Source organism: Paramisgurnus dabryanus, chromosome 1, assembly GCF_030506205.2.
Source record: "Paramisgurnus dabryanus chromosome 1, PD_genome_1.1, whole genome shotgun sequence".
Classification (NCBI taxonomy): Eukaryota; Metazoa; Chordata; class Actinopteri; order Cypriniformes; family Cobitidae; genus Paramisgurnus; species Paramisgurnus dabryanus.
Genome location: NC_133337.1, coordinates 23,588,809 through 23,732,987, shown reverse-complemented (window position 1 = coordinate 23,732,987; position 144,179 = coordinate 23,588,809). Strand labels below are relative to the sequence as shown.

Genomic DNA, 144,179 nt, shown 5'->3' with positions numbered 1-144,179 from the left:
GAATATCAGGAATATCTTTATTTTTAAAGAAAGACAAGATATCAACATTCAAGTCAGGAAGACATCAAGGCATGTCTGAATTTAATGTTTGGTCTTCTGAGATACCTTCATCATCATGTCCCAGAATTCAGTGTGTTTGTGGTCATGCTGGGCAAGTAAAAAAAGCGTGGCTGAATCACAAATGTAGTGTAAATAAAGTAATGTTTTCACTTTACACATTTTTATTCAATTTCTAGCAAGAAATTAGTATTGCCATTTTCAATCAGCTGCCTTTAGTTTCGGATGCAGCCATGCATCGAGTACACATTTTGCCAACGGAGCTCATTTCTCATGTTTTTATCACACATCACATCAAAAAGGCTTTTATTTTCGATAACATATTCGATAAGTGCCTAAAGAGTGATTATTAAAATGTATTTTTTGGGTAGGACTTTAATTTAAGACAAAATAAGTTATGTGACCATGTTCACTTCCTTATAAATGTATTTATTTATTTATTTATATATTACTTTAACTTTACAAACAATCAAGGCATATATGATTACGTCAATGAATATATAAGTATCCATCAGCCTTTGCTTTAGCATACCCATAATTACAAAAATACAAAAAAAAACAGCATAAATTCAAATGTTAAACACATTATAGTTAAAAAGAAACACAAAACAAATTAAAATTAACATCACAAAACACTATAAAAGAGGTTTAAACAAATTAGTTTGTATTCATCAAAAAGTAAACTCAATTTTAACGGGCAGTGAATCAAAAAATCTATTTTAACTTAATATTTTGTTATGTTAGAGGTCATCATACTTAAAAACTAAAAACGTCCTCATACTGTATAACAGTTTTGACACCAAGCCATGAAAACAATCCGTTCAAGGTTGTGCCAATGTGTGACGTCAATGAGAATTTTTTCCCCACCTTAAAATTCAAATTTCAAGGATTGCTTTTGTAGCCTCGCCCATAGGTTTGTGTGACACACGTGGGAGGCAAACCATATGCCTCATCTCAACAATCAGTAAACATGTCTTTAAAGATGTACGAGGTTGAATCTAGCTTCTTATAGAGAGTATGCACGTGACATCACCTTCTGTGAAAGTGACAGCGGTTATACGCCTACTGAGCGGCAAACGACTGAATGTGTGTACAGTGTTCTGTTTCAACAAACAAAAAGTTTATTATGCTCAGTAAATTCTCTTATTTAAAAAAAAAATTCTGTAAACAATCTCATATGCAAAGAGTGCAATCCTGCTGTGCATATACTGTACAGAAGAACTGATCTCTGACCTGTGGGACTCTCATGTCTGCTTGTATTTTTAGTTTGCGACTGCCTTTACATAACTTAAAGAGTAAAAATAGATTGCATTGATCACATCTCCACCATGACAGAAAGGTCTGGGAGCGCTGTTGTGTTTAGGTTTTGCAATGAAGTTTTCAGAAATGTCTCTAATGCATAAATACTGCATCGTCTCAGATGAAGGAGTTTTGCTAATACAGATATCACGGCTAATGCTAACATGGTTAATGCAATGTAAAAAAAAGAGAAATGCAGAGAAAATATATTAGTAATAATCAAGCTGGAGACACATCTTGCCAATAAACATCTGTTTTTACAAACTCAAACAGAGACACATATCCACTTTAAAATGAAAATGTACAGAAACAAATGAAATAATAATCATAATAATAGGAAAACATTGCATGATGTTCATGCATGAGCTGAGGATGTTACTCTAAGAATGGCAGTAGGTCTGACTGGAGGGTACATTGGTTCACGTGCAGCTGCCTCAATGTTTTCCCATCATGCCTAACACATCAATGACAGGACTCCTACAGTTATTAATGAAGATCTGTACGCTCGCAGACACCAAACTCCAAAACAACGAGAGGAAACGTGATGTGGCCGGTCTCATTCTGAAAGTCTGTTCCTGTAACCTTGGTAACAGTAGTGCTTCCTGTCTCTAGGCACAGAGGTGATTGGCCTGTCAGATTTTATCTGGGAATTAAAAGATGTGATAAACCATCTTCAATTTGCAATGACCTCAATTTCCGCAGTTAAAGAGACAGTTCACGTAAAAATATAAATCCTTTCATTCAGCCTCGTGTGGATATTTCCTGCAGCATATGTGTTAGAAATGATGAGAGAATAGTTGTTTTAAAGCGACCTGTTGCTTTAATAAATGACATTGAGGAAGTGGAGATCTTCTGAAGGTAAACAAGGACTTCCCTGACTTCCTTCGGTCTATTTTTATCATCAAGAGATCAGATTTAGGTCAGAGCAAAGGTTGTAACAGGAGACCAGAGGATATTTGTGCTGACGTCTGGTGGGATCCGCTGGAGGTGGAAAGTGGCCAAGCGTGGATGAAAAGTCTCCGTGACACACGGAGGACGGCGTCTCCTCAGCCTCTGGAGGAGATCTATACAGCGCACGAGACAGCCTTCATATATCACTGTCATCCAGGCCTGTCACTATATATGCACATCACTGAGAAAAACGGTGAAATATTTAGTGTTATGATCATTTTTCACGAGCACTTTGACAAATGTTACATGGCAATTGAACAAAATGGATGCAGATACAAAGCTAGAAGAAAGTCATTTGAAATTGCACTGTAAGCAACTCATAGTAAATCACACTAAAGCTACATTTTACATTTTATTATTAGCTTTACAACAAGCTAACCACACTGAACCCATTTAAAGAGGCAACATCTTTACAGAGGACATACCATGAAAATCTGACTTTTACCATGTTTAACTGCTGTAATTAGTTCCCAGTGCTTCTATCAACCTAGAAAATGTGAAAAAGATCAACCCAGTAACTTAGTTTTGGTAAACCATTCTCTGCAAATGTGTGAAAAATAAGCTCATTTAAATCTGGTGGTGTTATTATAATAAGATCCCCTTCTGACATCACAAGGGGATCTTATTATTATTATTAATAATATTATTATTAATATTATTATATATTTTTATTTTTTATTAATATTATAATTATTGTTATTATTATATTATTATTATATAATAATAATAATAATAATAATTAATATTATTATATAATAATAATAATAATTATTATTATTATTATATAATAATAATAATAATAATAATAATAATAATAATAATAATAATAATAAATTATTATTATTATTATTATTATTATTATTATTATTATATTATTATTATATTATATTATATTATATTATATTATATTATAATTATAATTATTATTATTATTATAATTATTTTTATTTATTATTATTATTATTATTATTATTATTATTATTATTATTATTATTATTATTATTATTATTATACCACTCCTTAAGCTTTGTTTATACTCGCGCTTTGGTCCGCAACGCAAGCCTCCGCGGATCGCGCGCGCGTCTCACCAAACGGACGAGGCGTTTAAAGTTGACGCGTTCGCTGTTGCACTATTTTTTGAACCACCAGGGGATGACGCGAGCAATAAAGTCAAAAACAAACTCAAAGAAGAGGATAGAAGTGGTCCGCTGGAACAACCCTGGTGATTTTAACATCAGAGTTTGATATATAAATACGAGAACATGAATAAAACAACAATCAAACAAAATATGTCTTTATTAAACATTATCATTTCATTAACGTTTTTTACTAAACAAACAGTACAGATATCTTAAGGTTTGTATTTTATTCCTCGTCTAGAGGTTCATTCAATACAAATATAAGTTAAACATTCTGAATCATGTAAAAGAATTCGTGTTTTAAACTGCAAAGTTTCCATACTTTACTTACAGAGTGTCAGATAAATATATACATTGATCAATCCAAGCAAAACAAAGAGATACGTCACAGGCTTGCCTGCTCGGACAGAATCGCCTCGAGTTCGGTCATTTTCGGATGCGGAGCCGCGCGGAAAGTTACAAAAAATGCCGTGCACAGCGCCACACGAAATGGGGTCTCGCGCACCCAACGCGCGCGACCACCCACTCCGCGTTGACGTCATTTTTGCCGCGCGCACCAACGCACCCGTGCGGACGCGTCGAGTATAAACATAGCTTTAATCTGCACTATCCAACCACAGCACTGCCATATGCAGAGATCAGCTCATTTGCATTTTAAAGGACACGCCCAACAACAGCACATTTTTGCTCATACCTACAAAGAGTTCATTTTAACATGTTATAATAAATTATCTATATGATATTTTGAGCTAAAACTTCACATATGTACTCTGAGGACACCAAAGATTTATTCGACATCTTAAAAAACTCTTTAATGTAAAGTCCACTTTAATGTCCAGGCAGCAGGTTGTTATCGCAGAATAATTCCAGATGTTGTGATCAGGACACAATGCGGAGGATATTGTATCAGATTGAAGGGGTTTATTTCGTGATAACAACCTGCTCCCTGTACATTATCCAGCTTATAAAGTAAGGAGCATTAAATATTGATTTTAAATATTTTATTTGCTAATTTTTAACGAATGCAGACCTTCTGTAAGGAAAACCAGTTTACTTTCGGTTTTAAGATAAGAGAAGACGTTCAAATGTCACAAACACACAATCTGGTTTAATCATTTGTAAATATACTGCCGGATGGGTTATTACATTTTATGTAATATTAAACTGTACCTGTCAAAATGATTTGCAGCATCCGGGTTACCGTTTGTTAGTTTTAAGAGTTTGTTATCTTACAAGAGCGAACCTTGGAATGTCAAAACCAATCAGAATCAAGCATTTTAGAGAGCCGTGCAATAAATAAATAAAAGTATAATGAAATCGAAACTAATTTTTGAACTGATAGTAGATTATTACTGACATTGAATTTTATCTTACCATTGCTGGGCTTTAATTCGGTTAACAAGTATTCAGAGTTTATTGTTAGGTCTTAAATGCTCCCCATTCATAAATCACACCTGATATATTTTTTTAAACATTTAAAGCTTTTTGTAATGGTCAGAAAAATTAGATATTATCTTAAATTAGGAGATAAAAAAATTATTTACACTTAATAGAATGAAAAACTAGAAAATAGCACACTTTATGATGAAGCATTTTACTAAAAAGAAAGACATCGAATCTGAAGGTGTAGTATGGCACGCAAGAGCTTATAAGAGAGAAGCGTTATAAAGATGTATTGGATCGTATTCTGACATGCAGTTCAAATGAACAAACACCTGCTGTAGACCTACAGACGTCTCAGACACACACAGAGACACACACCACACACACACACACACACACACACACACACACACACACACACACACACACACACAAACAGACAAACGCGCGCACACACAGTCAGGTGTCTAAAACAATGCTCCGAATGTTCCTGAATTTCCCTCTTGTGAGGAAGTTGAGTACTTTTTTTGCTCTTGCATGTTTCTGCTATGTGGCCTTGTTTCTGTGTATTTATCCACCTGATAAAGTTATTCAGTGATGAAGTTATTTGAAAAACAAACTTCATTGTTCGTCTTTTATCTTATCTCATTTTATGAGCAAATTTTCTTATCAGTAAAGGGCTGGTCAGGAATATCCTGGAGAGATGATGATGATAAACCTTACAAACACAGAGTACTCGATACTAAAGCAAAAACCTTAAGATGGCAATAACCGTAAGACATAACTGTACAGAAGGGACATCTTTGAAATTAGAAAAAGTTATTACCATTGAAACTTTAAAATAATGCAGAGAAAACTGAAGTGATTTTATTATTGCTGCATTTACAGATGCAACCTGTATCCACGCGTTGTCCACGTATACACCGAAAAGACCTTTGTGTCCTGATGCTGGAGGTAGTTGTGCGTGTTATGTTAATGTAAACTCAAACCAGACATCGGGTCTGCATTTACAGGTTGACAAGTCTTTCATTTTAAGACGGCTGTCAGAAAAGATGGAGGACATCAGGTGGAGCATCAATAACAAGAGTGAACTTAGACCTGACGAATGAAAGCATCTCCAGATCATCACATTAACACGCACATCACTTCAGGCACTTCTGACATTCCCATTTGCAATAGGATAAATCTGGATTCATCAAGCCTCATGACCTTTATCCACTGATCCAATCTGATCTTTACCCAATTTCAGTGATTACAACAATCTCTCTAGTGTTCCTCAACCACAGGATACATCTTACAGCAAGGTTGTTTAAGAAACCTTTATACTGCATTAGTTATGAACAGTTGTTCACGTAGTGTTTATGTAAATCTAGTGTTTTAATTATGATAGAGTGTATTAACAAGCACCGGTTAGTGCCTTCATGAGGGTTTACCAGCCGTGTCCTCCTTTCACTCATCTCATAAAGCATTGACCTGCTGACCTGATGTCAAGAGAAGGCATTTCATGTATTTCACACTATTGGTAAATCTATCTCTATAATGAATAAAACGTACTGAAGGGTGTGTGCATTAATCTGATAACTAATTTGTATTGACTAAATTTCAGAACATTGTAGAGATGTAAATTTTACAGTATTTTATAGTATGTAAAAGGTGATTTGCCCAAAAGATCACCATGGACCTCAGGTGTCTTGACATTAAGGGACTCTTCAGTAACAGCGGCAAATGAAATGTTGATAATTAACCAGAGGAACGCGGATGTTTTCGTTAACATACACTTTGCGGTACGGCTTCAAAAGATAGCTGTCGTTTTATGTTTTTATGCTCTGCTTTGACTTCCCCAGCAGCACAAAGATCTTTACAAATATTCCCAAACTACTTTGAATTTATGCTGTAAATGCAAATGATTCACAGGTCCAGGACATTGACATTGAGCAGAAGATTTTAAAGTCTTGGTTACAGAATATTGAGCGAGGTCCAGAGATAAGGTCCTGTGTCCCAGGTGCCTATAGAGGAGACATCTACACCACAGCACTTCTCGCTTTATCTCCAGAGTCGCTTCTTACCTTTCGCTCGTCCTTGGTTGGTCGTCTCCAGCGGGATGCTGAGCTGAAACTTAAACCACAGGGAATGAAAGTTTGTCACATGATATTGAATATTTCTGTGTTTGCAGATCAATAAGCATCTCTTTTATAGCTCATGTATTTTTGTTTCTCTTAGTTTGTGAATGTAGTTGAATATAGCATCTTACATTTCAAGACCAATGATGAAAACCGGTGTAAAAATAAAACAATTGATCCAAGATGTAAACTGAATAAAGCAGTGTGTGACTCAATTCATAACCCAGATTAAGAGAACAGCACAATCATTTTTATTTTTGCATATGTTGTACCTCTTGTGAAAATGTTTGTCTACATGGCAAACCCACTGGAATTCAATTCAGAAAAGATGTTTCAATCCTCCTCTTCATACTATCTTGTTAGCCAACATCCGGTCTATGAATAACCAACTTGACAAACCAAATGCATGAATCACATTCTGAATGACATTTATTACTTTATACTGTGTAGTAGTTTGATATTAAAAGTCTATTTATTCATCTCATTTTCCTGGAAGAAGATTCCCGTTAGACCATTGTTTGTTGGTGTATGATTTGGATTATGGCTATGATTGACACATAGGCCTGTTGGTTCAGGAAACTTTATTGATGGGATAAAGTGTTGGATTTTCATCGGTGTGCAATGTATGTATCTGTGTGTGTTATATGTACAGTCCCATACAGCTAACATAAGAAAGCCACACAACAGTCATGCAGTAAGGAAACACAACTGATACTTCTCCATTGTGTGGATCAGCGCAGCACACAAGTTTTTTTTTTTAAATCACTTCAGATCAGAAAATGTTTGACTGAATGTTTCTTTGGGGAAATGGTTCTTCTGTGGCATCTCTGTGAATAAACCTTTCAAGTGCGTTTATTTTAAGAAGTGTACTATAAACAAGATTTGTTTTCCCATGAATCAATAAACGACTCCCGGCAGCGGCCTGCATTGGAGACGTACAGACGTTGACAGCACTGAAACAGGTGCGCATGACCACACTTTCTAAGTATAGCGCATGGCGTAGCGGCCAAACCTCTTCTCGTGTTGGATTAAACTACAAAGCGCTTTAAGTGACTGGCACTCATGAACCGTTGTCTGCTGTGGTGACAAATTCTGAGCCATCTTGAACCCTTCCCACTTTTATCAGTGTGGAAATTTCATTAACTTGCTTTTCAAATAGTGATTTTCAAACAGATATCTTTCTAAAATGGCAGAATTAACCGTCATGTAACTGTGGGAGCCATGCACATACGATGATAGCGGTCTTTAATGGCATTTTAAAAAATATTGAAATGTAAATGTGTAAAACCCAAGTCATCTCTGGAGAGATTTCTAACTTTGAAGCATTGAGGTGGAAGCACCCACCGTATCTTTCAAGATGGATCAAATCTAGTTTCTTTCAAAGTGGAAATGATTTGCATTCACGGGAAGCTAGCATAGCCCAAGCGATGTCTCCTTGTTGCTTGGTACATTTTTTTTGCACAACACAGCGGGGGTTTCTCCTAAGTGTGTGTGTGTGTGCGCGTCTGTCTGTGCGTGCATGCATGCTTGCATGTGCACCAGAAGCCCTTAAAGTTGTGTTGATGTTCAATTCACTTTAAAAAGACGCTTTAAAAAAAAAGAAAATATTTAAACTTCAATGTATTTCATCTTGTTTTTGAATACAAGTGAAAGTAAACTAAGAGAAAGTTGAGATGAAAGGTGAGATTTTTTTCTTGATTTATTATAATGAAGGGTTTGTAGATTGGGTCTTCTAGCAGATATTTTTCATTAATGCACAGAATTATAGGACTTTACTTACAAGGTTAACTTATAGCAAATCAAGACCTGCTGAAGACACACATGCCACATTTTAGTGTAAAGGTTATAAAATAATTAAAGTGCAAATAAACCTTCGTCACGTCTAATCAGAAAGGCAATTTAATCAGCATAGTGGTCAGGTCACAACTGTAAATCTACACAGGGGTCAAAGACCATCAGTCAACGTTTCAATGTAAAATTGGGCTACTTGTAAAAACTTACCACAGGTTGTTTTTTGTGTGTAATTTATTTAAAAAAAATATTTAAATATGTATTTTCCTATGGGAGTGGCTTATTTTGAGGTCATTAGGCTTTTTGGGTAATGTTGAACTGCTTTATTACATAATGACCTGGCAACCCTGGAAGATTTTTGAGAGACATTAAACTTCGGTCATTGAAGGTGTTGTGTTGCTTAAAGCAGTACGCACAATTATTCCCTGTCCCAGATGAAAGATTGCCATTGTGAAACAATTGACGTGATTTATGTGATCGTGGCCCTTCATCGGGGGTCCTATGTCATACAGTGAGAGAGGTTCAGCGTAAAGTGTAACCGAGTTGGGTTTCACACACAATCTCAGAGTCTTTTACATTCTTACATTTGATGTACATGGGCTTTCCAGCATGTTTATTTTTAAACATCTCCACGAGCTTTCACTTTCCAAAAATGAAAAGGAACAATGAAACAAATCATCCTGTCTGTAGTCAGTATGGGCTTCCTGAATCTGAACCTTTTCAGTCTTGTGACACAGAGAAGAACGATCTAAATATCAATACAGCTGAACCAGCAACATGTAAAAATGTTGAATGGTCACAGGCAGATTCATTTGTGATGTGTGCCGAGAGCGTTTTCATTAATGTGTCACCTTGTCTTAGGATTCATCATTCCAGATTCAGAAACACCAGGAAAATGATAACGGCTGCTGACCATAAGAGAAGATCCCTGTGGGCTTCCTCACGATTAATAGATTTGTTGTGTATATTAGCAGTTTATTTGGATCTAGACTTAAATCAATCAATCTACAAACATCTTGTTTTCAGTTGAAATGAGAAGAACAGAGATCGAGAGGCGGGGAAATTCAGACAAAGACGACCATTATTCACATCCTTATTGTCGGTTCCTGTAACTGAACTGGTATCGTCTGTTATCATCACTACCTTCAGTCATTTGATGCCAACACAGCACAGTCAACCTGTTCATAAGATGACCGTTTATGAACTAACACCCATAAAACCACCATCAGAAGAATGAAATTACTGCTGCCAAGGGAATTTATGTCTGAAACAACCTGATAAACTCTCCAAAACAAAATGACATATTTATGTGTCATTGAGTCATGTGAATCGTTTTATATATAAGCTTAATAAAATTTGTCCAACATCTGCACATGTACGGTATGTTATATTCTCAAGTCTGTCATTATGACCTCGATCACCTGTGCTGGAGATTATTTATAACACAAAATCTCTCATGAACAAGACATCTAAACTTTGAGATCGACTCCAGACAGACCACTTGATGTCATTTAATTAATTATCAATTAAAACTATTATTTAATAAATAATATTGCCTGAAAGTGTTGACATGAATTAATATAGATTACTTTATAATACTTTGCTATATTAAAACTTGCTAATAGTTTTATCCTAGACACTTTGCTTTCTTTGGTAGCAGATCCAGACAGAATTCAGATCATGAAGTGGATTGATAATCATTGAGGGATTATTGGCTGTGATTTCATGAAATCATTAACTTTAATATCAAGTTCTCAGTCTGTACTGCTTTATAAAATGATCTCAGTATCCAGGTGGCTCCGGTGTTTATCTCAGATGTGATTGGAGTTAGCTGGAAACTCTGTTAGCATGACAGTAACACAAGCTTGCTGGTTTCCAGAAGACAAAGCTTTAAATGAATGTGCAGAACGAGCATCAATCTGCCCCCGGCGGTCATCTTTTATGTCCCGAGATGGACACAGATAACCTCCTCAAGAACGATTCATCATCTGCTGATTCACCTTTGCTGAACAAACTAACAGAGAAAACGAGCAAAGTGCAAACAGTTTTGCTCATTCATAATTTCAAAATCAAGCAAAATTCAAATCTTCCAAATGTAAACCTAAACTTTGATGAGATCTTATACACAGCATAGGCCTATATACACCCTGTAAGCACAGATGAGTTCATTCAACTTAAACATATGGTAACACATTTAAACAAGTAACTGTCAAGTGTTTTTCTTCTTTGCTGTGCTTAACCCTCACTTCATCGTGAATACCAATAATGAACATTAACTGAGTTTCACTTAATAACCAGCTTTAGTCTTTCATTTTATCTGTCTTCATTTTTTGTAGCCCAGGTATTTACAGGTGAAAAACCTTACAAACAGCAAAACAACACTCATAACACCAGCAGTTCATTAATGCATGCTGCAATGCATGATGGGTAACATTTTCAAATCCAGAAATTTGAAATAACCTAAATACAATTGATTAAACTCAAAATATCTTGTGGAATGAGAGAAATCATGCATTAAACTAAAACACTTGAGTAATGGAGAACTTTTTTCAGGGTTTATGTTAAGTGTACTTATTTATTTGCGTTAAAGCAACACTATGTAGTTTCCATGTAAAAATGACTTTCAGTTCCCCCTTGTGGTTGAAAAGCGCAACAGTGCCTGGTATCAGACACTCTTCTGCAGGCAGGGGGAGGGGCGGAGCTGTGTTTCCTACCCTCCACCGCCACTTTCAGAGTGTGCTTGTAGCAGCTAGGAGGCTGCTCAGGTTGCAGCAACAGTACAATTTGTCCAGTTAAAAGTTGTTCTATCACTGAAATAATTTTAGAGACATTATTTAAAGGTAAAAAAACTACATAGTGTTGCTTTAAGTACAAAGGTGCATAACGTTTAAACGTGGTTTAGTGGAAATATAACAGGTGCACCCAAATTCAGCCAAATGAGCCTGAAGCTTGTTAGGTTAATAAAGTTCCTGCTGCTTGTCTGTGAAATCACATGCTGACCACATATCTTCACTGTCACTGTAGTTATATATAAAAGTATAATACTTTACCAAAACTAGACAATTAAAACAACTAGTTATCAATTAAAGCAAAAACCTTCAGTTTAACCAGATTCAATGAAACTGGAGCAAAATAAATGAGTGTTGCTCTGAGGTTTTCAATGCATTATATTATAATATAACTTCCAACAAAATCACAGACCAATCAATACAGCGATGAATAAAGTTGAAATAAAAAACAGGTCATGAATAGTCAGATTAAAAATAACATCATACTTCTGTTCTGAGAACAGCCATCAAGACATCACATTATTTTAAGTCTTAATTTTTAAAGCATTTCAACAAAACCCATCGTTTCAAAGCAGCTTTACAGTAAATCATCATGTACTCCATCATCTTAATACTCTTAAAGGTGTTAAGCAGTTTCATTGAAAAAAAAACACAAACATTGCAAAGTACACATTTTAACAGTTTGTGTTTCCTATTCAGATATTTACAACAACTTTGAAAAAGTTAAGATGTTTCTTCATTTCTTTCATGCAAGACAGCGTTGAGTTGTAGGTGATAATATCTTGCAAATAATTTGTCAAATATAAAAATGTATATGAAACCTAATAAACTGATATCTGTGCTAGCTTTAAACGTTTACAAACATCATTCGAGTCATAAGACTCCATGGCCAAGAAGATCAGAAGATACTTCAGCTGTATTATAAAGACCACCAGATGAGTTTTTATCTCTTGGGTGGGAGTATGTGTTAAACACTAGACTGTGGTTTTTGGTCCTTAACGTGTTTGCTCATGTGTTAAGTATCTACAGCCATTTGAATTATTATCTTACTGTATTTGTTATTTAAATAACAAAGCATTTGGAGATAAGTCCACCACACAAGCAACAGATGTATCACACAACACACACCAGCATGTTTCCTTACCCTTGAGTAAAGACCTTCATTAATAAATGATAAGAACCAGTCAACCATCACCTTAACTCAACAATCCAAAGAGATCACAGATCTCACAGATCCAGTAGAAACGTTAGGTGATCAGGACAAAAACAACAGATTTGGTGAAAATGTGGAGAATGTAATATTTGTACCCTTGCTCTAAATTGTGTCCAGTCGTTACAACAGAAATGTGATGCATGCAGCAAAACCTGCGGTGATGTGTAAAATGCAAGTTAAAGTGAGTTTGGTTAGATGGATTTTTTGCCTAAATACCTTTAAAGATGTCTGATATTACATCATGTAAATGCGGAATACAAGCAGTTTGATTTCATATATTTTATTTATTTTTGATCTATGGTTAGACATCTCTTATATTATCCTAGACACTGTGTTTGGACGCTATTAGACGTCTTTTAAGTGCAATATTGCTTGCTTGGGTAAATAACCTTATTGTGGTTGACGAGTTTCACCAAAGCAGCTGAACAGAAATCCACCAGAAGCGTTCAGATGATCTGAAGATGAAGTTAAAGATGTGCAGTAGTGTCATATACAACATTATCTGTAAGCTTAGATGTGTTGTAATATTTATAATCTTCATCTCCACACTACTTTCTCTGTGAGAAGATATCAGCCGACTAAATCTGAAAGTCTTTTCTTTGGCAGTGGACCAGTAAATCTCTTTTCTCCACCCACGAGCCGCTCAGAAGAGTTATTTCTGTCCTGATGAGTTTACAGCAAACTTTACAAGCATAACTTCATCTCTCATAATGTAGACGCGGTCATTTTCATCTTCTTCATCCAAAGTACACCCATTATACAATAATCCAAACTCTGTCTGGTTTGTTTTTGTCTATTTTAAGTAGATCTTTTACACTTTGTGTTTAAGTTTAAGCTGCATGTACATTAGATCAGGGGTCTCCATTCTTTTGTGCGAGGGCCATCACAATGGATAAAATCTGGAGGACTACTTTTTTCTTTTACTTGTTGAATTTATTTAATTTGTTGATATGTTTTATCGTGGTTTCAAATGTTAACATGCGCAAAAAGAAACCAAGCTAACAAAGTAATAAATATTAATATTGAGGCTATTAATAGAAAGTGCTTTGGCAGGCAACTCGGACTCTGTGCCCGCGGGCATCATGTTGGAGATCACTGCACAAGAGTAAGTAAATGTGATTCATCTCATGACTTTCTCAAGTTATATGATTGAATTATATTGCATTTATAATTTGCAACAGTCCTCCAGGGCTCAATCAGGGGACTTTGTGATCCTGCTCATCTTTTTGGGTAATTTTTCATATCTGTTGTCCTTCACAACACAGAGTCCAAATTTAAATTTATAATTGATTTTCTATTCTGAAACTCTTGTCATGTTTTCAACAGTCTGAAACATTCAGAAAATAAATCACATTACAATTAACATTTGTCATTGCAATCCATATGAAAAGATAAACTGTCTGAGATCAGATGTGATTTGGTATAATGTGTGCTTCACAGGGCTTTAAAATAAAAGACAGATGGTGTGGATGAAAAACTGAAGTTTGTTGTGTCAGTGTTGTGAACTTAAATTCACAGCCAGACAGAAGACTCTCAAAACAATCTTTAAAATGAACTTAAAAACTATGAGAAAGTCTTTTCTCAACTCCTTCTCTGCTCTTGCCTTACACAAATAACATTTACTCCATAAACCTCCCATGTCTTCATTTCACTTTTTGGACATTTTTACACTTGCTTCCACACATACACGCACACAATCTTTCTCCCACGCACCCAAACTGAGGGTTTTACAAAGACATTTTGGTAACCTGTGTCACCTGTATTGAATCATTAGCCCCGCCCACATCATTCAGTAGTGATTCAGTCTTTATTCAGACTGATGTGAGGCAATAATGTTGAAGATTTCTTTATTTATTTATAAATGGTTATATAAAAGCATCTGCTGAATAAATAATGTTCAGCGTATTACAACACACGTCAATAGATAGATCCCACAGGTGTGATTGATTGATTTGATATAATGAATGTCATTCACTTCACCTGTCATTGGGTTTAATGTTGCGGCTGATTGGTGCAAATAAAATAACTGAGAAGTCAATAAATTCACCTGAGCAAACTCATGTTTGTCTTAAACAGAAGTTTAGTTAAACACTGGTAGTGATGTCTAAAGGAAACTTTGTTTACTCCAAATGCTTTTTAAGCTACACATGCACATTGTAAAAAGCATTACAGAATAAACTAAATTGAATGTCTTATAAAATATTGGGAATGATCCAGAAAAACAAAGTGTATGAGAATGACTGATCTCGTCTCTAACTCAATAAATGATTTTGAGGGGTTTTAGTGCACCCAAAAACACTGAACTAAGTCTAAATGGATTGGGATCTTATGAATTCCGATCAGTTGAGTGCACAAATAATTCATGTTTATGGAGCAGCCCAGACATGTTTGCATTACTGGGTGTGTTTATGTGCCGTTAACCCACAGGTTCACAAACACTCGTGTAGCGTAAGGTCATGCACAGTCGAATAAAAACATATTTATTATATTTATAATCTAATGAAATAAGGTTCATGATCTGAGCTGGGCAATTCACATCCCAAATATCCATCAGCACCGACTTTCTCAAAAGGATTTTTCTTAAATGAAAACCCAGATAAAAGATGAACCAAACATAAAGGATAATAAAAACAGCACACATCTGAATGTCTACAGTAAAGATTGAGGAAAACACATTGATGTGATGTTATCTTCATTCAGATTAGGTCACAGGTTTGATATCTGGATCATTTGGATTAAAGGTTTGACCCTAAACAACGATCTGTGTTGATTTTGAGGATCATAAAGTCAGAAGAATCTGAAACCTCTTTTAGGTTAAATCCAGAAATCCTCATCTGAATTTATAATGTTGGAACTTATTGTGGAAAAAAATCTAAAATGACAACATTCTTGTCTTTGAATATTTGATTTAGGGGTCAAGATGATAAAGGTTGACAATTTTACAAGATCTTTGGGAGCAATGATCTGAATTTTGTTCCCAAGCTTAAAGATTGTCTCAGTATTTATATACCCTAAGAAAAGTTGTGTGTGTGCCTGTGAGTGTGTTAGTGTGGTGTCCCTAAACTAACTGATTGTGTTGTTTTGAAGACATCCGTTTTAAGAGTATAGGTAAAGTTCAAATGTCTGTGCGCAACATTTCAGACTTCCCGTTTTGCAAACCCACACACGTCACTTCTTAAGATCTCTTTTAACATTAAAATGCTGTCTTTCACCTTCGCTTACCTGAGTATGAAGTACTTACAGTTAAACAATCATCTAAACTTATATTTCTGAGTAAAATAGCAAATGAACAAATACAAATAAACAAGTAACAAATAATAATAATTCTTTTACAACTTCTCTGATGTTTTACGGTGTGTTGGGTTGTTACCCATACGGCAAAAATAAATATTCATATTTAAATATATTTGTTTAAAAAGATACAAAAAAGGCAAAAAAATAGATTTGCTGAAATATATTTTGAAATGTTTAAAAAAAAATGTTGCCTTTTGTATATTTTAAAACATTTCAAACCAAGGAAATACAGTCTTGTTCAAAATAATAGCAGTACAATGTGACTAACCAGAATAATCAAGGTTTTTAGTATGTTTTTTATTGCTACGTGGCAAACAAGTTACCAGTAGGTTCAGTAGATTCTCAGAAAACAAATGAGACCCAGCATTCATGATATGCACGCTCTTAAGGCTGTGCAATTGGGCAATTAGTTGAAAGGGGTGTGTTCAAAAAAATAGCAGTGTCTACCTTTGACTGTACAAACTCAAAACTATTTTGTACAAACATTTTTTTTTTCTGGGATTTAGCAATCCTGTGAATCACTAAATGATGTTTTATTAACAAAGTTCGGGAGGAACATGTCAAATAAAATACCTAAGTGACTTCAGCTGTTTTCAATCAGTAGTCAATGGCACCAGCCGCTTTCAATCGGTAATCAACAATACACCCAATCAGCTCGAAAGCAAGCCATATATAAATCACAGTTGAACTCACTGAAAATCCTTCGCATCTTTCAGAATGGCATCTTTCAGAATGGCATCTTTCAGAATAGTAAGACCAAAACTCCGTCGACCTCCAGGTAAGAGTACGAGCCCCAGCAAGCCTGGGTCGATCCCCTGCTACACCGCAACCTGCTGCTCCACGTCATTCAGCGGGGGCTTCCAGCACTCCTAGCCCGGATTTACCAGCCACCAACAGTAACCGTCGCTCCGCTAGCGTGAGGTTGCCTCCGCTGGCGGGGCAGGCGCGAACTGTTGCCACTAAACAGCTGCGGTCCGCGGCTCCTGACGTGAGGCTGCCTCCGCCAGAGCCGCGAGCCCGGAAAACTTTTCCGGGTTATTCTCCACCACAGGCTTCCACTCCGGATATACCGGCCACCAGCAGCGACCGTCTCCCCGTCAGCGTGAGGCTGCCTCCGTTGGCGGAGCAGACGCAACCTGCTGCCAATATCCACTGTTCATGGCCCGCGGCTCCTGACGTGAGGCTGCCTCCGCCAGAGCCGCGAGCCCGGACAGTTTTAGCCGGTCCTTCTCACGAAGCTAACCCTAACACTTTTCCTCAGCCAGCCAGGGCCTACGGCAAGTGGTAGCGCGATGATGCCTCCACTAGAGGCGCAAGCCCAGCCCATCTACTTTCCACCTCAACACTCTCTCTCGCCTTCCCGTTCGCTTCCCAAACTCCATCAGCAGCAGCGAGCACAAGACCCCATCATTTTTTCTACACTGAACTGTATTCCACAAAAGTGGTTGTTTTGAAAACTCCAGAAACGCTGAAAGCTGCGATCTACATTTAAAATAATCCACTCATAACAAATGAACGAGTTATTTGTGTTATTTTTATAATAAGCGCCAGTGAATCCACCGCGGGTCTGGCAGCGAATCTCTCTCTCTCTCCCCCTCTGTGCTCATGCAGCCGGTCTCTGACGGGCAGAGGTTTCTTGAGGCGCGCGCAACAGGTCCCCAAATAAAGAGTTCTTCTCGCACATAATGCTAATAGTTGTAAGTTTCTGAACTTTAAGACAAAACTCTCGTTTATATCAGTAACGCGTGCACCGATTGAGCGATGTAGTTTGAGGCCTGATTTGCTTATAGTACAAATATCTTTGATCAGAAAGACGAGAAAGAAACGCAAATGTTAAGGTCTAATAGAAAGTAAAGAGCGTTAAGACCTTAAAATAGACTTCATCACATCATAGCAGCTGTCATATTTATAATATCTATATCTAGAGATCCGTCTCTCATATACAGGTATTTATCCTGTCTGTTCGTGTTAAACTTATACCTGTTCATTTTACATATTGCCTATTTTAATGTAATGTATGCATAAATACAAAATACAATGCATACTATAGCTTCAATAGTCTATAAAATTAATAACTCAAGACTCTGTCTATCAAGACTTAATCTGTTGTTAGCATCTGGGCATTTTCACTTTAACATCATTAACTTTAAATTGTCCATATTTAAAAACTGGTAAAACTGAATCATTCCGTGGAATAGATTTTTGGTCATTCCGCCCACCCCTATCTGGCACCATTTCATGCTTTTTCAAAAACACGTATCTAGATCTCAAAGATCGGATCAGAACGAATAATGATAATCGATTCAATATCTGGAGAATCGGAATCTAATCGATTCTTGAAATTCGAATCAAAATCCCCGCCCTAGCCAGTACCTCACTATTCGGAATTAATCTTCCCGTAAACCATTCTTGAGAACATTACTCGACGCTTCTCTCAATTCAATTTTCCAAGCCTTTTTCACCAGAACTCTCCAATCATATCTAACAACCTGGAGATGTTTTAAAACCTTTCATTTAATTTTTAATCTTCCATTCCCAGATTTCTCACTGCTCACAATTACATTGTCTATCTCCTACCTCTACAACACCAAAAAACCTACAAATCAGTTCCATTAAAGGCTATCTAAGCGGAATCCAACTTTTCCATAAATTAATTTTCGTCTCTCCCTCCCCTAACAAATTCACAAACTGCTTATTAAAGCCACCCACCCGCCCAGATGCTAGACAACCTTTAACACTAGACCTACTTACTAAATGTATCCATACCCTGTGTCTATTCCATCAATACAGCTCGCACATTGGATGCTATGTTTATTTTTGCTTTTTCGGGTTTCTCAGATCCTCGGAACTCACCAAGACCTAAAATTTTAACCCAAAGATTCATCCCACAATTTCAGATCTATCCCTAGTAGACGATGAAACTATCTCCTACTTTATTAAACAGAGGAAGACAGACAAATTCAAAAAAGGCCATTTCATTTATATTTTCAACCTCCATTCACCTATCCAACCTTACCAAACTCTCAAATCCTACCTTCAATTCAGGAAATTAACAAGTAAGGACCCCTCAGACCCAATTTATAAACGACGCAAAACATCCAATCACACGCTTCTGGTTTCAAAACCTTTAAAAAAAAAAAAAAAAAAAAAAAAAAAAAAAAATTAGTCCTAATCCAATCGGGCATCCCAGCAGAACTCCTTTCAGGTCACTCATTCTGTATAGGTGCTGCAATCACAGCCGCCCAAAAAGGATTCTCGCGGCAGCAGATCCAAGCTCTTGGTCGTTGGTCATCTGAAGCTTTCAAAAGCTATATCAAATCTAACCGCTTCCACATTAAAAAAGCGCACCAAACCCTTATCAGTTAAATTAACTCCAATCACGAAAGGGGGGCTAACCATCCGATTGCAGCGAGTATTGAACTCCTGTCAAATTTCGCAAAACCCTCCCAATATGAAACAAACAGAAAGCCTTCTAATATAAATGATTACATTTCCTCACCCATTGCCAGCATGGCTTACCTGTCCGATCGCAGTGAGTATTGAACTCCCGTCGGGCACCACTAGAAAGCCTCCTAATATAAATTATCATTGCCCATTTCATCGCCAGCGAGGCTATATTGTCCGATCGCAGCGAGTATTGAACTCCCGTCGGGCACCACTAGAAGCCTCCTAATATAAATTATTATTGCCCATCTCATCGCCAGCGAGGCTATACCGTCCGATCGCAGCGAGTATTGAACTCCCGTCGGGCACCACTAGAAAGCCTCCTAATATAAATTATCATTGCCCATTTCATCGCCAGCGAGGCTACCTGTCCGATCGCAGCGAGTATTGAACTCCCGTCGGGCACCACTAGAAAGCCTCCTAAAATAAATTATCATTGCCCATCTCATCGCCAGCGAGGCTACCTGTCCGATCGCAGCGAGTATTGAACTCCCGTCGGGCACCACTAGAAGCCTCCTAATATAAATTATCATTGCCCATCGCATTGCCAGCGAGGCTACCTGTCCGATCGCAGCGAGTATTGAACTCCCGTCGGGCACCACTAGAAGCCTCCTAATATAAATTATCATTGCCCATCGCATTGCCAGCGAGGCTACCTGTCCGATCGCAGCGAGTATTGAACTCCCGTCGGGCACCACTAGAAAGCCTCCTAATATAAATTATCATTGCCCATCACATTGCCAGCGAGGCTACCTGTCCGATCGCAGCGAGTATTGAACTCCCGTCGGGCACCACTAGAAAGCCTTCTAATTTAAATTATCATGGCCCATCTCATCCCTAGCGAGGCTACCTGTCTGATCGCAGTGAGTATTGAACTCCCGTCGGGCACCACTAGAAAGCCTCCTAATATAAATTATCATTGCCCATCTCATCGCCAGCGAGGCTACCTGTCCGATCGCAGCGAGTATTGAACTCCCGTCGGGCACCACTAAGAAAGCCTCATAATATAAATAATCAAATAGCCTATCTAATCGCCAGCGAGGCTATCTGTCCGATCGCAGCGAGTATTGAACTCCCGTCGGGCACCACTAAGCCTCCTAAATGAGCGAATTCCCCATTACCAGTGGGGGCTACACGTCCGATCGCAGCGAGTATTGAACTCCCGTCGGGCAACACTAAGCCTCCTAAATGAGCGAATTCCCCATTACCAGTGGGGGGCTACACGTCCGATCGCAGCGAGTATTGAACTCCCGTCTGACGCCGCAGAAGCCTCCCAAATTCAAAACATGAAACAAACCATCAGCGAGGGCTTACCGCCTGGTCGCAGCGAGTATTGAACTCCCGTCGGGCTCCATTAGAAAGCCTCCTAATATAAATATTTAAATTTCCCTCCATCAACGGGGCTTACCCGTCCGATCGCAGTGAGTATTGAACTCCCGTCGGGCACCATTAGAAAGCATACTAATATAAATTATCAATTGCGCACCATCAATGGTGCTTACCCGTCCGATCGCAGTGAGTATTGAACTCCCGTCGGGCACTATTAGAAAGCATTCTTATATAAATTATTAAATTGCCCACCATCAACGTGGGGGCTTACCCGTCCGATCGCAGTGAGTATTGAACTCCCGTCGGACACCACAAAGCCTCCTTACATAATTTAATCAAATTACCCATCCGACCGCCAGCAGGGCTTACACACGTCCGATCGCAGCGAGTATTGAACTCCCGTTCGGATGCCGCAAAGCCCCTCCAAAATCGTCCAGCTCATCGGAGGTGGCAGGCTCACCCATCCTACAGCGCAGCATATATTAATCTTCCATCGGAAACAGACTCAAAACTCCCGATTTCAGACGTCTTCTCCGCAAACATCAGCCTCATCATTTCTACGTTTGGGGGGCACAGCTCCCGGCTGCTGTCCGAATAATCTATTTTGCCTTTTGGGGGGATACTCTGTGTTTCAGGCTCATTCCCTGCTCAGAGCCCTCTCCCCGGACAGCACGCCAAATACGTTTACTAATTTAATTCTTTTAACTTATTTGTAAGTGTGAACTCGTGAAATGATGTTTTATTAACAAAGTTCGGGAGGAACATGTCAAATAAAATACCTAAGTGACTTCAGCTGTTTTCAATCAGTAGTCAATGGCACCAGCCGCTTTCAATCGGTAATCAACAATACACCCAATCAGCTCGAAAGCAAGCCATATATAAATCACAGTTGAACTCACTGAAAATCCTTCGCATCTTTCAGAATCCCTCCTCCACCCCGTCTCCTCTCACTTATCAAGTTATTTCCTTACGGGGGGGGGGGATACTCTGTGTTTCAGGCTCATTCCCTGCTCAGAGCCCTCTCCCCGGACAGCACGCCAAATACGTTTACTAATTTAATTCTTTTAACTTATTTGTAAGTGTGAACTCGTGAAACTAATATTTAGTTGTATGACCACAGTTTTTTAAAACTGCTTGACATCTGTGTGGCATGGAGTCAACCAACTTGTGGCATCTCTCAGCTGTTATTCCACTCCATGATTCTTTAACAACATTCCACAATTCATTCACATTTCTTGGTTTTGCTTCAGAAACAGCAGTTTTGATATCACCCCACAAGTTCTCAGTTGGATTAAGGTCTGGAGATTGGGCTGGCCACTCCATAACATTAATTTTGTTGGTTTGGAAACCGTTTACTAGTGTGTTTTGGGTCATTGTCTTGTTGAAACAACCATTTTAAGGGCATGTCCTCTTCAGCATAGGGCAACATGACCTCTTCAAGTATTTTAACATATGCAAACTGATCCATGATCCCTGGTATGCGATAAGTAGGCCCAACACCATAGTAGGAGAAACATGCCCATATCATGCTCCATGCTTCACTGTCTTCACTGTGTACTGTGGCTTGAATTCAGAGTTTGGGGGTCGTCTCACAAACTGCCTGTGGCCCTTGGACCCAAAAAGAACAATTTTACTCTCATCAGTCCACAAAATGTTCCTCCATTTCTCTTTAGGCCAGTTGATGTGTTCTTTGGCAAATTGTAACCTCTTCTGCACATGCCTTTTTTTTAACAGAGGGACTTTGCGGGGGATTCTTGAAAATAGATTAGCTTCACACAGACGTCTTCTAACTGTCACAGTACTTACAGTACAGGTAACTCCAGACTGTCTTTGATCATCCTGGAGGTGATCATTGGCTGAGCCTTTGCCATTCTGGTTATTCTTCTATCCATTTTGATGGTTGTCTTCCGTTTTCTTCCACGTCTCTCTGGTTTTGCTCTCCATTTTAAGGCATTGGAGATCATTTTAGTTGAACAGCCTATCATTTTTTGCACCTCTTTATAGGTTTTCCCCTCTCCAATCAACTTTTTAATCAAAGTACGCTGTTCTTCTGTACGCTGTTCTTCTGAACAATGTCTTGAACGACCCATTTTCCTCAGCTTTCAAATGCATGTTTAACAAGTGTTGGCTTCATCCTTAAATAGGGGCCACCTGATTCACACCTGTTTCTTCACAAAATTGATGACCTCAGTGATTGAATGCCACACTGCTATTTTTTTGAACACACCCCTTTCAACTAATTCAACTACTTGCCCAATTGCACAGCCTTAAGAGCGTGCATATCATGAATGCTGGGTCTCATTTGTTTTCTGAGAATCTACTGAACCTACTGGTAACTTGTTTGCCACGTAGCAATAAAAAAATATACTAAAAACCTTGATTATTCTGGTTAGTCACATTGTACTGCTATTATTTTGAACAAGACTGTATATTCACGTCACACATTTTTTTAAATAACAGGTTTGCAAAAAATTAAAAATATATTTTCAACTCCAAAAATATACTTTATAAAGTGAAGATGTATTAAGCATAGATGGTTTCATCAGATGCACGTGCACTGTTTTGGTTATACATCTGGACTGAACTTAAGTTTTTGTTTACTGGTCTGGCTAGTGGCAAAACTGAACTGTGGAACAAATAACTATAATGAAAATAACAAAAGTTTTGGTTTCCTAAAGATGATGGGAGATGTGAAGGGAGGTTTGGCAGCCGATCTGTAGTTAAGATCGTATACATTATATAGTATATTTTACACAGTAACGTTTACTCAGTGTCTTTTATGATACTCTTTAGTTATGATTTGAACTAAGGTGATTTCAACTAAGGCTACTTGTTTATTTTGCTTATTTATCAGACATAAACTACTCTTAAAGGACTGCGTTGTTATTGATTCTTTGTGGAGTTTACGGGGTTGTAAAATTAGAAATGTATTTGTTGCCTTAAATTACATTTTGAAATATATGTTAATATATAAAGGTTAAAACCTAAATATATTTTCAAATTAAAAAATATATTTTTCATTATGCTTTAGTTTCTACAAAATGTATTTTTCATATATTTAAAACCTATTTTTGGCCAAAGAGATGTATTTGTTTGCTGTATCCTGCCAGCAGATCAATCTTCTCCTGGATTATAATTGATAATAATATACGGAAACAAAACTGTTGTGGATGTTAATGCTAATTTATAGTATTTTAGGACAATAAACAAAAATGCATTACAGACAGATAATGCCTGGAAAAAAATGTCAATTTAATAAAATGCTGTACAAATTAACAAAGCTACAAATTTTTAGTGACAACAGAAGAAGAAATTTTGTTTTTAAAAGTGAGTTTTAAAAATGTGTCATGTCTTACTTTAGCTGTTTCTTATAATATACTGAAGGATGTGGCCAAGCAGTCAGAGGTTAAAGAGTTTTGTGTTTCTGAAATGCAGTCAGTTGAGTTTCTGCTGAGCACTGAGGTGTAAAACTTCAATCGATATAAGTTTCAGAGATCATCCTGCATTACAACACTACATACTGTTAAACTGATGATATATCCGATGAAAATGCTGGGTTCCTCAGGTCTATATGTGTCCTGTCCTAGACAATCAGGTGGAGTTCAGGTTGATCGGGTGTTTCTGCTGAACAAATGAATCATTATACACTGCAGTTTCACTTTTAAAGGAAGTTCTTAAACAACGTCTGCAAACATCTCGTGTTAGTTTTACACCTGATTCACTTTTACTTTTACATTTAGCATTTCCATGCTGAGACATTAGTCTTCATCTGTCCCATCTGAATGTTATTACATCACAAAATCCATCCCACCACATAAACCACAATATGGGTTGCAAGGAAACAATAATGTGTTAGTTGATTAATCTTCACTTGTTGTTCAATAAAAATAAAAATGAAGTGAAACATGCCCACACAAGTCTCTGTCCCAGCAGGTGCATCACTCGTGACACCTTACATCTGATCTCATAGCTGGAGTCGGGACTGGATTGGCTGGAATGCGTTGGGATGTTTAAACTGGGATGTGAAAGTGTGATTTATTACGGTTGAGTTTGAATTCATATGAAGCATGGTTATTTCACGGAGCCGTATTAAGACAAGGTCAAGTTCTCAGTGCACTGAAATGATGGATTGTGTCTATTTACTGCTTTATAACTGAAGAGAATAAAAGTTATTTATGCTAAAGAAAGAATCCAGGGTGATGAATTGACGATTGTGAGTCGTGACAGTGAATATAAAGCATAATTACCTTCAACTGAGGCTGTAAACGGGTGAAAGTCGTGAAAACCTTGAGAAGCGCGCGAAAATCAATGATCGCCCGCGAGCGCAAGCGGCACTTCCGGTGTCTCCCAGCAGAGGTCGGACACTTATTACCGTCTGGGATAAAAAGCTGACAAGTCTACAAAACTCGTGGTATTGCAATAGCTCCATCTGCAGGATAGTTTTTAGATTTTAAGGTTCAATATAAATGTCTATTGTTTTTTTTTTTAGCAGGGAAGATAACTGATCAGTAAAATGTTTATGTTATGACATGTTTTTGCCTTGAGATATGCGAATAATATAAGTGGCTAATTACATAACAAGAAAATCTCCTTTAACCGACTACACTAATGTACTGGGTTTGTAAATGGACTGAATGATGCCGAGAAAAATGCTCAAAAACAGCTTTCAGATTAAAATAAAAAAAAAACTCTTAATGGTTATAAACATTTTACTTGTATTTATAATGATATAGTTATAAGTGGTTTATTTCAAAGATTGAGGATTTTCAATGTAAATAGTTATGCTCGTTTTCCACCTGGATCTGTTGAGCACTAACCACAAATCTTTTTATATTACCATAACTTTACCACAAATATCAAGACGATATATCGGTAACTGTAGTAAAACTGTGGTTAATTTAGACGAGATGGATCAGTGACGCTGGTCACGCGCCTGTCTGGCCTCCAGTCATAGAATCCTCCAATCAGAAGCGCAGGAGGAGGCGCGCTTGTATGTTGCTGGTAGACTGTTGATGTAGGTTTATTGTTTTTAAATGAATAATGATCATTATATTACCAAATATATAATAATCTAAGATTTTTATTAAAATGATAGTTAATATAGCGATATTTCTTTAATTCAATTTATGTGGCGCTTCATGGTGTTCATTAATGTTAACGCAGCTTCCCCCCCCCCCCACACACACACACACAAACAACAGAAAAATGCTTGAAATCGGAAAAAAGGAAAATATGATTTTTTTAAAAAAGGAAAATGTAGTACACCCGATATTATATGAATGGGTTTCATTAATTAACTATTGGGTTACATTAATAAAATGAATTAAACTCCACAGAAGAGATTAAACTTTTCTCCTTAGCCAGGAGGTGTCAGACTTTACACAGAGAAGATGAAAGTTTTACTGTCACGTGCATCATACCTGACATTGATTTAACACTTGATTTAACACATCTGTTTTATATATTGTAAAGCAGCTTAAATAGTCAAAAATATTTACATTTATACTACATATATCATTTTTAATAGATAGGCCTACTAAAAAAAAATATTTTTTGTATATTTTAAAACATTTATATTCACATCGCACTGGAAGAAATTTTTTATTACAAACCTGTAAACATAAAAGGTATTTAACTGTAAAAATATACTTTATAAACTAAATTTTTGCCATATGGGCTGTAAAATTAAAAATATATTTGTTGCATCTGAAATACATTTTGAAATGGTTAAAACTAAATGAAGAGTTTCGTTGCAAAACGAGATTTTTTCAGAAATTTTTCTCGTTTTTTTTTTTTTTTGGTTGTGCATTCCAATTAATATCAGTTCAAATGCAGTTGGTTTGTTTTGATTTAAATCTTCATAACTTAAAAAATACAACTAAGTAGCACCATAAAACAAAATAATAACATGACAACATAATAATAAACATGTTTTGACAAAAATGTTAAAAACTGAGTTATCTCGTTTTGCAACGAAACTCCTCAAATGTACTGTCAAATTAAGAAATACATTTAATTAAGCTTTACTTTATTAAAATATATTTTTGGCCGTATGGGTTGCTAAGGTGGGAGATTTGTAACCTGTTGTTGTGCTGTCGCTAGGATGTTGTGGGTGGTTGCTATGGTTTCATGAGTTCTTCTGGTGTTAATAGAGGATGCCAATGTGTTGATTAGTGGTTGTGCTGTCCAAGTATCAAGTCTATGAGATTTAAGTCACCTGATTTATTGTCGACCAGAATAAACCAAAATAAGTTCTCAATAAGGGAATCATTATTGAATCAATTATTGAAAGTATGATCAGTAATGCTGATCATTAAATGACAACTTTTATAAATGTTAACAAGTATATGATACAAATAAATACACACATTGAATATTGTAACTCTTTTTCCAGGATTTCTCCTTGTTTATTATGAATCATGGGCACAAAAAGGTGAGACTCTTTACAATTGATCAACGTCCATCAATCAACTTTAATAGATCAGAAGATGATGTAAAAACTACATTGGCATATGTAAGACACACACACACACACACACACCATCCACTGGACAGTCAACACGCTTCAAAGACATCATGAAGACTAAACATCTCCTCATGGTGTCTTGAACGCTTTGCCCTTGACGTTCACTCCTCTGTTTTGCAAATGTACACGTCACATATTATAAGCCAAGTCAAAATGCATAATTAGCAAACAATAAAAAACACTGTCTTTCTCATTTGTTCATTGATAAAAGAATAAAATTTTGTTCAACGAAGTGTTGAGTGTAGTAAAATAGATCTGTAGAAGCACAGCACAGTTTCTCCCGGAGAGGAATTCTGGAACGTGGGCGACGGCACGTGGATGAAAATGATATTGATCTGATATATAAAGCTGACATGTTTGAAACTCTTCATTCTTACATTTATGGACAAACCAATGCCAGTGGTTATTTTACACAATCAAATAAATAATAAAGTTCTTTAAAACCAAAAGTCATCTTCTTAAATATCACACGTTTGCTTCAGTACATTTATTTTACTGGAGGAAAAAAGACAATTTTGGGTTATTTGCATGGGCAAAAATGCATGTGAATTTGTTCAGTATTTAGTAGGTGACACAACAGTCTGATGATATGCACTCGGTTACAATCTATATCTGATAGAACAGGACCTGAATGACACCACCTGTGGGCTTTAACAACAGCACTTTTTATGACGTCTGTATATATAATGTAATACAAGGGTTGGCATGTTTATATATATATATTATCTTATAAAGCATATTTTTAACTAACTATAACTATAGAAAACATGTTCATGCCTTTAAAGCAGGGATTTTCAAACTATGGGTCGCACAATGGGATCAGGTCACGGGTCAGTGACGGTTTAGTCCAACTAATGACAGGCAATGATAATGATTTTGATATGATATAGGCCTACCGTAAGTTTTGCAATTAAACTTAAATTAAATATGCAATTTTGTTTCATTATATTTACATTTAAAGTATGTTGGTGAGACCTGGGATAAATTATACCCATTTAAGAGGGCTGAAAATGAAAAGTTTGTGAACCCCTGCGTTAAAGAGAATATAAGACAAATCATTTAGTGTTTACAGGGATGTTATATTTAAAGACGTAGATCTATACTGAACTGTGACTACTTAAATTCAAGAAGGCGTACAACTTAACTATTTAAAAACTTCAGTCACACCTTTTAAAGGAGGCATTTTATAAAACTTTCCTAAGATGTCAAGTTAAAGTACATATGTCAAATTTTAGCTCAAAATACCCCACAGATCATTTATTGTTAAAATGGCTCTCTCTTTCTCTGCACTAAATAGCAGTGCCATGGTTGGATAGTCCAGATTAAGGGGCGGATAATTATAATAAGACCCCTTCTGACATCACAAGGGGAGCCAAATTTCAATGACTAACACTCAAGACCTGGAGCTGTTGCAAATATGGTGGACTTTGATTATAATGATGGTGTATAAGTTGTTTTAATACAGTAATGCATTTTATTAGATTATATACACAGACTTCAAGTGTAACCTGAATCATCTCAGTAATATTTTTATCACAATGTTTAGGCAAATGTAGATTTTTAATCCGACTGTAGTTTGATAAAGGTTTGTTAGCCCTTAAATACATATAATGATGTCAATTGTTTCTTTAAATATTTAATCTTCATTAATAAGAATGACAGTGCTGTTGTTATCGTGTCAATGACTGTTGTGTTTTTGTCATAATCTCTGCATTAATGCTGGAAGACAAACCCTTCAAATCTCCAAACAACAATCAGTTCATTATTTTCATATGTTTTGATATGAAGTCTTTGCTTTATTCTTTAGGCAGTGTTATCGTTTAAAAAGTAAAAAAAAATAATGCAACTTGCGGTGGGTTTTCATAGATAGCGATAGAAGATAATAAAATGAAAATGATGACACTTCAGTGAAAACGGGATAATGTTAGCGGTATATGAAACCACTCTTGTTTTTGGCATATTTTATATACTGGGCAAAAACAACAAACCAAAGATTTTTGGATATGAGATCAGGCACTCAAAGAACTTAAATGGCCTTAAGTTTTTGTTGTTGGGACAGCCAAAATAATAAAATAAATATATGTACAGCGACTCCTCCCTCCAATACTCGTTGAAATTATTAACAGGCATCGCATGAAAATACTAAAATCTCCACTAAAAAGGCTAAATTCTGTTGTTATCTTAAATACTTTGTTCTTTTAACTCTATTAATACTGAAAAGTTATTTTTGTTGTCATTTCTTTTGTTTGTCTGCTCGTAGGTACACACACAATGAACATTTCCCTGTCTCGCTTTAACCTGAATTATTATGGCAAACGTCGTTCATCGGAAAACGCAAACAATCTTTTGGGATATATTAACGTACGGTGCTCTCCGTTTCATACGTCGCTTGCCAAAAACAACTACGACTACTGTAACCTTCCCAATCACAATATGCAAATGACCCCACACACAGACCCCGCCCACACACCAAACCCCCCCAGTATAAAACACAAAGCATTAAAAACGCCTCTAGCTATGTAGAATACTTATTTCATATATCTGCAACCGCATTTTAATCTAGTCGTAAATACAGTAAGGCCAAGAAAAATAATAAATTAAAAAACGGTGAGTAAAAAAAATCTCGTGAGCACTGTGTGTGTGTTTGGCTTTAAAAATACTTATGAATCCAAAGACGCTTAACATTTCTTTTGCAATATTTTTTTTTCTCTTTTTTTCCTTTTTTATTGTAAGACATTACCAGAAGAAAACACGTCGGTTAGATCTCACCGTCCGTGTCTCTGTTGGATTATGTTTGGTGATCCGGTTAAGGTCAGTTGTTGCCTTGCGGCTGAAGCACGTTTTTGTGCAGTACTGCGGAGGGGCCGACAGATGGCGCTGTGGTGCTGGTGCTGCCCGTGGCTTTGATCCAAGGCAGGGAGAGCAGTGATGCTCCTGTGGTCGTGGTGGCCGTCATAGTGACTTGGATCATCTGGTCACGCTGGATGAGGCGTATGAGAGTCTTGAGGCGCTCCAGAGAGGCCTGGGTGTCCCGCTGTTGACCCAGGAGACGCTCTTTATGCTCCATGCATTTCTGTTGAAACACCTAACACACTTTAACATCACACAGTGAATGCTCATTATATTATATTATATTTCCACTCGTGGGAAAGCTGCCATCTCTCTTAAACTGAATGGATGCTCGCAATTATGTTAGGGGCGAGGCCACGTGCAGTGGCTCCAGTGCATCATCAAGTCACTGTTTTAGCTCCGCCCTATCCTACACTGCAAAAAATTATTTAAGAAAAATAATTCTTAGCATTTTTGTCTTGTTTTCAGTAAAACTATAAAAAAATTCTTAAATTAAGATGCTTTTTTTAAGCAAAACGACCCAAGAAAATAAGTCTAGTTTTAAGACCAAAAACATCACATTTAAGTGATTTTGTGCATAAAACAAGCAAAAAAATCTTGAACATTTTTCTTAAACACTAAATTCAAGAAAAATTCAAGAAAAATTTGCTTACCCTATCAAGAAAAATAAAATAAAAATATTTTTGCTCATCAAGAAAAAGCATCTTAATGTAAGACTTTTTAGATATTTTTACTGAAAACAAGATGAAAAAGACTAAGAATTTTTTTTCTTGCAGTTTAGAATAAATTTGGAAAACTTGTTTACCTCCACAATTCAATACTACACAGTTCAGTCTTTGTAATGTTTCAGCAATACTTTTATAATGTGTTTAGAATAAATCTTTAAGATTGACTTTACAGGGACTTTAAAACCGATCCACATTGAAAGTTGTAGACTTTACTGTAGTTTCTTACCGATAGAGATTTTCCAAGTCTTTGGTCGTGTTCGCTCAGATGTTCACACTCTTTCTTCAGTTCACTGTTTCTTCTCATCAGCTTTCTTCTTTCCTCCTCTCTCACTGCACAATCATGTCACACAATCATATTAAACTATAATCACACATCACATCCTCATGTCACACAATCACATCAACACAAGCACATTCACAACTCCATATGCAGAATAATGTTGACGCAGATGTCATAAAAACATTGATGAAATGAATCCAGATGTGATTGTTTACCTGCTTTATGTGTCACGTACGACTGAATGAAGTTCTGTGGCCAGGTTAAGTTCTCTTTGTTCAAAACCTTACAGAAATAAACACGACAGAGAAGATGAGCAGATCGCTCTTATTTCCCTTCATCTTGATGTTCAGTGACCTCATACAGTTTTACAGATATATATATATGACTTAAAGTGTGTGTGTGTGATGACGTACTTTCTTCTGGCACTTGGGGCACATCCACATGGCCCTGTTGGCAGTTTTGAGAGGTGGTTGGAGGCAGTCGGGGTGGTACGCTCGGGTACAGGTGTGGCACGGCTGCAGATCTCCTTCCTGTTTACAGACTGCACACTGATCATCATGCTGCAGCTCCTCCTGTATCACACACACACACACACACACACACACACACACACACACACACACACACACACAGTTAAGATTAAACACACTAACAGATTTAATGCATGCTAAACTAAACCCTCATCACATCACACCTCCTTTTACACATAACAAGGTGTAATGCCAGTTATAACAATGTGTAAATCAAGATGTAAGATGACGTAAGGTGTCAAGGTTACAGTCAATCATACGTGAATTAAACTAAATGAAATCAGTAATGTACAAACACTTTAGAATCACGCACAGACATGCAAACACATACGCGCACACACACACACACATATAAGCAGTGATGTTACAGACGTACCTTCCAGCCCAGTTCCTCAGAGTCTGGCGTGTGAGTAAAGGTAAGCAGACAGACGGTTAGTAGCCGTTACAAACACCAGAGAGAGTTATGAAAGTTAACCAGCAGTGTTGCTATCAGGTGATCAGGTTAAAGCAGTGAACGATTAATATTAAACATCACACAGACATCACTGGTAACCTGTTGTTACTTTAACTACATGCACACACTTTCACTTGCAGACTCTGGATGATAATTTATCTTTGTTAAAGCTGCAATTCATAACGTTTTGAATAAAAATAAACAAAAATAAGCAAGTACATGAAACATAAAAAATGTTATAAACTTTCTCCTAACACTGGGTCTGAAATCACTTCTAAAAAATCAGTAAGCGAGGTTAGTAGTGTACATGTATGTCCATTCATAGTGTTCAAAAAGCAGTAGGTGAAAAGTACCCGGATGCCAGACTACTTTAGGCCACATGTTTAAAATGTGCATTGGATAGATGCTTGACTTTCACCTAAGACCACGCCAGCTGAGGAGGCGTCAAATTAAAAAGAATAAAATAAAAATACTGAAATTCATTGAATCAGGCAGCTCTTTATGTGATCTTTAGGTACAGACAAATGTTTAAGAAACTTTGTACTTAATAAATTGTACTTGTTAAACAATGCATATATAAATGATTTTCAGGATTGTTCATAGGTCAAAGGACATACAGGTCACATGACATTAAAAACATGGCAGATGTCTGAAATATATTCATACTCCACCCACTTCAGTATATAGACTACACCGTTTCAGATGCAGCGTAAGATTAACCTCATCATTTTAACCTAATCTGACCAGTCTGCTACAACTGTGTGGGAAATCTTTTGATTTCAACCCATGAAAAGTTTAAAAAAGGACAACCTAAAAAGTTTTATGTTTCAAACAGAGATGGCAATATCTTTTTTTATTTCTTTCCTTTTAAACTCTCTGCCATATTGCCGTCTAATTTTTATAAAGTAAGACTAGAAAAAATGTTTTGGTGATAGAGAGGTGAACTGGATTGCGACTTTAAATACAATTGTTTAAAAAAGTAATAATATGCTGGATATTTATATTTTAATGTTAAACATTTGAGAAAAACAATAAGATCTTCAAAATATTTCTGTAAAGCTGCTTGGCAAAAATGCATACTATGGACCGTTTCATGTGCGGTGACGCGATAAGCGTCTGGTCTGAACCTTACCTCCGGTTTCTGTTTGTTTAAGCTCTGACTAGTTGCTAAAACGTAACTCTTAAACAAATACCACGTCGAAAATAACAAATGTTTTGGGTTCCTGTGTAATCTACGTGTTGTTTAGTTTGCTTGTTATATAAATAAACTACTTTAAAAGTACTTTGTTGTTATTTATTCTTCAAAGAGTTTATCGGAAGTTTCGTGATGACCACGAAAGCTGCGTGTTTATGTTGTTACTGCTGAAACCGTCTATAAAAAATGCTAAATAAAACTGAACCTAATTCAGAGTTTCTTTATGTGTAAAGAGAAGCAGAAATGTCCTTTACCTCTGGCAGACAGAAACATTGGACTGCTCAGGAAATGTGAGGCAAGACGTTTGCGCTAAAAGGAAAATACAAGAAGTTTTACAAATGACCTGAGCCGTAAAACATTATAACTTTTATAATTATTTTTATATAATAATTTTAAAGAATGATGATAGACAGACCTCAGGTTCAAACAGGCCACTGTATGCAGGGTTTGCTGTACTGCGCCGTTTCCTCTCCTGCCTTTTACTCTGAATCTCTGATATAAAAAAAAATTATAATCATTAAAAACTTCAGGCTGAAGTCATCATCATCATCATCATCATCATCATCATCATCATCATCATCATCTGTACATATCAGAATCAACATAACTGATTATAATGTAATTAAATATTGTGCTCTATATTATTAATATTAATGCTTTTGTAAATATCCCACATGTTGTGTATATGACGATGTTTATGTCGAATTCAAATTCACCTATAAATCTGCATCCTGTCTCACATCTCAATTCAAAAGGAGGAATTGATTTGGATTTTAGTTCTGAACACCACAAACCCCTGACGCTCACTGAGTCTCTCATACAAAATCAAACAGACCGCATCACTCACCCTCCAGATGTTCAGAAGTGACCAGGCCCAGTGATACCATGAAGGCAATTTTCTGTAGATTGTAGAGAAATGAACACATTAACATGAACAGTGACATTAACCCATGCTTTGGCTTTAACTTCACTCTTTTCTTTAACTAATTCAACTAGTTAGCCTCAGCTTCAGTCAACCACTAGCAGGCAAACTCAAATCTGTCATGATTTACACAACAAGACAAACAAACATTTTATTTATAAATGTGATCAATATTTAGACTGGTTTTAGTGTACCTCAGGATCGTCCTCTGTGTTTTTGGCTGGTGTCGAGGGTTCAGAGGTCGCTTCATCTACAGCACAGTCTGTCTGACACGCTGGCGAGCTGCTGGGAATCTGTGGCTGGATGATGATAACCTGAAGATCACATTTAACCGGTTTAGGCAGTCCAGTTTTAAATCTTTCATGTGTGCTGATATTTAGTATAACTTAAGTTTTATTTAAATATATTTTGTATACTTTACTACAATCACGCTGTAAATTAGGGTGTTGCTTGGCAAGCCAAACAAAAATCTTAACCTAACCTTAACTTAACCTGAGCTTTTGGGAGACTTGATGCTTAGATTAACTACTGAATCTTGGTTTATAAGCAATCTTCACTCTTACTAAGACACATCAGGTTACTCAAAACATCTGTATTACATTCACAAGCCTGAAAGGCTCACATCAAAACATTAGGATCTTTAAATGGATGATTTGTTGTTCATTTATTTGCTCATGTAGGTTGATATAAAACCCTACAGTGTGTTTGATTGTATGTATTTGTTTCAACACCTAACTAACACGTTCATAATCTAGTTGAGCATCATAAGGGATCTTCTAACCTTGCTGTCCGGGCTTAAGATCAGAGGCTGCACCTTGATGGCCTCGGTGACTCCCGACACCCCGTGAGCCGCGGGCGAAGCCGCTGAGATGATGGCATATGCCACCCCGGGGCTGGTGGAGGCACCGGGTGTGGGCGATGACAAACTCTCCTCTTGCCCGTTGGACAGTCTCTCGTGTCTGAAGGTGCTGTTGGCAGTTGGCAGAGATGCGCCCTGGCTCTTTGGGCTGACCACGGCCATGCCCCGCGACACAGCCAGCGTCTGGCCGGACTGCTGCTCTCGACATGGGCTGTGGGGAAGGCTGTCTGGAATGAGAGTCTTTGGCCTAACCTACAGAGACATAAACCAGCTGTTTAGTCCTGATGTAAGCCAGTAGCAGATGGGTCATGGCATTGGGTTAAATGAATAATGAATGTGTGTCTGTATGCATACTTCCAACAGTGTTTTTGCTGGTTCATTTGTTGTCTACTCAACTAGTTGGCATGTCAATGTAAATCTTAGCAGATCATAAACAACAGTAAAAATCTGCATCAACTATCCATGTGCATTCATTTCATTGTTGCTATCTAATTACTGTTTTTCCCTTTACACTACAGAAATAAAAGATAAATGAGGGTGTTTGTGACGTGTAACTGTATTTAGCACAAGTTTAATTTTATAAAACGTTAAATATAGCGGGGTATACCTGAGGTAGCACGCTGGGCGAGTGTCCCGCCAGCCTCTGCAAGGAGCTCACGTGAGGCACCTTGATGGGGATCGCAGTGAGAGCTCCCAACATCTGTGAAGGGAGAGAGACACAGAGAACGAGAGAGAGAGAGAGAGAGAGAGAGAGAGAGAGAGAGAGAGAGATAGAGAAATAAAGTTAAACTTCATGAGAAAGATAAACTGAGTTATCTCGTTTTGCAACAAAACTCTTCATATATTTAATTATATTTTTATATATTCTATATTAACAATAAAAATGGATATATAAATAAAAATGTTCTGAAATGTGTATATATGTATGTGTGAGTGTTTAAATAATAATTACACACAGTAAAGACACATATATTAGGCAAAAATGCACTTTTATTTTTTATGCGATTGATCGCGATTAATCTTTTCCCAGCACTAAAATATTAAGTATAAAAAATATAAAATAATATAAAGTATAAAATAATAAAACATTTTAATATCAGAATCTTATGATGGAGAACTTATGATCTTCATTTTTGCACAGTCCATTTGAAAAAGTTAATACAATAAATGTGAGTAAAAATATATGGGACCTGTTTTAATTTACATGTTGAGTGAAAATGATGGATTTTATGTCAGTTTTTATGGCTCAGTGGTCATCTCCACAATTATTTTTGCCACATTTGCCTTTTGATCTCTATGACAGATAGTTTGAGGTATTATAAAAAGTTTGTCTGCTTTTTATTTTACATGTGTAAATGTTTTTTTTTATTATGCATGTAGGGGTGATTTATACAAAAAATAAAATGTAATGTTAAAAACTACACAGCAATAATTAGATTTTTTACTTCATTGTAATTCTGTTGAATACACATTCAGAAATTAAAGTGTAAAGGCATTTTCACAGTACAAATAAATGATGCACAACTGACCTTGACTAAACATCTGAACGTTTATCTTTCACATCATGATTCAGTTTATAAATCTGAAAATAAATGACTTTTTATTCGATGCAATATAAAAAAAAACGACAGCGAGTAATCATCTGCAAATCTGATAAAGCACAGCAGAGATCATAAATCCTGTATTTAAGTATAATTATATATTTAAATGTTCATCTGTAACTTTAAGGTTCATGATGAACGCTACTTTTATTCTGTAGTTGGACATGAGCTGATCTCTGACTGTGTTTCCTGTTTTTATATAACTAAAAGAAACAAGACCACAGTTTGAGCTCCATCTCTGTTTATTGTGTGATGGCAGGCTGACTCGAGGAGGCGAGGAGACCTCAGGCCTGTTCCCATGACAACAGCTCAGATGAAATGTCTTACTCTGTCAGGGCTGTGATTTTAGTAATTGCTGAATCCCGGCAGCCTGAGCCGTAACCTTGAGCTCCTTTTATTCTGGATTATTTTGTGAAAGATCTGAATTAAACAGCATGCGGTTAAGTTCCCGTCAGCACGTACACATGTGCTATGAGTATTTTAAAATAGACCAAAGCATCGGGTGATCAATAAACATCCTGCCAACGGTTCGAGGAAACTACTGTAGTATTCGTGGTACTTTACAAAACCCTAACTGGAAAGAAAAATAAAGTACTTCACGTTCAATGTCAACCTCAGGAGATTGTAATTGTTGTAGCTGAATGTCCAAATAGCATTTTAAACCTGATTGTGTTCATTTGTTAAATTACAGTCATCAACAGAACATAAAAATCAAATGGACAAATTAAAAGGTTTACTATGTTTAACATTTTGCATATTACATTTGCAAAAACTTTTTGTTTTTTAGTAATGAAAATGTTTTAATAAAAAATATTGTTACTTTAACAAAACTTTATATTTACAGATCAGACTAAAATCATCATTTGAAGAGGCAAAATACAGAAATTAGATATGAAAACCAGCTACTGCATATGCATTAAGGACATCAAAAGGACCCTTATGGTTTAGTGCATGTCCCCACACATTTAGTGCACATACTTTGTGGTTTAGCGCGCATTCCCTCACAGTTTAGCACGCATACTTTGCGGTTTAGCACACATTCCCTCACGGTTTAGCACGCATACTTTGCGGTTTAGCACACATCCACTCACGGTTTAGCACACATACTTTGCGGTTTAGCGCGCATTCCCTCGCGGTTTAGCACGCATACTTTGCGGTTTAGCACACATCCACTCATGGTTTAGCACGCATACTTTGCGGTTAAACGCGCATTCCCTCGCGGTTTAGCACGCATTCCCTCACGGTTTAGCATGCATACTATGCGGTTTAGCACATATCATTTGCGGTTAAGCATGCATCCAGTTGCGTTTTAGCACGCATACTTTGCGGTTAAGTGCGCATCCTTTGCGGTTTAGCACACGTCCACTCGTGGTTTAGCGTACATCTCTCTCAGTTAAGCGCGTGTCCTTTGCGGTTTAGCGTGCGTCCCTCTAGGTTTTGCAAGTGTCCCTCTCGCAGTTTATTTTACTCTCAAATGATGGCTGTCCCTGATACATTAGCTTATTTGTGTTGACAAAATGTAAAACACCAAAACACCAACAAAGTGATACAGTTAATAGAAATCATCCATGACCCCAAGTGGGGGTCATGACCCTTAAGTTTGACCTCTGGATTAAAGGCTTGTTACAGGTGGTCTGTTAGAGTTCAATGAGGCAGTTAACAGCTGCTTTGAGGTCATTCTGACAGCTGGTTAATGAAACACATCTACATAAATCTGCAGACAGAATCAGTAGAGGATTATTTACAGTAAGATTGCGTAATGGCTGTCTGGGTTTAATGTCAGCCGGAGATCTAGATGATGATCTTTAAGATGATGGTTTCTTCCCCTCTCATCACATACCAATGTACACCACATGGTGGTGCTGTAAGCAGTTAAAATAATCCACTCGACTGCCCCGCTGTCTTCAGCAGGAGATGAATGGAGGGGGGGAAACTATTTATTTCAATGAATGCTCCCCTGAACCGCAGAACCAAACGTAACCTCAGAGATTTACTCTAACAAGCGATCAGATATTTTACAGCACTAAAAACTTCTGACTGTAGACGTTGAGATTTTGCAACAAAAATGAGTTAAATGTGACATTAAAACTCGTCACCTGTTCTCAGATCTCTTCACATAGAGAGTGTGCAATTCAATTAACACTTGATGTTTGCTGTGACTTCAGCACATGAACACAGAGCCCATCGACCTCATTTATGTACATCTGTGATGTCTCACGCCACATCTGAACTGTTCACTATCTGATACTGTCTACAACGACTACAACTACTAACACACAGATACAACATTACTATAATAAATCCACTTTTTGATGGGAAGACCTGAAAAATCTTGTGTGTTTTAATGGTTTCTACAACTACAATGACACTGAAGAGAATAAACAAGAATCCTACACAACACGTTTACATTTATGCATTTGGCAGACGCTTTTATCCAAAGTGACTTACAGTGCATTATAAGATATATATATATATACATATGTTTAAAGCAATGCTCTTCCACTGAGATATACAGGAGCATAGTTTTGATATAACATATTACAAAAATCATTTTATTTTAGTTATTACTTAGATGGTGAAATGAAGTGGCCATAGCAGACATGAGGGTCTTCAAAAATAGAAACGTCGACTGAAGATGCATTTTAATGTCTAGTGCAGACACTCAGCTGTTTATAATGAAAGACATTCAATATTTGCCGGCATTAACCTTGCACTGGCAGTCTGACGTCATATTCAAAAGGCTTTGAGCACTAACAGTTTAATATTTTACAAAGTACAAAGTTTCTGAGTCGAAAAATTGTTGGGTTTCAATAAAGGTAATAAAGTCGATTCAAGAGATTACTGGAAACCAACTGCTAGAGTTTCTGCTTGAAATAGAAACCTCACCGCTGGGATCCAGTAAAAATAGACGCTTCGAAGAAAGCCAAGACATCTTTACAAAAATGCAAGGGGACGACAGAGCTGCAGTTTTATGGACTCAAAAGAAATTTATATCTTAAAATTAGTATTTAAGCAATCCTTACTTTTCTGTGTTTACGTCTATTTGTGTACTGTCAAAATAAAATTAAAAATCTCACTTTGAAAGTTGTAGCACTCAGATATTGATATTTAAAGTCCCTGTAAAGTGGGATATTAAATGTATTCTGAGTTTGGGACACCACAGAAAATTTGTTCAACCACATTTAAAAGATGAAAAAAAAAACGGCAAGTAAATAAAACAAATCATTAAATTCTTGGAAAAACAGGCAGGATTTTGGATTTTGCTCTGAAATGCTGGGGGCGTGTCCTCTGTCAGCGATGAAACCACAACCACTGGCGGGAAAGCCGCCGATTCTCTCAACTTTCATCTACCGCTGCAACCTGAATAAATGTTTGTGATTGTGTTAGGGGCGGAGCTATGCTCGGTGGCTCCAGTGCATCATCAAGTCACTTAAGCTCCGCCCAAATAATCCTGAACACAGAAATGGTGAAAAATGTTTGTCTGATCTAACTCATTCAGTACACAGTCTTTTTGGGATGTTTAATAGATTTCTAACATTTATAATGTGTGCAAAAACAATTTAAGATTGTCATTACAGGGACTTTTTTTTCTTTCAGGGATTTTTTTTTAAAACTGTGGCAAACATTCACTTATCCAACTAAGCAAATAAAACACATCGTTAAAACCACCATAAGGTTTCTTCAGAACCGTCCTGGACAAACCTCCAGCTTGTGTAAGTAAAATAATGCCATTAGCATGGGCATCCACACCGGACCGCAAAACTCTCATTATCCAGCTCCACATGACTAGCCAGGTGGTCTGAGATTTCTGCCCCCTCCCCTTTTCACAACACAACAGAAAGCCTGTGATTGGCTGTCGTCCTGCCGTGTGATGGGTGTTTTAGGGTCTGAATCAGTGGGCAGCTGGAGGAGCAGAAAACAGCTTCAAATCTCTGAAACAATACAGCCATAAAAGGCAGTAAAACAATCCCGGCGCTCCGGGCAGGAGGAGGAGGGGGAGGGGAAGGAGAGGAGGGGGTGGAGGAGTGAAAGGAGCGGTGGAGGGGGGTGACTACTCATGCGAATGAAGAGTCCTTTCTGTTGGGAAGTACTCTGCTATTATTTATAAAGTCCTGTACTGGCAGAGAGTCCCGTCAGAGGAGACAACATGTTCAGCTTGAAAACAAAAACAAACCAGCGAGTGATGCACCATTTCATAACTTTGGGAAAAAAACGGCAACACTGAAAACACAAATGTTTGCTGACTAAACATAACATTAATGTGTTGGTGGCTGAGCGATTGCGCATCACAATAATTTGTAGTATTATTACTGCTTTTATAACAACATTGCACTGTACAGCCGATCGTACTTTGACATGTTGAAATTACGTAGAAAGTTAGCACCTGATGTTTGTGTAGATTTGTGTGATTGTTTGATGATGTTTGTGTAGATTTGTGCGATTGTTTGGTGATGTTTGTGTAGATTTGTGCGATTGATTGGTGCTGTCGTACCTGCGAGCGCCTGCACTCTTAGAACAGATGTGTTAAAAACAACACAACAACAACATGTTGTTTCAATAATAACACAGAGATGGGTGGATTCTGGGACAATGCTTAGTGTGTTGTCCCAGAATCCACCACTTTTTGTGTTACTTTTAAGACAAAATCAACACAAAATGACACATAATGTGTTAAAATTGCAAATTATATGTTAAAAGCCTAACACAAAAAAAGATGTGTAAAAAATTTAACTTAATTAAATTATGTTTGTGTAGCGTTGTGCGATTGTTTGGTGCCATCGTACCTGTGAGCGCCTGATGTTTTTGTAGTGTTGTGTGATTGTTTAGCGTTGTTGTACCTGCGAGCACCTGATGTTTGTGTAGCGTTGTGTGATTGTTTAGCGTTGTTATACCTGCGAGCGGCTGATGTTTTGTCCGGCGGGCGTTTGGAGGTTGATAGGGGACGTCTGGAGCACTTCGGAACTCGACGTCTTTTGTCCATTAATGTGTGCTGTCACCATGGAAACGGGATTCTTGGCAGGCACCACGGAGATGGCGATGCTCTGACTGGGCGGCTTGATGAGGGCGAGGGGTTTGGCGGCCGTCCCCACAGGACAACTTCTGACGGCGAGCTTCTATCAAACAAAACACACAAACGGCAGCACACGATTAACATCCAACGTGCTGAGGACTCGGATTCAAACAAACTTATTTATGTTTCACACCAGAACTGTCAGTCCAACAGAAGAAAGATGAAATCTAAAGCGTCTGCTCGCTGTGATTCTCTAATCAAAACTTCAGGGACTAGTTTTCAGTCTTGAATTAAGTTTAAGACACCATACTAGTAATACGTAACCTAGTTTAAGACAGGACTTTATCATCTGAATCTGTTTGCTTTTTTCACAGTACAGTTCATAGCAGATCTGCGCTTAATATTTCATCCTTCGTTCTCATTTCTGAACTGCTTTTATGGTTTTGTGAGACCTGGGGGAGGGAGAGAGAAAGAGAGAGAGATTGTCTCTCAGATATGGAGGACATATTGAAAAGTCCTTCATTCAGAGCGTAAACAGTCAATATATCCTGACAGTCACTTGTATTCATAATGTTGTTTCTCACTGACACTCAGTTTATGATGAAAGACTCAAACCCTTAAGACTCAAATCACATTTCAAATTCAGGCCGCTGCAGCGTGATGATGTGTTGTGAGAAAAGCCTTTTATCACTTGAGCATTTCAATATTCTGTGTAAACTTTGCAAGATAAAAAGACAAATAGTACATTTCAATACAATAAAATGTAATATAATAAAAGCCACCCATTATACAACAATACAATATGCACGTCATGTAACATTCATGCTTCGAGCAGGATGATACAGAGCACATGGGTCTTTAGATCGCCGTTTCAAAACTTTCAACAATTTGAAGACTTGATACAACACCTAATAAGATCCTACTGCATTAAATTAATAGGGATCCACCGAATGTATTCAGCAATCGAAGTTATTAACCCTAAAAATACAAAACATCATCTTTCTTTAAAAGTGCTTTCACATTGACGCCATGTTTGCTGCAGTTATAAAGCGTTTTACACCTCTCACCGTTAGGCATGGGCCAGGTAAAAATAAAGCCTTTAAAATATAATATGCTTTCAAAAATATATATTACATTTTCGTCAACATCAAATCAATCACATGACTTAATGATTTAATGAATTTTGTATAAACACAGCTCCTACCTTGCAGACGGTATATCACAACATTTTAGTGATTTTGAAACATTGACTGTTTAAAACCTCGGTATACCTTGAAACCGGTAACTGGCTCATGTCTACTCACCGTAAGCTGGCTGCCATTTGATTGCGTCATCAAAATCGTTACTCTTTAGTAAAAGTTAATCTGTCTTTTATTTGTTTCCATCACACTGACTTTATGCGCATTTTGAAATATTGCATAACAAACGAGTAATGGAAATGCCAAATTTCTAATAAAAATCCCTGAATTTGCAAACAAGTTTTTATCTAGCTTGAGGTGGTTTATGACTTGTAAATTTGAATAATGGGAGATGGAAACATTAGCCGAATAAATTTTGACATTATACCCATGTGACTGATCGTCTAGCTTCCGCTGTGGTTGTCTTTATCGTATATGGGGCTCAACGACGTCTTAATGCCCTAGCTGTTAGTGCCTGCATAAAAAAATTCTGTGCACAGCATTCAGTTTGGTAATTACAAGCTGTACTGCTAGTTCATTTATAACTTGCCAAATCGTAACTTAATGCAGTCCTGTCTTCATTTTCTAAGGCCATGTTTACATTAGAGCATTTGCGTTTTAAAACGGCATTTTAAAATGAAAACGATCCTCGTTTATACTGGCATTTTAAAAAGAATCTTCATCCACACTACACACCACCATAAACCCATGAAACATGACCAATCATGTAACTGGGCATGCGCATAAAAGTGTAAAATAACTTATTACTCTAATAATAGCTTACCTTTGCGCATTTACGCAGCCTAGGGGTGTGCGATATTGACAAAAATTCATACCTGGGTCCTTTGCTGGCAACTATAACAGACACTATTTTTGAACCTATAAAAATGTGTTTGGGAAAGTCTTATACTGTTCTAGCTCCCCCTACAACATATTAATATGATTTATAGGTTAATTTTGATTTTATAACTAAACATAAAGGTCTTTATGATTTAAAAAGAAAGCATTCAAGTGAACAGTACTAAACAGTAGCGAACTTGAAGCAAAAATAAATTTTAGCAAATGCAAACTTCAATCAAACACAGTAAGAGGTGAAGTATTGCTTTAGCCTACCAGAAATGCTTATTGCATTAATTTTTAAAAGTGTGCGAGGTCCGTGCACGTCCTCCGCTAGCAACACAGAATAGCTATAAGCGCAAGCGCCTAAACAAGCATTATATATTAATGACGTTGAGTTTATTGTTTTTATTAATTTATATTCACAAAACTTATCAACAAAATATCGATTAAAATTAAGAGACAGATTATCTGAAATGAAATTCATTTTAAAGTAGCAAACAAAACTTAAATTAAACTAAAAAATAATGTCTGACCCATTACAATTCTCCCTTCATATTAGCCTTTACAACGCCTATATGGAGTTTAAAATTACAGTCTATCTTTCGTAAGCTAACTAAATTTAAACAAAACATGAACACATTAAACCCAACAATACTCAAACATTCATATAAAACAGACATTATCTATAAGGATACATGTTAAAACAATCCGATATAGCGTTTATAATAGCTGGTTGGTAGATGTTTACTATTTTTGGCAAAACCTCCGTTGCAAACCAACATTTACATGAATAAAATAATTTTTACTTTGAAAATGACGCGCTGTCACGTTAACATCAGCTGTTCGTTTACATAAGACTCCGTCTACGTTCATTTACACTCAGAGCAACGTCTGAGTTCTCAAACTAAAACAGGGTCTTCAGCGTTTGCGAACGAATCCGTTTATGAGGGTCGAAAACGGTGATGTAGTGTAGATGAAAGGCCTAAACGTAGCAAAAGTAACGCGTTTTAAAGCATAAACGCATTAATGTAAACATAGCCTAAGTGTGCCTTGTTTAATTTACTGTTGGTTACTAGGTCACCAATACCACCGTCATTTGCTCAAACAACTTGATGGAAACGCACCTAATTTGCATGTTTTCTTTTTTGCGAATTTTGAAAAAAATCAATTCGCGTTTGGCTAGAAACCCAGCTAGTGTTTTTATATCCTTACTAGTACAAACATTAGTCACAATCAGTGCAGCAGAGGAGACCACAGGACTGCAAGAGACTCATCCCATCACAATTACATGCGACACACAAACACACACACACACACACACACACACACACACACGGCGGTCGCATTCACTGCGGGTGGAGGGGTGCAGCTGATCTCCATGAAAACTAAATTCTGGCTTTGTCAACATTCTTCTCAAATCAGCATGTCGAACAGGAACGCTAATACAGCACCATCACAGCAGTCTCTCTCTCTCTCTCTCTCTCTCTCTCTCGCTTTTTGTGCGATTTTAGGGACTGAAGAAAAATATGAAGAAAAAATAGTAGTATCTGCACACATTCCTGAGGAACATTTATTCAGAACATTTGTTGACGTGGCCTTGAGTCGTGGTATTTTGACACATTATTATTTAAGAAATTGTTATAAACTTTTTCAGATTTTTCAGAGATTCAAGAGGTTGTTCTGCTGCAAATCATGCTAACGTTCTGGTGCCATCTTTACTGTGAATAGTTTTGTTGCAGGAAGTCTTTGGCAGTTATCGTTTTGCCATCTGTTTTGTCATACTGCGAATAAGCATTTACTGTTATTGCCAAACAACTGATTTGTGGTGAACACAGACCATGATAAAGTCCTTCTTCTGTTTACAACAGCGAAAGCTGCTGACCAGCATGAACTGTGAATAAACCCTGATCCAGAGCCAGAGAACAGGTGCAGTAAAAGTCATTTTAAGTGTGTGAATGCGGCACACGAGGAGATTACTGCTGTGTTGTTACTCATTAATACCCTCACAATGCGTGCGGTGCCTTTATTGTTTCTAAAGATCAATGTAATCCACAGACACCTTCACGACTCGCATCTGGACACCACCTTTAACCCCCAAGCCCCTTTCAGCTTCACACAGCTCATTGTCTCAAAGGTCACCCCCACATACAGTACAACAAACAGAACAGAATAGAAAGGGTTAAACTGGGTGGAAATGATTGGTTCATATTTGATCTGGTCTGTGGAAACTGCACTTCTTTACGATCACGTGCCAAAACTAATATATCTGACACATCAGGAGTTATTTCCCAGCATGCCGAGCAGATGAGAGGAGTTGTGGTGATGATGGGGTCTTTGAATGAGGGTCTTTGACACACAAACACTCATGAAAGACTTTTAAAGCGCGGTAATGAACCGTTTGTCCTGTCAACATTCAGCTTCCTGTTTATTATGTTGTGCTCAATGACTGAAGGACGAGCGCTCACCTGCAGACTAGTTTGATGGACGCAAATGCATAAGATTCAGTTCTTACAGTGCCTAGGGATATTAACTAGAGATACAACAATCGACAAACCACAGACTTGGATTGGCCGATTTTACACATGATCAGTCGGACCGATAACCAGCAGTCTCCAAGCCGGTCCTTTTGTTGCCAGTTGTTGCAAATAATAACTTCACAGGAAATGTGCAGCGCCATCACAAGTTCAATGTGTTATCTCATATTTAAACATCAACATGTCGAGAAATACCAGAGAGCCATATGTACATTACATCTTGACTAATACAGGTGAGAGCACGAGCTAATCACTAAAATGATAGCAAAAAATATTTGTGCTTTGACTGGACGTGTTTTAAAGTGCGCTGTTATGATGGTGACCTTTTACACCGGGAGTTAAACTTACATAACAAAGTCTTGCATGTTGTCCAAATAGATGCACTTGTATAATACATTTATTTTGTATGAAGAGGAGTGAAGCGTTGCATGGACCCGACCGCAGGTGCACTTTGGGAGCGGACTTCTCTGTTTGCCTTTGAATCATGGTATCATAACCACAAAAAATAAATAAATAAACACACAAGGTCATCGTTTTCATGATCAATCGTCGATTCCACGTTCGAGTGCTCGAGTACTCATGCAACACACACATGCGCAGCCAAATGAAGAAGACGTAAAGTTGATTTCATCCAGATGACCTGAGCTCACGCTTCTTAAACATGAGGTGATCCACTGGAGAACTCAATAAGCCGGCAGTGTTATGTGCACGCATGCTGTGTTTGCCAACGGCCTCAAGCCGGACCGTAAGACCCTCCTGCCGAATATTAAGGCTCCACCAGACGGGACGAATTTAAAATCGTCGGCCGATTTTCCAACTCTGAGAGACCCCACACACGGCGATAAAACATCGCGGGTCTAACAGTTTTGGTCGTACAGTTAGTGGTGCGCCGCCACATGGCAAAATCAACACATCACACACGAACCGATTTGACTCCCGAGCAGTCCCAGGTCAGACGGGAAATCTCGCAAAATCTCTCGAGATCAAACGTGATTTCAGAGTAAACAATCATGGCGGACGAAGAGGATGCTGTGGCGATAGTTTGCAGTTTGTTTTTATCCGAAAAAAAAAACGTTCTCAAAAGAAAAGGCGATGGTCAAAGAAGTTGAGACAAGACAACGCGAGCATGGACTATACTTGCTACATCATGATATGGAGGTGAGTTGTTGTGACCCGTGATTTTGTTTACATGACACCGGTACATCCTCGCTTCCTCGTCACCTCGCTTTCTGATTGGCTACACGTCACAGTCCACAGGCTGCATGCTCGTTTGTCCCCGGGAGACACCACACACGAGAAGAAATCGGGCCAAAAAAATCCAACATGTTGGATATCCCCGATTTGAGATCGGAGCGTTCCCGAGGTGCTTCCGAGTTGATGAGAGCAGTCTAAACACACCACACACGGCAAGAATATCTGATCAGTTTATTTTACGATTATCGGAGCATCCTTAAGATTGTCGGAAGGGGTGAATCGGGGCTAAAATCGGCCTAATTATCCTGCCGTGTGAACCAGGCATTAGGCAATCCTGAGCCAATCCTGCCTGCAGTAATGATACACGGCTGAAGATGTGCAATGCTTTTCATGATGAAGGTCGATTCACTAGAATATTAGTCACAGATACACCATTCTGCCACTACAATATCTCACGACACATGCAAACTACAGTGAGATCTGAATCTAGCGGTTTATCAGCGATACGATCAGTTCTCCTCAGGCTCTTCCTGTGTCCTCAAAAAAGTCACATAGGTGAAACACAGACCACCTGTCACCCGTCAGCGGGCCTGCGGCCATCAGATAAGATTTACAACAAACCCACAACACAAACATCTAAACCAGCAGCCAGACAGATTCCTGCAGAGAGAACAGATTCACGTCTTATCACATATACAGCTGTACACCATGACAGATTCATCTATTGATTATTTTTTCCTTCAATGATTTTTGATTAGATGATTAATCCTTTGGGTAATCTGCCAATAAATAATAAGGACATCTACCATAAGTATTTCAAACTTTTACTGTATAGCCGCCGTTCCATTGTACACGACAAATGATGGACGATAAACCGGAAGTCCCTGTGGAGATTCGCAAAGAGGCTGCATGAGGTGCCAATCATCTGCAGATGTGTAATTTTCGGATTTGTTCAAAAAATTGTACTTGCGCGACAACACCGAATGCGATATGCCGACCGAAAGTGATGTATTTCAGTGTATTCAAAAACTGTGTGTGAGGTGAAAATTATTCATGCTTTTTTGTTTGACTTTTTCAGTAACACTTAATGCTTTAAAAATTATTGATTAATGATAAGTAATAAATTATTAATTTAATATTTACACATATTATTTATAATCATGTTTTAAGATCCTCTCCAAAAATATTGTCAGTCTTTGTCAAAATTTGCTTAGCTGTTAATTGTTTCATTCATTTGTATTAATTTATTTATTCAAATCTAGTGAATATTCGTAGATTAAAGGCTCTTGCGCTGGAATGAGCTTCTCTCCCATTTTGGCACAGATTTACGCTTAAACTGAAACGTCATCATTACTACTGCCACTGGGGGGCGAACTTCAACAAACGTGTCCAAAATTTTGTGTACAGCGGAAAGGCGGCTTATCTTTTCTATTAAATACCTCAACTTAGTAAATAAAAAAGTAAAGTGCCAGAATTAAAATGCAAACAACATTTTAGAGCACCATTAATGCCACAATAATTCTAGGCATAACACTGTGCAAAAACATGATCAAGGCATTATATAATTTAAAAGCGCAAAGTCCAACATAAATACTGCCTGATAGAGTGTAAAGAAAACATGAATGCATCTTGTATAAAACTGCAAACTGCTTCTTTTGTGTAGCGCAAGGGATTGTGGGTAGTAAGCGCTCATAACACAAGCTGTTCAAAATGATCCTCCATCCAGGCACAACATACTAATAATTTGCACAGTGTGTGAGATGGAACGGTGTGTAATTCATTCAAACTATCATGTATAATTGAATATAATTTCTAATACGTATTTGATATTATGTAATTGTAATGTTATTCTATCACAGTCACGACACAGGACATCTGAAGGGATGAAAGGATGTGGAAATGATCCACTAAAAACTGGATATCTCCAGATTAACACAGATGATTTATGTGTCAACACCGTTAAGTTTTCTGTCCCTCAATTTTTGTTCAAAAATCACAACACAACGTTACAAAGTAGAAGTGCGCAGGAAAAATTAAAGTCACATGATTTATACCTGTTAAAGTTAGACTGGTGTGATTCAACCTAGCTGTGATATCTTCTTTGTTGTCATGGTGACATAAAGTTAGTCACTTTTGTATGATACCAGAGAGCAGATCATACATCCATCCACAATAAAACTCTTTCTTTTACCTTCCAGTAAACAATCTGGGCCCGTGTTACTGTAACTTGGTTTAAATAATTTTCTGTGGCAATCAACATTATAGCAGAAATCCTGCATAAGTCAAATTATACTGAACTTTCCCGTGGCTAATATACGCTGCACGCTACTGACGGTTTCATCAACCAAAATCAAATTCTGTTAAGCGTTAACGCCTGAGAGCGTTACATCTTAATGATCACAAATCCTCAATCTTCATTTCTTTCATTGTGCATCTAATCGATAAAATGTCATTTGTGAGCGGTGAAAGCGAGTTTGAAGCTGACGGTTTTCTTGTTTTAATTCACCGGCAGATCAATGACGAGACAACGGCGGGAACGGAGTCGTGTCTGCACTGAAACTCTACTTTATCACGCAAGCAAATGAAATGCCACGCACAAGATACGACAGCTGGAGAAATCAATCTCTGCTGAACTATCACAGGCAAATCTCACCACTGCGTGTCTGCACGCCGTACAATAACAAACTCCAGCATTTCTGGGGCAAAATGTGCTGTTGTGTGCTCAACATTTCTTGTTTTGCATTCCCAGTAGAAGAGAAAATTGCATTTTGGTTTAGTCGTACAGCAGGAGAGGTGGAAAATTATTAATGCACTTTAATTTTAATAGACAAATAAATTAACGGTCTTCATAAAATCTAGTTGTTAAAAAGCAACAAATTGGACTTTAAAAAGGCTCTTAAGATGTTCGGTGTCGTGAATTTTTTGATATCTTTAAGTATTTATACCGGAATATACATCACACGTGTGAAAGTTGATCGCTCTCAGAAAACAAAAGAAGAGCCGTAGAGCTACTTGAATGTTATTTCAGTGTTTTTCTACTTTATACCTTGAGAGGCGATCTGAAGACCGATCAAACATGAATAAAGCATCTAATAAAGGCCTGCTGGATTACAGGATAATGACAGGCAAGAGTTTAAAAGCTTGAACTCTGCAGGATGTGGCGCTACAGGAAGAGATCTGAATAGCCGGCAGTATTGGATTTCTACTGGACTGTATTTCTCTTTTAATCTTTACACAGAAATAAGATCTTAACTTTTCAAACATATGGAGAGTACCTCTGCTTTATTCCTCATTCATCCACTATAAAGTGAACTTGTCTATGGCCTTGAAGGGTCAAAGTGCAGATACAGACACAAAGCAAACTACTGTGCATTTATTTTCCATTCAGCTCCAGATCATTCAGATTCATTCTTGTGGTCGGCAAATAACCAATAATGGTGGGTTGCTATACTCCAGAGTTTAGACTGAACCACCGGCCTGTTATCCTGAAGATCTTCATTTATTGGATCAGGTGTTTGATCAGGGTTAAAGCTAAGCTGTGTGCATAAAACAGTGGAAGCAAATGTGCATAAACGTGTCTTTCTGTCACACATCCCTTACAGTGACCTTGTCAGGAGCCAATCACAGCCTCATTCATTACGATGGGCGGTCTGAGTGTTTGAGTGACATCTCAAGGACGGCCTTCTCCATCACTGTTCCTCTCTTTTTATTGCCAACCTAGAATGGCATAAGTCTTAAACAGTGTTTGTGAAGCGACTACTAAACTGAGTTTTGTGTGAATTTCAGTCAAATATTTTTTTTAAGCACATATCAATTTTGTTAGCATTTTTAAAACTGGCTCTTAATTAGAATTACATTAATTTTAAGAAAATAAAAAAATAAACTAAACCAACAACAATTAAAAAAGTCATAAACCTGATGATAAAAATAGTATAAAAAATCTAAATACTCTGGTAATAAAAGTTATCACCTAATTTAGTTTTTATTAGCACTATCTTATTTTGAAGCGCTATAAATAAGAGCAGATGTTTTAGTAAAGTGCGTTTGATTATTAGTTTGCTTGTGTGTGAATCATTAACAAAACAACAGTGATGTAGCACGACTCTCATACTTCATAATAAATGTTTAACATCATCAGAATAACGCTCTTAACCAAGAAACTTTTCTGTACAGTGAAAAAATGTCCACAGCTGATGTCCCTTTATTGATTACCCCAGTTAACATGGTCGGATTACACTGGTTTAAAGAATTCCTACGGATCCCGCTGCTTCCTGGGAATTCTCTAAGGATCCAAGATCCATACGAGAGGAGATCCGGCCCAAATACACGAGACACGGATGTCCACCCAGTGGAGATCAAACACAAGTATCACACTACAGTTGATTTATATAAATCATTTAAGCTCAAACTAATAAAAAAATAAGCTGCTAGTTAAACATTCCAAAAATGGAAACCATAAATTACTTCTTTTCAACAACTCCATCAGATGTCATTATTTTCCATGCACGCCGTGTCATAATGAATCTTGAGTTACTATAATGCGAATATATTTTGGTATTTGTAAGTCTGTGTAAAGTCATTTCAGACACATTATTAATGTTATAAATGTATTGCTGAAACACTAGAATAGTGAATAGTAGAGTTAGATCATCAAACACTTTCACATTTCTGTGTTCAGGATTATTTGGGCGGGGCTAAAATGGTGGCTTGATGACACACTTGAGTCACCAAGCATGGCCCCGCCCCTAACATAATCGCAAGCATCCAGCTGTATTTAGAAGTTTAGAGAGACGGCAGCTTTTCCGCAAATGGGCGTGGTTTCAGCGCTGCCACACCCCCAGCCTTTGAGAGTAGAGAATCCTGCCTGTTTTTCCAAGATTTAAATAACTTATTATTACTTGCCATTTTTGAATCACGTAAATTTGTCTATGTGATTAATAACACGTGTGGTGTGATAAACTGAAAACACATTTAATATCGGACTTTAATAAATAGCTAAAGGCTTTCAGTCACACTTGAACCCATGGATCATTGGCATGAATATAGAAAATGACTTCAGTTCCCTCTTGACTCTTTCCTGGGTGTTTAACTGTCTTCAGGCTATTAATAGCTCCAGCACTTCATCCGTACAGGATGAATATAAAGCGTGCCACCTTCTGGTTACCAAGCACAAACCACACCAGGTCACACGCAGAAGAACATTACGTATGCAAGGCTGTGATGACATTGAACAAATCGTTTATAATTAATGATGGGATTTGAACTTGCAACCTCACACATCCACTGCAACACACCACACAATGTTGCGCATCACATGGAAAACACGGCAAACTTCTGATATTACTGTAAAAATACTAACCTGCTGTTTTTTTAATGGATGTATTCAGACTCAGGATAAGGTTAACAAATCTGTGAATATTTGATCATAGAGCCATGAAAGTTCAATAAAGCAGAATGACTTACAATTATTATTAGTTTGACTTCAAAGTCATTTTACAGACAGAAACATTTATTAAAAGTCATTTTTCACAACACTTGCCAATGTTCAACTCTGGAGAAAACTCATGCTGTTTATGTGACCATGAGAGGAATGAGTTCACCCAAAAATGTAAATTAGTTTTCTCATCCTCACTTGTCGCTCTTAACCCATATGATTTTTCTTCTTCATGGAACAAAACACAGATTTTTATAAATGACACTGTTAGTCCCCAAGAAAATGATGCTGATGACCCAATTTTCATTTTTGGGTCTCCTTAACTCATTCCCCGCAAGCCATTGTATTATTTTCTTGAAAGTTGCCCGCTAGCATTTTTTGTGATTTTCACAAAATGCCTTCCAGGAAAACTTTCTTCTAAAAATATATAAACATACAAATATATCAAATAAACGAAAAGAACCTCTGCTTTCAAACAAACGAAAAAAAATCATCCTTTCTATGTTTTTTTCTCTGCTCATAAACTTAAATATGGGCACTTTTCTTTAAAAATATTTTTTTAGCAAAAAGCTGAAATTATTGCATTTTTGTGAAGGAATTTTGTTACAGATCAGATTCAGAATGATTATAAAAACATACACAGAGTGTAAAATTAGTAAATAACGTTTTGGCTTCAGTTTTTTCATAAATAAGGTAAGTGCGCCATTTAGTGGATAATCACGGTATTACAGATTAACATAAAAATTCTTCAGAAACACTTTTTTATGCAAATGCTTTCTCTTAGTTGATGAGATAACTTGTAAATGGCGGTAAACGAGTTACCAAAGGGAACTTGCCTTCAATAGTGTCTGATGTTCATTAATTGTTATATAAACCTCAGTGGACATCAAACCCAAAACCAGTCCACAACCTCCAGCGTTCCTTCACCTGCTGACACGCTAGTGACTGAAGATCTGATACTGAAGATCAGACTTCAATGTGATCAGACCTGGGCATCACAACGGTAACAAACTAAACTAATCTGACTTCAGTACTGGTAATAAAGATTTGATGGGAAAGCATGTGTTTAATGTTACTTGTAGACTGAGAAAGACGTTTTGAATTTCAGTGTGTTCGGTAAGTATCTTTTCATTTCAAAAGAGCCACAGAAATCCTAAAATGCCTATTTCAAGGCTAAATCAGTGCTTCTGCAGGAAATGAGATCATGGATTGCAGCAAGCACTTATTGGATCTTAAAGTGGCCGTGGACAGCTTTAAACTCCAGCACGGGTTTGGAATTACAGTACAATGTAAGCCATTAACACCTGTTTAGTGATACCAGAGCTTAAAGATACGACATCACCTCATGAAGATCAGGAGACGAGCGTCAAATGTATACTAGTGTACAGTAATAGCAGATGCTTAAAGTTACTCCAGACTTTCCCCTGGTTACCTCTGTGCAATGCAATGGCATGCTTTATAGGCTAAAAATGTATGTTAGGATTGGCACACTGGTCAATTCATCAGTCTGGACAATATTTCAGCCTACAGCTGGTTGATGTTGTGCTTTATTGTAAATATAATCACAGCTGGAAGGCACGGTTAGGCTCAACTATAGCCATGACTTATTTATATATTACACAATATATTGTACAGCCTCTTGTATCTTATCACTATGGTTACCATACGACAATGTCCTATTACAAGATATAGACCTAGACATTAACAGAAGATTGCTTTGCAACATAAATAACAACGGCTGATGTAAAGAGATACCAATAGCACTGTTTAATTATGAATAACTGTGCTCCTGTATATCATTACATTATAAACTCATGGGTTCAAACCCATACTGATACACCTCGTAACGTCGCTTTGGATGAAATGTCTGCCAAATGCATAAATGTAAATGGTCATTAGATTCAATGGTTAATTCAATCACAGATGAGAGCTTATTGTTTATAAATGAACTAATAGTTTTTTGTTTAATCAACCAACTTTTACAGACGTCCATCATTGTTATCATATAAGTTGAGCTATGTGAACAGCTCACAAATGTGTTTGAAACAGAGCCAATGAAGTCATCACTGGATGTGTCAGCTTAAGTCCAAATCAAGTAATCCTATTGGTCATCTAACGCGCTCTAATCTCATTACATCATTACCGTCTCACAGCACAGAAAGCCGTAAAGCATAGAGTCAAATGTCAAAGATTTAATTTCAGCTACAAGCTTAAAAACTCTTAATGATATAAAACATTTGAGAATGAATGAATGAATGTAACTGGCTATTAAAACAAACCATAGATCTTACTCTAAACTCTTGAATCATTTCAGCAAATCATTTACTGAAATCATCAGCAATTGTATTTACTTAAATCATATGATGATGATGATGAGATCATGAATTTTAATCAATGTGTTTTTAAGGTCATCTATATGCTGTTTACTTGAACTGTCCGATTTACACCCCTAATTTCAAGTGTCTGTAAACATTCAATTACGATACAGTATCGATTGCAATATCGATTGCAAGCGATGCAATATTTGCTGATACATCAAACACAGATTAATTTATCAATATTTTTATATTACGTTTAATTAAACATCTTGAAAATCACACAATCTCTGTTCAAATTGGAACATTTACAATAACAAACTAACAAATATAGCTGCAAGCAGCTATGGCGGGCCCTCGCACGTTTTTTTTACCGCTACACGATGCGTCCGAGAAAACGATGCCCGGTGGGCAAGGGCATCAAGTGGGTAAACATCAGTGGGCTATTTTTTATGTTTTTACTGAGCCATTTGGGGACTGTAGGTAAAACAAAAACCCCACATTTTAGACAAACATGGGCGCTAGTGAGCCACTTAAGAGACACGCCTATATCTGACCTTTTTGTGCACACTTAACAGCTGACAACTCTGATGTGTGTGCCAACTTTAAGGTTAATCTAATCACGCCAAGAGCCTTAAATATGCCTGAAATAAAAGTAGTTTGCGGCGTTGCCATGGGAACAGCGTTCGAGATATCAAAAATCCCTTCGCAATTTATCATCTACAATGTCTCGGCATCATGTTGACCACTTCTGGTGTTAATCGCATGAATATCCTAGAAGGAGTATTTAAAGGAACATCGGCATCAACTGAAAGGCTTAAAAATGCCTTTAAAATGAAAGTAAAGTTTGACGCGTTGCCATGGGAACAGCGTTTGAGATATCAAAAATCCCTTCGCAATTTATCATCTACTATGCCTCAGCATCATGTTGACCACTTTTGGTGTTAATCGCATGAATATCCTAGAAGGAGTATTTAAAGGAACATCGGCATCAACTGAAAGGCTTAAAAATGCCTTTAAAATGAAAGTAAAGTTTGACGCGTTGCCATGGGAACAGCGTTTGAGATATCAAAAATCCCTTCGCAATTTATCATCTACAATGTCTTGGCATCATAATCGCCACGTTTGGTGTCAATCGCTTGAATATCCTAGAAGGAGTATTTAAAGGAACATCGGCATCAACTGAAAGGCTTAAATATGGCTTCAAAATGAAAGTAAAAAGTTTGACACGTTGCCATGGGAACAACGTTTGAGATATCAAAAATCCCTTTGCAATTTATCATCTACAATGTCTCGGCACCATGTTGACCACTTCTGGTGTCAATCTCATGAATATTCTAGAAGGAGTATTTAAAAGAACATCGGCATCAACTTAAAGGCTTAAATAAGCCTTTAAAATGAAAGTAAAGTTTGACGCGTTGCCATGAGAACAGCGTTTGAGATATCAAAAATCCCTTCGCAATTTATCATCTACAATGTCTCGGCATCATGTTGACCACTTCTGGCGTCAATCGCATGAATATTCTAGAAGGAGTATTTAAAAGAACATTGGCGTCAACTGAAAGGCTTAAATATGCCTTTAAAATGAAAGTAAAATCTGACGCGTTGCCATGGGAACAGCGTTCGAGATATCAAAAATCCCTTCGCAATTTATCATCTACAATGTCTCAGCATTATGTTGACCACTTCTGGAGTCAATCACATTATTTCTCCAGGAGGAGTATTTAAAAGTTTACCGCATGCAGCTGTAAGGTTTAAATATTCCTTAAAAATGAAAGTAAAGTTTGACAGGTTGCCATGGGAACAGCGTTCGAGATATCAAAAATCCCTTCGCAATTTATCATCTACAATGTCTTGGCATCATGTTGACCACTTTTGGTGTCAATCGCATAAACATTGTAGGAGGAGTATTTAAAAGAACATCGCATGGAACTGTCAAAAAAAATCCACCTTTGTGACTGACACACTTCCTGGCGCCTGGTGGTGGCGCTATACCCGGGAGTCACAATGGACACATCGATGCGATCGGAATCTTCAGACGAACAAACACCCTGCATGGCATCACAATAAGATATTTTTTGCCTTAGATATTAGACACTTCCTGTTTCTCTGAATTCGCCATAAATTCGTCGCCTCGCCATGGCAGAACCGTTCGAGATATCAAAAATCCCTTCGCAATTTAGCAAGTACAATGTCTCAGCATCATGTTTACCACGTTTGGTGTCAATCGCATGCATCCTCTAGGAGGAGTATTTAAAAGTTCAATGCATGCATTTTTTAAACAATCCAAAATAGCCGACTTCCTGTTGGGCGGAGCTTAAATGTTAGAGGGTGAAAGTTGTTCGGGTCGATGAGATCTATATGCGTACCAAGTCTCGTACATGTGCGTAAATTTTTGCCCGATCTGTGCCTCAATGTTTGTTTTTGCATTACAGGGGGCGCTACAGAGCTCCCTTACCACGCCCGAATTCCAGCCTTTGCCGGGTCCTAATGGCCGACGACTCTGACATCTCTGCCAATTTTCAAGAGTTTTTGAGTATGTTAAGGCCCCCAAATTGCCCTGAAACGTAAAAAAAAAATAAAAAAAAAAAAAAAAAAAAAAAAAAAAATAATAAATCCGAGCAAAAACAATAGGGCTTCGCACCTTTCGGTGCAGGCCATTCTGGCCTGCTCCTCGGTGCTCGAGCCCTAAAAACGCACTTTTTTAAATAAAAAATAATAATGAAGGGAAACTGTAACATAAAATCAAGCTTATGATGATAACAGTCAAAGTCTTTCAGTATTTTGTGCCAAAATGTGCAACATTAACAATCACTGAGGTAGTTTAAATAAAAAATAAACTTTGCTCACATGCTGAAACTAGCAGATAAAAATAAACGAAAGTGTGCGCTTTGACAGAAATGTGTAGATGGACGTTACGTCAAGGTATATAGATGCAAAGTGTGTCAAAACAAAGGTATCTCATATCAATATTTTATGTGTGGCATTGATGCATTGTATCATTAAGAAATTTATAGATTGATTTAAAGAAAAAGTGAAGGATTGCACTTAACTTGTTTCCATGGAAACAAAAACTACACTTTGAAGTTGTCCCACTCTTTAACTACAAATATTTTTTACTGTTTTGTATTTTATTTTATTGACCCCAAAGATGCTTGGTTTGGTTCACAAGCTAATGCAAAAATGTTCAAAAGCCATGAGAAAAATGAATAAACTATAAAACACAACTTCTAAAGATCATCACCTTGTGCAATCTGTTAACAAAACAAACAAAAAAAACCCACAGTTGAGTCAAAGTCATATTTGCTTCTGGATGAAGTGCTGCTGATGTTTCACAGTGATTTACCGCAGGCAGCGTTGCCATGAAACCGAGCAGATCAAAATGTTAAAAAGCGATTATATTCATTAAACAAAGCCTCTGCTGGCCGTCCATCTTTTGTTTCTGCTTAAAAAGCTTTAGGAGATTTCAACTGAAATATTTCTGAGTCTTTATGTGTACACACATTCAGTTTCTGGAGTTAAAATTATTATTGCTGGCCTTAACATCAAGCATGGTTGCCACTGGATACGGCCAGTTCGCCTAATCAAATCTAGATGAACTTTACCAAATATCAATTTTGCCAATAGAAATTGATGACATGCACTTTAAAAGAGAAAGAAATAGTGCTCGATTCTCCATGATATTCTGCTCCTAATAAATCAAAAGAAGGAGGTTTTGAGATCAGATGAGAGTCTGTATAATTATTTGAAATCTCTCTTATATACTGTAAAAGAGCGGTTTCATATCTGAATGTACAGTATCTTAAAAATAATCAACTTTAACCTCTGACGCCTCCTCACTGGACATCGGGCCAGCTGTTCTTACATGTATGAGCTGTTTTTACAAAGTCTTTTTTCCTTTGCCTTTTGTATTTGTGTATTAATGTTAAAGGCGCCATCGGCCTGCAGGACATAGATACACAAATCACTTTAGACAGAACACTGGGCTGCTTTCAGACCAAGACATGCAAGCCAACTCACATCTGTGCTTATACATCCAACTTATGCAAGCCAGACTAAACGTGTACTGCTTTTGTTTCTCTCAAGGTCCTGCATTTATTAAAGGAAGAGGTCACCCAATAATAAAACATTCTCCTGTCGTTCTTCTGTGTTTTAATGAAAGTGAATGAGGGTTAGGGTGTCAAACTCAAATGACACATCAGTATATGCTCTTTAGCCCGTTCATATTCATTATATGGACCGCACTGGCTGTTAACTCAGTTAACTTGTCTTTACTTAAGCAATGACATAAACATCATTTAATATTTTAAGTTTTGGACATATACTTAAAAAATCTTGGTACATTTAACTTATAAAATAAATTAAACTAAAACACTGCAGTGAAACAAACTTAAAATTGTCAGTACATATTGTAAGAAATACCCATAATCCTTTGTGCCTGAATATTTAGATTATTTTTCACAGAATAAAAACTTTAACTACTTAAATTAAAATGTCACAGAGTTTTAAGCTTTTATATAATTAATGTTGTTTTGTTGTTAATTATCATTTTGTGAAGTCATCATTCAGGTGATCAGTGTTTACTTGAACCCTGTTGAGCACATTTTTATTGTATTTCTCTCCACAGTGCTAACAATTCTGACCGTTTTGTGTGTTTCTGTGGAAAATTAATATACAATGACTGACTTATAGTCAGTTTTTAGTTTTATAATGCTATTTACAACACTAAAAGTAATATAATTATAAATTAATAAAAAATTGAAAATTGTTGAATACAGTAGTGGAGATGATGGACAGAGCAATTGATATAAAAAATTATTTCAAGTTAATCAACTTAAATGTAAGGTTAATGAACTTGCTTAATGATACTGGAATTACTAGAAAATTTAAAGTGCACCTATTTCATTGCTAAAAACAAATATTTTGTGTATTCGGTATAATACAATGTGTTTGCGTGGTATTTTAATCAAACACATTATTTTCCACATACCGTAAATTTTTGTTGCTTCAGATTTAACTCTCTTCCTGAAACGCACTGATTTTGTACGAAACTCAATAGGCTTGCTCGACTTCATGCGGCGTCACAGGAACCAATAGCCGGATGACGTCTTCCACGAGAGCGATTTAAAAGCAAACCCTCTGTATGCCATCGTCTGGCTGTCGATTCTTGCGGCGCGGCATTAAGTCAAACAAGCATATTGATCCGAAAAGTGCTGTGTCCCTGATTGGCCAGCTAATCTGTACTTTGTGATTGGCCTGAATACCTCTAACGTCAGCCAGAAAACTGACGCTCCGTACCATGTTTGAAAGATTCGGTCACAATGCAATGCTAGTCTGAAAAAGGGATTTACGTTGGAGACGATAACTCCGGTCATCGTTTACTTTGGGGTTTGTACCTTTTGCATATAGTTAACATGTACTAATACATCCAATGTGCTCTTGTTTTAGTTCAAATTACTTCCTTTTTTAGGGCAAAAACTTTCCTCCAATTGGAGTAAATTAAAACAAGTAAATTTAACTTGTTTGTTTAATCACATTATGTGTATGACAGAAAAATGAATGTGACACAGATTTATACTACACAGGTCTGTGGGTAACGCAAAAAAAAATGTATGTCTGTTTATTTAGTTATCGACTTGTGCTAGACAGAGACACCAAAGAGAAAGACAAACATAAAGTGTTGTGCTAATGTTTGTTTTGCATTGTGCATGATATAAACACACAGTGTGGTTTGAAAAGATGTTGCAAGCTTTGAAAAAGACAGAGAAATATATTAGAGCACAGAGCAAATCAAAGCAGAGATTTTATGAGTGTTTCAGTGATGCAACCCAGAGCAATAACACACAACAATACAGAAAGACTCTCACGCAACACGTATTAAAAACTCTCCAGAAAAGACAGACATACAGATGGACAGAGCATGTTTACCCTTTGGGAAATACAAGATTACTTACAAAACCTTTACATGTTTATAATGTTGTCAGCTAACATAAGCCGGAGGGTTTGTGTTCATCTGCATTCTTTAAAATGTAAGTTTAGGTGAAATATGTTGGGCCAGCTTCAAAATGTGCCTGATATAATAAATAACAAGACACATTCCGAAACAATGTTTCATTGAACTGTTTAATTTAACATATTTCAACTTCGATTAGACAAAACTGCAGTAGCCGTTTAATGTATTTTTTGCTCATGCAACTCAAAGTTTGACCGTAGTGTTATCCAAAACTCATAGCAATGATACATTTTAAATTGGGTAATGATGTGCTTATTGGCTCAATAGTGAATCTGTATCAATAGTGTATCATTTACTCAAATGTAGGGTTGCAAAAGGGCCGGAAAGTTTCCAGTAAATTTCTGGAAACTTTCCATGGTAACTTATTCTGGGGATTTTTGGAAATATTCCAAATTGTAAACTTAACAGGAATTATTTGCATATGTGTATATATACTATATAATATACAGACATAAATCAACATTTTGTTTGGTTATAAGCAGACATGCATGCAAAGTTTTAAACATGACAATTTAATTGTAAATAATTGTAAATAGAACTTGAATCGATTATTTCATTGAGTAAAAATTATTATAATAGTGACATTTTGACATTATTTTGTGTGCAGGATTGAATAAATGATTTGTGCATGTTATGGAGGAATGCAAGTACATGCAGGGGGTGTGGCCTCAATGGTCCTTCAGTAAGCGTTGTGCTCTGTGTGCATGTGACTGAAGAATGTACAGCATAGAAAATCAACTAAAATTGCATTAAATCTTGATGTTTTAAACAAAATGATGCTGAAATTCTTTATCCACACTTAAGTTTCTTGTTATAGGCAACTCTGAAAATTTTCCCGTTAATTCCCATATATTCCAGTTAGTTTCCATGGGAAGTTTTCAACCTTGAAAATTCCCAGAATTTTGCTAAGCCTACTTGATTCAAATACAGATGCTGCAACAATCTGTTTCTGCTTTAGAATTAAAGACAACCACACATCTGTCTATTAAAAAACTATAAAAGCATGTGCAGGAAAAAACTTTGATGATTGATGATGAATGGTTATTAATCGTCCAGAAGAGCTGTAATCTTTGTTATAAGACCCAATGCACTTTAAATATTTCCGTGTTTTCTTTAAAGTTAACTGTTTACTATTAATGTATCAACTGCTTTGAAATATTGTTGTGTTGACGCTTTGAAGAAAGCTATTATTAATGCATTACAGAGGGATTAAAGTATACCTTATTTACTAGCTATATCATGTATGTTACATTTATATTTTACATCTTTATACATTTACAGACTGCTGTTGCTTAATAAAACATGGTGTTGTTGACGTATTGTAGTGCATACTAATGCAAACACTTTCATAGGCGTGTAACTCTTATAAGGGTTATTAATGTAAAGGACACGCAACTGTTTATGATGTGAATTTGAAGGCCGTGTGATGATGCTGACTTTGGTTTTTCTGCACCCTTCCCCCTCTTGAGAAAGGCCATGAATGAGGCCTCCCCTCCCTCCCTCCCTCCCCCCAGCCCGAAACTCTGCAGACTTTTGCTCCATGTTAGGAAGGAAGCGACACCCCTTCGGCACAAAATGGAAGCTTCCACTACCAAACACCGAAAACCTTCACAACAAACACCAAACGATCGCAATATCAACACAAACTGCAACGTTTGACGCGCGACAGACTGTAAAACAGCCGCGTGCCGCTGTCCGAGGTGCTGAACGCGGTTGTTAAAGTCCACCGAACGGACGCGATGTTTATCGTTCAGTACGACTCATTCAGTGAAGGGAATGATGAATGTGCATCGTTCTTCTAACTGGGGACAAACAGACGAATCATCCATAAAACATCGAGAAAATGATAGATGACCTTGTGTTTGATGCGCGATTGTACAGAAAAAAGTGGAAGTGCAGAGATCGAATCAAATTCTACCACGTCGTCATGTGACCGGCTCAAGAAATAAACCTCCTCAGAAACACACAGCTCAGAATAAAGTTAGCAATAAACGAGTTAATGTTCAAAAGGGTACAAAGCCACCACCTTAAAGCATCAGAAACGATAAATGTCAATATACAAACACAACAAACTGAGTAACTGATGCTCCCTGTACAAAACTCTCCAGAAACATGTCGACCCACTCAAAATGGACGCTAACATTTTCACACTTTACCAAAAGTGCAATTTCAGTTTTTATTCATATAAAAACCTCAGGAAACCCCCAATCCACAGATCACGACTAATAGTTTAAAACATTTCCAGTCAAACGTGTGCAAAACATGAACTTGTGGAGTGAACTTAAAATGAATCACTGATAATTTATTAAGAACATTCACTAATACTTGTTTGTCACTCTCTGCTTTTCTTGTAGTTGTACTTAGTCATACATTACACGTATAAAACCAGTATAATTTCTGACCAAAAGCAAGGTAAATAAGCAAGTGGACACTTTCTAAAGTTAATAAAACCATTTGCGTTATTTGTCAAAGTCACGCTAAGGACAAAGCAGCGGTAGATTGATGCTGATAAAGTTTTTCGCCCGATGTAAAGCCCCGGCTGGCAAAGCTTCAAATAAAAAATAATTACCTGTGGGTCTTGCTTCATCTGTGTAACTAGTTCTGAACGTAGTTAAGAGAGAAAATGCCTTACATGTAAAGTGTTTTAAGTTACGATGTGAGGGAGGAACAAAGCGGTAAGCAGCGAGTCAGTTTGAAGCTCATAAATATTCAAGTCTCGTCCCGATCGCTACACAAAACCGCCGCATCATTAGTCCAAATCGCAAATATATCGCAGCGCGGCCGCGAAAGTGCATCAAAGAGCATTTAAGCATCTGCCTTTAAAGTAATGATGGCGTCATAAAGGCGAAAGAATGTTACCGTTATATCGCTCTGAACGCTTCACGATTACAACCAAATGTAAACATTTAACCGCGTCGGATTTCTCTCTGCCGACACACAGTCGCCTTAAAATGCCCAGAAAAGCTCCCACAATAATGCCATTTTATTTACCTGATGACATTGGACTTCTACTTTCAGTGCCTCTTGAAGGCCTTGTAGCTCCATGTTCTGACTTCAGAAGCACTTTTCTTCCACTTTCGATGCGATCCGCGCTATTTGTGGCGTAGTCCAAATATTTTTAAAAGCAACAATAACAATCGAAAGAACTACTCGAGCTGCACAGCAAGTTCTCGCTTCTTTACTGGCCGCGAGACTCATCACCCACTTTACGCCAGTATAAACAAAAGTGCTCAAAAGGCGAGCGAAAGATGTCGACGCTCGCGTAGATGCGCTCGGTAAACGACGCCGCGAACGCGTGTCTGAGCGATGCTCAACGCGAGGGTCAATTTGCGCGACTTTGAGTTGAAAATCGTGGGACTATATTTTGTCCGAGTGCGCGGCTTGATTTCACTTTGCCTGAGGAAAAAGTTGCGCTTCGGTTGTCAATGCTAATTCGGAAAGTTCCCGGATGGAGCAGTGAAAGAGAACTCTCCCTTCCTCCGGCACGTGAACGCGCTTCCTCAGTCTTGCGCGCGCACAGGAAGAAAAGTGTATGAAAAAGTTAATTGTAGAAATGTGCTATAATTATTCGTGTACATTTATGAATGTGTCAATTATGTTTGTGTTTCAGACGCTGATAATTTATATATTAAAAAAATATTACTGTATACAACGAAATGTGAAAGGTTGGAATGAGCTACTATTTATTTATTTATTTTAATTAAATATTTAATTTTTACCGATGTATGATACCATGCAAAGTTAATCTTGATTATAATGTATGTTGTTTCTATATATAATAAATAAATACAATCTTTACTTATTTGACAGTGTCCTTGTTTACGTTTCATGTAGTAATAAAGAATATATTATGAAGAATAATGTAATTACAAGCAACAAACCCTAAACCTAACCACCTTAACCTTTTAGTAAATACACTGAATATCACTTATTTGTGAGCATAGTAGCAATTAAACCTCCAAATAAAAAGTGTAAACAAAAAATGCATTAATGTGAAAGCATTAAAGAGAGAATTCACCCAAGAATGACATTTCTTTTTCGATGAACACAAAAGAAGATATTTAGATAAATGATGGTAAGCACAGTTGATTGTAACCATTGACTTTCATAGTAAGAAAAACAAATATGATGGAATTCAATGGGTACTGTCAACTGTGTGCTTATCATCATTTATCAAAATATATTATTTTGTGTTCATCAAAATAAAGGTATATATACAGGTTTACAACAACATGAGGATGAGAAAATGACAAAATATTCAGTTTTGGGTGAACTATATCTTTAAACGTCATGAATGGTTATAAGCAGTCTGTTGTGTCCTCTCTTGGTGAATAGTAGACAGGTTGACTATAGTTGATTGCTGTATATAAATGAGTGAATGTGTGTTGGGGGGATTAGGTTTGTGTATAGATAGAACCCCCCTCCTCAGACCTCTGTTTCACCCCCACATACTTTAAATGAACACAAATCCCTCCAGCTATTAAGATGCAAATATATGCCCCGCTTCACTGACTTTTATTAGTGCTCCTAGGGTTTGTATTGTTTTTGTCATATGTGGTACTTGAAGTTTCTGATAAATATTTTGTCACTGTCATCATTCATTTATGTCAAATCTGGCATATATTGCTAAAAAAAGTTGATTTTGTTTACGTTTACTCTGCGCTGAACCCAAGTGTTATTAGAATGAATATAAAAATGATCACTCATCCTGATATGTTTTGAGTTTTAAAGCACACTTTCCTTTTTCTTGGTTTTATCGTTCAAAGGTTTTATCCCACCCTGCCCTACACCAACCCCCCATCCACCACCTGCCCCATCAGCCCCTCTGGTCCCTCAAACACAAGGCACAATGACATTGGAGCTTCAGGAGGCCCTCTCAGCTGTGGCGTCCAATCAGGAGTTGTAGGATATGTGTGACACGTGCCTCCTGACAGCCAATCATCTTTCAGGAGAGAGTGAACGTGATGTGGAAGTTAATGTGATTCAGTGCTCTCATGTAAACATGTATGTTCTGTTGAAGCGTTTATGTGTTGTTAAGTTAATCATACTAAAGTTTATATAACCTATATAACACTATGTTTATGAGCCTAGCTTATTGGGTTGTGAAACAGAAAAAATCAATTCGGATTATGTCGACAAGAAATATTACTCATCTTTACTGCAAACATGAAATGTGAATGCCTACTGAAGGCCGTTCTTTGGTTTCCCCTCATGTCTCTTTTATGATCATATATTAGAGATCTCTTTCCTGAATCTCCCTCAGATGTTAATAACAAAATATTGAGTTTCCTGAAATAGATCTGTGTGTCACTCCAGCTGATAAACAGACAGAACTAATCTCATTTTAATCTTCGATCTGTGAACTATCAGATGAAGATCTCTTAGCAAAACCCTCTAAGTGTGTCTGACATGTTGTCTTGTAATGAGCATATTTAATTAGACTTTTAATTCCGCTAACAAACTATTTCTGAACGACCTAAGGCCATGGATTTAAAACAATTTTTTTAATAACGGACCCATGTGTCAAGCAATGGGCATGAAAACATGCCAGAAGAAAGATTTACATATTTAAATATTTCTATTTTTAATAACGACTCCAGTATCTAGATGGCTTAATATTTCTCTTAAAGAGAACAGTGATCTTCTTTTAGGTAAAATCCTGTATAAGTGTTTTTAACAGATATAGTTACAGTATGTACAGTAAATTCTTTATGTTGCCGAAATGATGGGCCAAAGACAGATAATAACAGAGAGACGTCTCCATTAAGAGTAACCAATTAAATTCCCTGTTCATTAATCCATTCACTGCACTAATTACAGCATGTTAACTAAATCTGCATAATTACACTCGCACCGATCTGTGCTGCCTGATTGACATTTAAATATGTCATGTGAACAAATGAGCTATTAAGACACGCGTCAAGTGCAGTAAATAATGATCATCATCCCTCGTGACTTTACTAAGACTCCAGCATTGCTGATTCATATCTGACTTAAAGAATCATCATGAGTTTAAATACAAGTGTTCACGTGATCATACCGAAGTGAGGCATGCTGGGATATCAAAGAAACTTCAAGCAATTTTATGTCTCAGCATGATTGTTATTCATATTAGGAAATTTAAGATATTGTGTGAAAACTGTAAATCAATATTGTACCCAATAAAGTGATTTTGTTTTTTAAAAGGCAATGAAAAGATGCAGAAGAAAGATAATGAAAGATAATTTTATGATGATGAAAGATAATGAAGTCTGAGATATGTAATTTTTAAAAATATAAATCATATGTTTAAGATACATGCTGTATGAAATGAAAGTTTTTGAAAAATGTTTAAAATTAAAATCTCTGCTTATTTAATCCTTCACAAGTGTTTTTTATTTTACTGAAAAATATAAAGTGGTTTCTAGTTGTATCACATGGGTTATAAGTCTATGGGAAATTGACTCATTTAAGTTGGGACTACATGAATAATTTGTGTTGTTTGAAAGCAATATTGCTAAAACTGGGTGGGGATTTTCAGTTCCCAGCATGCTTTGCAAGTAATTATAAAAAAAGTTGTTATTTTATGCATTTTTAATTAAGATAAAAAAAGAGGGATACATATTACATTAGTATTTGAAATTAGTTTCTGTTTTGTTGTTGGGTTACCACTGGGCAGACGAGTTGAGCATTTGAAAGAAAAGTGTAATATCAGTTATTTATGTTTTGATCAGAGAGCATTACTCTGTAAGTGTAAATGACTTGATTTGTAAGCATTTACATTAGAAAAGTTTATCAGGTTCTGTTTTAGTTTAGTGTTAGTTATAGATAGCTTGCAGTGTGTTGTCGCTGTATTATAATAACTTTATATTTCTACATTTAAGTGTAACTAACATTAGATTAGCATAATGTAACTCATTTTTACTCCGATCAACCCAATTTAATTTTGCTAAGATAACTAAAAACAATTGAGTAAGTTCCATTTAGATTATTTAATTGCGTGCAACCACTTACCTTAAAAAAAATCAATGAATCCTTTTTTTGCACTTTACAACTAGTACACAACATGCTCTGAGTGGCTTATTTCTAGGGTAAGACATAAAAAGTTGTATCTATCTAACATCATGTAATCAAAGATGATGTCATAGGTTAATAGTTGTTCTTTGTGCAGTGCTGTGAAAGTGTCTGTGAACCGATGTCATACCTTGAACAAATAAAACATTTACTTTCATGGCAAATTTAGACCTCTTTTGATTAAATCTTCTCCTTAATGGGATTGCTGGAAAATATGAATCATTTCTATGAATGTTATTCAGTCTTTCTCTTGAGTTAATTATTAAATATAATTGTTACAGTTATAAAAGTCTTACAAAGCTTTGAACTATAGCAGCATGATGTCCATTATTACATTCAGCTTTCACCTCTTTTCACTCTTTTCTTTTGGTCACATTTGAATAATAATTTTTGAAAATCATTTTCTAGTGATTGTATTTCCAACCAACAAAATAATACAGAATATTTCCATGTCTTTTTGTAGATAATGTAAAATGATTTAAAAAATATATATTTGCTTGTATGCCAGCTCTGTTCTGGTCAGTGACCTGAGGCTGTGTGGCATTATTACCATGTTTGGTTTTAATATCAAGCCCAGTCCAATACAGTGACATACAGGGCATATTTTTATTTTAAAAAACTGTTTGTCCAGCCAATAGAAGACTGTAGATGTGTTCAGGTAGCCTGTTCTTGTATCTTGTTCACGTTTTAAGAGTTTAATTAAGTTTTCCATGCCTGTAAAACATTTATTCCCTGATGCCCACGGGATCGCTGAATAACTCATAACTTACTGCTCCTGCTGTACGTGTTTAAACTAACAAACTAAACACATGCTGATATTTCATCAACCTTTAGCCTTCAATTCATGTCAGTCATAAATCATGACTAGATTTAGAACAGAAACTAACTTCTTATTTAATCCAGTTCAGTACACGCTGTTTAATATTTGTAAAGAGTCAAAATAAACTGTGTTGCATTGCATTGTGGGATACAGTATGTCACACATTAAACTGCGTACAGTACCCTGAACAGATGCTCAAGACTCTAGAAGTGCAAGTTTCAGATTGGAGCACAGCCATCTGTTCTTCAACCTGTTCTTCAATCTAGTGCACACTACAGGGAACACAAGACTCAGAATATCTCCACCCACACTGAGAGACTGACCTGCACATCTTACACAGATCAGCTGTACATGTTTAATGTTTACTTACATACTGTACATGGATCTGCTCTTAGGATTTTGGCTGAAGATAGCAGACCATCCAGATACTTTAAGGAAACTCATTTCAACATTTGGGATATACCAATTCTTATTTTGATTTAGAATGGATAGGTGAATTGGGATGTGTAAATTAAATTAAAAAGTGCATACTTACCTGGAAATGTTAGGTTAGCATATTTTATCATTGATAGTATATAAAAATGTTTATAAAATATATATATATAAATTGTTTTGTTAATTAATTATTATTTTTTTATTTCCCTTCTCTTAATTTGGTTGGTAGAAAATGCTTGTTTGATTGGTTTTGCTGGTGTATCTTAGCTAGTCACCTTTTCAGGTGAGTCACTTTTTTTGGTCACTTTTTAAGTTTTTAGCTGAGAGTGAGACCAGCTGACCAACCAGCTTTGCCAGGACCAGCTGAAACCAACTGCACCTTAAACCAGTGGCACATGCTGCTCTTTGCAAATTGCTGGATTTTTCAGTAGGGTGGCCAATCAGAAACAATGCCTGGTCTCCAAAAACACACAGTTACCATTTTAACTACTCTACTCTATATAGCATGATTAATATTATCATTGTTTATCTTTTGCTGTCACATTTTAAATAAACACAATAAGGGAAAAACTGCTGGTTGTGATTGAAACTGAGAAATTTCATATTTTATGACTGAAAGTCTATATAAAAAATAAAAGGTTTTAGAAAAAATGAACGATGAAGGCACCTTTAAAAAAAAAAACCTGCCGATGGACTTCATGTCCCAGAGGGCGTTGCGGCTTTCCGCGCATGTGTGATGCTGCATGTGGACGCGCGAATATTCCGTTTGTAAGATGGCGGTGTGAACTCGCGGCCTGCTGCTGCTCTTCCTGTATGCGCGAGGATCCCGCGAACATCACTCGAACATTCGACACTGTTGGTTTGGCGCGAGCGGCTGGCGGGAAAAGGTGTAAGGTACGATTATAACGATATTTAACAGTTATTAATTACACATTGTCACGCGTCACGATATATTTACCTTTATAAAAATACCGGCCCGGGATTCGCGCCTTTTTAAACATAACCTACGTTTAATCGCAATATGTAAACGTGTAACAATTCTCAAGCGTTTCACATGTCCAATATTAAGAATTGAGTTTAAAACAAACCGCGATAAATCGTAATCGAGCCGTTAATGTTCATCTGCCGGTAGTCATTCAATGGAAAGTGACGGAAATGACACCATAATCGAGTCGTGATCACTCAAACCTGTGTGAATTTCAGCAGTTTTCTTAATTATATTTATTATGTGGTCTTGATGGAGGGTTTAAATGCGATGACCTTGATGATAAAAGCAATCAAGAGAGAAGAACATGTTTCTAGATCAAGAACTTTAAAGGTGCCATACAAAGTAAAACTGAATTTATGATAATGACGTAACAGGATTGTTTCCTCCTTCTTATGTAAACCTTGTGCATGCAAAAGACCGCTGGAAAACAGACCAATCTCAACATGACACCAACTGTGACGTTACAGTCAAGATGTACGACCCCAACATTAAGTACAATGTTGTTACAATGCTAAAAATAAAGTTGTTACTGCCAAGTTAGCACTATATGCTGAATAAGCGCTATATGCTAGTTAATTTTATATGCTAAAGTTTAGGTTGAAGTTGCCACTCAGGAACATCCATTAACAATCTTCAAACAATTGATTATTCCTCAAAATCTGATACAGACTCAAACATAAGATCTGTTTACACACACACAGAGCTACTGAAGGAGAAACAGCCAATCAGAGCAGAGCTCAACATTATTATTCATGATCCTTTCAAATAAGGTAATAATAGATTGTTTCATTATAAAGACAAATCCTAGGGTTGTGAATGAATATGTAATACTGACTCTGGATCATTTTTGCACTTAATAAAGCCACAAAACTTCTTTGTAGATAACAGATTATTAACATGCATTCTTTGGGACCTTTAACTTTATACAAACCCTAAACAAACTCTACGGCAGAGAATTAGCATAACTCTAAATGATGTGGATGTTGATGACAACAAATGTCCATTTTAATCGTTCTCATCCAATTCCATGTGTTTTGTTAGTCTGATGAAATTTCTTTGTGTTTATATTTGACAGTTAAGTTGTGATGGCCAAGCGGATCGCAGAGAAAGAGTTGACGGACAGGAACTGGGACCAGGAAGATGAAAATGAGGAGGTGATGATCACACTTTGAAAACTTGTATATTATTCATTCGTATATGACGACTTTTCTTCAGTTGAACTCAGTTGGTGTAATATTGAATAATCTGTCGGCTCTGCTTGACTTTTTAGTTTTTTAAATTAAAAAAAAGCAAACCTGAGATTGTTTTCTGTTTTTAGGCAGGAATGTTTTCTCTAGCAAGTGAAGATGTGATAAAGAATCGTGCAATCAAGAAGGCCAAGCGTCGTAATGCAGGTTCAGAGGTAACGGCCCTCAGATCTCCCAGCATGCATTCTGTGACGCCCCCTAGATGCTCTGTCATCATACGTGACTTCTGTTGTTTTCTCATAGGGAGAGAGCGGAGGAGCTTTTAAAGCCTTTAAGGGCTTCTCGCTCACCCCAGTAGGAGGGACGCCATCATTCTCGGGTTTTGGTAACGGCGCTGGGTTCAAGCCTATGTCTGGTCTGACCAATGGCAGCGTGGCTTCAGTCGCTCCATCTTTCACAGGGTTTAACTCATCCACGCCAGCTAAGAGCAACAGCGGTAAGTCTCGTACAAAATGCTTTTTAAAACACTTCAGGACGTTCTTCGCATACATGCATAATCTTGTGTCGTCTCTCTTTGGACTTCAGTCTGTTTTGATCATCTGCAGTCTAAGATTGAAGAAAGCAGACGTTACATCTTCTGTGCAAGTTGAAAAATTAAATGTATTAAATTTACACATTTATTCATTCTTCATCCCCAGGTCTCTCAACATTTATCAGCTCCAAACCCACAGACGGTGATGTCACCTCTAATGGCTCCGCCTCCAGCAGTGGCAGTAAAGAATACAATCGCCAGCTCACCGCACTCAACTGTTCAGTGCGCGACTGGATCACCAAGCACGTCAACGATAACCCCCTGTGTGACCTTAACCCCATCTTCCGCGATTACGAGCGACACTTGGCAAGCATCGACAAGAAATACGGCAGCGGCGCGTCGGACGGCACGGGAGAGAGCTCGTCTTTCGGAGGGGAACAGAAGCGGCTTCAGTCGAGCGGTGCGGCAGCGTCAGTTTCTGTCGCGGGCGATTCCTCCAGCAGCAGTAGCAGCGCAGCACCTTCGCTCTTCTCGTTTAAAGGGAAAGACGCTGCAGCTGCAGAGAAACCAGAAGCACGTGCTGCCGTTCCTCCGGGTGTCTCCTTTAAGTTTGGACAGAAGGTGGACAGCTCTGTCCTCGGCTCGCTCGGGTCCAGCGGAGCTCCGTCTTTCTCCTTCTCGACATCGTCGTCGTCAGGCACGTCTGCGTTTGGAGCAGCTGCTCCTGCGGTTTCAACTTCTGTCAGCGCAGCCGGCAACAACCAAACTGCAGGTACATGAACGACATCCACAGAGACCGAATGTTCACCTTTACTTTAAATATCTCTAGACAAACAGCGGAGATTTCTACTTGCATTATACTAGATGGGTATTTGAGTGTAATTTTACACCATCCATATGAATTATTGGGTGTTATGTATGCAAATTAACCTGGCAGGAATGTTTATACTCATTCTATTTTTAATAATAGCTGTTGTGTTAAACGTGACTGTCAATCTGTGAAAACATCAACACTTCAGTTTATAGAAATGGTATCATTAAAATCTGTGCATTTCTAAAGCATGTTTTTTTAAAAACGTAGTTTTTATCCTGATTGTGCGTTCACACCAGATGCGAACAAATTGCTATTCGTGCGTAAATGGACACTTGAAAATATTAAGTTAAATTGCTTTATTCGCACATGAAATTCAGGTGCAAATATGCTCAATTTGACAGCTTTAGCTAGCTTGTAGTCTCAATATGTAAATCAAATTAAGTAAAGATTGTTGTTTTGTTTTTTACAATTTATAAGATTGTCCAATCTCCTCACTTTCTATAAAAGTACGAAAATGTGTTGTACAGCTCCGGGTGTCCACATTCAGCGATGATGATTTTGTCCATTGTTGTTTTGTATTTCTGCCTCAGCTCGCTGCATCGTTATCATGTCACTACTAGAACAAGCTCCTGATTGGTTAATGCGAGGCCAAAATTCGCCACAGTTCAGTTTTTTTTTTCAACTTGTTACACACGTTAAACACCCGAACGCCCGAACATGTCACAGGATGTCTATCGCGTCTTTGCGTTGACTTGACATTCAAATCACTTGCGTTTAACGCTTTAATTTACTGCCTCATAGTGCGTTCACATCAAACACGAATAATCAAAATATTCACAATAATCTTAAATTGTCTATTGCTAATAAAACTAGAATATATTTAGTATTTTATAACCCATCCAGGCCTTTATGTGACCAATAATTTCTCATCCAGTGGATAAGTAAATGTACTTTTCTGTACAGGTTTGGCATTCTAATAGTGAGTATATTAATGTAAACATTTGAAATGAATAGTTATACACACACATGACTCTTTCTGCTATATTACCCACAGTTTCTTGTAATAATTGTCTGTGTTTTTCTGTTTAAGATGAAAACGGTGAGGAGTCAGACGAGCCCCCTGTTCCTGTGGTAAAAGAGATCAAGGAGAAAGACGCCTTCTACTCCAAAAAGTACACAGCCAATCACACGCTTGTATTATTATAAACATCACTAATATTCACATGTATGTGCTAGACCTCTGATCAATGTTTGTTTTTGTCACAGATGCAAGTTGTTTTATAAGAAAGACAGCGAGTTTAAAGAAAAGGGGGTGGGAACGCTGCATCTGAAGATGGTTACTGATGGCAAACTTCAGCTGTTAGTTCGAGCCGATACTAACTTGGGTAAGTTTAAGAAGCACCAGTGTTGGCAAACATTTATTGAAAAGTTATTTCCTCTTGTGTTTATGGGAAGTGAAAACCGTTGCTGTGGTCCTTTCCAGGGAACATCTTGCTGAACATCATGGTGCCCTCCTCCATGCCTTGCTCACGAACTGGCAAAAACAATGTGATGGTGGTGTGCGTGCCAAACCCTCCCGTGGACGAGAAGAACCCCAGCACGCCCGTTCCTGTGCTCATACGCGTCAAAACATCAGAGGACGCAGACGAGCTTCATCAGATCCTCCAGGACAAGAAAGCCTGAAGCGTCCGTGCTCATGTGTAGAAGCGTTTATGACTAAACTTGACTCGCACGACCACGGTTACATTATACACGCATAACCGAGTTCACTCGGTCTGTCCGAGCTCTTATGTCCAGTTTAATCATCTGTAAGTGTGAAACAAATCGGCTCACGTACTGTGAAATCACTTGTGGTCCTACTGTAAACGCTGTTCATCGCATCGGTTTATCTTTTGTTATAGCAAAGACACGAGTCTGGATCTATCAACATTCCTTGGAGTTTTAATTGAGCTGCTATTATCCGAGGTTAAGACGGAGCAGACAGTTTTATGTGGGATGGTTTATTTTTAATTCATCTGTAAGTAAGGGATGTGTTGTGTACGGGTTTCCACACTTGCACATGTTGATAAAGAGCCGTCATTTAGTGCTCAGTATTAAACATTAAACATGCTGAAATATTCAGTTGCCTTTAAGTTTTATTTCAAATGAGAACAAAATGATGCATGGCAAGATTTACGTTGTAACCTCATGAAAGATCATTACATGGATCAGATGTTGTTTTGTATTTGTCTGAATGTTTATTTAGGATGAAAAGTTTGTGTCCACGAGCCCTTGCTGATCTGTGTAAATGAGTAGATTTGCGTTTTGAACTTTTTACTGCCTTATATTCTGGGATATGTGTTTAAGTGTTAAACAGCACCATATCTACCATAGGTTCAAAGACTGCTAATAAATCAAATGAAAGCCATGAATGAGTGGTGTTGGTGATGTCATGCAGCTTATGTTTTATGAATTTTTATTGTAATAGACATCAGCCTATTACTTATAAAAAAATTAGAAACAACAGGAGGGAAGCACAAATACAAAATTGACATCTACAGAAACCAATACTGATAGTTTATATTTTTACTTCTTGTTTTTTTTTTTGCTTGGCCCTTGCTCACAAAAAGGTTGTTATCACAATGGATAAATCTGGAGGTCTACTTTTTGATACAGTCTACACAAAACCATTTTATTTTGCTTAAGTTTTTTTATTGTTTAAAGGGGTCATATTATGATTTTTTAAAATGTAAAATAAATCTTTGTGAAGTTGTAGCTCAAAATACTACACAGATAATTTATTATAACATCTTAAAATTGCCACTTTGTACATGTTAAAAGGTGCTGTTTTAGGGGGTGTCCTTTAAAATGCATATGAGCTGATGCTAATGCAAACACTGATCACCATAATATTGGTTTGTTGAAATTGAAACTCAATTGTGCTGTCAATTATTTTCTCTCTGTACTAAATGGCAGTGCAATGGTTGGATAGTGCAGATTAAGGCGGTAATATTAGAATAAGATCCCCTTCTGACATCACAAGGGGAGCCAAATTTCAATGAGCTGTTTTTTCAAATGCTTGCAGAGAATGGTTTACCAAAACTAAGTTAGTGGGTTGATCTTTTTCAGGTTGTCTAGGTTGATAGAAGCACTGGGGACCCAAGAAAAGCACTTAATAATAGAATAAGTCAGATTTTTATCATATGACCCCTTTAAAATGTTAATATACATTAAAAAATTAAAAATACATTAAAAATTGAGACTATTAGTAGAATGTGCTTTGGCGGGCACATCACAGACTTTGTGCGGTCAAACTGGTGCCCACATAGCGATGTATCCCTAATATAAAGTATTGATTTTTGTGTACAGATTTTCTGTTAAATTGTGTTACGTATTACAAGAACCTGATCAACTGTTAAAGTTTATCACATTTCACATTTATTTACTAATATAACTTAGTGATAATTACCAAAAACAATCCAAAGAAATGTCATAATATCAAGTGATTTATTAAATAATGTGAAGATTTTACTTTCAGAACAGATTTTAATCATCGTTGATTTGTTTGACTCATTCTTTAATGTGAATCGTTGCTGCCCTCTTGTGTTTCTTCTCATGATGGACCTGAGGTTGATGAATCTGAACCTGAAGCTTCACATCCATCACATAATCCTGACTGAAGAACTCAATAAAGTGTGTTTGACCTCAGTCAGAACCACAAAAACCAACATCAAACCATCAAAGTACAACGAGAGCAATTATACAGAGAAATTTACTTCTAAACCGGTTGTCAATTCATAAATCAAGATCTGAAAGTGAAGTGACAACTGAATTGATCTGCAGTGTGAACGGGAATCTTCTGCTGTAATATTTTAATCGATCTTCATTTTGATGGTCGGATTTGACGTCACACTGTAGGAAACTAAAAATCATCTTTACAATCTTCATGTCAATATCCCACAATACATTTTCAGTAATTGTGCACAATGTTTTACTTCAACAATAGCTTTTTGGAATGTGTATTTTCAAGAAAAGTGTAGATATATATCATCAACATAAATATGACAACATGCACATTAACTTTGCTGAAGTACCATTGATACAAAAGCGCATGTAAAGCGATTAAACAGGGCTTTCTTAAAAACAGCTCTTAACCTACAGCAGAGTCGTAAAATAGTTTCAAAATACGGCTGGATGGATGGCAACTTCTTTGCCTATCAAATATCAAATGGATATTAAAGCTGTCGGATCAATACATTCAGCTGACACACACACACACACATATAAAACATGAATACTGACAGACAGTTTGGGTCGGCTATACATCTTCAAATCCAAAAGCCCTTTAGTGCAAAAAAGTTCGTAGCGTCAGACGGAGGTTCATCTCTACAAACACTCACAGAGAAATGAAAGATCAGACGTGTTTGTGATGGTAGTGTCACACATATGGACAGCGGGCGTCAATCCTCGTCCAGTCAACACATCATCTTCACTAGTATCTGGATATGACAAAGATCCTCAAACACAAGACAGTCGTGTAAGTACAGAAGCGTTTAAAAAAGTCATCACATGGACGATGTTTGTTATATATGAGCTGGTTAGCGACGTATTAAGGCCTATGAGCTGCAGGAACTTCCCTTTCTTCAAAATATACTATGCACAAAATCGGCAATATCGTGAAACCTACGAGTGTCTCGGGAAGGGGGCGGTACTAAGAGAGAGAGGGGGTGGAGTCGATCCATTTCACTGAGTATATAAGCAGCGGTGTATTTACAAGAACCACATTCGTTTATTCAGTTTCTTTTAAAAACATTTCCCTTCTTGTGTCAGCGTCAGGTTTAATCGAGCCGTCACACAGATGATCAGGTGGAAGAGGCACTTCTGATGGACTTTAATCTTATCCTCTTCGTTGTGTAGTTTGTAGTTTTTGGTTGTTTGTCCAGACATCAGATGACCGATGCTCAGGGCCTGATGTCAGGAGGCACTTGGTAGCTTGGTTTTCTCAAGTCAGGAAATGTTATGTCATCAGAATGGGCTTCTGTCTCACCTCCAGAATATCTACAAAACATGGATTATATTGTAGTTAGTCATCATTCACACTGACAGGCAAGTGTTTGGACACAACTACACATAATAACTTCACTGTTATTCAAATAAGAAAAACTAAGCAATTAAACAAATATAAGCTGCTTCTGAGGTTTCATCTGTGGTGGTCAAACCCCCAATTTTAATCCAGGAGTGCAACACTCATCCTTAAAAGTGAAATCAAAACATTTTGATTGCCCCCTGGTGGCTGGTTGAGGTATACGTCATAAACTCTGCCCTCTCCATGTGTCATCAGTGAAATGAAAAACTGTCATTTTCAAAACGTTTTTGGAATATTGTGGTATTTTTATTTAATTTGCCCTCATAATCTTTAATCAAAAACACATTTTCTCCCCTCCTGGAAAAGATCTCTCTTTACTTCTGGTCATATGGTACGACACGTGGGTGGGGTCAGGGAGAAGATCGCATTGATTAGCAATTGACCTATGGCTAAGCCACGCCCCCTCCACTCACTCAGACAATCACTCAACATTCGGTGATAGGCGCTATGGCAGCGGTCTCAGTAGGAGATGTTTCACAGGAGGCAATTGATGATTTTTAGATACAGAAAGACTGTACATCTTCTCGAAGTTACCAAAAGGGCCTTAACTATGCATTGGAGGGTTTAATTTTAATTTTATTGTTGAGAAGGTCGATGAAAAGCTTCAGCATACGTTTCCAGGACAAGCCTTTTTACCAAGAGTAAATTACCTGTCCGTTAGTTTGGTGCTACAGCATTTACACGAATCATTCAGCACAACATTGCTATTACAAATAACATTTTTATTTACAGATATGTGAATGAAGCTTAGTGACATGATGTACAAAGCGGCTGACGTTAACGTTGTCTAATGTTAGGCTAACGTTACGTTAGAGATGTTAAAGACAACTTTCGAATACGTTGTTGACGTAGCTTAGAAAAGATGTAGACATCCTTGTTTAATTTATCCACGGTAACTTGGTGTTGTGGTTTATCACATAACTTAATCTGGATTAAGCAGACACTTATCTCGGTTGAAATGTGGCTTGGGAAAGGGTTAAAAATACACACCGTCGCCCAGCCTTTCGGGATACCTAGTGTCGGAGTTGCATGCACCCCATGCACACCGTTTGACCAATTTAAACTTAAAATGACAAGAAAAAACATAAAAACTAATGAAAACTGACTAACTGCAATGCATTTCAATGGACGTGGAAGCAGAGAATGTCCGAGTGTATTGGGTTAGCTATGCGCACTGTGATTGGCTCATCGCGTTTAGGGGTGTGGCTTAGCCATAGGTCATTTAGCAACACAACCCAACTTCAAACAATCCAATCAATTATCAATAAACGAATACAAGTTCAGCCCTACCTTTTGTGATCATCAGAAAAAGAGAAATTCATACAGGTTTACAACAACACGAGGATAAGTAAATGAATATCTTGTGTGAATGATCCCTTTAACGCTGGTGTACCTGTGGTGATGCGATGCAGGGGAAGGGTCACGTATGTGAGGTGAGAATACAGCAGGAAATATTCCTCCTTTCTGTTCAACTTCAGCCAAGAACCAACCAGCGAGCGGCCCGTGCCCGACAGAGATCGAGAACGCAGGTTTGTGGCGTTACACAGGTCTGAAGAGAGAGAAAAATCACATCAGACATCTTACGTTTACAAAAGCCCAGCATTAAACAGACAAAGAAGTCCACATGAACTCAACCTGTCTTCAAGAAGCATCTAATACACACTTGAATAATAACAGATTGAGGAAGGTTACCTTCATCATCATCCTCCCTGAAGAACTCCTCGCTGTCATTGGCTGAATGAGATTTCTTCATCTCTGCGTTTCGGTTTCTGGGAACTTTGCGCCTCAGTGATGGTGAAAAGAAGGAGGGTCTGTTTCTCTCTGGGGTGGGCGGGGTGCTGAATGATGTCACCTGACAGAAAAACAAGATGCATTTTAAACCAAATATAGTTTAAAGAAATCTTACCGCTTCAAATGACCAGCAGCATATGTGTACTAGTTCAGTCAACTAGTTATGTCAGGTTTCTTTATCCTTGTGTGTTTAACATTAAAAAGTTACTGTTACATGATAATAAAAAATTGGAACAGATTGAATATTCCCATCTCGTGTCATGCGTCATAAAAATTTGACGCTGGTAAATGACGTCAACTCAGATGGACAGCACCCGTGATCACATGACTCTTATGAGGAGCGCAAACGGAGGACGATGGCTCCTCTTAGTGGAGTAATGTTGAAGTTTTATGTTTTGTTACAGAAATAAAGCTTTATAATTTTGTATAATCATTTTGTCTTTGTCCTTGCCTCTGTGGTTTAAGCAGTTTCAGGTCAGTATGTCTATTTTGAATTGTTTTGCAAAGTGTTTAGTGTGATGCAGACATCAGATACAAGTCACATTTAAAAGATGATGTAAGCGTGTCTTCAAAAAAAATCAGATACATGCAAAAAAACTGATTTGGGCATCAAGATCTGCAAAGTAAAAAAGTGCTTTTATCATACGAGTCTCATGTCAGCAGGTGTTATGTTTGGGTCATGTGACTTTTAAAACTGTATTTAATGTTTACTAACCCTAACCCTAATTGTAAGCTCGCTACTACTATCAATTCTTTTAAATCAAGGTTGAAGACTTATCTTTTTAATGTTGCTTATTTTTAATCTATTTAATTATTGTACTGTATTGTAAATTTTATTCTTGTATTTTGTATTAGATCTGTATTGATTTTGGTTTTGTAAATTTTATTAATTTTTTTTTCTTCTTTTAAATGTTGCTTTTATATTTTATGTTTGCATCTTGTAAAGCACCTTGAATCGCACCACTGCCGAAACGTGCTATATAAATAAAATTGCCTTGCCTTGCCTTGCCTAGTGCCAGACACTATTATAAATTACTAAACAAGTTTCCTGTCTTAATCAGCTTTGTGCCAGAAGTGTTGTTGATCAAGCTTAACTTGTTTTAAACCCACAACATTCCTTTACCAGTCAAGTGCTGGTAATCGATGTCTTCACTGTGTTGTATAAAATAAGACAATAAGTTATAAAGATTATCCAGAAGAGAAGTGTCTCTCAACAGTGCCCGTTTATTCCTCAAACACTTCACCTTTATAAAGTTTTGGTTCCCTGCCACAGGTTTGCCCACAGGGGAATTTTGACATTAACCAAAACAAAAAAACATTTTCTTGACATTCAGTTGATTTATTCAATGGAGTCATGTGCTTTAAATTTCGTGATTCTCTTTTAACACCGGTTGTAAAATCTATTTTTGGTAGGTATATAAGATGCTTTGTGTAAAGGCACATATATAACATGCTTTGACTCACTCTCTCGTGGAGCGGTGAATCTTGATCTTCCTCGGTCCCGCAGGGTGACGTGTCTCCGGTGGGCACCCGGCTCACTGCCATCTCAGCGTGACCTTTGCCCTGAGGACCCTTCATCCTTACAAACTCCATGTTGTTGTACTTGTAGAAACCGAATGACATGCGCTGGGCCATCTTAGCGGCTACGCTGACCTGTCGATACACATCTTCATTTAATGACTTGTGTGCGTCACTATTAAAGCCATATGAACTAATGAATTTGATTGGTCGGCCAAAGAACGCATATGCTGTTATGCATTTCAAACCATTGTGAACTATTTAACATGATCAATAATCAACTTTGTGGCAAATGTTGTGTTTAATACTTCCTGATGTATTGCTAATCAATTTCATAATCATTTTACTCAATATTCCACTGGTTTATTGGCGGCAGATTTTATCCAAAGGGATTTGAGATAAAACCTGTCATCTCTGAACTGCTTACGCAATGCTTATATGTCTTAACATTAAAAAAAAATTAAGTCTGAGTATTTGACACAGAAACATTGTGTAACCTATGCAACAGCTTGTGTGTGGTCAGCATTATTGTAGTTGTCTGTTATCGTACCCGGTTGTCGTAAACTTTCTTGAGAGCCTCGTAGCGGATGGAGCCCTGGAAGATAACGCCCTGAAAAGTGTTGCTTTTATCACTGGCCACCAACTCAACACAAACCATCTCACCTTCACCAACGGTCATATCACTGAACACCTGCACAACACAACACAACACAACACACACAATCACCTTCATCTCAGGACTTTATCAATACTGTTTGGTGTTTATTAATGAGTCACTTTATACTTTAATCAACACATGAAATCATTTCACATAGACACATATCCATGTATTCAATCTATATAGTATCTATGAATGTGTTTATGAGCATATATGCACTGCAAATACTCAAACCTGAAACATATTTCCATAACATTTTTTCAGATTAAGTGTAAAATGACCTGTTTGAGGTCCACTGACTGATATTATTAAGTGCACTTAATAACGATGGTCTCTTTAGGACAAGAGTTAAATGAAGTGTTTAACTGCATCTCTCATAATTCACTCTTATACAGACATTTAACACAAATTAAATTTGAAATGAATTTAATATTAAAATCTTCTTATATGGAACAGGGCTCTACACTAACTTTTTGCACTGGTGCGTCTAGGTTCAAAAGTTAGGTGCACCCAATTTTTTAACCACATCGCATTTATAGTTCACACAAAAATGAAAATTCTGTCATCATTTCCTCACTCTCATGTTGTTACAAACCTGTATAAATATCTTTGTTCTGGTGAGGTTAACATAACCAGAATGTTTGTAACTAAACTATTCATGAGCCCCATTCACTTCCATAGTATTATTTTTATGTAAGTGAATGGGGCTCATGCTTGGTTTGGTTACAAACATTCCTCAAAATATCTTTATCTCTTTAACACCACAGTTTAGCGCTCACGGTGGTTTAATGTACAGAATATAAACATGTAGGCTATTTTGTAATTTTCATGCTGTCATTCCATTTTCCTTATACGAGTCATGCACAGTCCTGTTTGATAACCCGCATCCGCGCGTTTAAAATAACACTTGACCCGTTTTCCGTCATCAGCATCAATTAATTTCATACCCACCCATTTGAGATAAAGACTGGTGCAGTCTTTATGTCAAATGGGTGGGTATGAAATTAATTGATGCTGAACCTGAGATTTTTATAAGTTGCACCATTGAAAAATTAGGTCGCACTCTCGAGCCCTGTGGGATCCAAAATATTGAAGCTCCAAAAAGCCCACATATGTGAACTATTGCTTTAACCCGTGTGTACACACACTAAAGAAACATATCTCTGTGAAAGATACAGCAAACTGCTGAGCTAACACTTTAATACAGACTCTGATCTGATCACAGGTCTGTTGTTTCATACACACATGACAACACTTTTGACCTGTGACCACGAGTCTCCCGTTACTCAATCTTTGCTTTATGTGATTTGAGGATTTAGTGATGGTTACCTCCTCAAAGTTGTCGATCATGAAGAAGATGTTGGGGTAGCTCATTTTGGACTCTTCACCTTTGCTGTCCATGGGGTGTTTGCTTGGAGATGCGAACACTTGCTGCAAAATAAAGATAAGCTGTTTAAATTCACATTAATAACACATTAATGCAGCATGACGCATTGACACTGATGTATTTTCAGGTCACAGAATGACCCATCTACACAATCATATCAATGCACACGTCACATGTTGTTTTACCTGAGACTTTTTCTTGTGGATGTGGATGTCTCCTGCATCTGAGCGTGTGCACACTGCACATGTCACCACATAATCCAGCTGAGGACGACAAAAACATCATCAACTATAAACTATATCAATATTTTATTCAAACGACACCAATAATGCAACCTAGGGGAGGGCGATAAAACAGATACGATTATAATGCACCAGAGATGATGATGATGATGAAGAGTCTTCTTACTTTCTGCAGGATGAGGTTGAGATAAACGCTCTCCTCCCAGTCGATGTCAGGATCTCCCAGACCTGGAAGTTTTTTCGAGTCTCTTCTGTAAACCTCAACCTCCACCTTAACATACAAGAAAGACGACAGAAGTCAGACACAAGAACTCGTGTTTACTGTGCTGGGATCAGTTTGTTTTTGAGGATCATCTCACCTTCACTGTGGATAATTATTGATCTGTGATTAGCGTCTGGACCGAGCTATATGTTAGCATTCCCATTCATTTCAATCAGCTGTTCAGACGGCAGCATCTTGCTAATGGGCACTCAGTCTTTCCAAATATATATCTGAGCCCATTACTGTCATGCGACTTATTGCTTCAGATTGCAACGTTTTACAGCAAAAATATTTTGTACTGAAACATTAGTGATTTATATGTGGCCAGATAAAGATGTATTTGGAATAATTGAATGGCTGTAAATGGAGATAGATTGTTTCTTTTCCCATTAGTAAGGTAGGGGATCTAAGAAGTGTTCAAATACTCAATATAAAAACATGTTTAATGAATATGAAAAAGCCTGAATGAAACAAAACACATGTTACGAGGTAGTTTTTGTTCTGTTTACTTTTTCTCTTTAGGTTAATTGGATCCACCTGTTTCCAATTTCCGTTGGCTACTTAAGAGATCTGGATCCTCACACCAGGGCTCATTCTCATTTGGCTTGGTTTTGAATCTGGCTGGACCTTTTGTTTTGTTGTGCTTCTTTATATTTAAGTTGATTTTTCTGTTAAGTTAGGTGTATGTTTATGTTTAATTTGATTACATTTAAACCCCTTTATTAAATAAATTATATTTTGAACGTGCACCTTTGTGTTTTGTTGCTTCCTTGAAATGGGTTGTAACAAAATGGGGGCTCGTCCTCAAATATTTTGTTAGCAAATTTGGTAAGGTCCAGTTTTATTTAGAGGAACGTTTGTCTCTTGAATTTGTGCTAGCACCGGCAGAAATGTAGGCGGAGCACATTATTTGATTCACCTGTGTGTTTGACTCAGCTAATGTGTTAGCAAGCACACATGTGTTTTTGTTGGGAGTAGTAAGGAGTCTGTTTGGTGTCCTTTTGTATATTAGATATGCTTCATCTTTGGTTGTTGGTTGGTGAAGAAAGAGAAATTAAGGAAAACTAAACTGAAACCACCTTACGTTGGGTAAGTTACTTTTTGCTTTCCTCCCAAAATTGTTGTGAGAACGTTTTTCTATTTTGTGTAGAGAATGATGTCTAGTTTATTCATAATAGTCAATAATCTGTAACACAGTTGTGGTATTTCCCCAGTAGGTTTAGCAACGCGTTGCGTTGGTTTGTTTTTTTAGTTTGTTATTTTTGTGCTTTTTGCTGGGTTGAGAGCACTGCCGCTTTTGTGTGTCTCACTGGTTTGTCCGTGAGATTATACGATTGACGGTATTTGAGGGCTTAAAAAGACTCAACTCTTGGCATGGGCATGAAGATTAGGGTCTACTTATTGTAGGGAAAAAGGAAAATAGAGTAGTGGGGAATAATCACGATTTGTGTTTACAGGTAGTTGAGAACAGTTGAATCTCGTTGTAAATGGTTGAGTTAGACTTATTTTTTGAGTCTCCTAGTGAGGAACTGTTTGATCAGCTAACCAAGAAACAATTGTTGGTGGTTGCTGCAAAATATGATATACAGTTAAATACTAAGGATAAAAAGTTGAAGGACAGTGTTGCATTAATTGTTAAAACTGCTCTTATTAACTTGAATGTCCTTGATACTAGTGAGTTTGGTTCTGATCGTGTTGGTGAAATGGCTTCAACATTCTCTTTTGAGCAGAGGAAAGAACTGATGCTTTTAGAGTTAGAAAAGGTAAGATTGAATCGCGAAGTTGAGATTCGTAAATTAGAGGTTGAGGCTGTGCGTTTTCAGTTGATTGGGGAAGGCAAGTTGGCAGGGACTGGTGTATCCAGTTCTGTAATTGGGTTGGATGTTGCAAATAACATTAGACTGTTGCCCAAGTTCAGTGAAACTGATGTTGATACGTTTTTCAGTTTATTTGAACGTTTGGCAAGTATGATGAAGTGGCCTGAGAAGGAGCAGACCGTAATGCTGCAGTGTGTGTTAACTGGTAAGGCACAAAAGGCCATTTCTGCCTTAAGTACTCATGATGGTCAAAGCTATCAAAAGGTAAAAGAGGCTGTGTTAAAGGCTTATGAGTTGGTGCCAGAGGCCTATAGGCAGAAATTTAGGAACATGCGGAAACTTACAGAGCAGACGTATTCTGAATTTGTGAAAGATTTAAAAATTCAGTTAGATCGTTGGTGTTCTGCCTCAGGAACAGATACGTATGAAAATCTTTATGAATTGTTTTTGTTAGAGCAATTTAAAAGTACTTTGCCTGAGCATGTGTCCATTTTTCTAACCGATCGTAATGTTATATCTACAGAAGAAGCTGCAGTTCTTGCTGATGAGTATGTACTCAATCATAAGGTAGAACTTAAGAAAGGTAGGTCAAAGTTCACTGATAATCCTGAAGATGGTGCTGTTCCCCGTCATGTCCCTTCTGATAAAGGAGAGAGGAATTTAAGAAATTATGTTGACAAAAATGACCGTTGTGCTTATTGTCATCTAAAGGGACATTGGAAAAAGGATTGTCTAGCACTCAAAGGAAAAGTGATGCGTACCAAATCTGAACTAAAGCCTACTCTTACTGTTTCATCTGTTGAGAGTGACATTAATATTGATTGTTGCCTTGATGTTTTACAGAATGTGGCGAAACCTGTGATACTTTGTAATGATGAAGACACTGGCTATGCTGCTTTTATTACAGATGGCTATGTGTCATTACTTGGATGTGATAAACAGGTCCCTGTTAAGGTGTTGAGAGATACTGGTGCATCAGAGTCATTTATCTTGGAATCTGTTCTGCCTTTTTCGCAGAAATCTGATACAGGGAATAGTGTGTTAATAAGAGGAATTGGACTGCAAACACTTTCTGTTCCCTTGCATAATGTGTTCCTTCAATCAGATTTAGTAAATGCACCAGTGGTGTTGGGAGTTCGACCTTCTCTGCCAGTGGAGGGAGTTTCAGTTATTTTGGGAAATAACCTGGCAGGTGACCGTGTATGGCGTGACGTTCCACCACCGCCACCTGTGGTAACTGTTTCACCTGTTCCTTTTGGTGATAATGATATTTCTCAGCAGTATCCAGATGTATTTGTGTCATGTGCCCTTACACGTGCAATGAGCAAACAGAATGCTGATGGAATAGAACTGTCTGATTCTAAGGATTATTCAACATCTAAGAGAATGGTGCCTGGTCTTCTTGCTTTACCTTCTGTCTCCCAGCAGGTTTGGGTGTCCACTCAAAAGGAGGACCCATCGCTGAGGTCTTTGTTTGATGCAGTGTTGTCTTCAGAGGAAGCAGAAAGTTCCACAAATGGGTACTTTATTGAGAATGATGTACTATTGCGGAAGTGGACCTCTAGTGGTGAGCAAGGTCTGGGTGAACCCATGATACAAATTGTAGTGCCTGCCTTTTTGCGAGACACTGTTTTGGAGTCAGTTCATGGAGGAGTGTCAGGTCATTTTGGAGTTAATAAGACCTACCAGCAATTGCTGCAGTATTTTTACTGGCCTCGTATAAAGAGTGATGTAAGACAGTATATAAAGACTTGTCAAACATGCCAGTTAACTGGTAAACCCAATCAAGTTCTGAAACCTGTACCTTTATATCCCATACCTGTTATGGAACACCCTTTTCAACATCTATTAGTGGATTGTGTGGGGCCACTACCACCTTCAAAATCTGGTAATGCTTATCTTTTGACTGTGATGTGTCAAAGTACTAGATATCCTGCAGCCTATCCCATGCGTTCCCTTACAACACGGTCTGTTGTTAAAGCTTTGACCCAGTTTATATCTATTTTTGGAATTCCAAAAATTGTTCAGAGTGATCAGGGTACAAATTTTACGTCTAATATGTTTCAGGAAGTGTTGAGACAGCTTGGCATCAAACACAACAGGTCAAGTGCATACCATGCTGAAAGTCAAGGCGCTTTAGAGCGTTTCCATCAGACTTTAAAGTCTCTATTGAGGGCATATTGTACTGAGCTTAAGGGTGATTGGGAGGAAGGGTTGCCATGGATGTTGCTGGCTGCTCGTGAGGTTATTCAGGAGAGTTTGGGGCTAAGCCCTAATCAGTTAGTTTTTGGACACAGTGTACGAGGACCATTGGCAGTATTGTGTGATGGTGTTTTGCCACCGGAGCCACCACAGAGTTTGATTCAATATGTGCAGGGTTTTCGTCGACGTTTAATTTTGGCTGGAGAATTTGCAAAGGAAAACCTGGAAAAAGCTCAGAGAAAGATGAAATGTTGGTTTGACCGCAAGTCAGAGGTTCGCATGTTTAGTGCAGGAGACCAGGTGTTAGCCTTACTTCCTTTACCTAGATCTTCTTTCTGTGCAAAATTTTCAGGTCCTTACACTGTACTTAGACGATTGTCTGATCAAAATTATGTGCTTTCCACTCCTGACCGTAGGAAGTCCACTCAGTTGTGTCATTTGAATTTGTTGAAATCTTTCTATGATCGCACTGTTACTTCTAAATTAACGTGTTCTCCAGTTGCAGTTGCTAGTGTGACACCTTCAGGTGAACAAGGACAGGATGTGAGAGCACCTGATGATGTAATTCTACAACCTCGTCTGAAGAACTCTGAAACTATGGAAAATCTAGAAGGATTGTTAGCACATTTATCTGTTGAGCAATGTTTTGAATTAACTTCTCTGATAACTGAATTTTCTGCTCTTTTTTCAGATATCCCCTCTCGTACCAATCTTATTGAACATGATATTAATGTAGGAGATGCTAAGCCAACTCGTCAACGTTTCTATCGAGTATCTTTAGATAAACGTCAGAAGTTGGAGTCTGAAGTAAAATACATGCTTGATAATAATATAGCCAAACCTTCCTTTTCAGATTGGGCTTCTCCATGCTTGCTAGTAGGAAAACCCGATGGTACTCAACGTTTTTGCACAGATTACAGACGTGTGAATGCTTTAACTAAACCTGACTCGTACCCTTTGCCCAGAATTGAAGATTGTGTAGATCAAGTGGGGTCTGCTAATTTTGTAAGTAAATTTGATTTGCTTAAAGGATACTGGCAGGTGCCTCTGACCACACGTGCTCAAGATATTTCATCTTTTATAACACCTTTTGGACTATTTTCCTATTCCGTTATGAGTTTTGGCCTTCGAAATGCCCCCGCTACATTTCAGCGTTTAATGAATAGAGTGACAGCTGGTTTGGAGGGATTTGCAGTGTACCTTGATGACATTGTTGTCTTTAGTGATACATGGGAGCAACACCTACACCGTATCCGAGCCCTGTTTGAGAGATTGTCTGCTGCCAATCTCACAGTTAATCTGGCCAAATGTGAGTTTGCCAGAGCAACTGTGACCTACTTAGGTAAGGTGGTAGGTATGGGAAAGGTGCGACCAGTGGGTGCTAAAGTAATAGCTATTAACAACTTTCCCCCTCCCCAAACAAAACGTGAACTAATGAGATTTTTGGGAATGGCGGGGTATTACAGGAGTTTTTGCCCTAATTTTTCTTCTGTTGTTGCCCCTTTGACTGATTTGTTAAAAGCAAAAGCTAAATTTGTCTGGACTGCCAAGTGTGAACATGCGTTTGAGAATGTAAAGCGATTGCTCACATCATCTCCTGTTTTGACAGCCCCCCGACTGGAAAAGCCATTCAAGCTTCAGGTGGATGCCAGTCAGGTGGGAGCAGGTGCTGTTCTGTTGCAAGCTGATGAAGGTGGAATTAATCGCACTATTAGTTATTTCTCACGGAAGTTTAACGTGTATCAGACCAATTACTCTACTATTGAGAAAGAGGCTCTTGCTTTGATTTGGGCTTTACAGCACTTTGAGGTGTATTTGTCTGTTGGGACTATGCCAATAGTGGTTTATACTGACCATAATCCCCTGACATTTCTTCTTTCTCTGCAGAATCCAAACCAGCGTCTTATTAGATGGTCCCTATTTTTGCAGCCTTATGCCTTGGAAATTAATCATATTAAAGGCAGGGATAACGTAATTGCTGACGCACTGTCACGTGCTCCATGTGATGAATGAAGTCTCTTGGGGTCTGAAGTCTTAACCCCCTTTTAAACATGATCTATACATTTATTGGTTTGTTTCCTTAAATAATGCTTTTCCTAGGCGCCGGGAAGTTGCTGGTTTTTAAGCCAAGGAGGTGTATGACAACTGGATTGTGTATGTGGAAAAAGAGACTTAATGCTTACTCTTAAAGGTTATTGTAATATTGTATAAGATATGGTAGAGTCTTTTTGCCTCTTCCTTTTAAGGGGGGAGGTGTTACGAGGTAGTTTTTGTTCTGTTTACTTTTTCTCTCTAGGTTAATTGGATCCACCTGTTTCCAATTTCCGTTGGCTACTTAAGAGATCTGGATCCTCACACCAGGGCTCATTCTCATTTGGCTTGGTTTTGAGTCTGGCTGGACCTTTTGTTTTGTTGTGCTTCTTTATATTTAAGTTGATTTTTCTGTTAAGTTAGGTGTATGTTTATGTTTAATTTGATTACATTTAAACCCCTTTATTAAATAAATTATATTTTGAACGTGCACCTTTGTGTTTTGTTGCTTCCTTGAAATGGGTTGTAACACACAGAAGATCTCAAAACAACTTCCTGTGACATTATTTGATATTTTCCTCTCATTTTTGAATGGCTTTTAATGACTTCATCTCACCTTCTTCCCTTCAGTGTTGTCTTCACTGACATACGCGAGCTTGCGTCTCACATAGAAGAGCATATCATCCTGACGAGGAGACAATTTCTCCATGAAGTATACGGAGAACATCCACGTCCAGAAAACTATACGATCATCCTTAAAGCAACCTAAACAAACAAACAAACATCTCAATGAAGGACAACCTAAACAATAATAATCTGTTGATTTATTAAAAACACTGAATGATCTGCTTTTAGTGTAAAATCATCTTCACTGATAACATCAACAAAATTCACTTCAACATCATACAGACATTACAGCTCACTTTTTTATATTCACTAACTAAATTTGACCAATAAAAACAAGTGTGCTCTACATCTTTTTTTACTATTTATTTAATGATTATGTTTTTATTTATATCATAATAATGTCACACAATACTAAACCTTAACACGGTTTGTCACATGTTAACAAACCTCTTACGGTTTAAATATACACGCACATTGTAAAATATACACACATATATATTTTCAAAAACTTTAATCATGATATAGCAAATGCATCATTTACATTTATCATCTAAAGGCACACCTGCTGTATTTTTTATAGTATTTTGTATATTTTTATAGTTAAAAAGTAACATAAACCAGGCAGTGAGGATCAGATATTTCCCTTGTTTTTGTTTGTAAAGTTGAGGCCGTATAAAGAAATGACAAACCACTCGACTCATTTCATACAACTGAGAAACGCTTCATCCAAAAATAAACTTGTGCAATTATTTTTCCATGATTAACAATGTCGTTTGGAAACAGTGATGCTGTTCTTTTCAGTATTCTGGACCATAAAACAAAATCATTTGTGAAGAATTTATTTCCATACAGGTACAGTAACATTATTATTATGATGATGATTATTATTATTATTATTATGAATATTTCTGAAGTCTCTTTATGAGAAGCTGTAGGTGTTTGTATGAGAAACATATTAACTCACTGTGTTTATGTGAAAAGTTGTTGGTGAAGATTCTTTAAAGGTTTGACATGAGGATGAATTTACATTGTCAGCAGTGAAAATAATCTCTTGACATTTCATTTCTATGATTTTCAATAAAACACACAGGATTGATCACGACTTTCACATCCACAATGGCAAAGAGGAAGATGCTGGATTATTCTGATGACTCCAGACAGATTTACTAACTCACTAGACATGTGAAAGGTCAACCTGGTTTGGAAATTAACTACAACACCTTTCATAAGAAACAATGATGAGGCCAAACATGACGTAAAGTTAGTTTTCCTCTGATCTCTGAACAGATGCTGTTGATCATGAGCCACAGAGAAACACATCACTCACACAACAAACCCTTAGTCCAAGTCCTGATGATGTTCATGAAACTTTCACTTCTTCTACAGCTGAAAACTTACACAATCACTTCCTCTTATGTGAGGACGCACAGATTTTAACAAACAACTAGTCAATTTCAATATTTGTTACCTCCCCAAGAATTTGCACCTTTGTCATTTCGATCATACCTAAACCAAGCAGAATAAAACTTGCATTGAGGTATGTAAGAATAAATTACTCTTGTCTTTTGAATTTTTTGAAAATAATGCAGACCCAAGGTGGTAATGTGGCACGACGTGAAGCAGAGTTATACCACAGGTGTGCATTATTTATTATCAAATAATTCAAAGGACCAGAGTCAATTATTCGGTTAACACAAACATTACCCTGGTGGTCATTTTAAGATATTGAACAGCTCAGGTGTGCGCTTATAAAAAAATAATCAACACCCTTCTCAACCAATCAGAATAAAGCATTCAACAGCCCTGTGGTATAATATTGCTTTTTCAATCAATTTTACTGAACATACATTGGATCCATTTAACAGTTCAACATTTAATGATGAAATATATTTTGTACAGATCTCAGGTATTTATGTATGTTATACGAAGATTAACTTTATACTATAGGCCTACTGCTCAGAATCTTTCTTGACAGTTAATAAACTAGCTGTTTGTTAGCCGATATACCAACCAATAGTTTGAAAGTAATTAAATCAGCTCATAAATATTGACATATTTTACTAGATGTGTTTTAGTTGCACATTCTATTTATAGCCTGAATTTTAAAAGTAAAATCAAATCAACAAGTAAAGCAGTAGACTTTATCAAAACAGTAACACTCCAGATTGTTTTATCCATTGTGGTGGCTCTTGTTTATAAAAAGGTTGGAGACCTCTGACCTAGAGAGTCAAACTTATCAGTGTCGTAGGGATGTGACGGTATGAAAATTTCATTTCATGATTATAGTCACCAAAGTTATCACGGTTATCAGTATTATCATATTTTGTTAAAATGAAAACTGATACACACGCTCAGGGCATGAAATTAACACCCGACCACGCGCCAAATGCGGGTGGATTTTGCAATTGACGGGTAACACTGTCAATCTACCAGCCACATTGGCGGGTAGGCAATGCGAATCAGTGATGCGCGGGTCATTGTATAAACAACCCACTCCCGACCGACATTTTCAACTAACCCGCCCCGCCCGCAATTGTTCAAAATAGTTTTTAAACTCGACCGACTGACCGCGGCCTGAATATCAGTAAAATATTTTTGGATGACTCGTAACCGGCACCCGCTCATTTCTTATCAACCTGCGCATTTTACCGATGCAAATTGAGTGATTCATTGAGAGGATGCGGCTGCTGTTTCACAACGTTCATGCGATTGGAAAGAAGATGAGGCACTTCTCTGACTGTTTGGATGTGCGAGTAAGTATTAAACTGTTGGTGAGATGGGATGAGAATGTAATGCTGACATAGGCTACAGTATAATCACAGTTGCAGCACAGCAGAGATGTGTAGTGCTGCTGTGGGACGGATCAGAACTCTTGATGTGTAAACTTTAGAGAGAGTTGCGCTACTATGCCTTATACTGTAGTACATTAACATACATTTTGCGAATATAGTAATGAAAAACAACGTATGTGCGGCGTTTATGTGCGCAGTTTGTGCCCTCTCTGTCTCTGTGTGCGTGCGCGGGTTTAAGGGGACTCAATAGGGCACATTTGAGAGACGCTTCCTAAAAGCAAGCGTACATAAAATCTTTCTGCTCTTGACAGGGCACATATAAACAAAATGATCTCAACAGTATTCATTTTCTAATAAAACATTTCTTTATGTCTTAAGTGTATGTATAGAGAGTCAAATAACAGTCTGTGCTGGTCTTAAAGAGACAGTAGCCTCAATTAACCTACTTAAGTCTGTGTCATTAATGTTAATCAAACAACCTAAGACAAAGAGAAATTCACTTTTGTAGCTCTGAAAAAAAATATATTTAATTCATACAATAAAGACAGTGTTATAATTCACTATTCGGGCAAAAAAAACTGGCTGGTAAAAAGTCTCTGTGGCAGGTGGATTTCTAAATCCACCTGCCACAGTGGCTGGTGGTCAAAAAAGTTAACTTCAGGCCCTGCACACGCTGAAAACATTTGAACAAGTTTTATTTTTAAAAATCACAATTTAATATTTCATGTCCCTGAAATTATTTATGTGGTAAAAAATAAATAAATCTGTCTAATAAGTTTACTGTGAATGAATGCAATACATTATCTCTAAAATGCCTTCTTGTTCAAAAAACTATGTAGCATGTGTGCGCCTGCGTCAAACTGATTCTGGCTGGGCGGGATTTACAGCAAGTTTTCAAAATCATGGTAATCAAACACGGTTGTAATGATAATTAAATTTTAAACAATAATACTAACCGTCAGGACATTTTATCATGGTTTATTATGAAACAGGTAATCGTCCCATCCCCATTCTCGTGGCACAGAGAATAATACATAGGGGCAAAACATGAAAGAGAGGCACATAAAGACCCTAACTTCACATCACATGACTATAAACTAATGATATAAGACAGAAAAGAGCTTGTGTGTTGTTGAGTGAGATGAATATAAATGAAGAAGAGTCACTAGAAATGAGTTTATAAAGTGACATATGTGTGATAGAAACCTAACAGAGTCAGATCAACGTCTTATTGTCCCACGGAAATGATGATGTCATATTTAAAGGAGGTGATCTTACAGAGCTCGAGTGATGACAGACCTGCTGGTGCAGTAAGCTGATTATACCCGGGTATGTTTAAAATTGAAAATGTCTTCATGTATTCCCCGTGTGTGCGCATGAAATCTCACTTACTAGTAGGAGGATGACTGAACTAACTCTTATCAGGTGCCCCCAAAACCGACATGATCAGGGTAAGTAGGTTTTGGGTTAATCAAACGAAAGTTTAGGGTTTCACTGAAGGTAAGTTTACACTGCTTTCTGGAATACAACCCTGGAGAAACCGATCATACTGCTGTCCTGTCAGTACTCTTACATACATGTGACCTCTTATCACAACAGCTTAATCTAGAACAGCTATTTAACCCTTAACCTGTGACCTCTGAACACAACCTGACTGGAGGTCAATCTCAGACAGACAAACAAACAAACAGAGACATACAAGAGAGAGATAAACAAATAGACAGAGAGTCAAACAAGAGCATAAAAAACAAACAAAGACAAAAGACAGAGAGACAGACAGACAGACAGATATAGAGACAGACAGACAGAAGGAACATAAATAATGAGTTCTAACGTTTAAACAAAAACAGACGGCTATGACGTCAGGGCAGAGAGAGCGCGGCGCCGCTAATCATGCACAATGACGTCATAAAGAACCTATACTGAAAACAAAAGCGGCCGATGGCGGTTCGGTCCCGTCACAATATCGTGACATTTCATTGATGTTTATTATTGATTGTTGCGTTTTTGACAGAAGACAGCTGATGTACTGACCCAGTCCGCTGAGATCCTGTCTGACGTTCAGGCGGTTCCGCTCGTCCGCGATGGCCTTCAGCATGGACTGCAGAGACTCGTCGGGTTCGGCGGTGTCGTCGTCGCTCCGGTCATTATGACACAAACCCGGTACGGCGGCCATAATAAACGCGCTGATCTCATGACACGAGCGGAGCGCAGGAACCTCACAGACGACACAAACGCTCCTCACTTCCGTCAGCTGGCGACGCGACGCATCGGGAACACCCCGTGCGCTGCCGGTGACGTCACACTTAAAGGGCACGCGGGAGTCACGTGCTCACAGCGATAACAACCTGCATCGAAAAGGGCCAAATACACAGACACACATATACAGAAATTTGTAATAATATATGATATTATATTAAAATAATATATACAAAAATTGGTAATATGTATCAAATACTCTCGAGGTAACTTAGTCCAACAAAATTGGCTCAGAATTTGACCAATAACAGAGCAGTGCTGTGGGAAAAAAAATGAGATTACTGTACAAGCTACTCTCTTCAAAAAGTATTTAATTACGTATTGCTAATTACTTTCTAAATCCTTATTGAGTAAACTGTACCAAGATTGGTTTGTCACGACTCAAATAAATCATATAAAAGTGCATAAATTATTTTGGTCACACTTTTTAAGGTCCAATTCTCACTATTAACTACTTTTGCTTCAATAAAGTCCTAATTATTACTGTTTATTAATACTTAGTAAAGTAGCTGTTAAGTTTAAGTATAGGTAGGAATTAGGTAGAAGGTTTTGCAGAATCAGGCATTAATATCTGCTATTAAACAGCCAATATGTCAGTAATATTAATGCTAATAACCAAACAGTTATTAGTGAGAATTGTAAATTACACTAGTAGTGTGTTACCATTATTCTTTTTTTTAATTATTATTTAAAGATGAAATTTCACAAGACTTTTTTAAGATATCAAATAAATCTTTGGTGTCTCTAGAGTACACATGTGAAGTTTTAGCTCAAAACATCATATAGATCATTTATTATAACATGTTTGAAACTTTGTAGGTGTGAGCAAAAATGTGTAGTTTTTGTGTGTGTCCTTTAAAATGTAAATGAGCTGATCTCTGAGATAAATGACAGTGTCCTGGTTGGATAGTGCAGATTAAGGGGCAGTATTATTATAATAAGATCCCCTTCTGACATCACAAGGGGAGACACATTTCAATAAGCAATTTTTTTGCATGCTTGTAGAGAATGGTTTACCAAAACTAAGTTACTGGGTTGATCTTTTTTACATTTTCTAGGTTGATAAAAGCACTGGGGACCGAATTATAGCACCTAAACATGGAAAAAAGTCAGATTTTCATGAAATTACCCCTTTAAAGTAAAAAGGTTACATAAAAAGTCTACGTCTAAAGGGGTGGTTTCCTGGACAGAGGTTATCTTAAACCAGGACTAGGCCTTAGTTTAATTATAAAATATAACTAGTTTGAACAAACATGCCTTACTAAAAACATTACTTGCATTTTGTGGCAAAACAAATGACACTGATGTATTTTAAGATATATGTCAGTGCAAGTTGTTGTTAGTTTGGACACCTCTGGACATTCAAGTTAGTTTAGGACTAGTCTAATCCCTGTCCGGGAAACTGCCTCTAATGTTAAATCCACTATTGTATTATATATCATTGATCCACAGTCCATATACAGGATTTACTTCAATTACATCAGAAGTAACTGTAATTAAATTACAGGAAAAATAAGAGTAATAGGGAAAAAGTAATTAAATTAACTAATTACTTGGTAACTAGTTACAACCAACACTGCATACAACCTCTGATAAACCTCAGAAATAAATGATAGCTAAATGAAGTGCTGAAGATCAGTCGTAGTTAGTCTGATCCTTTCTGTTTATCTGATCATCTTTCTCTTCAGTATAATAAAGCAAAATCTTTCAGGGCAATGGCACAAACATCTGATAAACATTGTTTTTCTGTAGCTGAAATACTGATAGTCTTGTATCCCAACTGCAGAGATAATAACAGCCATTGGCTCAGTTTGTTTGGGGACTTGTTAGGAAGAAATATGAAAACAATTATTTCTGTATTAGGGAAACCAATGTTGCAGAAATTAAACACCTTAAAAACAATAACACTCACAATCATGAACATCTCTAAAACATCTGTTAAACATCCGACAGGGATGCTTTAGAGATAAAAAAATGATATGATCAAGGTCAAAGAGAGCAAACATCAGATGTGTGATGCGCTGTCAGGGTTGTAAATCTGCCTTTGACTTTACTCTGTGATAATAACAAATGACGCCAGCACATCACCATACTCAGATTCAATGTAAACACACAAGTCTGATAAAGAGATTTACTCTTTTCTAATACTGTCAATCAAACACATTCTCGCAATAACAAAAACATCATGAAGAAAAGATCAGTGTGTTAGTCTCTGATGAACGATGGTCTTATAAGCGTCTATGAAGTGTTTGCTTTGGCCTCTCATTAGTTATTATTGTGAGTCCAGATCTCGGGTTTATTACACTGCTGAGAATAAACACACAATTCATCTACTGTACAACACACAACATTCATCCTAACACTGCTCTGTTTACATCACAATCAAATCTTCAATCCAGATGTAAATTAACAGTCTGCTTTATTCTGTAAGGTTTATTTTTGTTCATCTTCATCATGGACTCATAGTCAGCAGTGTTATTCCCAGTGTTGGTGTCAAACACAAGTGATAAACGTCAGATCCCTGAATGAATGTGTGACTGATCACGAGCCGTGCGTCCTCATGAATCACCCGTAACTTCACATCAGTCTCCACAGCTGCCCGGCGCTCCTGGGAATCATCGGGATGGAATTATTCCAGGATTTTCTTGGCTAGCTGTTGTTATCTGCTGTCATGTACTTGAGCGCTGCGAAACCGTAACGGCGAGACATGTTCTGCTGAAACTCCTCCTTCAGCGTCTTCAGACACATACGATACTGTTTGTTTGAGCGAAACTTGGTGATGTCGAAACTGGGAGCGTGGGGCATGTGAATCATGTATGCGTTGGGAAGAACCACAAACTCGTATTCCTGAAAATACAGAAATTAACACTTTATACGTGCCAAAAGAATTCTGAGGTATCATACACATTATTTATTCAACTTAAATCTGTGAATTTTAAAATCTAAATATTTTTACTTTTCCCCCACCAGCATTTAAAAAAGTTGCCAGCTAGCACCAGCATTTTTATGCTTTTCACAAAAGTTTAATGCCTCTTAAAATATATAAACATACAATATATCAAATGAAAGAACAGAAAAACCAAACGTTTCATCATATTTCATTTGTTCTCTTTTATCACCTCTCAAATTTGAGTAGGTTTCTTCAACATTTCAAAATTTTGAGTAAAAAGCTGAGAAAATTGCTTTTTGTAAAGGACTTTTGTTAGAGATCAGATTCAAAGCGATCTAGACAGAGTTTTTACTGTATTTGGATCAGTGGATGCTTCAGTGTTTTATAAGGTGGGTAAGAGCGACACCTAGTGGATAATAGTGGAAATATGGATTGCTGTAAAATCTTGTTATCCGCAGGAAAGCCTTTTTAGATAACTCCTCAACGGCAGGGTAAGAGTTTTTATTAGATGTTAAACTCTCACCTGTGCATCCAGCTCCATTATATGAGCCACTTTATTCCAGCCGAACCCCACAAATCGTCGGTCGTACTCTGGACTTTCTCTCCTGACCATCACGTACGGCTCAAAATCAGCCTCCCACTGCACACGATACGCCGTCGTGGCCGTCCGCCATTTAGCGAAGTCAGTCGGCGCGTGACCTTTCGTCCACACGTGATATCTGTCAAGAATATTGATCCTTTTAAAGCCTCCGTAAAAACTATTAATCATTTACAAAAAATATATATAATATATATGTAATATTCGTAAAATATTTTGGAGCAGGGTATAACAAAAAACATTTCATTATAGCAATGTTAATGTTTTTCATAACAATTCAGTTGGACTATACAAGACTTTTACAATTCATACAAAATAAAAACTTCAAAATTCTAAAGAGATACATTTATAAAAATGCCAGATAAAATGTCTTTAAATAAAACAGTTAATAGATATCTCTGTCAGGTATTACAGAGATTCTCGGCGGACACCTTGTATGTTTAAGCTAGACAATCTGCAATGCATTTCAATGCATTATAAAGACTTTATGAAATAAAACATCACCTGAATGTGAAGAGGGTGCCCATGTCGAGCTGTGACAGGAGCTCAGCTTTAGATTTGGGGAAGGACAATCTGTACCGAAGCGTTTCGAAAGCGGGAACCACAAGAGCCTTTTTAGTGTTCGCCATGTCGAGCTGCACAACCGATTTCCTGAGACACAACCAGACCAATTACTCACGACTCATAACCGGTTAACTTTTGCGTGAAGGATTAATACAAAGGTTTATTCGAGGAAGACTCTCACCTAAGGTACTCATACAGTCCATACATGGGCAGGAAGTCGATATCTGACAGGAAGATGTAAGGTGTGTTCACCTGGCCCATAGCAACGTTTCTCAGCAGGTTGACGGGGTAAAACTGTCCTTCTTTATAGACGATGTGATATCCGACGTTACTTCTGCTCATCAGAACCTCTGAACCCTGAGCGTAGCGCAGAAACTGCTGGGCTTCAGCGTCTGATAGGTAAAGAGCGAGACTGATGGGTCCCTCCCAGTGCTTACAGATGGCCTCCAACATCTGCAATCTGACACACAAAATATCACCACGACTTTAGCAGTAGACTTTATTGATCATCTCAGGATAAACCTCATGCAGATGTAGATTCAGTTACCTGTCCATGGAGAGCTGTGCCACCAGCGTCACATCAGTGTTATCAGCGCTGGGTTCATAGTCATAGTGCAAGAAATAGACGTGTGTACGGTGCACGGTGAAACGCTCTCGACGAAACTCATAGCACGGGTCATCTTCATCCAGCTCAGACAGAGTCTTCTGGAGCTGAGGAGATATCAGGAACATACTGATGTTATTCATGACAGCACTGCTGATGACTCAATCATCTATAAAGCGTCTGTATGTATGTGGTGCATGTATGTGCGTGTTGTCCTCTGAAACTCACGGTCTCAGAGTTGTGGTCCGTTTCGCTGGGACACCCGAAGAGTTCCCTCCTCAGCAGATTCCCATCATACTCCAGGAAGGTCAGGTAGAGATTTCTGAAGAACTCCACGTGTTTGTTCTTGACATGAAGTTTCTTAGGAGAGTTCCAGTGGATCACCTACACATCAGAAAACATCAGAAATGTTTTGCTTTTCAGAGGATGTCACCAATCCCTCTTTTTATATCACTAGTCATACAGAGACATTAACTGGGTTTCAATCACACTGATTTTATGCACATTTTGAAGTATCGCATAAGAAACAAGTGATGAAAACACAAAATAAAATAAAAAATCCTTTCATTTGCAAAGAAAATTACGCTAGCTTGAGGTGATTTTTACTGAGCCCCTAAGGTGACATTGGAGTAAAAATTTTAAAAGTTTAGTTTTATGTGCTCACGTGAAACTTTAATGGTCTCACGCGAAACCTTCATGTGCAGAATTTTTTTTTAAAGTTTAGTTTTGCATGCGAACGTCACATCAAGAATTTGACCAAGTTTGGCCAATAACAGAGAAGTGCGCACGCGGTAGTTTCATGTGCATACGTGAAACTATACTTTATTTAATTTTTGCTCCATGTCCCCTTAGGGGCTCTGTAGAATTTTAATGTGAAAAAGCATAAATGCGAATAATGGGAGATAAACCCACGTGACTGATTGTCTAGCTGTATCAGCTGTTGTTGTCTTTATCATATATGAGCCTTGATGTCTCTTCTCAATGCCCTTGCTGTTAGTGCCTGCATCAAAAACTCTGCATTCCTTCTTCTGTGCACAGCATTCAGTTTAACAATTACAAGCTGCACTGCTAGTTAATTTATAACTTGCCAAATCATAACTAAAATCCAGTCCTGTCTGGTTTGTTTTTATTTATTGTTGGTTAATAGATTACCAATACCACTGTCATTCGCTCGAACAACTTGATGGAAACGCACATAGTTCATGTTTGCAAATATTTGCTTGACATTTTAATGGAAACCCAGCTTCTTGATCATTTTGTCCAGCACAAACGTCACATTGAGGACAAAAAATGAGCATTAAATAAAAATGAGCATTAGCAGACTATATTTTGTGGATGACTCTCTGAAACTAAACAAGTGTTGACATAAAAGTGTATATAGATTAGAGATCATGTGTTCATTATGTGTTAAATGTAATAACATGACTCACCTTGAGATCAGACACATCTTTATAACACTTCTCTGAGCGCGTGTGATCCGACAGCTGAACGTTCCAGAAGCACGGCAGCTGATGGACCAGGAATGGGTTCTGTTTGATCACTGCGTTAAAGATGTCCTGTAGACACAATATTACTTTATTAGCCATACACTACACATACATATCAACACACACACTTCAATTCTAGTAGATCATTTCTACAATTTATTTTCATTAAAGGCTTTTTCTAACACATGTCTGATTTAAATTGACAAATTATAACCAATAACTATCATCACAATCAACTATTATCTTATTCATTATTAAAAGCATCTTTTTGGAGGGCCATTTTGCCTTTTTTAGATGAAAAGTAGAGGGTGGAGAGAGGGGTATGGGATTGGCAAAGGACCTCGGGCCGGGATTCGAACTCTGGTCACCGGAAGTGCATCTGCACCGTATGTCGGAGCAATGTCCACTACTCCAATCGGCTCTGACATCTTATTAATTATTAACCGGTTAAGTGTTTTTATTTCTTAAAGAACAGAAAGTCAAAAGAAGTGCAGATGCATCAAATAAATTGGGACAGGATTCGTTTTTCAGGGGACCTCTCAGAAAATGGTGCTTCTCTGTGTTTTTAATCTTTTCCAAATTGGACATGTCTTTGTTTTTCTTTTTCTTTGACGACCTCCATAAAAATTCCAGAGCAATTTATCTACTGATTTCCTGCCGAACTCAGAGGTCCTCTGAGAAATTTAATCCCATCCAAATGTTAATGTCTATGTGTTTGCCTGGCATATCTTTTGAAAACGTGGTTCATTTCGTGTTTTGGCCACCGTGATCTGCCGTAAGTTCTTACTAACGCACATATAATGTACTTCCTGTGTCCCATTCATTCAGATATGGATGTTTTTCCATTCCGTAGAATAAAATCATTAAATCAAGACGAGCTGAATATCAAACACTGTTAAGACTGGCCACTGTAATATAATAATACTAATCCTGTGTGAATAGTACTTATGTCATTAACAGAGTAAAGGAATATTGATCATTTAAATGAATGATGATGTGTTCACCTGATCAGCGAGTGATGTGGACAACATGCTCATGAGCTCTCGTTCGGCCGTCAGTCTCCACATCTGCTCCCACTTCAGCTTCCTTAAACGATCCAACAGCAGCAGAATCACACCTTTAACACACACACACACACACACACACACACACACACACACACACACACACACACACACACACACACACAAACACACACACACACACACACACACACACAGACACACACCATCATCATCAGCTTAATTATTCACTAGTTAACACTGTCATCATGTAAGTAAATCTTCTCCAATCAGAACCCAGTTTGACTCACCGGTGTTAAAGCCTCGTCCCAGTGCAGGCCACGGCCGATGGTTCTTCCAGAGGTTCCCCAGATACCAATCGCTCTGATTCTCCACCAAACCCAAAACCTGCTGACCTGAGACACAAACCCACAGTGAATAAATCAGTGTAAATTAAATCCACTTCATCACTTATAGATCTGTGTGAATGTCACAATAAAAATAATCTAAATGCTTGTTATATACCTGCACTGTAAATGAATTATTAACCTTTACTGTGCATTCAAACCGCCACCGGCGAGAGCGTCAAAGTGGCCGGAAGTCATTCATTTTCAATGAGAGCCGGCGGCGAGCTCCGGCGAGCAGTGGCGCGGCGCGTCACGTACAGCGTTAGCGTCGAGGAGAGTTGAAATCAGCTCAACTTTATGGTAATGAGATATGACGCGGTTCGGCGGCAACCAATCGGAAGGCGGAAACCTCCGCCTGAGAGGAGTTCAGAGAATGCATTCGAGCGTCAGAGCGTCCACTACAACTTTTCTTTAGCGTCGTTTTCAGGGCAGCCAGAGCTTTTATTGACGGTCTCGCCGGTGGCGGTCTGAATGCACAGTTATTCTGTAGACAAAGCTTCAGTCCATTCACCAAATAATGCAGACTGATTTATTCCTCAAACTCTTGCAGTCAAAGATCTAATAACACATCTCAGCTGCTCTGTCCAGACATTAACAGCACAATACTAGAAACCTGTCCATGAATCTCAGATCTCTCACAGCTTGAAATCCTCTCACAGTCTTATAATGTCAGTAGCACAGTAAACAAACCTCATGACCTCACCACAGGTCCTTCACATCTTCATAGATCCCTAATTTAACAACCCATTATCATTGATGTGAGAGATACGCTATTGGCCTTTATTACGTTTATGCATTTAGTGATGCTTTCATTTAAAGCCTCTTTCTTTGCTCAGTCGAGAAGAAATGAATTGTTTTGAGGAAAACACTCCAGGATTTTTCTTCATATAGTGAACTTTAGACCTCAACGGTTTACAGTTTCAATGCAGCTATAAAGGACTCTGTCATCAAAACAAATTCCTCATGTGTGTAAACCTGGCAAAAAAAGCTTTTCTGATTCTGATAAATAATAATAAACATATTTTGATTTGATATAATGTTTTACAGTGTAAGAAAAAGCACTTACAAGATCCCATATCTGACAATATCAATAAAATAAAATAAACATTTCTGTCCATCATCAACATTTTTTATTCAGTAGCACCTTTGAACTTGTGGAAGACGACCCACAGCTCGGCGATATCGGTGGCAAACGTGATGTCTGTGTCCAACACGATGACCTTCTGAAGGTCGGAGGGCAACGTCTTGGTCAGCACCAGCTTCATCAGGCCATGGATGCCAGAATAATGCTTGTTAGGGATCCAGGACACCTCGGACTGAAAAACACATAACGCCGATCTAACAACTGCATGATTTAATATAAAACATTAAGATATGACTATCACACAAACCTTAAGCTCATCGGCGTCGTAGAAGTTGACGTGAACGGCCGGGACCATCCAGGTGTGAAAGAGATCAGACAGGATCTTACGCGCGATGGAGTCCGTGATGACGTGGAAGTGAAGGGGATTTCGTCTGATACACAGACAAACATTTACACTCGTTTAGGGTCGTCTTACCACCGTAGATTAAACCTCATTCAATCACAGATGATTAGTTTACCTGTGAAACAGTACTGACTTGACCAAAGTGACCACATCTCTGCTTGCGTTGTATCCCGCACACACGATGGCAATATGAATGGTCTGTAAATAAACACTTTTGATCAAATAAATCATGCAAATAAAAGTTAAACAGCCCACGAATAAACAGCACGAGCGCTCACACCAACCTCACATTTGTTCACCACAGGTTGACGCACGCAGTCCGAGCTGTTGCCGGCTTTTTTAGCCTCACTGTCACCCGTACCCTCTTCTGTGGAGTGGGTGTGTATCTGGTTGCCATGACGACCATTTTGACGGTTGCTATGGGTTGAGGTTCTGGATGTCGGGCTGAACTCTCTCTGCAGGTCACGTTTCCGGTCCTGCGCATCTCGCAGCCTCAGCTCCAAAGCCTGATGTTCAGCGAGCGCTCCGATCAGTGCCGATGACTGAAGCTCCAGCGGTTTGACTGAGGAGTCCACACATAATGTCACACATCTTTAAGACTCAATGTATATGTCTGCAGCGAGTGTGTGTGTGTCTGTGTGTAGAGGTGTCGTACCGGTGAAGTTTGCAGATGACAGATAAAGCCAAGTAAGAGCCGGAATAAAGACCAGCGCAAGAGAAGCAGCCAGGAACTTCCTGCGCCCACGGCAGATTCCCAGCATCCTCTGCAGCCAGAGGGACTCTCTTCAGAGATCTCTATGTGGGCATCAGCTGTTTGCCTGGGGGATGCATGGTACAGACCTTAAAAACAAACAACATTTATTAAATCACAGAAAGTGCGATTTTTGTGTAAGCTGTATATTTTATTCTTATGTTATTGTATAGGGAGGAAAAGGGGTCTTTAAGATCATTTCCAAAAGTAAGATGGCACAGACAATCAGGTTTGAGATGTCGAATGATGTCAACACTTATTATCAGAACAATAAAAAAAACTTTTTTAAATAAATAAACAATTTGAATAAACATTTACATAAGAATTGAAGTATTTTGTGTAGAAGTTGAGTTACTCTTTTAGATTATCCTTCATTAATACGCAATGACATCTGTTCACGTGATTGTACAGCCCAAATTATCAATGGAGTAACTATGGTGATTCGCTGCGGTTACCATGGTGACACGTACATTTGCATGCGCGCTCACCTTCGGTGCTGAAATCACGGCGTGACCGGACTCAAACGAAACGATTTCTTCTCGATCATTCGGTTATATCCACGGTAATAAGAGACACGCGGCGCGTCGCGTGCTGCGCGCGGGAGTCGCTCAGCTGTCGCCACAGATAAATCCGTTATGACAGGCCTCGAGTCTTCAGAAAAGCCGCAGACGGTTCCGTCTCTCAGGACGATATTGTCGAATATCGTGATGTTGTATTCATTTTACACCCTGCGACCAGAGCGTGAACATAACGCGTGCTGCTGGATTTGACGGACATTGCGCGGTTTTAGCAACGATCAGCTGTTCATATCGTCCTCAGCGTTGCTATGCGCGTGTTATAACCCCACAATGCGCGGTCTGCACGACCGCTTTTGCGATATAAAATACCAACACCGCGGCCTGCAGTCGACGCGAAGCGAAGCTCCTTGTTTGTTTCCCAACACTCCTCAAATCCCTGCCGCAATCCACGATCCAGAATCCAGTCCGTGTGACAGAGTGATCGCGAAAACCCGGACTGGATTCAACTGAGCACAGGCCCAAAGGCTCGTGAAGACCCCCACAATAAACACAATTCCAGGATTAAAACATTAAATCTCAAAATAATGTTTAAATATCTACTGTAAATAATTTGGAAAAAGCTGACAATTATTTAACCACACATGGTAAATATCCAGACATATCTGTTCCATTAAAAGATAATATCCCAGGTGAAAAAGAAATATATTTAAATAGTATTTTTTGGGACATACTTAATATATTTAAAAGCTACTATACTAATGCATATTAAATGTATTATATTGAACCCACTTCAAATATATTAAATGCATTTCAAGATATATTTAAAGTCAATTTTAATCTATTTGCATTATATTTAATATATTGAAATTGTGTTAAATTGGAACAACTTCAAATATATTTAGTGCAATTTAAGTGTACTTCTTTTAAATTCATTTGAAATGCACTTCTCATACACTTAAAAATACAGTTAGAATACATTTAAAGCTTAATTTAACTGTGCTTTAAGAACACTTTAATAGTACTTCAGCGTATTAGAAATATACTAGCATTACATTAATAGAAATGTATTAGCATTACACTTCTATTTTATTATAAAGCTGTTTTTAATATTTAAAATGTTATATTAAAATCATTAAATTTTAAGACACATACACAGATTTTGAATACAGAACAATTTAATATACTTCATATTGTGTTGTGTACATTACAAAAATACCTAAAGTAAATTAATCAAGCACAGAGACATACATAATCTCTTGACCAAAGAGAAACATATAAAACAAATATCAGAGAAATGCAATTACAGAGCTACTTCTATCAAACTGTACAACATTAACATTAAATGTATTAATGAAAAGTACACTATGAATATGCAATCACTGAATTTTCATAAGCAATGATTATATAATAATCATAATGTAATTCTCTGCATAAAAAGTTAATGAAAAAAAAATGTTTAAGTGCAATTTAAAGACGGAGTGCACAATGTTTGAAAAACGCTTTGGAAAAGGAAATTGGGCCGACTACCAAAACACACTTGTAGCCAACCAGCAGTAAGGGGCGTGTCTACTAACCGACATCCTTGCCGGGGTTGCGTATGTGTGTGGTGGCTCTATCAAAAGAAGGTCCCGATTCTATTGGGGTAGAGGCATGTTTGTTTAGGTAATTTCAAATGTTAACATTGGCTTTCAAAAATAGTGCACTCTGCCTTTAACCAACTTAAGATAAACCTATAAAAAGCTGAACTAAAACACAAAACAGTTTAGATGTCACATGTTTAAGTGGAGGGTGACTTCTTCTTGCAATTCAGACACCGTATTAATTGAAGACTGCTTTATCACACGGGCTGTGAAAAGGAAACAGAATATACCAATTAACCAATAATGAATGAACATTTGGATATCCATGTTTAAAATAAATTGGCATAGATATGCATGTATGGAAGTTTTGTTAACTTCTCAGTTTACCTTTTAAAGCTTGACTGTGTCCTCATCAAGCGTGTCAGTTTTATCTGTCAGAGCACTCTACAAGTGGGAATGAAGATAGGATTAGAACAGGCTCATGAAATAAAGCAACCTGTGTGTATTACAGGATATGTTTTACATTGATAATTGTGTTTTATTTGAACCTAGATCATTTTCCATTGTTTGTCTATTGTGGTCTTGCAAACTTAAGGTTCACCTCTGTTTAAGGAGATTTAAGGAAATCAGAAATGATGCCAAACAGGGCTCCAGACTGCTATCAAATGGTGGCATTTTGCCACCTAAATTTGAGAGTGTGCCACTGAATTTTACATCCGGTCGCACATGTGCGACCAGCAAATTTGACCTTTTTTTTGTGATATGACCACTGATCTATATAAATGACTGGATTGCGCATAGAACGCTTGACGTAACTGCGTGAGGTGAAGCCAGCGCAGAGTTCGAGCCGCCATCTTGGTATACCCAACCGGCAGAGAGCGTCATTGACTTCCATTCAAAATCATGATCAAAATTTACCCCCTTTACAGCGTATCAGTTACACAAGGTTAATTTTTAGGATATGTTTACGTTAATTATTTGTTAATTCTGGTGTAATTTGCAATGTTTATGTTTTAATCGGGCAGGATAATGGATTTATAAAAAACCGTTAAGGTGAGTGTGTCTGCTGCATTTGCTAATGACACGGGTATAAATAAAGTTTTTTTTGACATTCAGCTACACTGTGACGGACAGCGTTATATCTCTAAATAAGTTTAGGTAACTTGTAAGTTAAGATAACATAATTACAAAACTAGCAAATTATTGCATGCACATACTGTACAAAGCATGATTATTTATTTAGATTTCAGAATGAGCACGTTTATTGTCATTAATACTAAATATGCTGCGGTCTGTCTGCTGATCTGATACTGTAATAAAGATGAATGTATAATAACTGTTTAAAACGCAAAATGTACAACTTTCAGTAAATAACTATTTACATGCTTTGGACGTTTGTGTTGTAATAATGTACAGGGTAACTTCAGATATAAAAACGAAGACGAGTAAAGTGATGTTTTATCATTAAAATCTGACAACGTCCATTGATTAAATAGAACGTTTGGGTATACCAACATGGCGGCGCGGTGGCTTCACAAGTGTGACATCATGTGCAATCCAGTCATTTATATAGATCAGTGGATATGACACTAATTTGAAACAGCACATTGTACTTTCTGAATCTATAATTAAAGTATTTATTAGTAATACAGTCTAAATTAGTAGACATGTGAATATTTGGTTAGCATGTTGTTTTACCGTGTGTGCCCCTAAATTTTCTGGTTGCGCCCCTAAAATTTTCAGTTGGGGGCCACTGTGCTCCTAGTAAAAAAAGTTAGTCTGGTGCCCTGCCAAATGGTGCAATGATGACTAGGCCAAGTCCCTTACAGCTTTACAATAAAAAAACGTTTTTTACAAGAATAATTCAAAAGGACAGAAATTAGCCACCTGGAATGGATGTGTTGCAAACGTTTTTCTTCACTCCACATTTGCCCCGATTCAAAAATGTCAGTAGCAGTTGATCTGAAAAACAACAGGCAGGTAAATGATGATTAATGATTTGTTTTCGTTTTAAGATTTACTTACCCCGAGTACAATATATTAAGACAATATAATATAATCAAACCCAGCCTCGACAGTTTTACAATCTCTCATAAAAGAATCCCTTCTTACAATGTCATTTTTGTGTCCATATGTAATTAGAAATACATTTAAAAATAAACAAAAAGACAATAAGGTTGTCAAGATTGAACTGATATAAACATTAGCCATTGAACATTACTGGAGTTATAATAACCATATGGTCATATCATGGTATTTTCAGGTAAGACAGCTCAAACATTCATGCAAGAGAAACATTAGAAAAAACTTAAAACGTGAAATCAAATAGCAACAACAAACTTACCACCAAGAATAAGTCTTTCTATGCGCTATATCTTCATTTGTTCCTGTCTACTTGGGATCTGGTTGGTCATATTTATGTCGCTGTGCTAAAAAAAATGAAAGGTTTTAATGATTTCTGAAATGCTTAAGAGAAATGCCTAACGTTAGTCAGAAAATAAAGATGTTCCAATTACCACACGCAACACAGACATAACGTTACATAAAGAAGCTGGGTTAAATGTAATGTTTTACTTATTTAATAGTTAACTAAATAAAGAAATGTGAAAATCTGTCATCACTTACCCTCGTGTTGTCTCGTTCATCTCCAAACAAAAAGCGAAATACTTTTTCCCTCAACGTCAGATCCACTAAAACTGCTCATATTTTAAATCGAGTTGTTTTATCTTAGTCCTCTGGTGAAATATGATCGCCGATTAATTAAATAAATACGTTTAATGCAGAGTCGCCATCTAATTTAACAGTTTATACGTTTAATGCAAGCAACCGCATGCACCGTGAATAACTTAACTAAACTGAACAAGTTTCAAATAGCACCGTGACGTGTTACTATGACAACAACCAATCAGGTTTAGTCACGTGTGTCACGTGTGTTGTTTGAAATTAAACACTAGCAAACGTAAGATTTTAAGCAAATCTTTGAAAAAATAGCTTATTGTGCAATCGGAATGATATAATGTTGAAATGCTTGAGGAAAGTTCAATGTTAGCTTATTACAATTAATGAATCATGTTTTGAAAAAAGTATGTTTTATCCAAATATACTAAAACTTCACTAGAAGTACATTTGTGTTTAGCATATTTCTTAAAAGTGTAATTATGCATATATTTATTACCAATGTACTTCTAGTACACTTAATACAAATACATTAAAAATATTCTTAAGTTTAGCATATTTCTTTAAAATGTAATTAAGTATATATTTATTACCAATGTACTTCTAGTACACTTAATATAAATACATTAAAAATATTCTTAAGTTTAGCATATTTCTTTAAAATGTAATTAAGTATATATTTATTACCAATGTACTTCTAGTACACTTAATATAAATACATTAAAAATATTCTTAAGTTTAGCATATTTCTTTAAAATGTAATTAAGTATATATTTATTACCAATGTACTTCTAGTACACTTAATATAAATACATTAAAAATATTCTTAAGTTTAGCATATTTCTTAAAAATGTAATTAAGTATATATTTATTACCAATGTACTTCTAGTACACTTAATATAAATACATTTAAAATATTCTTAAGTTTAGCATATTTCTTAAAAATGTACTTAAGTATATATTTATTACAAGTGTACTTCTAGTATACTTTTAAAAAATATGTTTAAATGCAATTTAACGTATTTTTAATACACTTCAAATAAGTATGTTGGAAATACAAATGTATTATAAACATACTATTTGTATTTTAAGTATATTTTTAATACATTAAATACTACGTCTTTTTGACCTGGGATATTAAATTAAACATCTTCCATCCCATCCAAACTATAAATATTGTGTTTATTTTATGTCATTAACACTCACAGGTTGGGTGTTATAAAGAATAGAGAAAGAAAAGCTAATCTTTCGTTTTCCAAACCGATCATCATAAACTGCTTAGTGTTGTCTTGATTTTCTTTATTTTGGAAATGAAAACAAAAATTGTTTGTTTGCATTTTGTTTGGCAGTGATGTTTTGCTTGCATTTGTTTATGTTATTAACACAAATGGAACTGATACATATAAATATTTTTCTGAAGTGAAACGTACAGAAAATTTTGTTATTTAAATAACTTTATTTATTTAGGCAATTCAATTTAAAAATACCATACATCATCAAATACTCCACAACTGTAGAGTGAAAACATTAATATTGATAAACAGAATTAATCAAATACAGGGATAAAGGAATGTGGGAATATTTTAAATAAACATTTATGGGGAACAAACTAGAATAAATAAATGCATAAAAATATTAAAATAAATGAACGAATAAAAATTTAAAATTAATATAAAATAATCATTAAAATGTAATGTGACTTGTATTTGTTTAATTCAGACATTTAATACTTTAATTACCTTTTATTACATTTATTTATGCTTAATTTTGCAGGTTTGTTTCTCCATAATATAGTAGACTACACAAAATTATGTGAGTTAACAAATTTGCATAAAGCGAAACATCATGGCTGACCCACCTGTAGTGTTGTAGTTCGAGACCGGTCTCGTCTTGGAATCGACCGCATTTTAACTCGGTCTCGTCTCGGTCTCAGACAAAGAAGACTTGGAATTTTATTTCAAGACCGGTCAAGACCACAACAAAAGATGGCACATCACAAATTAATTTTTTATCATTAATTTTATGCAGTTTATTCAGGTTTGGCATATGATGTTGGCATTGTTTAAGCATTGTTTAAGTTTTTCCCATTGACAATTTTTCTAATTTTATACTTAAAACACCTGTATTGTGTTAAGTGGATGGCAAGCCATGGAAAGATTGTTCAGAATAAATGGTTAAGTTGATTTCAGCTCTTTAGTGTTTGTTCACTTTTATTTGCTTATAGACAAAGATAAATTCCTGCAATGCCTTTGATTATTTTATCAACTTCTCTGATGGCGCGCGCGCGCACGCACACGCACGCACACACACACACACAGACAAGAAGTGCCTAATCATTTGCATATTCCACATTTTATCATAACTGTTTTAATGCAGTGACTTGCACTGGTCTTGGTCTTGTCTCGGTCTCGGCCTGTCTTGGTCTCGACCCTTTAAAGTCTTGGTCTTGTCTCGGTCTCGGCCTGTCTTGGCCTTGGTCTTGACTTGGTCTCGATTTAGGTGGTCTTGACTAAAACACTACCCACCTGTGTTTTTTCCAAGAAATCCAAAGGTGTTTTTTTGGGATACAGGAAAAGTGTAGACTTCCTGGAAATATATAGCATTAAAATTCATTCTGTTTGTATTAAGACAAACTTCATTTGAATGAGGGAAAGAAGTGAATGTGTGAACACTGTGTATACATGTATGCGAATGCACAGCCTTGCAAAGTATAGTTTGACACAGAGCTTTATTCACTCTGTAGCATGCACTCATATAGACATTAAGCAGCGTAATACACCTGACACTTTACCTTCGCTCTGTAGCGCAGGCTCATGTACATTTGTGTGTGTGTATGTGTGTGACTTATCAGTGTAAGTGTATAGTTTGATAAATGGTCAACCATTGGTCCGTTCGATCCACGTTGCTGAGCCCAGATTTAGTTGGTTCCAGTTCAATGGAAAAGAGTTTGAATCAGTGTCAATTAAAGTTCCAGAAAGGGGAAAAAAGATTATCCATAAGTTGCAGATTGTGTTTTATACTGTCCTACCACAGCACTGGTGATCAGGGGTTGCCTGAACATAGAGATCTGCTGAAAGTTTCAACAATCAAGCTGGTTGGCTGGCCATCCTCCATCCGGAAGAGAAATCAATTCAATCAAAAAACCTGGCCTGCACAAAAAAAGGAACAAACATCACTATTACATTCATCACAGTCTGTTGTGAACATTTGTACTAATGCACATCAAAATTGTATTTCAAAATGTCAGCCTTTTGGAAGTTAACAATTTCAATAACATTTTTGAACCAATCACAATGTTCCCCTTCATAACTCACTCAGTTATCGCTAAGCAGATCTACAGAGTTCAGTTTTACACCTAACTATGATTGGTGGATTGTCCTGTATGTTACAGACTAACAGAGATATAAACAAACAATTTAACTCTTTATTGTCAGGACCATTTTCCAATGGGGTTACATAAACAAGACCCTTCTAGAAGTACAGAAGATAAACTTGATGACTAATGAGTAGATTTGTATCAGTATCTGTTGTGGTTTGAACTTCCTTAGCTGGTAAAGAACGTACAGTCTCTGCTGGTTTTTTCTGGCAATAAAGTCTATGTAAGCTTCCCACTGCAGGTGCTGTGAAATGGTGATGCCCAGAAACCTGAAGGCCTCCGTTGTTGTAACAGTGCTATTCCTAATGGTGAGTGGGGAAAGAGTAGGGCGTCTTTTCCTGAAGTCCACAGTCATTTCCATTGTTTTGAGCATGTTAAGCTCTAAGTTGTTGTAACTGCACCGGACGTCCAGCTCTTTTACCTTCTGTCTGTAAGCAGACTCATCACCATCCTGGATTAGGCCAATGAGTGTGGTGTCATCTGCAAACTTTAGAAGCTTGACAGAGGGGTCTTAAGAGGGGCAGTCATTGGTATAGGGGGAGAAGAGCAGTGGTGACAGCACACATCCCTGCTCCAGTGAAGCTCCAGTGCTGATCGTGTGGGTGTTGGATGAGAATGTTTCCAGTCTCACTACAGTAGCTGTTGTCTGTCTGTCAGGAAGCTGATGATGATCCAATGACAGGTGGAGGTGGGCACAGAGAGCTGCTTTAATTTGGACAGAAGGAGGTTTGGAATGATGGTCTTAACGGCCGAACTAAAGTCCACATAAAAAAGGATCCTCACATAAATCCCTGGTTTGTTCAGATGTTGCAGGATATAGTACAGTCCCATGTTAACTGCATCATCAATGGACCTGTTTGCACGGTAAGCAAACTGCAGGTGGTCTAGTAATGTCTTTCAGATATGCCAATACAAGTATTTCAAATGACTTCATTACCACAGATGTTAAAGCAACAGGTCTGTAGTCATTTAATCCTGTGATTTTGGTTTTCTTTGGTATGGGGATGATGGTGGAGCGTTTAGCAGGGAGGAACTTTGCACAGTTCAATGACCTGTTGAAAATGTCTGCAAAGATTGGGACCAGCTGGTATAGTAGTGTTATCAATCTAAAAATTCTGAACAGCAATGTTTTATTTTATTTCATTTGCAAGTTTGTTTTGTTGTATTTATTTGTGCTATTGCTCATAATTTGCTGATTTGTTCTTATTTGTCACATGGGTCAAAATAAATTAAACAACAGCCCAATCAGGCCTAGTTTTGCTGAATATTCAATGAATAAAATAAAAGTGAATGGGGAACAAAGGCTTTTGAGCTTCAAAAATCACCATTAAACATTTACCATTAAAAACCATATGATATGTGTCCTATATCATTCTTCTGATGCCATGTACAACGCACAGCATAAATGAGTACACCCCCTTTGAAAATTAAGAGGAGAGGCATGCATTGCTGTCATTTATGCTGTGCACTGTAACAGCTTAACTGATAAACTTTTTGAGATGATCAATCCTACAACAGTTACCAACATTATTTACTGTGATCGATTAACACAGTCTCACCCCATTTCGTCAATGCGATATTTTAAAAACAACACTATTGTCTCTGAAATAAAGAAATTGACTTTTATAATGTTATAGTGCTAAAGTTAAAGAAACGAATACTAATGTTAAATATATTAACCTGTATAACTGACAGTGGCTGACACTCATGTTAATATGCAAATCAAACTGGTGCCTCATTTCTGTGACTTTAAGATGTTCATCATAACAGTAATAACATGCAAAAGTGAGGTATGTGTAATAAAACATTAACAAGGAACTGAAATATGAAAATGATGATGAGATATAATATAATAATGACATACTAAAAAACACACAGACAGAGAAACAGAAGATTCAGGAGAGAAACACAGAAACTCAAAAGTAAGAACTTTATTTACTTTCTCATTCCTATTAAAATTATATTTATGATATCACAGTAAGGATTGTGTTTAATAACTGTTAATGAAACTTTATAAAGAGTTGATGAAGAGTTACAGTAAGGGATCCAATAAATTAAATGTTATGTTAATTTGTGTTCATATAGAGTGCTGAGGTTTGACAGAGTTAATTTAACACGACTGGGTGTATATATTGTCCCAATCTTACAGAGTTTTAGTAACTTTATCCTTTCAATCACCATCTCTATTTGAAACCTAAAATTACATCTTACTTGTGGAGTTATTTTCTTAACTTAGGTTTAGATGTTGGCTGTTTTATTTAAATGCTTCAGGTGATCAGTGTTTGTTTTAGTTTTAATTGATTCTTTGCTTGTTAGTTCTTTTTTTGGCTGCTATAACTTTGGCTGCTATAACTATGTTTGTAATGGCAGAGAAAATACAATAGTGCAACTCTTTGGTGGTGGTTAGCACATAATGTCAATCATCATCACATAGAAAGCTGATTATTAATTTAATGTTTGCACACTCATCAGAAGTATCATTTCCTGTTAATAATATGATACTACATTGCAAGGTCCAGAACTCTCATAGCAGTCTGTCATTCTGAAGGATTTGGAAAGACACACAAGTTAGACACAAACATTAAGAATCGACGTCTGAATCTAGTAAAAAAAAGTAAAAATGTTCTTTTTTATTCATACCGTAGTGCATTCTGGGATTCCTGTATGAGATTTATTGATACCCAGCAGGAATTGCAACGTGACACTTTTTATTTTATTGTTAACATTTTTGTGATTCATATAGTGTTTATTTTTTAAATGTAATTGTTTTATCATTCTTCAGAATAATAAACTGCTATGAGTGCTGAATTTCACACTGTATCACATTACTGACAAAAAAGATACTTTGGAAAATGATGGCTAGATTTAGTAATGTGTTTAGATAACTGGCCATTTGGTTTAGAGGATTGGCTTTTGTGTTTTAGCATTTGAGGAAAACTGTAAATGAAACAGGCAAAATCTATACCTAAGTTAAGAAAATAACTCTACAAGATGTAAAATGCAATTGTTAGATTGTTAGAGATGGTGATATGTCTTCAGGACTACTTCGAAATTAATTTCAGGTGTGTTTGATTAGGGTTGGAACTAAACTACGCAGGACAGTGGCCCTCCAGGACCCAGGGTTCCCCACCCCTCCTGTAAAACGTTTTCTGTTCCATCATACTGTATCTCCTATAGTTAACAGTAAAGGGAAAAAATGATTTGCTTTCTACTGTAATGCTTTTGAATGTGAACATTACTGTACATATGGACAGTTCCAGTCCCATATGTGATTGCATGTTTTGCATGCAAATACATGTAAAACTAAAACATAAAAGTCTATACAGTTTTTGTAATGTCAACAATAGCCAGTATTTTGAAACCTGGGTAACACTTTATAATAACTGCACACTATAAAGCATTAGTAAAGCATTAGTTAAGCATTATTAAATAGTCAATTCATAATTTATTAAACATTAATAGACATTAGTAAATAGTTTATCAATGCTTTATTCTTGATTTATAAGCATATATATAATGTGTTTAATGATTGTCTTTTCATGCTTTATTAATTATCAATTCATCATTTCTAAAATAAGTATTACATTATTTACAGACCAGTTTTTAAGATGTTGTCAGTGGTTCATAAGATCATTCAGGAAGTGTTAATAAATTATTAATAAACTATTTAAACATTCATTTATACATCTTATTATTTAGACGTATAGTAATAAGTTAGTCAGTGTGTTAATAAATGCTTCATTAACACATATTCCTACTGTATTCATGATTAATTCAGGTAGTTATAAAACATTTAGAAGTGGTCAGTTAACTATTTTTGTGAGCTCATCTAAAGTGAGGACTATTTATGCTTTGTAAAGCTTTTATAAAGGAGATTTAAAGTCTCCATTATCTTTTAAAAAGGAAACAAACACAACACAGAGTAATACAAAACATGAAACATATTTATTTCAAGATGCAAAAATTACACTGTACAACTGTACACTTCCAACGTGATCTCATGAGAATATGTGTGTATTTTTAAGTTTCAGTGTGGTTGTACCATACGTACATTTACTTACATTTAAATGACAGACAGGACTAATACGTAAAATAATTACGTATTTACAGATTTACAAACGGTACAAATCTTATTCATAAATATTAAAATCGCGGGCTTAATGACATGTTTTCAGTCATATTGTCTGACTTATTTATTTAAGACAGTTTATCCATTTACCTAATGAAATGATTATGATATTCAGATAATTTTACAATATTGATCATTTTAAAACTTTAAAAAAATAACATTTCTTTATTTATTTAACTATTTTTTAATATTTAGTTTGCCATGACAAACAAAAACACGTTTTCTCTATGCAATACGTGTCATCTATGCAATACGTTATTATTACTACTAAGCAACAATTACACCAAAATACAACATAAATTCACAAAAGATGTTACTTTTATTCATTTGCTGTAATCCACATCTTTAAAATTCATACGATTCGGAGAAATAGATCCAAATTCAGCCCTCGCGCGTTCGTCATAGGCTAATATAAATTTGATTTCAAATATCCCGCCTCAAGAAGCTTTACGGCAGTGATATCAAAAGCTCATTGGCTCTTTGCGTGCCACGTGACATATTTGCGTCATTTCCATTTCCGTTGGTGTACTGAAATGTAAAAAAAAAATGCGTCGTGACAGAGGGAAGGCGGATCAAAGTTCTCTTGGATTAAAACTTTAATACTTTTCTTTACTTTACTTCATATACTCCAGAGAGGACCTTGGCATTAAAGAACGTTTCAAACATTCCAGACCAGAAGTGCAGATTGTGGACATGTTTCAGTCCATAATACAACTTTTAAAAAAATATTTATATATTCACTTTCTTTGTTGTTGTTTATTTATTGTATGTTTTATGATATAGCAGAGGTTTATTTTTACTTTGATATGAAGTGTATTATACAGTTTAATTTTTGCATCTTGAAATAAATATGTTTTATGTTTTGTATTACTCTGTGTTGTGTTTGTTTCCTTTTTAAAAGATAACGTAGCCTTTAAATCTCCTTTATAAAAGCTTTACAAAGCATAAATAGTCCTCACTTTAGATGAGCTCACAAAAATAGTTAACTGACCACTTCTAAATGTTTTATAACTACCTGAATTAATCATGAATACAGTAGGAATATGTGTTAATAAAGCATTTATTAACACACTGACTAACTTATTACTATATGTCTAAATAATAAGATGTATAAATGAATGTTTAAATAGTTTATTAATCATTTATTAACACTTCCTGAATGATCTTATGAACCACTGACAACATCTTAAAAACTGGTCTGTAAATAATGTAATACTTATTTTAGAAATGATGAATTGATAATTAATAAAGCATGAAAAGACAATCATTAAACACATTATATATACGCTTATAAATCAAGAATAAAGCATTGATAAACTATTTACTAATGTCTATTAATGTTTAATAAGTTATGAATTGACTATTTAGTAATGCTTAACTAATGCTTCATAGTGTGCAGTTATTATAAAGTGTTACCTGAAGGGGGTATATATTTAACAAAATGTGTTTTTGAGAAGAAAATTATTCATTTGGCCAATTGTGTTTTGTAGGTTTGAGTCTGTCTTAAGTGTTTAGGAAAAGTATCTGAAGTATGGGTAAGCGCTTGTTAGCGACTGAAAAAAACTGTAATCAATTAAAACAAACTGCACAAAATGAATATGTGACATTTTTCTTTCTTTCTCAGAAATGGATCAAACTCTTTATCTCAGACTTCTTCTTATTGGTGAGTTGTTGTTTCTGAATTTGTTTTCGTTTGTATTAAAATTTAATGAATGCATTGTGTTAATTTCCATTATGTTAAACTAAACACATGTGATAAAGATTAACTCATTCTCTGCCAGCTATTTTTTGAAAAGTTGCCCAAAAAGGTTTCACAAAATTCCTTCAAGGAAAAAATATATAAAAATACAAATATATCAAATGATGAAAGAACAGACCCTCTGCCTTCAAACAAACAATACAAAAAAAGTTTCATCCTATCTAGATTTTTCTCTCCTTATAAACTCTAAAATAGGTGTATTTTCCTTTAAATATAACATTTTTTATCAAAAAGTTGAAATAATTGCATTTTATTAGAGATCAGATTCAGAACGATTATCAAAACATACACAGGGTTTAAAATTAGTAAATTACGTTTCGTTTTTTTTTTCATAAATTGGGTAAGTGGGCGCCATCTAATGTTTATGTTAATCAGTATTGCAGATTAACATAAAAATTCTTCAGAAACAAGTTTTTTTATGCAAATGTTTTCTCTTAATTGATGAGATAACTCATCAATGGTGGGAAAAAAGTTAATCATTATTGTCCTCACCTGTTCCCTGCTTGTTATCCTCTGCATATATTCCCATTCTTGTGTGTTCTCCAATGTCTGGTATTGTTGACTGTGATGTGTTACGTGTTATTTTGTTCCAGTTAAAATCAGTGTTTTTGTAATCCTCGTCTTCTTCGTCGTATGTATTAGCGAAAACCTTTACAGAATACCTGACCGGCAAAGTGTTTAGCTGCTTCTCGTCCATATGTAGTGTTTTGTTTTTCATTAGTCAGGTTTGTCTTTGGTTTTTCGTTTTTCACCTACGTGTTGATCTCCCCGCTGTCCTCCTCCTCTGTCTGGAGCAGAGGGAACATCCGTTGGACCATCACACATGGGACTTTATCAATCTTGCACCCTGGACACATTATGCAGAGTGCTCGCTCTATGTCTTTTATACAGCGATCTTGAAAGGTGTGTGTCAGGCATGCCTGCCAGCGTGAGGTCCTCGGATGAAATTCCTTTTTTGCGGTGTGGGTGCTGGCTTCCTGTTTATTGCCAACCAGCCTGAAGGATGCCACGGGCCCCACTCCCAAGCCGGCCTACCACCAACCTGGTTTGCGGAGCCGATCTCCACCACAGGCAGAGAGCCTAGAGCAATAGCGACCTGCGAGTCAGAGCAACCCCCTGAGCCCTGCATTGCTGGCAACCCGAAAGTTTTCTAGCCTGACCAGGTGCTTGAGCCGGATACATCACAGAACACTGTTGGAGTTCTGGTGGACGCAAAAGGCCTTGGAGAGATCCCCGCCCACACTCCCACTGCTGATGGTGAGCTAATCTCGCATAGCCAGACCTTCCGTACTTGGAAAAGAAAATAACTTACTTTTCCCAAATCTTGTTGGCAAACAGGTCAAAATATCTCTTTTTGACTTTACTAACTGCCTCAAGCAAAACTCTTGGGCATCTTTTAGAGAGTCTATGCTGTGATCTTCGCATATTTTTGAAAATGCAATGTTTAGCTGATCATGATAACTGCTCATTATCATCCATGTAAACACGACTGATTGTCTTCCTCGATTGAACGTCAGAGCTTTGTTTCCCGGAGAACTGAAAATAATTACGACATAACAGCGACATCGCCTTGGGTCATATTTTTCTCCTTTCCATCGGATCCCGCTTATCCACCAGCTCCGCCAGGCTCCCTTACCCCTCCGGCTCCTTCCTGGTCCATCATTATCCTCCCCTCCCCTCTGGACTTCAGTCATCCTGTGCCCATCCTTCCCTCAGTCCCGCAAGCTCACTTGGGCTCCTCCCGACTCTGGATGTCACCTGGGGGTTCCCTTGCTTTGGCTCCGCCGTGGCTGTACGGATCCCCTCCTTCACCAGTCCTCTTGATCCTTGGGCTCCCTCCGGGTCTTTCTGGCTGGTCAGGTCTGCCCTCCTTCCAACCTGTCCTCCCTGTCTTCCTCTGGCTGGTCTCTGGCCCCGCTCCGGACTCTTCCCTGGTTCCTACCTCCCTTGTTACCACCATTCCTTATTTGACTGTTTTGGACTTTTTGTTGTCGTCATTGCCCCCCTCCCACCACTATGGTGTTGTTTTTGTTACGGCGTGGGATGTGCATTGGGATGGGGTGTACTGTTAGAGTTCTGTTGTCATTGTGTTAATTCCATTATGTTAATCATATCACCTGTGTTAAGTTTAATCATTATTGTCCTCACCTGTTACCTGCTTGTTATCCTCTGTATAAATTCCCCTTCTTGGGTGTTCTCCATTGTCCAGCATTGTCGATTGTGATGTGTTGCATGTTTAAACACTGTTACATGAGTAGTTACAAAAGTATATATGGTGGCACAAATAAAATGTGGTGATTTTTTTAAGATGATAAAAATGAGAACTATATTGTATGGCATAAGAGCACTTAGTTTGCAGTACTTTAACCTTGGGCTGAGTAATTTTGCCGGAAGTTTGAGCGAGAGGGGGGAGTTCACAGGAGTGATGCTGTTACTGTGCACCAAGGTCAAAGTGCTGCAAACTAAGTGCTCTTCCGGAATACAATATAGTTCTAATTTTTTGTCTGCTTAAAAAAATATTACGTTTTATTTTGTGCCACCATACTTACTCGTGTAGCTACTCATGCAACCGTCTTTAAATAGGGAAAACATGGAAGTGTTTGGTGGCTTCTAAATCCATCCCTGTTTGGATCCTAAGGAATTAATGGGGCTAGGCTAAATGCTAACACATTTACTACGTGCTGTACAAAGATTAAGTGTACCATAAAAGATAGGGATGTATTAATTTGTCTAAGCTAAGGTAAGAACATAGTAAAATATTGAAACTGAGGTGTATTCCTTTAATGGTAACAAATATATCGGTTCACTGCCATGCGCATCCAGGCACACCAATCAGCAATCTTGTCATACTTTATATATTGTTTTAATAAGCTGGAAAATAAATAATATGTGTAAGACTTTGTATGCATTTATTTACATCCTCTATTCGTGTTTTTGTTCCACATCCACAATAATACTAAAAATCTTTATTGTTTTGAGTTACTATAAGTATGCAGTGATTGTTGTCATGTTTTTAATATATAGATTAAATAATTTATTCATATTTCCATTAATTCATAATTTTTTGCTTTTGAGATGGTTGTAAAACATTTTGGGACACAGCACTTTCCCCCACTTTCAGCAGCAGAGGTCCTCGTCGAGCTATGATTTCAAAAACTTTGAGTAATGAATCTTTTTCCAATACAATTGTTCTAAAAGCTTTGGTGGTTCAAGAAAGCTTCACTTCGCCATTAAGTACTGACAAAATACGACTGAACCACTGGGTTATATATACATGCAGTGGCGTCTCGTGACTGCTCATCCGAGGGGCGCAAATTCAAAATAAGGGTTCGGAGTGTAATGTGTGTTGCTTGTGTTTTTTTAAAATATGTGTTTGTTGCGTCATGTGAACCATGTGCCTCACGTGTTTTGTCAAAATAAGTGCCTGCTGCACACGTATCAAAACCGTTTATAATAAAAGAGACGCTCATGTTCACAAAATACTCCCTTAACAGTAAACTCTGATTACGCATGAGATTATGCGAGTATCTGGCAAACGCGAGCGTCTCTTTTATTATAAACCCTTTAGACGCATCTGCAGCAGGCACTTATTTTGACAAAACACGTGATCTCTCGAAGCGCAGGACACATATTTTGAAATTAAGAACCACACACATGACGGGCTACATACTTGTTGTGACGAACTTCGCATCATGCGCCCTTGAAAAAAGAAGTCACCGGCCACCACTGTATTCACATGGTCGCCGTTAATTTACCAAGTAAGATGTGATCCTGGATCAACATTTTTTGTTGATCCTGGATCAACGTTTTAATCAAAGATACCCTAACCTACCCTTTACTCAAATCAACACGAGGACCAATGAACAAATGGACTACAAACAACTACAGACATAGAGGACAGTACAGAACTTCAAAATAAGAGCACAGGACAGGAAAACACAAGACATGACTGTGACACTGCCTTAATAAATAATTTAAGAATAACACTATGCTCTGTATTAGTTTCATCTACAAATATTGTTAATTTAGCTTTTACAAGTTAAATCATTTTTTAAACATACATTGCATTTAGAAAGTATTTAGACCCTCATTAACTTTTCCAATTTTGTTTTATCAAATATGGCATTTTTGGTGGAAGCGTAAGGCATAAAGATGTTGATCTAGAAGGATTGTTATGGTTAACAAATGTTTATTTTGTCATCCTCTATTCCTAATATTAGTTCTTAAATGTTTTTGTGGACTCCCAGAGTTATGAAGATCCTAATAAATAAACAATAAACTCTTTCTTTCATAGCTCTCTGTTCATTATCTGAATGCATTCAGTGCCGCTATCACCACATAAACATGAATAAAACCTGGACTGAAGCCCAGAGATACTGCAGAGAGAAATACACAGATCTGGCCACAGTCAACAACATCAACGACCTGAATCAACTGATCATGAGTGTAAATAACAGTAAGATTTCAATTGTCTGGATTGGACTGCATAGATCAAGTGTTTATAAATGGAAGTGGTCTCTGGGTGATCCTGTGAATTATACAAACTGGTCTAATGGAGACTCAAATGGTCGCGATCAGTGTGTTTATATGAGAGATGGATCATGGCATCATCAGGACTGTAATGTGAACATGAAGAGATTCATCTGCTACAATGGTGAGTGAAGCTTCATAAAATAACATCAAACCTTCACTTAACAAAACATAAGCAGATGTAAACTTTATAATCATGCAAGAATGAAAAAGATCTGCACACATCCAAGACTCCTATAAATATATTTCATTATCTATTTGCCATACACTTGCACTCATTATTACACTTCTAACCATAATACACCTAATAACATGAAGAGTAATTATGCCAAATATAAAAGTACATAAAGTATACTGCCATAAGTGTTACAACCGAGGTGTGCAGAAGAGCAACTCTGACCGCACAACAAATCGAACCTTGAGGCGGATGGGCTACAGAAGCAGAAGACCACACCGGGTGCCACTCCTGACAGCTAAGAACAGGAAACTGAGGCTACACTTCGCACAGGCTCAACAATTGGACAATAGAAGATTGGAAAAATGTTGCCTGCTCTGATTAGTCACAATTTCTGCTGTGACATTCGGATGGTAGAGTCAGAATTTGGCATCAACAACATGAAAGCATGGATCCATCCTGCCTTGTATAAACGGTTCAGGCTGGTGGTGTAATGGTGTGGGGGATATTTTATTGGCACACTTTGGGCCCATTAGTACCAATTGAGCATCATGTCAACACTGCCCATCTTCTGATGGCTACTTCCAGCAGGATAACGCGCCATGTCATAAGCACAAATAATCTTAGACTGGTTTCTTGAACATGACAATGAGTTCACTGTACTCAAATGGCCTCCTCAGTCACCAGGGGCCTAATTTATAAAGCGTGCGTACGCACAGATTTGATCAATCATTGTTTTACAAGACAACAATAAGAAACATCACGGTTAAGAATCAAAAGTGCTTTGATCTAAGAACATTTTATCTTATTGTGTTAATATTTCTTAAAGCAACACTATGTAGTTTTTTTTCCTTTAAATAATGTCTCTAAAATTATTTCAGTGATAGAACAACTTTTAACTGGACAAATTGTACTGTTGCTGCAACCTGAGCAGCCTCCTAGCAGCTACAAGCACACTCTGAAAGTGGCGGTGGAGGGTAGGAAACACAGCCCCGCCCCTCCCCCTGCCTGCAGAAGCGTGTCTGATACCAGGCACTGTTGTGCTTTTCAACCACATGGGGGAGCTGTAAGTCATTTTTACATGGAAACTACATAGTGTTGCTTTAATGACTAATGGTCACATCGATAGATTTTAAAACTATCAGTCTTTTTCTTAAACAGAGAGCAGTAAAGGATTCATCATTGATGGTTCTTCAGTATCATGGAGAGACGCTCAGATCTTCTGCAGACAGCATCATACTGATCTGACCAGTGTGAGGAATCAGACTGAGAATCAACAGATTCAGAAGATCATGAATGACACAAACATATCTGAAGTCTGGATTGGTCTGTTCAGTGACTCATGGGAGTGGTCAGATAAAAGGGAATCTGGATTCAGAAACTGGTGGTCTGGTCAACCTGATAATTATGGTGGTTCTGAAGATTGTACAGCAGTCAGTGTGGCACAACAGGGTCATTGGAATGATGTGGTTTGCAGTCATGCTCTGACCTTTGTGTGTCATGAAGGTGAGTAATAAAAGTAAAAGTGTGTTTAATGACAGAAGTTTCTTCTTTATTAAAATGATCTCAGTATTTAAATCTTCAGAAGATGCTGTGCTCTAACTTTACTCAGTTTAACTAACTAGTTTTTATTAAAGCTCACATAACACACGCTGTTTCCGCATTTGTGATGTCAATCTGGAGTACCTACAGTATAGAGTAGTATTACATCCTTTATATCTCCGAAGAGTCTTTAGTTTAATGAGATTTATAAAAGAAAGATTAGCTTTATCGATTCTTTCCGATAACGTACAAAAAAAACTAAGGAGGGATTACTAACGCGGTACGAGTCATGCAACACTGTTTATCTTATGATTCACTACATGTTCGTGTCATTTATATAATATGCACGCGCTTATTTCCAACATAACACAGAAGTCTTACCGCATGCAACTCATGATCCGGTTGGGACTTTTCAATGAAATCCAGCGCATCAAACACACACGCAAAACTCCGCTGCTACCCCGGATAATAAACTATATCCATTGTTTTTAAAAGGCTGGCTTTCTTCTCTACATCCAAAAACACACTTCTTCTTTCGCGCCATTGTTGAGTTTTGAAATTAAACAAAGCTGTCGCGTGATATGATGTTTGTAAAAGTTCTAGCATCTCCCGCTGATTGACGGGTGGACGGGGTTTTCCGAGGGAAGTGCCCATAAAAATAAGTGATACGTATAGAAACCCCTGAAACGTTAGCTGGACCCGAAATCGAAAAAAACTTTCAGAAACTTGTACGAACCCTGGCGAAGTGCATTCGGCACAGAAATACTCTGTAACACGTCCAACTGCTTCTTTGACACTTTGCCTACGTTAAGCATGAGGAAACAACTCTATAACTGTGTTAATAAGTCAGAATGCATGAAATACCATTAAACCCCCCCTTTAAGTTATAGTTAATTTCTTTGAGTGATGCTAACAGAAGAGGTCATATGATGGTTTATAAAAACCAAATGTTTATGTGTTGTAATATGATGTGTTAACATGCTTTAAGATTCAGAAACAGTTTTTTCACCTGTACTCTCATTTTTATGAAGCTCATCCTAAAGAAAAGCACAGTGTGCTCTGATTGGCCAGCTGACCCACTGGGTTATGATTGGCTGAATACCTCTCTCTCTCTCTCTCTCTCTCTCTCTCTCTCTCTCTCTCTCTCTCTCTCTCTCTCTCTCTCTCTCTCTCTCTCTCATCTTTGACCCTAGGTGTAAAGACACAAGTTACCTGTGAAAAAAACACTGCTAGTCTCAGCTGTGGTCAGTTCACTGTTTAAGACCTTTCAACAATATTCACTGATGCAATTTAAATAAATATGAATAATACATCTATAGTTAATGTTATTTTTATCAACAGATGAGGGAAACATTAAAGTTATTTCAGCCAATTATGGGCGTACAGACAACACAACCTGCTCCAATGGAAAACCATCTAATGACATCTCAAATGTTCACTGCAGTCTGAACTCAACCTTAAGTGTGCTGACCAATCAGTAAGAAGAGTTCACATCATTACACTTACAGAGATATTCAAATCATCATTATTTTATATTCATCTGATGTTCATCTTTGTATTCATTGTTTGTTTTTTCTCACAGATGTGATGGAGAGCTGAGCTGTTCTATTTATGTGAATAATCCAGCTTTCATTGTTGACCCCTGTTCTGGAACTTACAAATACCTGAATGTGTCTTATGAGTGTATCATACCATCATCACCACCGCCACCACCATCATCATCACCATCACAATCATCACCACCACGATCACTACCACCACCATCACCACCACCATCATCATCACCACCACCATCATCACTACCACCAAGTGAGTAATACATCTAATTACATTAGGTGTTTAAGTGATTATTGTCCATTATATACAGATGTTCCATGGACATCTTGTGAGTCCCAATGACCCTTAGAGCTAAGCTGGTGGGGACATTGTACCCCTGGTAGCTTCAAGCAAGCCAGACATGTAGAAGGCGAGAGACCAGAAGAAACCCAGTCCACCCTGCCAGCACGGCAGCAGGGGCTGGTTTGCTGAGTTTTAGAGTGCGTTTTTGCTGTCACAGCACTTGAGTCAGTCTGTCTCAGCCACCCGGTGAGCAGAAGAGTGCCTCACCAATGGTCACAGGGCAATAGACCTAGTCAGTTTGGTCAACTCATAACTACATCAACCGTCACACACCTGTGTTCCGTTGGAATCTGTAGCGTTGAGTCCAGAGGTGGAACTTTGCTTTCACTTATTTTGCCCAGGCGCTCTCTACCACGAGCATCTCATCTCTCCATTATCTCTCCATTATATTTTAGAAATAAAGGAATCATTTTACAATTAACTTAGTGCCATTGTTGAGAAGACCTCCTCAACTGAACCTTTGATGATCCTTGGTGACTTTAATGCCCGAGTGGGTGCTAACTCTAGTGCATGGCCTGACATTCTGGGGAACCATGGATATGGTAACATGAATGACAACAGTCAGTGCTTATTGGAACTTTGTAGCACCCACAAACTTTGTGTCCCCTCTTTATTCTTTCAGGGCTCAAGCTCCTCCAAGGTCACCTGGCATCATCCACGTTTTAAATGCTCTCACCAACTTGACCATGTACTGGTAAAGCGTGAACATTTGAAGGAAGTAACACATTGTTGATCACTGCACTCAGTAAATTGTGACACGATCACGCCTTTCTACGTTGCAAATTAAGTATGGTTCCAAGCTATTTTATTTCGCCAGGCCCAAGCCAACTCCCGTTCTGGATGTTTCTGCAACCCATGCCTCTGCGTCGCAGCTTGCGTTCCAGGAACTACTTGCTTCCAGCTTTGACTAATCACCTTCTCATGCAGTCATCTCGGCTGCCTGGCAGCACTTCCACTCTGTTACCACAAAGGCTACATTCTTCATATTGGGAAAGTGATCCAGATCTCAGCCTGACTGGTTCAAAACCCATGCCAGCCTGCTCCTACCTGCAATTCACTCTAAGCGTTCAGCCAGATTGTCCTACCTGCAGCATAACACTCGCTCAAATAAGGCAGCATTATAGCAGGCATGCTGTAATGTACAAAGGGTTACTTGCATAGCCATGCAGGCTTATTGGACCACACTCTGTGACTGTATTGTAGGGCTAGGTACAGAACGTCGATACTTTTATGGTATCAAACGAAAAACTCAGATACTATAAGCATCGAAAAATTATTTATCTTTCGGTGACAAATTTCGGTTCCAAAAGCCAAGCAGCTGTGTCTGTGTGAGCCTGTACTTGCATGTAAGGACCTAAAGCGCATCGATTGGCTGTCCACCACCACGTGATGGGGAGGATTTCTGAAGATACTCGCAGTCACCAAACACAAGTGTAGAAAGGATGAAATATGAGAAATATACAGAAAGGCTTTGTGACAGTCTAACCAATTTAGTAATCGCAAGTATGGCCGTGCTGTTTCCGTGAAAGGCATGTAAACCAAAACGGCGCTTCTCCTAAACTGACGACGGGTTTCAATTTAAAGCACGCGCACAGCCTGTGTCTCTCAATGCTTGTTACTCGTGCCTGGTTCCACAGCATTGCAAGACTTTGCGCGCACGTCTCCCACAACAGTCTCAGACAAGATGTTAAAACTTGACCCAAGCGTGCAGCTCTCAATGCTTATGAAATACTCGCGCCTGTCTCTCCGCATCGCAAGACTTCATGCCCTCGTCTCCCAAAATGTACGATGCATTTAAACCAATTTTTTACAGTCTTTGGTTTAAACTTGACGCACACGCACAGCCCAACATTGCTTTACAAGCCTGGTTCATAATTTAAAACAAACTAAAATTCCATTTAACTGGTTTGCTTATTTCACTTGAATGAAATGACATTGAATGCATTTTCTAATCATTTTAAAAATCCCAAATGTATTTTATTTAATTATGAAGTTGAGTATTACAGTTCTTTGTTAACAAAAAACAAACATGCATACAAATCTTCCCAGTAAATGCAGTCACCCATTGAGATATTTTAACTTTTTGTCAAAGTTGCAGCTATAATGAACCCACTTATTTAAATACTGTTAGTCCAAGCTAAAGACCATATTACATTTCATAAAATAAAGCAGTGTTAATTATATTCTTAATTTCTTTATATTTGTTTCCTTATTTTCATAAAAACAAACAGATAAGTGTGTCTGCTGGTGCACCCCTATCCAAAAATCACAACCAGTTTTATAAATAATGTTACCCTGAGTGAGAAGTGTTACCAAAAATTAAAAAAATTGAAAAATTAAAGTTGTGTGTTTCATGTATTTTTGTTGATGTTTAAATGGATTTTAAAACATATGGTATCGGAAAAAGTATTGTTAGGAACCGGTATCGAAACAGAGGTCAGCCTGACACAGCCAACACACTGGCAATAACTGCTGCTGTTCCTGAATTCCCTTCAATGTCTGATCTGGATGCAGATATTACCATTGAGGAAGTCAAATCTGCAATTAAAGCACTGAAAAATAAAAAAGGCTCCCGTAGCTGACGGCCTCCCCCTGAGGCTTTTACGGCAGGTGGTGATGTTCTTGCCTCTGTCCTACATCATCTGATTGTGATGTGCTGGAACAGTGGATATCTCCCAGATATCCTTAGAGATGCCAACATCATCACCATTTACAAGAACACGGGAAAACGTGCAGACTTTAACAACTTTTGTGTCTGTCAACTACAGAAAAAGTGTTTTGAACAGCATAAACCTCTGTTCTTGGTGTTTGTTGACTTGACCAAGGCCTTGGACTACGTTAGTCGATCTGGACTTTTCCTCATTCTACAAAGACTTGGCTGCCCTCCAAAATTACTGAAGGTGGTTACTGAAATTCATGAGGGCATGAAGGCAACCGTACAGTCTGAAGGCACTCGCTCTGAAAAGTTCCAGATAAGGTGTGGGGTGAAACAGGGATGTGTCCTTGCCCCTTCCCTCTTTGGAATTTTCTTCTCTGCCTTACTACCCAGTGCCTTTCCTGATGACTCGTGTATCCTGCTACACACCCGCAGCTCAAGAAAACTGAATCTGGCCAGACTGAGGGCGAAGAGTAAAGTATGCCATGTTCTGGTATGTGAGCTGCTTTATGCTGATGATGGTGCCTTTGTTGCCTACTCAGAGGCAGATCTACAACTACTCTGCTCATCTTTTGCCATTGCATGTCTAGACTTTGGTTTGCAGATTAGTCTTAACACGAAAGTTATCCTTGCTCAACCTGCAACTTTGAACCCTACAGTATACATTAACAACACAGTTTATCTGTGGTAGACAAATTCATCTACCTGGGTTCCACAGTCTCAAACAACAATAACCTTGAGGCAGAGCTTGACAGGCGCTTTGGGTCATCAATGTTTGAAAAATTAAGCAAGCAGTCTAGCACAACAGGTACCTCTCATTGCTCCTCAAAGTTTGTGTTTACCATGCATGTGTACTTAGCACTTTACTATATGCAAGTGAGACATGGACAACATAAAAGAGGCACGAACATCACCTCAACGCCTTTTATTTTCACTGCCTTTGCTCCATACTGGGTATATGCTGCAAGGATTATGTGCCAAACTTTGTCATACTTGAGAGAACTGGTTCCAGTGACCTGTATAAATAATGCAAAGTGAAGTCCGCACACTGAAAGGTACTGCTCCAAACAAGTATTTATTGTAAAGGCAACGTTTCGACCCTCAGGTCTTCATCAGGCACAATCTCAATGTAAGTGAGGAACACCTTTAAATAACAAACATGTGCTCACCTTAATTAGACATGCTCACTGGGAAGTCATGTAACAAAAAACAGATCATGTGACAAATACACTCAAGAGTACATATCATATAACAAAAAAAACAAATACCAAACATTATAAAAATTATTATAAAAATGGCTTTATATAAAAATCCTCATTTAACCCTAATGGTGACAGAGTATTTAAAGAATATATCCAAAAACATTCTCTCTGTAATAATTTCTTCTCATTGTCTCCACCTCTTGATTGTTTCGTTACCTTTTCTATACCAACATACTGTAAAACATTATGACCAATTTGTCTAAAATGAGACGCTATGGTACTACGCATATCACCAGTCCTAATGTTACTGCGATGTTCACAAATACCATTACATAATTGTCTGGATGTTTTACCCACGTATGCAAGACCACACGGGGAGCGAATTAAATAAATAACATGGGTAGAGGCACAGGTGATAGTGCCCCGTATCGGAATATCGCGACCAGTGCGTGGATGACTGAAATATTTGTTACCCGTCACGGAAACCAGTGACACAAGTCGGCAGCACAAGTTTCGAGAAAATGAGAAACAAAGTTTTTTTTTCAAAATTTGTGATTTTCGTTTTATTGCAGAATCTGTTAGTTGAGATCACGAAGAAGCCTCTCCATGTTTGAGATAGCAGTTGTTGTATATTTAAAAGCGTACATTTTGCGGTTGAAATAGGCTTGTTTTTCCGGAGATTCTAGCGTGCAGCGGGGGGCGTCATTGTCTGTGTATATTTACATACTGTATAAGCTTGTGTTTTCGCCTCCGCCCCCAAAGGGAACAGCCTGACTACTAAATAAGGATAGTTCGCCCAAAAATGAAAATAATGTAATTAATGACTTCCCTTTATGTCGTTCTAAACTCGGAAGACCTCCGTTCATCTTCGGAACACAGTTTAAGATGTTTTAACGTTAGATTTAGTCCGAGAGCTTTCTGTCCCCTTCATTGAAAATCTATGTACGGTTTCCATGTCCAGAAAGGTAATAAAAACATCATCAAAGTAGTCCATGTGACATCAGTGGGTCAGCTTGAATGTGTTGAACCATCGAAAAGACATTTTGGTCCAAAAATAGCAAGAATTAAGACTTTATTGTCTTCTCTTCCGGCTCTGTTGTGAACCGGGTGAAGTCACGTGACTGTAGTGACGCGGCTGTTCCTCAGACATGTTTGTTAAGTTTTTTTTTATTATTTATAGCGTGCGTCTCCCCAGACTGTAAATGAAGAAAAAAACAATAGAAAAAATAAAATAAGCTGGGGGGGCGGAACAAATAACAGTCAGCCGCATCGTACGTCAGGTGCGTCACTGACTTTATGCGGCGCCGCAGTCGGATGACGTCAAAGTACCACGAGAGCTCTTCAAGAAATCTTACAAAGTAGTTTAATTTCGACTCGCTCTCGCCGTACTTTGACGTCATCTGTCTCTCAGTTCTTGCAGCAAGAAGTCAAACACACACACAAAAAGTCACACAGAGATCATTGAATTCTTTATATAATTGGCTACATGGTTTGTCTATCAATATTTTCCATGAAGTCATTGGCTGATGGAGGAACGAGCGAGCAATTGGTAACATCTCTAAAGGACGTCAAGTTTTCGAAAGCGCTGTTTGGATTATCTATTATACTACCTCCCTCTTTTAAATACAAACTTTGAAGGTGGGTTCACGTGTTTACCGGAGTGTAATCTCATATACCCTTACATGTTACGATGTAAATAGTCCTCAGATTGTATATTATATTGTATTACCAGACGTTCATGCGAAATCTGATGTAAACAATAGACTACATATCTATATTTCACGGATTATACGCATTTGTGGACAAAAATGGTCATTGGATGAATCACACATCTGAAACAGACTGGATTCAACTTGTGATCCCCACAAAGGTAAAAAGTTGTTTATTTTTCATCCGGACTTATTTCACAGAATACTAAATATGAATACTAGAACGGCTTCATGAGCAATATTTCCTCTGAGCTACATGAATGTGCAGCTGCACAGATTATTTGAAGGTCCTGCAGTGCAATTTTAGGCTCCTAAAAAAACATAATAACTACAGAGCACCCGTAGCCTGACTTTGTCATACTCAATTCTAGTCAAAAAAGACTAGTGTTAGAAAGACAAGTGTTAGTAAAAGATTTTGTGTAATAAATATTGATGAGAGACAGAGACACTTAATTCATCTGTCAAGTCTTTACTGCATATTAATGCATACATACTTTTAATAAACAAATACTATTTAAGTCAATAGATACCACCAACTGTGTTGTTAACATTGTTTATCAAAATATCTTCTTTTGTGTTCAACCGAATAAAGAAACTCATTGAGTTTAAAACAACATGAGGGTGAAGAGATGATAATGGGATTATCTGTATTATGCTGTCCCCACACTGTAAAAAAATGACAGAAGTTTTTTTATTATTAAAATGATCTCAGTTCAGTGTTTGTGTTGTATGTTTGTTTTGATCTGATGTGTAGTTTGTGTTTGTTGTGTGTTCAGATAATCTGATATTGATCCAGATGAATCTGAGCTGGTCTGAAGCTCTGAGATACTGCAGAGAGAATCATGTGGATCTGGTTTCAGTTGATTCAGAGGAGAGTCAGTTCATGGTGACTAAAGTGATTCATCAGTCCTCTACTGACGCCGTGTGGATGGGGTTACACTATTACTGCCAAATGAACCTCTGGATCTGGATACGAGGAGAGGCCGTGTGCTATCAGAATTGGGCTCCATGGAACGGAGCAGGACTTATGGACTGCAACACTGAACACAGAGCTGGAGCAGTTCAGTCTGGAGGAGATCATCTCTGGATCAGCCTTCCTCAATCTCAACAACTCAACTTCATCTGCATCAAAAAATAATAAAATAATTTGTGTCTATCACTTCTTCATTGATTGTTAAGTAAAGGTGAATGGGTCTGATATACAGTTGTGTTCAAAATTATTCAACCCCCAATGCTATTAAGGGTTTTAGGGAATTTAGTGTACATTTGTAATTGTATTCAGAATTAAATCCTACAAGGACTTCTTAAAGAACCATATGCAAATAAAATTACATCAATTGGTTTTGTAATATAGTAGTAAATGTTTCTTTTGTGAATTCTTCATTGACACAATTATTCAACCCCTACCACTCTGAAGAACAGAGGTTCATTGAAGTGTTTTCAATCAGGTATTGAAAACACCTGTGGATATCAGGGAGCAGCAATAAAGCCTAATAAGCACCAATAAGGCAGGTTTAAAATGACTGTGATACTCAGCTCATTCTAAACATTTACTGGTGTGGTTACAAACATGGTGAAGTCAAGAGAATGGTCCAGGAAGACAAGAGAAGAGGTGATTAATCTTCACAGGAAGGGCAATGGCTATAAGAAGATTGCAAAGATGTTAAACATACCAAGAGACACCATAGGAAGCATCATTCGCAAATTCAAGGCAAAGGGAACTGTTGAAACGCTACGTGGTCGTGGCAGAAAAAAGATGCTGACTTCGAATGCTGTGCGCTATCTGAAGCGTAGAGTGGAGAAAAGTCCCCGTGTGACTGCTGAGGAACTGAGAAAAGATTTGTCAGATGTGGGTACTGAAGTTTCTGCTCAGACAATACGGCGCACCCTGCGTACTGAAGGCCTCCATGCCATGCACCCCTTTGCTGTCTCCAAAGAATAAGAAGAGTCGACTGCAGTATGCCAAAAGTCATGTGGACAAACCACAGAAGTTTTGGGATAGTGTTCTGTGGACTGATGAAACAAAATTAGAACTGTTTGGGCCCATGGATCAACGCTATGTTTGGAGGAGGAAGAACAAGGCCTATGAAGAAAAGAACACCTTGCCTACTGTGAAGCATGGCGGGGGGGTCAATCATGCTTTGGGGCTGTTTTGCTTCTACAGTTACAGGGAAGCTTCAGCGTGTGCAAGGTACCATGAATTCTCTTCAGTACCAGGAGATATTGGATGACAATGTGATGCAGTCCGTCACAAACCTGAGGCTTGTTAGACGTTGGACCTTTCAACAGGACAATGATCCCAAGCATACCTCCAAGTCCACTAGAGCATGGTTGCAGAATAAAGGCTGGAACATTTTGAAGTGGCCATCGCAGTCACCAGACTTAAATCCGATTGAGAACCTCTGGTGGGACTTAAAGAAAGCAGTTGCAGTGCGCAAGCCTAAGAATGTGACTGAACTGGAGGCTTTTGCCCATGATGAATGGGCGAAGATACCCGTAGATCGCTGCAAGACACTTGTGTCAAGCTATGCTTCCCGTTTAAAAGCTGTTTTAACTGTAAAAGGATGCTGTACTAAGTACTAAGATTGAATGTCACTTGGGGGTTGAATAAAACTGATAATGATGTGAGCACAGAAAAGACATTTGTGGTTATTTCATTATAAATGTTATGTTATATCTGTCTGACCTACACGTGCCTCTTTGATTTAATTGTAAGCAGGATGACTGAATGATCAAAATCAATGTCAAACCGGCCAAAACAATCAATTTCAGTTGGGGTTGAATAATTTTGAACACAACTGTATAACTTGTGTGCTCGTAACGTCACACACTATGTGAAAGTCTCTTATTAAATGTTTGATATTTTAGGAGCTTTGGTCTGCTGACTTTACATCTTTATCTTTTCTTTAGTAATAGACAGAGTTAATATATTAAATAATACTTCACCTATATCACAGAAACTCTAAATAACTACAACAATCACTTAAATCTCTTATTTAGTTCATAGAAAAGACTCCAAAATTATTTTGAAAATGTATGAAAATGAATGAAATGATTGTTTATATGATGAAAACATCAAAGAGTCAGCAGTGCTCATCATAATAAACTCTCATCATCTCATCATTATTGATTAACGAGGAGACAAGGGGGCGGGGTCAGGAAACAAGACGAGGAAACACACAGCACACTGAAAGTGAACAATGGGTGTGTGCTTCCACACAAAACATGGGCCTGTCATGATCCTGCTTCAAGACTAGAGAAAAACAAGGACAAGAGGGCAGAATCATGACATTATAATAATAATAATTATTAAAGGCATCTTTTGATATATTTGATTTCTTTGTAAGTATATGCTCTCCTGTTGTTTACACGTTTTACAACACTTCAATAATCCTGTGTACAGTTTTATTCTCCTCTAGTCCGTGTTACGTTTGCTTTATGTCTTAATATATTTTATTCACTGTGTTGTACTGACATATACTTGTATGATGATATGCAAATAAAGAGAATTAACTTTTCCACTGTAAATTCTGTTTATCATCACATGGACAATAAAACAAACAAGAAGGAAATTAAAAATGCAAATGAGTCTTTCTAAAGAAAAAAACAAATAATGATAGGTGTTGAAGATGAGATATAATATAATGACATCTAAACAACACAGACAGAGAAACAGAAGATTCAGGAGAGAAACACACAAACTCAAAGGTAATAACTTTATTTACTTTCTCATTAAAATAATACTTTTTAAAATGATTTTTATTTATAAAACCAGACTTTATTATGTACACAAGCTCTTACTGAGAATGAACTCATTTGTTTTTGATATTTTATTGAAAATAATATTCAACATTCAGCTGATCAGTGAAAATGTTCTCAGACTCTGTTGGCTTTTAATTTTGATGACATTACTGTCATGTGTTAGTCTTATTTTACTGGTTTGATCCTGAAGCTCAAGTCAGATTATATTGGAGATGTTTTATTATGCATTACATTAGTCTTGTAATAATGTGATAACTGGAAACTCAATGTTGTGGTAAGCAGAACGATTTTTAAACATAAGAGCAAAAAACACAAGAACAAGCCAATGAATCTCAACATCTTGCAATGCATGCAATCAACAAGACTCATCCTTGACTCCCAGCATGCATTGCAGCATGAATAAATGATGCAGATTTGTCTAGTTTCTTTATTTTTGTTGTGTTTTGTTGGACACTTTTAGGTTGTTTTGTGCAGTTCAGGGTTAACCTGTTCATCAAAATAATTGATAATTTATTGGGGCACTATGAAAGAACATGAGGTTAAGCCCTTTACCACCCCCAAAAATACAAGCCAACCTAGCTATCTAAAAAGTTTTTTTCTTTTGCTATTGCTTTTGACCACTATAATCAGTGTTTAGTCAGACCCACAATGTGTGTAGCTATAAGATGATTTATTGTACAAATTTAAATTTAATAGAAAAATACACTACAGTAATAAAATATTAAAAAAATACAACATTCTTAAAGATTTAACAAACACGATATATGACTACCTTTAGGTTCCTACACTAAAGTTAGATAGATTGTGACCCTGCCTGCGAAAACCCAGATCAAGTGTTTATTTGTGTTTTACTGTATTAGTGTTTTCTACATAAAATCATCCTACATAATGTAAAAAACATTCTTTAATATTGATTGAGTAAGGTCATGTCAGCAATTGAAAATATTGTGAAATAAATGTTTGAAATCAAATTGTGATACTCTTTATCTCACACTTAGATTTGGGACTCTCGTCTGGTTTTCACAGGCAGAGTCTCACATGTGTAACTTATACTGTAAGTCCGCTTGCAAAAGTGGCTACAAATTCAAGATATATCTGGACACAAATTATATCCTTCTCATGATAAACGTAACCTATTGAATTGACTGTTAGGGGTAACACTTTACAATAATAGTACATGAATAATCATGTACTAATACATAAATTAATAATCACTTTACTATGAACTAATGATGCATTAGGCTATACTAATCAATAACTAACCATAACTATGTCATGAGTCATATAAATTCTTGCATGAATAACCGCCTCCTTAACTACACATTAATAAATGTTTGTTAGTTAATGCATTAATTACCACTTTGGGTAACCCAAATCAAACATGCTCTAGAACAATGGTTCTTCACCTGGGGTCCGCAGGATCTGATGCTTTGAGGTGAAATAAAGATGCATAAAATGTTCCACTAATAATTTTATATGCACAATATATTTAAAAAATGCATATGCTCACAATACCAAGAAGGCATGGATCACTGCGGTAAAGAAGAGCCTCCTAAATAAAAACGGTGCGCACTAGTAACACTGATGTTATCTCGCTGTTGCTGGATCAGGACTTGACAGCCCGACTGGACTGTTTAAGTTGATTTTCAATAAAGCAGTGTTGAATTTTTTGCTTACATTTACAAAAAAACTGAACATCACTGTTTTATTTCATTTGAAAGTTTCTTCCGTTGTATTTATTTGTGCAGTTGCTCATAATTTGATTATTTGTTCTTATTTTACTGTTAACTTGTTTTAACAATATGTGAAAGTTAGTTTTTGATGTCATAACCAGTCACATGGGTCAAAATCAGTAGAGCCCAATCAGGCCTGGTTGATATGTGCTTTTTATGGTGGGGCAAGTGACTGGGTCAGTAGAAAACATTTTTAGCATTGAGTCGTACAATAATAAAAAATATCTAAACCACACTGAAGCCCTCATCTTGTAAAATGTGATTCTTCTTAAATAAATGTGTTAAACTTGCACACAATATAATAATATTAAATAATATAGATAATGAGATGGAAACTGCAAAAAGGGACCCTTTATTAAAAAGAATAAAATTACCACCCCTTCCACTGTTGACTACAGCCCAGAAAGTGGCAAAATGTGTACACTGTCTGAAATAAAGTTACAAAACTGTACCTTTTCTGTCACTGGGGCTTTACCCTTTTAAAAAATACAGCTTTGCACCTAAGGATTTTATTTTAGTACCACAGAAGTACATATTAGTACCTCAAAAATACATATTAGTATCTCAAAGGTACATATTGGTACTAAATGTTTACACATCTGTACCTAATGGTCCATACAATTACCTTTTTAAAGGGTGCTGTCCCACTGACAACTAGGGTACATATTTTGACTTTTTTCTAACAATGTAGGTCATTAATGTACGCTAATCTACCCAAAATTGTATTCTGATTTGTAATCCTGTAAAGGTACCAAACCGAAACTAAGTGTACAGCCCCAGTGACAGAAAAGGGACAGTTTTGTACCTTTATTTATGACAGTGTATATATAAATGTAGTATATACAAATGTAATTCAAATCAATGATGCCCCAAGGCTGTCGAGCTTCAAAAATCAGCATAAATATGTACCGTTAAAATCCACATGATATGTGCCATATATTCGTCTTCTCATGCCATATAAACTTTTTGAGAAGGTAAATCCTACAACATTAACCAACATTATTTACTGTGATAGATCAATATGTTTAAGTGTGAGGGTGTGATATTATAAAATAGATTGTCTCTGAAATAAATTATTAACTTTATAATGCTATAGTGTTAAAGTTAAAGAATAGAGTACAACTAATTTTAAATGTGTAAAGCTATATAACTGACATTGGCTGACACTCATTTCAATTCAATTCAATTCAATTTTATTTATATAGCGCTTTGCACAATAAGTAATTGTTTAAAAGCAGCTTTACATTAGTAGAAGCAAAGAAAAGCACAGAAAATCGACAGATAGCACAACATAATACACGATAGCAAAGCAGGTAAATTTGCTGCGGCTATGAATCAACAATATAAGCGAGCGTATTACTAATGTAACGTATAGGAGAGAGTGCTAAGTTAAGCCCAAGAAGGCTGCCTCCCCGGGTTGAAAAACCCCCTAGGAGAAAAAAACCCAGACTTTTAGCCGGGGAAGTAAAAAAGTCCTAGGAGGGAAAAACCCTTGGGAGATATATATATTTATATATACACATTGAAACGGATAAGGAGATTAAGCGGGTTCTGTCGTTGTTCGTTGGTCAGGCATCAGCTGGGCATCACGTTGAAGGACAGCCAGTGGATCAGAGGTGTGCCGACTTTCACATTTACCGGAACTGGGTCTGTTTGTCTCAGTGTCCTCGGAACGAGTACGAGACAGGGAGAGAGAAACAAAATCCAAAAAATTGATTGTATTCTGATAGTAATTCTTTAATATACGAGGGCGCTAGGCCATTTAAGGCTTTGTAGGTGATTAGTAATATTTTAAATTGTATGCGATAATTAACTGGTAGCCAGTGTAAAGATGCCAAAATTGGACTTATGTGGTCATACTTCTTAGATCGAGTAAGTACCCTTGCAGAAGCGTTTTGAACCAGCTGAAGCTTGATTACCTGATTTGCATGGCATCCCCCGAGTAACGAGTTACAATAGTCTATTCTAGAGGTCATAAAAGCATGAATAAGCTTTTCTGCATCTGATGCAGACAGCATATGGCGTATTTTTGAGATATTTCTAAGATGGAAGAATGCTGTGCGGCAGACGTTGGAGATATGGCTATTGAAGGATAAATTGCTGTCGAACATTACACCTAAATTCTTAACCGTGGAAGATGGCACCACCGTGCAGCCATCTATGTGCAACTTGTAATCTGACATATTATGTTTGTAGTGATTTGGTTCAATAATAAGTATCTTAGTCTTATTGGAGTTTAGCATAAGAAAGTTATGTGCTATCCAGTCCCTAATATCACTAATGCAGTCTGTTAGCTTAGAAAACGTGTGTGTTTCGCTGGGATGCGAGGAGATGTAAAGCTGGGTATCATCCGCATAGCAGTGAAAACTTATGTTATGTTTCCTGATAATGTCTCCTAGGGGTAACATATATAACGAGAATAGGATAGGGCCTAGAACTGATCCCTGCGGTACACCGTATTTAACCAGGGAGTGATATGACTCTTCCTCATTTACATAAACAAAGTGATAGCGATTGGTTAGATACGATCTGAACCAGGCTAAAGCCTGACCACTGATGCCAACATAGTTTTCTAGTCTATTGAGTAAGATTGTGTGATCTATTGTGTCAAAGGCTGCACTAAGGTCTAGTAATATAAGAATTGAGATTTCACCACGATCGGATGTTAATAGGAGGTCATTTGTAACTCTAAGCAACTGTCATGAATATGACTTCCACTCCTCTTCCAAATCACCACCAGAGGGAGCCATCACCTCAGTATTAAAGACTTGTCATGAACTCCATTTCCCATAAGCCCACATCCTTAGACACTGATTCAGGCTCCACCTGATTGTCATTACACACACCATAAAAGTCCCAGCATTCTCATCATTCTTTGCGAAGTCTTGATTTGTCTCTACAGTCACTACTGAGCGTTTGTATATCTCTTTGTCTACCTGTGTTTGACCTGGATTTGTATTTACCTTTGCCTGTTATCCGCCTGCCCCGATCTACTGCCTGTCTTATCACTCTGAGTTTGCCTAGCCCATATTGGATTGTTTATTGGTGTTTGAACATTACCTGTCTGACTACGATTGTGTTAATAAACTCTGCACATGGATCCTCATTCTATGAGTGCTTCTTTACAGCAACGCTGTCTCTGTGCTATGGTGGGGCCTGAATCCTGATTGGAACTTTTCATATGTACTATTATTTGCTAAGAATGTGCGTAGCTGGCTTGCCACTACTTTTTCTAATATTTTAGAAAGAAAAGGTAGATTTGAGATTGGTCTAAAGTTATTAAGATCTCCCTGGTCAAGGTTTGGTTTTTTAATCAGCGGTTTAATAACTGCTAGTTTGAAAGCTGTTGGAACGTATCCTAATTCTAGCAATGAGTTAAAGATATTTAGTACTGGGTGTGATACTACAGGGAATACCTCTTTGAGTAATTTTGTGGGAACGCGGTCTAATATACAGGAAGATGATTTAGATGATGTTACTAATTTAGAGAGCTCTTCTATTGTAGTAGGTTTAAATGACTCAAGATGTTCGTATGATAATCTAGTGTTAAATGTACTATTGGGTAGAGTGGTGGCTGCTTGCATAGCTACGATATTTTCCCTAATAATCGTAATTTTGTTAGTAAAGAAGTTCATGAAGTCATTACTATTGTGTTGGAGTTTACTATTGGATTCTGTTTGTTCTTTGTTTCTAGTCAGTTTCGCAACTGTGCTAAAGAGGAAACGAGGGTTATTATGATTTTCTTTAATAAGATTGCTGAGATACGTAGATCTGGCGATTTTTATAGCCTGTCTATAGTGTTTAACACTCTCTTTCCATGCTGAACGCCATACCTCTAACTTTGTGCTTCTATAATTTCTTTCCATTTTTCTAGCTACCTTTTTTCATGTTAATATGCAAATACTGAGACTGAACTGGCGTCTCATTTCTGGGACTTTAAGTTGTTTATCATTACAGTAATAACATGCAAAAGTAAGGTATGTGTAATAAAACATCAACAAGGAAGCGAAATATGAAAATGATGATGAGATAAAATATAATGACATACTGATGAACACAGACAGAGATACAGAAGATTCAGGAGAGAAACACACAAACTCAAAAGTAAGAAATTTATTTAGTTTCTCATTCCTTTTAAAATAATATTTATCATATCACAGTTTTTTATAAGGATTGTGTATTAATGTTTAATGACTTAATGAAAGTGATGATGTTGTAACCTAACACACTTAACTTTATTCATATTTATACATTTTCTGCATTCAATTATTCTTTCAAAAAAATTCAATACCCAACCCTACATCAGATGCAGCGGCTGGTTCACCTGAAAATCATTTAGTGCAGAACCACAGCTACAGATTGTCATATTATTGTAAGTCTTTGACTTCAGTGTATGACATCAAAGTACCGCAAGAGCAAAAGTGCATGAAAGTATTTATAAACTGACCTCACTATCAGGATACTTTGATCTGATCTGATTTAAACTGATCTGCACAACACTGCATGAAATCCTGCAGACAAACAGACCTTCACATAGGAGAAAAATAAATAAACGTAGAGTAAACGTAGCTTCACTCCATGAGTCATGATTGACTATTAGTGATACCTGCTGGTAATAAACAGAAATGACATTGATTAAATTATTATTAATTATTTAGTAAATAAAACAAACTGCACAAAATGAATATCTGAGATTTTTCTTTCTTCCTCAGAAATGGATCAAACTCCTTATTTCAGATTTCTTCTTATTGGTGAGTTGATGTTTCTGGATGTATTTATTTTTTTAAGTAAAATTAACTGAATGTAGAAACATTTAAAGAATGTAAAAAGAAAATGTGTAATGACAAACAATCTAGACGATAAATTGATTTGATAAAATATAAAATATACATTGCTAATATATTACAGTTTTGAATTTAATTTGCAAAACCTCTGACTCCTTCTGAAAATTAAACTTTCTCCCCATTTTACCTGTGGTCAAAATCAAACACTGCTCTCAAATCATAAACAAAGTTATCAAACAGTCAGTTAACAATACACCAAAAAAAATTAAAAACACATTGTTCAAAACATATAGTTCTCAGGGAGAAGTACATTTTTACAGTTTTTCTAAGTGACTTTAGAGAGTTTCTTAGATCAGAAATACATTTTTCATCCTCCACATCATGAAGTTAGTTGTTAAAATTAAAAGCAAATTCTCATTGTTTTGGACAAATTGCATGTGTCTTGTTACAATCAAGCAGATGATTATGTACAATTGTCTGCTGTTTCCACAGTTTCAATTTTCATTTTCAATTAAATAAAATTTTCATGAAAATACATTATACTGGT

General features: G+C 37.2%; 5 protein-coding genes and 1 long non-coding RNA gene across 11 annotated transcripts; 2 read left to right on the top strand and 4 right to left on the bottom strand.

Moving 5' to 3' along the window:
- Positions 1 to 27,192: 27,192 nt before the first annotated feature.
- Positions 27,193 to 64,872, bottom strand: phf21b (PHD finger protein 21B). Of its 3 annotated transcripts, none has more exons than XM_065290054.2 (13): positions 64,265 to 64,872; positions 41,647 to 41,868; positions 35,761 to 35,853; positions 35,076 to 35,405; positions 34,489 to 34,608; positions 34,220 to 34,271; positions 33,788 to 33,864; positions 33,627 to 33,681; positions 32,100 to 32,122; positions 31,607 to 31,765; positions 31,409 to 31,475; positions 31,140 to 31,243; positions 27,193 to 30,420 (listed from the first exon to the last, which is right to left on the bottom strand). In XM_065290054.2, exons 1-13 carry the CDS (start codon positions 64,316 to 64,318, stop codon positions 30,148 to 30,150), a joined length of 1,629 nt encoding a protein of 542 aa, XP_065146126.1. In that variant the 5' UTR covers positions 64,319 to 64,872; the 3' UTR covers positions 27,193 to 30,147. The 3 variants fall into 3 exon arrangements, with proteins under 3 accessions (XP_065146126.1, XP_065146127.1, XP_065146129.1); XM_065290055.2 differs by having other exon boundaries at positions 27,193 to 30,408; positions 64,265 to 64,863; XM_065290057.2 differs by lacking the exon at positions 64,265 to 64,872 and adding an exon at positions 63,843 to 63,970.
- A 5,446-nt stretch (positions 64,873 to 70,318) lies between these two features.
- Positions 70,319 to 75,509, top strand: nup50 (nucleoporin 50). 2 transcript variants are annotated; one of them, XM_073814084.1, is made up of 9 exons: positions 70,343 to 70,475; positions 71,271 to 71,339; positions 71,645 to 71,723; positions 71,888 to 71,971; positions 72,060 to 72,252; positions 72,455 to 73,060; positions 74,193 to 74,274; positions 74,369 to 74,487; positions 74,586 to 75,509. In XM_073814084.1, the coding sequence occupies exons 3-9, from the start codon at positions 71,655 to 71,657 to the stop codon at positions 74,783 to 74,785; spliced, it is 1,353 nt and encodes a 450-aa protein (XP_073670185.1). In that variant the 5' UTR covers positions 70,343 to 70,475; positions 71,271 to 71,339; positions 71,645 to 71,654; the 3' UTR covers positions 74,786 to 75,509. The 2 variants fall into 2 exon arrangements, with proteins under 2 accessions (XP_065146130.1, XP_073670185.1); XM_065290058.1 differs by lacking the exon at positions 71,271 to 71,339 and having other exon boundaries at positions 70,319 to 70,475.
- Positions 75,510 to 76,574: 1,065 nt separating this feature from the next.
- On the bottom strand, positions 76,575 to 95,853 carry kiaa0930. Its single transcript, XM_065271156.2, has 10 exons — positions 95,589 to 95,853; positions 90,752 to 90,900; positions 83,990 to 84,094; positions 83,767 to 83,844; positions 83,524 to 83,625; positions 82,087 to 82,227; positions 81,483 to 81,671; positions 79,920 to 80,079; positions 79,621 to 79,776; positions 76,575 to 78,139 (listed from the first exon to the last, which is right to left on the bottom strand). The coding sequence occupies exons 1-10, from the start codon at positions 95,728 to 95,730 to the stop codon at positions 78,099 to 78,101; spliced, it is 1,263 nt and encodes a 420-aa protein (XP_065127228.1). The 5' UTR covers positions 95,731 to 95,853; the 3' UTR covers positions 76,575 to 78,098.
- A 1,808-nt stretch (positions 95,854 to 97,661) lies between these two features.
- large1 (LARGE xylosyl- and glucuronyltransferase 1) lies at positions 97,662 to 106,577 on the bottom strand. 2 transcript variants are annotated; one of them, XM_065290061.2, is made up of 15 exons: positions 106,073 to 106,577; positions 105,507 to 105,691; positions 105,136 to 105,413; positions 104,967 to 105,049; positions 104,756 to 104,879; positions 104,509 to 104,680; positions 103,269 to 103,373; positions 102,961 to 103,073; positions 101,900 to 102,025; positions 100,698 to 100,853; positions 100,413 to 100,576; positions 100,047 to 100,325; positions 99,806 to 99,952; positions 99,227 to 99,422; positions 97,662 to 98,660 (listed from the first exon to the last, which is right to left on the bottom strand). In XM_065290061.2, the coding sequence occupies exons 2-15, from the start codon at positions 105,610 to 105,612 to the stop codon at positions 98,463 to 98,465; spliced, it is 2,247 nt and encodes a 748-aa protein (XP_065146133.1). In that variant the 5' UTR covers positions 105,613 to 105,691; positions 106,073 to 106,577; the 3' UTR covers positions 97,662 to 98,462. The 2 variants fall into 2 exon arrangements, with proteins under 2 accessions (XP_065146133.1, XP_065146132.1); XM_065290060.2 differs by having other exon boundaries at positions 106,091 to 106,577.
- Positions 106,578 to 107,547: 970 nt separating this feature from the next.
- LOC135779424 (uncharacterized) lies at positions 107,548 to 110,534 on the bottom strand. 2 transcript variants are annotated; one of them, XR_010544797.2, is made up of 5 exons: positions 110,326 to 110,534; positions 110,045 to 110,129; positions 109,588 to 109,662; positions 108,088 to 108,144; positions 107,548 to 107,966 (listed from the first exon to the last, which is right to left on the bottom strand). It is a non-coding gene; the product is annotated as an uncharacterized lncRNA (long non-coding RNA). The 2 variants fall into 2 exon arrangements; XR_012337772.1 differs by having other exon boundaries at positions 107,548 to 108,144.
- A 15,311-nt stretch (positions 110,535 to 125,845) lies between these two features.
- Positions 125,846 to 134,541, top strand: LOC135779023 (uncharacterized). The gene is made up of 6 exons (XM_073815852.1): positions 125,846 to 125,851; positions 126,919 to 126,970; positions 127,081 to 127,131; positions 127,229 to 127,364; positions 127,470 to 127,696; positions 134,130 to 134,541. Exons 1-6 carry the CDS (start codon positions 125,846 to 125,848, stop codon positions 134,489 to 134,491), a joined length of 834 nt encoding a protein of 277 aa, XP_073671953.1. The 3' UTR covers positions 134,492 to 134,541.
- The last annotated feature ends 9,638 nt before the right edge of the window (positions 134,542 to 144,179 follow it).

Coding starts and splice junctions, on each gene's coding strand:
- phf21b (XM_065290054.2), bottom strand. CDS start 64,318: ATGGAGCTACAAGGCCTTCAAGAGGCACTGAAAGTAGAAGTCCAATGT. Junction 32,123..33,626: donor AATGTTTCTGTCTGCCAGAG/GTAAAGGACATT, acceptor CTCACACGCCAG/ACTCTGAGGAACTGGGCTGG. Junction 31,766..32,099: donor CTGAGGAACTGGGCTGGAAG/GTACGTCTGTAA, acceptor TGTGTGATACAG/GAGGAGCTGCAGCATGATGA.
- LOC135779023 (XM_073815852.1), top strand. Junction 126,971..127,080: donor TTGGCCAGCTGACCCACTGG/GTTATGATTGGC, acceptor CTTTGACCCTAG/GTGTAAAGACACAAGTTACC. Junction 127,132..127,228: donor CACTGCTAGTCTCAGCTGTG/GTCAGTTCACTG, acceptor TTTTATCAACAG/ATGAGGGAAACATTAAAGTT.
- large1 (XM_065290061.2), bottom strand. CDS start 105,612: ATGCTGGGAATCTGCCGTGGGCGCAGGAAGTTCCTGGCTGCTTCTCTT. Junction 102,026..102,960: donor CCACATCACTCGCTGATCAG/GTGAACACATCA, acceptor TTGTGTCTACAG/GACATCTTTAACGCAGTGAT. Junction 100,326..100,412: donor GCACAGCTCTCCATGGACAG/GTAACTGAATCT, acceptor TTTGTGTGTCAG/ATTGCAGATGTTGGAGGCCA.
- nup50 (XM_065290058.1), top strand. CDS start 71,655: ATGGCCAAGCGGATCGCAGAGAAAGAGTTGACGGACAGGAACTGGGAC. Junction 71,972..72,059: donor GTCGTAATGCAGGTTCAGAG/GTAACGGCCCTC, acceptor GTTTTCTCATAG/GGAGAGAGCGGAGGAGCTTT. Junction 74,275..74,368: donor GACGCCTTCTACTCCAAAAA/GTACACAGCCAA, acceptor TTTTTGTCACAG/ATGCAAGTTGTTTTATAAGA.
- kiaa0930 (XM_065271156.2), bottom strand. CDS start 95,730: ATGGCCGCCGTACCGGGTTTGTGTCATAATGACCGGAGCGACGACGAC. Junction 81,672..82,086: donor AGAAAGTTTACGACAACCGG/GTACGATAACAG, acceptor GTGTATCGACAG/GTCAGCGTAGCCGCTAAGAT. Junction 78,140..79,620: donor CCTGCATCGCATCACCACAG/GTACACCAGCGT, acceptor CATGTTTTGTAG/ATATTCTGGAGGTGAGACAG.